This window comes from Cetorhinus maximus, chromosome 29 (assembly GCF_964194155.1).
Source record: "Cetorhinus maximus chromosome 29, sCetMax3.hap1.1, whole genome shotgun sequence".
NCBI lineage: Eukaryota > Metazoa > Chordata > Chondrichthyes > Lamniformes > Cetorhinidae > Cetorhinus > Cetorhinus maximus.
Window position 1 is genome coordinate 5,554,043 of NC_135907.1, and position 125,010 is coordinate 5,679,052.

Here is a 125,010-nt window from a genome sequence, read left to right on the forward strand (position 1 = left end):
CATGACCGGCTGCGAGAGAAACACAGCTGGGAAGATGCTGGGTTAACAGCAGTGCAGTAATATTTTAACAGGAGCAATTACAGCACGAAGATATCGGGATTGGGAGGGTCCAAAATAACAGGCAACACTGAATTAACGCAAGAGTTATTTGAATTCATCTCTGAAAACAATACTGTTGTGACTTTCTTAATTCATTGGAGCACTTCTAATGCAGTAACTTTAAACTGGTGCTGAAAACTGACAGGTATGTTGGCTGTATATTTCTGCTCTGTTTCTCTGCAGCATCCTTCCTGCTGCACTAATACTGGTTTCAGGCTAGCTGAGCACTGATCAAACAATCAAACCATTACCAACTGAGGCAGGAGGGGATCTCCTAGAAAAGTTTCAGGTTCTCTTGACATATGAATGATTTCATATTTTGCAATTTACATTAACTAATGACGTGAATGTGTTCAATCCCAAGTACCAATACTTGATAGTAATGCAAAAGGGTTTCACCCTTACAGTAAACAGCTCTTAAACTGCTGTTGGAATTGATTTTTAGTTTCACCCTAGATGAAAGCCAATCCAGTAGATTCCAGATAAATTTTTCCATAAGCCCATTTTCATACTCATAGGTTGCTATATTATTCGATACGTAAACATTGCAAAGAATATGATCGAACCTCTCCAAAATATAGGATTGTGGGAGTGAACAAAGCATTTTGAGAAGCTCTTTGTCAGTATAAAAACTCGTGGTCTTAGATTGACAGGTGGCAATTAAACGGTGGAGTTATAATAGGCCCTGATATCTTGGAATGATTTAATAGTAAAAGACAGCCAAGAGTATAAACCGGTACCCAACACTTTCCCTTTCCATCCTCCTTTTTCACTGTCAGTGGTAAAGTAAGAGCTTTCAGCCCAGAGAGCAATTAGTGCAGAGGGATTACTGTACATTGAAAGACACGGCATGTCTAACCCAAGCAAACACTTTCAATGTTTCCTGTCATCCAGCCAGCAGTGATCTGCAGCTGGATATTATCATCTCCACACAGAATAGAATCATAGAAAGTTTATGGCACAAAGCGGCCACTTGGCCCATTGTGTCTGCTCGGGCTGAAAAACGAGCCACCCAGCCTAATCCCACTTTCCAGCATTTAGTCTGTAACCCTGCAGGTTCCGGCATTTTAAGGTGCATATCCAGACACGCTTTTAAATGAGTGTTTCTGCTTCTACTAATCTTCAAACTTCTTGATCATTCCCCCTACATTTACATCCAAATTATTAGATATACCTCAAAAAGCAGGGGATCTAATACACGTCAACCCACAAATGCAACTATTTATATGGAAGTATTTCTTCTAGAGCGGCTGAGGTGGGATGTGGTCGTGTTTTATGGAGAAGGTGATGGTTGGGACTGAGCACAAAAAGATCAGTTCTATTGATTTGAAATTTTCACTTGAAATAATAAAGTAATAACGAGCATCACTGCGGTCCTGCAGCTGAACCTTGTAGAGTTTAAAGACTTTCCATTCTGGAACTACCTCACTCATTAAAAATTGGTTCCAGTGTCATTATTAGACCTGCATGTTAAGGACTAGCTGACTACACCTTTTGTAGCCTTCATGTGTACTGTGTATGGAAAAGCCTCAAACCATCCTTGTTCCTGTGAAAGGTCTTTGCATTTTGGTGATGTTTCTTTAACAGGATGTGCACAGCAGCTTGACCAGCTCCAGCTCAAAGGATTTTCCCAGCAGTGGCTGCTCTCACTCCAGGCCTTTATCTGTACCTCAGATCAGCAGGAGCTGAATACAAGATTTGTGCCAGCAGGTACAGGCTAGGTTGGGAGTGGACAAAACTGCAGCATTTCAGGTTCTACTTGGAATTTACTCAGATATAAAGAGTCAAATGTTTCTCCTTTAGCAGCCACTACAAAAAGAGTACAGAGCACTGATCTATTACAGAGCATTGTAAACTGTGAGGAGGACAGTATAGAACTTCAAAAGAACATAGACAAGTTGGTAGAGTGGGCAGATAGGTGGCAGATGAAGCTCAATGCGGAGAAGTGTGAGGGGATGCACTTTGGTACAAAGAACATGGAGAGACAATATAAAATAAGGGGTACAATTCTTAAGGACGTGGCGGAGCAGAGGGATCGGGGTGTTTATGTGCATAGGTCATTGAAGGTGGCAGGACAGTGGTGCGAGCAGTTAGTAAAGCATGCAGTATCCTGGGCTTTATTAAGAGGAGCATAGAGTACAAGAGTGGAGAGGTTATGCTGAGCTCACATAAGATGCTATTTAGCCCTCAGCTGGAGTATTGTGTCCAGCTCTGGGCACCACACTATAGAACGGATGTGAACACATTGGAGAGAGTGCAGAAGAGGTTTACAAATATGTCTCCGGGGTAAGAAACTTCAGTTACGAAGATAGATTGGAAACGTTGGGACTGTTCTCCTTGGAGAAGAGAAGGCTAAGAGGAGATTTGATAGAGGTGTTCAAAATCATGAGGGGGCTGGATAGAGTAGATAGGAAGAATCTGTTCCCGCTCTGAAAAGGATCGAGACCGAGAGAGCACAGGTTTAAAGTGATTTACAAAAGAAGCAAACGTGATGTGAGAAAAATCTTTTTCACACAGCGAGTGGTTCGAGTATGGAATGCACTGCCTGGAAGTGTGGTGGAGGCAGGTTCAATCGAGGCATTCAAGAGGATTATCACTAGATGATTATTTGAATAGAAACAATGTGCAAGGGTAAGGGGAAAAGGGAGGAGAATGGTGCTAAGTCATAATGCTCATTCGGAGAGCTGGTGTAAATATGATGGGCCAAATGGTCTCCTTCTGAACCCTAACAATTCTGTGATTCTGTGACATTATCTGATTGGTTTTCCTTGTGGGAACTTTTATGTTTTTCATTCTAATGGTTCAGTTTCTGCTGTGTTTCTCAACCAAGAGGCAATCATTTCTATTCCTGCTCGCTACTGGATGGTGCAAAATACTTCAATCAATTAAATATTTTTGAAGTGCTGATATCTGTTGTGATGCTGGAAATGTGTCAGTTAATTTACTCACAGCAAAGTCCCACATACAGAAATGACATCATGACAAATAATGTTTTCAGTAATGTTGGTTGAAGGAGAAATATTGGCCAGGAGACCAGGGAGAATTCGGCCACTCTTTCTTGAATAGTGCCATGGAATATTTTGCATCCAGTTATGATGTTAGCTGGAATATCTGCTCAATTCTCTGGGGTGATACTAGATCTCACACAACCCTCTTCCCACAGAAAAACAGCAGTTTAGAGGTCTACTAATGGAAGTCAAATTACTTTTGGTTATTTTAATGGACTATCTCTTTAAATCTATGAGCAGTGGGCAGCCCAGCTCCACAAGCTTTTCACACACAATCTGGAAACAGGCTTTTTATTGGGGTGTGGGGAGCTGTGTAGCTGTTGGGATGAGGCTCTTTGTCAGAACACAGTACTCTCCAAACAAAGGGTCAAAGGGACTCGAAATGTTAGCTGTGTTTCTCTCTCCACAGATGCTGCTGGACCTGCTGAGCTTTTCCAGCATTTTTTGTTCTTGTTTCAGATTTCTATCTGCATCCAGCATCCATCAGCAGTATTTTGCATTTACTCTCTGATCAAATCATGAGTTGTCTGCAATTTTCCGTTTGAATGTCAGACCTGATCTGCAGGGTGTCTTTGTTTTCAATGTGTCTCACTTCTCACTTCCTTGCATGTCTGACCTATCCACATGTTCTTTGTTTTGCTAATGTCTTTAATTTCTTCAATGCTTCTTTCCATTGTTTCCATCTCACTCAACAATGCAGCAGTTTACATCACAGAAACGAGCTGAGATAATTTCACTTTGGGTACAATCGGGAAATTGCACGGGAAGAACACTTGAAATTGTGCAGGTTAGGTTAGGCTTCTGGCCACCAATTCATTTGGAAAATCATGAATGCAAAATCTCCCTGAACCAACGCAACAAGGCAGAATAATAAAAAGTAACTTTATTTTCTCTGTATTCCTTGATGCATTTGAATGGTAGGTGACAGATAATGTTTCAGTGATATATCTGAAACTGGTTTATTGTAATAAAATGAGAATTTGTAATCTGGGTGACCAGTTGTCCCTGAGTAAGCTGATTTAAAATGGCAGAAAAAAAATTATACTGAACCACTTAATTGTTTCATTGGGACACATCAGTAAGTTTCTTATTAAATTAAACAATTCTGATGCGACAAAAACTTTTAAAACATGCCGATGTCCACTACATGCTTTAACCTGGTCTTGCAGGGTATAGCAGAATGGTGCAACTCCCCTGTTTACGATGAGCAGATGTAACAGTCAACAGAACAATGTTTTTACAGCTGCCTGACCATGCTTTACATTTCTTCTGAAACTGCTCCTCATTAAGAGTTGCTTTTCTCACCTTCAATGTGCCATTTACATGTGGGTATTTGCGCTGAAGTTCAGCTCAGGGCCTTGCAATTTTTCTCCTGTGCAGCTAGGCCAGACACTGCCCCCTGTTGGATTTCTGTGCAACTGCAGGCACAACCACACTAAGGCAGTTGTCCACGTTAGAAAATAGGGTGACAGCACCAGTACCCCGCTTCACCCTGTTGGCTGCAGTTTCTTTTGCCTGTGCCAGCCTTCCTATCCTTTGTGCTGTACTCTCCTTCCCTCCACTTTCCTCAGCACAGCCTTAGTGAACCCAAGACCACGGCTCATTCTTCTAAACTCCAGAAAATATTGGCCACTCCATTCAATCTTTACTGAACCATTGTTGCATCCCTACTATGGAAAATATATCCTTCATTTGGTGAGGAGACCAAAACAATGGTACACAATACTCTGGGTATGATCTCGCCAAAGCTCCGTTTGTTGCAGCAAGAATTCATGTAAACACAAATAAGGATCCTCGGCTTTATAAATTGAGGCGTGGAGTCCAAAGGGAAGGAAGTTATGCCAAACCGTTATGATACACTGGTTAGGCTACAGCTGAAGGAACAGGAAGTGACGGAAGGTAAGAAATGCTTTATCTGATTGTGCTGTGCAGCAACACAAAGGTTGACAATTCTTCAGGTGTGAACCCTGGTGAGCACCACTGATCTTTTCCAACTATTAAACCACTGTCCAATAGCACAGAGTGAAATGTGCTCCTGTTACATTTTCCTGAAACTGAAGTCGGTTAAACACAGCAGCCCATGTTGAGCAATGTACATTGAGTTTGGCTGCTGGGTAGTGATGCAGCAATGATGTCATTAGCACAGTGACCTAAGACGCCCCAATGCTCAGGCCCAAGAATCCAGGCCCAAGTGTCACTCCGTGCTGAGATTCTACCTCTTCCCGGTGTTGGGAAGAATGGATATGGCTATGTTACCAGAGAACGCTCCATTCAGTTGGAACCTGCTGTATCACCTATCCCTTGTGGAACAGTTTATGCAGAAAAACCTGTTGACCACAAGTCCATCAGGCAGTGGGCTGCACATATTGTAATGTGGTCCTGCGGGAAAAGGAGATAGTGAATGCTGTCGGGTGGTTTCCTGAGCTGACTGTCAAAGTAATTTGGAAGAATGCCTCATCACCAAAACTTTCAAATTAGCATTAGGATGTAGCTTGGCTGATAGTGACAAAGGCCCTCCCCATCATGTGCATGACGGGTGTGGACACCTGCCTCATCAGCTTGGATCAGGAGAAGGCCTTTGACAGAATATCGCACACCTACATGGGGGATGTGCTCTCCAAAATGGGCTTTGGGGAGGGAATTCGAAATTGGATCCAACTGCTCTACACTAACATCAGTAGCGCAGTATCAATCAATGGGTGGGAAACAGATAGCTTTCCGATTAAATCTGGAGTCAGGCAGGGCTGTCCTCTCTCGCCTGTCCTTTTCGTGTGTTGCATAGAACCCTTTGCCGAGTCCATCAGGAAGGATCCGGGCATAAGAGGAGTGACGATCCCAGGCAGTGGAGGCACTCAGGTAAAAGCCTCCCTGTACATGGACGACGTCGCCGTCTTCTGCTCGGATCCGCTGTCGGTGCGCAGACTGATGCACATCTGCGACCAGTTCGAACTGGCCTCGGGAGCCAAGGTAAATCGTGGGAAGAGCGAGGCCATGTTCTTTGGGAACTGGGCTGACCGATCCTTTGTCCCCTTCACTGTCAGGGCTGACGGCCTGAAGGTGCTGGGGATATGGTTCGGAGGGACCGGGGCATGCGTTAGAAACTGGAAGGAGCGAGTGGCTATGGTGAAGAGGAAACTGGGCATGTGGGAGCGACGCTCCCTCTCCATTGCGGGTAAGAACCTGGTCATCAGGTGTGAGGTACTCTCGCTGTTGCTGTACGTGGCGCAGGTCTGGCCCATTCCAGACTCCTGCGCGACGGCGATCACTCGAGCCATCTTCCGCTTTATCTGGAGGTCGAAAATGGATCGTGTCCGCAGGGACGCGATGTACAAGCCTCTAGATAAAGGGGGAAAAAACGTGCCCAACATCGCCCTCATACTGATGGCCACCTTTGTGTGCGGCTGCATCAAGCGGTGCGTAGACCCTCAGTACGCAAACACCAAGTGTCACTACGTGCTGAGGTTCTACCTGTCCCCGGTGTTGCGAAGGATGGGTCTGGCCACGCTGCCGCGGAACGCTCCAAGTAGTTGGACCGTGCCGTACCACCTGTCCCTGGTGGAAAAATTTATGCAGAAAAACACCTTTGACCACAAGTCCATCAGGCAGTGGTCAGCACGTAACGTCCTAGAGGCCCTGAGGGATAAGGAGAGGGTGGACCCTGTGGGATGGTTCCCCGAGCAGACTGTCAAAGTCATTTGGCAGAATGCCTCATCGCCAGAACTTTCCAACAAGCACCAAGACGTAGCTTGGCTGGTGGTGAGAAAGGCCCTCCCCGTCAGATCCTTCCTACACGCCAGGAAGCTCACCCCCTCTGCACGTTGCCCTCGAGGTGGCTGTGGTGGGGAAGAGACCGTTGTCCACCTCCTTGTGGATTGTGCCTTTGCAAAGAAAGTCTGGAGAGAGATGCAGTGGTTGCTGTCGAGGTTCATCCCGAGCAGTTCTGTGACACAGGACTCTGTGCTCTACGGGCTGTTCCCAGGGACACACACCGAGACAAACATCGACTGCAGCTGGAGGATCATCAACTCGGTGAAAGAGGCGCTTTGGTCTGCCCGAAACTTGTTGGTCTTCCAGCACAAAGAGTTGTCCCCGACCGATTGTTGCGGACTGGCACAATCCAAAGTCCAGGACTACGTGCTGAGGGACGCACTAAAGCTTGGGGCAGCTGCCGCAAAGGCGCAATGGGGAAGGGTCGCTGTCTAAGACCTTTCTGCCACAGCGCACCGAGAGACTGGGAACTGTTTAGAGCCCCTCGGGCTGTACAGATCAAAATGAAAGGCTGTAAATGATTGTAATATTGTTTGTACTGACGCACCTGGTGATACATTTTGTAAAAGTTTAACCTGGATTGTACCCTTGTAATGTTGTTTTTGAAATGGTTTGGAATGTGATTGAAGATATTTTATGAATAAAGTATATTTTTACAAAAAAAAAAAAATCAGTTTAATATCTGATACGTCCCTTATCTGGGGACCATATATTAAATTGATTTTTGGAGCAGGGAGATGGAATAGGGGCTTGCTCCGTCCACTCCACGCATCGACCCGGTATTGCAGTATCTCTGGGAATGGTGCACCACCCCTTTCCAGGGGATTTTCAATGCTAAAAATAGTTTTCTTACAAACATCTGCTTTCTTTACTTTTCAACATGCACATCTTTCAAAACACAACTTTCTTTCTTTCTCATCGCTTCTCGGCCTTTTGGCTAACATCAAGTGTTGCAGGGGCGACACCATGGTCCTGCCAAGGCAAGGTCGGGATGGAAGGGCGATAACCAATCGCAATCCAAATCCATACCGTGGGCTACCTATCACCGTCCGAGTCACGGTGAACCACAGCGAAGGAGGATCACCTATGGATCGGGGCTTCTTCACCAGGAGGATCCTGTTGAAGGCGTGCGACTTCCAAGCTACGGAGATCTTCACCCTGCACGACTCCCGCAAAGGCGGTTATTTTGACGTGACGTTCAAGCGGGTGGCAGACTGCGTCCGGCTCCTGAGGGTGTTCGAGGAGAAGAGAGACCTGCCGGAGATGAAGATCCTGACGGCGGAGCCGCACTTTTCTCTGCCGTTGCAACGGGAACGTGAGGTGATGGTGCATGTGTACAACCCCTTCGTCCCTGTCGCCGACGTGGTCACCTTCCTCACCAGGTACTTCGATAAGGTGGGGAGCGGCACCGAGATTCGAGACGACTTGGGGATCTGGACAGGCAAACGCCTGTTTAAGGTCACGCTAAAGACCGATGGTAAGGGAGCCATTTTCCACCCTCCCTCCAGTTTCGCTATCGGGGGAAACCGGGGCTACCTGGTCTACGCTGGGCAACCCAAGCATTGTCGCTCATGCGGCAAGGCTGGTCATGTGGCGGCCAACTGCAGCGCCTCCCTCTGCAAGATCTGCAAACAGGAAGGGCACCAGACAAAAGACTGCAAACAGGCCAAGTGCTGCAACCTGTGTGGCGAGGCAAGTCACCTCTACAGGAAATGCCCCAAACGCTGCCGTACTTACGCACAGGCAGCCAAAGCCGACCAGGGGGAAGCAGAAGAAACGTTCCGTGTCACTCCAACCACCAAGGCCCCCAGGGAGCTCAACGGGACAAAGGAGGACACAGAGAGAGACAAGGTGGAGAAAGAGATTGAGGCAACAGAGAGCCAACCAACAGCACTACCCCCTGAACCTACCAGTCCTCAGGACAGCGAATCAATGGAGGAGGAGGCAGCAGTGGAAAAGCAGCAGGGGGAGTGGCGGACGGTGAAGAACAAGAAAAGTAAGAGGGAGCGAAGAAGAAGCAAAGGCGTTTCCCAGAGAAGCGGCAAGAGGCGTCTCCCATCCGACACGGATGACAAGGGCAGCAGCTCTTCGGATGATGAAGTGCCAGAGCGGCACCGACAGAAGAGGCGGCAAAGCTCCAGGGCGTTGGAGGACGAGACACCCGAGCTCCAGAAAATTGGAGACAACAAGGAGACCAGCGCACCCCAACTTTGCCTGCAACCTGAGGAGGCCAGTGCACCACAGCCCCTGGAATCTGGGAGCAGTGAGGCAATCATCGCACCCCGGCTCCAGGAAGCCGGGAACAGCAACCCCCCAGAGGGGGTGAGTTTTGGAGAAGCTTCTCCAGCAAAGGTCATCTCAAAACCCGCTCTCTACGTGAACCTCCAGATGCCACCGGAGCAGAACACGGCCAAGGAGATCTACCTCAGCCCATCCAAAGTGAAGGAATTTGAGCTCACTACGGGTATGAAGGAGCAGACTAAAGGTCTGGGACTCTCAGAGACAGTGGGTTTGGTAGGAGAATAAATGCTTTAAAATGGGTTTAAAGATTGTATCCATAAATGTGCGTAGCATTAAATCTACTACGCGATGTGTTGCGACCTTGGACTACCTAGCCAAGGTCAAAGCTGACCTGTTGTTTCTGCAGGAGTGTGCGATACCGCACCTCAGCTCCTACAGGCAATGGTCACGATGGTGGTCCCACGGGCCATCGATCTGGTCGGGCGGAAACGACTCTCGTTCCTCCGGCCTGGGTATTCTGCTGCGGGGAGGCAACTTCACCGTCTCCGAGGTCAAGGAGGTGGTGGGCGGGCGACTCCTCGTAGCAGACGTAATGTACAAGAACGCTCCACTCCGGTTAATTAACGTGTATGGCCCGGCACAAGGGGCTGAGCGGCTGGAGGTTTTTCAGCAGCTCCCACTGCTGCTGGCGACCTCCAGGCCGGTCATTCTGGGCGGGGACTTCAACTGCATCATCGATGCGGCTGGACGATCCGGCAGGGCCGGAAGCAGATTGGACGCTACGTCCAGATCCATGATGGAAACAGTTAAGGATGCCAAGCTGCACGACGTCTTCAGCAACCCTGCAGACGGAGCGCAGCGTAGATACACCTGGTCGCGGCCAGACGGGTCCATTCGTTCCAGGATAGACTTCCTGTTTGTGTCCCGTGCATTCACAGTCAGATCCACCGAGGTCAAGCCGGTGTTCTTCTCTGACCACTGCCTCCTACTGGCGGACTGCCACTTGGAGAAGGACCTGAGGGTGGGCAGGGGGGCATGGAAGCTAAATGTGCAACTGCTGACCCCAGAGAACATTGAGGAGCTCAAGAGGGATTACTAAGGTTGGAGAACCGTGAAACCCCTCTTTGAGTCCCTGACACACTGGTGGGAAGTGATCAAGGGAAGCATCAAGAGGTTTTTCATCCTCAAAGGCACCCAGAAAGCTAGAAAGGAACAGAGGGAAATGTCCCGACTCCAGAAAAAGATGCAGAATCTGCTCCGGCTGCAGTCGATGGGGTCGATGTCAAGGAGGAGCTCCAAGAGATGAAGGGCCAGCAAGCCTCGCACTTTGCCTCGGAGGCCTCCAAGATCATCTTCCGTTCCAGGGTCCGCTCCGTGGAGCAGGATGAGACGTGCTCACGTTTCTTCTTCCAAAAGGTACACAGAGAGCGCTCTGTGATCAGCAGCCTGAAGGAAGAAGACGGCTCAGTAAAGTCATCACGGTCCGACATTCTGAGGATCAGCAAATCCTTTTATGCCGGATTGTATGACGTGAAGCCCACGGACAGCACGGCCTCCCAGTCCTTCCTGTCCTCTATCACGGAGGTCTTAGACCACAGTACGCGGGAGAGCCTAGACAAACCGCTAACTCCTGATGAACTGACTAAGGCCCTCGAGTCCTTCGAGAAGAGTAAAACCCCCGGAAGCGACGGCTTGCCGGCGGAGTTGTATTCGGCTCTGTGGGACTTGATCGGCCCAGACCTGCTAGAAGTGTACGAGAGTATGCTCCTGGCCGGCAGCATGTCAGAATCCATGAGGAAAGGCATCATCACCCTCATCTACAAGCACAAGGGGGAAAGGGAGGAAATTAGAAATTGGCGACCCATTTCACTGTTGAATGTGGACTATAAGATTCTGTCCAAGGTCATCGCCAATCGGGTCAAATCCGCTCTGGAATTGGTGATTCACCCTGACCAGACCTGCTCTGTGCCGGGCAGGAAGATCTCTGACAGCCTGGCGCTGCTCAGGGATACGATTGCCTATGTACAGGACAGGGGTGTGGATACCTGCCTCATCAGCTTGGATCAGGAGAAGGCCTTTGACAGAATATCGCACACCTACATGGGGGATGTGCTCTCCAAAATGGGCTTTGGGGAGGGAATTCGAAATTGGATCCAACTGCTCTACACTAACATCAGTAGCGCAGTCTGAATCAATGGGTGGGAAACAGATAGCTTTCCGATTAAATCTGGAGTCAGGCAGGGCTGCCCTCTCTCGCCTGTCCTTTTCGTGTGTTGCATAGAACCCTTTGCCGAGTCCATCAGGAAGGATGCGGGCATAAGAGGAGTGACGATCCCAGGCAGTGGAGGCACTCAGGTAAAAGCCTCCCTGTACATGGACGACGTCGCCGTCTTCTGCTCGGATCCGCTGTCGGTGCGCAGACTGATGCACATCTGCGACCAGTTCGAACTGGCCTCGGGAGCCAAGGTAAATCGTGGGAAGAGCGAGGCCATGTTCTTTGGGAACTGGGCTGACCGATCCTTTGTCCCCTTCACTGTCAGGGCTGACGGCCTGAAGGTGCTGGGGATATGGTTCGGAGGGACCGGGGCATGCGTTAGAAACTGGAAGGAGCGAGTGGCTATGGTGAAAAGGAAACTGGGCATGTGGGAGCGACGCTCCCTCTCCATTGCGGGTAAGAACCTGGTCATCAGGTGCGAGGTACTCTCGCTGTTGCAGGTCTGGCCCATTCCAGACTCCTGCGCGACGGCGATCACTCGAGCCATCTTCCGCTTTATCTGGAGGTCGAAAATGGATCGTGTCCGCAGGGACGCGATGTACAAGCCTCTAGATAAAGGGGGAAAAAACGTGCCCAACATCGCCCTCATACTGATGGCCACCTTTGTGTGCGGCTGCATCAAGCGGTGCGTAGACCCTCAGTACGCAAACACCAAGTGTCACTACGTGCTGAGGTTCTACCTGTCCCCGGTGTTGCGAAGGATGGGTCTGGCCACGCTGCCGCGGAACGCTCCAAGTAGTTGGACCGTGCCGTACCACCTGTCCCTGGTGGAAAAATTTATGCAGTAAAACACCTTTGACCAAAAGTCCATCAGGCAGTGGTCAGCACGTAACGTCCTAGAGGCCCTGAGGGATAAGGAGAGGGTGGACCCTGTGGGATGGTTCCCCGAGCAGACTGTCAAAGTCATTTGGCAGAATGCCTCATCGCCAGAACTTTCCAACAAGCACCAAGACGTAGCTTGGCTGGTGGTGAGAAAGGCCCTCCCCGTCAGATCCTTCCTACACGCCAGGAGGCTCACCCCCTCTGCACGTTGCCCTCGAGGTGGCTGTGGTGGGGAAGAGACCGTTGTTCACCTCCTTGTGGATTGTGCCTTTGCAAAGAAAGTCTGGAGAGAGATGCAGTGGTTGCTGTCGAGGTTCATCCCGAGCAGTTCTGTGACACAGGACTCTGTGCTCTACGGGCTGTTCCCAGGGACACACACCGAGACAAACATCGACTGCAGCTGGAGGATCATCAACTCGGTGAAAGAGGCGCTTTGGTCTGCCCGAAACTTGTTGGTCTTCCAGCACAAAGAGTTGTCCCCGACCGATTGTTGCGGACTGGCACAATCCAAAGTCCAGGACTACGTGCTGAGGGACGCACTAAAGCTTGGGGCAGCTGCCGCAAAGGCGCAATGGGGAAGGGTCGCTGTCTAAGACCTTTCTACCACAGCGCACCGAGAGACTGGGAACTGTTTGGAGCCCCTCGGGCTGTACAGATCAAAATGAAAGGCTGTAAATGACTGTAATATTGTTTGTACTGATGCACCTGGTGATACATTTTGTAAAAGTTTAACCTGGATTGTACCCTTGTAATGTTGTTTTTGAAATGGTTTTGAATGTGGTTGAAGATATTTTATGAATAAAGTATATTTTTACAAATAAAAAAAAAATCTGTTCTTATCAGTTTAATATCTGATACGTCCCTTATCTGGGGACCATATATTAAATTGATTTTTGGAGCAGGGAGATGGAATAGGGGCTTGCTCCGTCCACTCCACGCATCGACCCGGTATTGCAGTATCTCTGGGAATGGTGCACCACCCCTTTCCAGGGGATTTTCAATGCTAAAAATAGTTTTCTTACAAACATCTGCTTTCTTTACTTTTCAACATGCACATCTTTCAAAACACAACTTTCTTTCTTTCTCATCGCTTCTCGGCCTTTTGGCTAAGATCAAGTGTTGCAGGGGCGACACCATGGTCCTGCCAAGGCAAGGTCGGGATGGAAGGGCGATAACGAATCGCAATCCAAATCCATACCGTGGGTTACCTATCACCGTCCGAGTCACGGTGAACCACAGCGAAGGAGGATCACCTATGGATCGGGGCTTCTTCACCAGGAGGATCCTGTTGAAGGCGTGCGGCTTCCAAGCTACGGAGATCTTCACCCTGCACGACTCCCGCAAAGGCGGTTATTTTGACGTGACGTTCAAGCGGGTGGCAGACTGCGTCCGGCTCCTGAGGGTGTTCGAGGAGAAGAGAGACCTGCCGGAGATGAAGATCCTGACGGCGGAGCCGCACTTTTCTCTGCCGTTGCAACGGGAACGGGAGGTGATGGTGCATGTGTACAACCCCTTCGTCCCTGTCGCCGACGTGGTCACCTTCCTCACCAGGTACTTCGATAAGGTGGGGAGCGGCACCGAGATTCGAGACGACTTGGGGATCTGGACAGGCAAACGCCTGTTTAAGGTCACGCTAAAGACCGATGGTAAGGGAGCCATTTTCCACCCTCCCTCCAGTTTCGCCATCGGGGGAAACCGGGGCTACCTGGTCTACGCTGGGCAACCCAAGCATTGTCGCTCATGCGGCAAGGCTGGTCATGTGGCGGCCAACTGCAGCGCCTCCCTCTGCAAGATCTGCAAACAGGAAGGGCACCAGACAAAAGACTGCAAACAGGCCAAGTGCTGCAACCTGTGTGGCGAGGCAAGTCACCTCTACAGGACCTGCCCCAAACGCTGCCGTACTTACGCACAGGCAGCCAAAGCCGACCAGGGGGAAGCAGAAGGAATGTTTCGTGTCACTCCAACCACCAAGGCCCCCAGGGAGCTCAACGGGACAAAGGAGGACACAGAGAGAGACAAGGTGGAGAAACAGATTGAGGCAACAGAGAGCCAATCAACAGCACTACCCCCTGAACCTCCCAGTCCTCAGGACAGCGAATCAATGGAGGAGGAGGCAGCAGTGGAAAAGCAGCAGGGGGAGTGGCGGACGGTGAAGAACAAGAAAAGTAAGAGGGAGCGAAGAAGAAGCAAAGGCGTTTCCCAGAGAAGCGGCAAGAGGCGTCTCCCATCCGACACGGACGACAAGGGCAGCAGCTCTTCGGATGATGAAGTGCCAGGGCGGCACCGACAGAAGAGGTGGCAAAGCTCCAGGGCGTTGGAGGACGAGACACCCGAGCTCCAGAAAATTGGAGACAACAAGGAGACCAGCGCACCCCAACTTTGCCTGCAACCTGAGGAGGCCAGTGCACCACAGCCCCTGGAATCTGGGAGCAGTGAGGCAATCATCGCAACCCAGCTCCAGGAAGCCGGGAACAGCAACACCCCAGAGGGGGTGAGTTTTGGAGAAGCTTCTCCAGCAAAGGTCATCTCAAAACCCGCTCTCTACGTGAACCTCCAGATGCCACCGGAGCAGAACACGGCCAAGGAGATCTACCTCAGCCCATCCAAAGTGAAGGAATTTGAGCTCACTACGGGTATGAAGGAGCAGACTAAAGGTCTGGGACTCTCAGAGACAGTGGGTTTGGTAGGAGAATAAATGCTTTAAAATGGGTTTAAAGATTGTATCCATAAATGTGCGTAGCATTAAATCTACTACGCGATGTGTTGCGACCTTGGACTACCTAGCCAAGGTCAAAGCTGACCTGTTGTTTCTGCAGGAGTGTGCGATACCGCACCTCAGCTCCTACAGGCAATGGTCACGATGGTGGTCCCACGGGCCATCGATCTGGTCGGGCGGAAACGACTCTCGTTCCTCCGGCCTGGGTATTCTGCTGCGGGGAGGCAACTTCACCGTCTCCGAGGTCAAGGAGGTGGTGGGCGGGCGACTCCTCGTAGCAGACGTAATGTACAAGAACGCTCCACTCTGGTTAATTAACGTGTATGGCCCGGCACAAGGGGCTGAGCGGCTGGAGGTTTTTCAGCAGCTCCCACTGCTGCTGGCGACCTCCAGGCCGGTCATTCTGGGCGGGGACTTCAACTGCATCATCGATGCGGCTGGACGATCCGGCAGGGCCGGAAGCAGATTGGACGCTACGTCCAGATCCCTGATGGAAACAGTTAAGAATGCCAAGCTGCACGACGTCTTCAGCAACCCTGCAGACGGAGCGCAGCGTAGATACACCTGGTCACGGCCAGACGGGTCCATTCGTTCCAGGATAGACTTCCTGTTTGTGTCCCGTGCATTCACAGTCAGATCCACCGAGGTCAAGCCGGTGTTCTTCTCTGACCACTGCCTCCTACTGGCGGACTGCCACTTGGAGAAGGACCTGAGGGTGGGCAGGGGGACATGGAAGCTAAATGTGCAACTGCTGACCCCAGAGAACATTGAGGAGCTCAAGAGGGATTACAAAGGTTGGAGAACCGTGAAACCCCTCTTTGAGTCCCTGACACACTGGTGGGAAGCGATCAAGGGAAGCATCAAGAGGTTTTTCATCCGCAAAGGCACCCAGAAAGCTAGAATGGAACAGAGGGAAATGTCCCGACTCCAGAAAAAGATGCAGAATCTGCTCCGGCTGCAGTCGATGGGGGTCGATGTCAAGGAGGAGCTCCAAGAGGTGAAGGGCCAGCAAGCCTCGCACTTTGCCTCGGAGGCCTCCAAGATCATCTTCCGTTCCAGGGTCCGCTCCGTGGAGCAGGATGAGACGTGCTCACGTTTCTTCTTCCAAAAGGTACACAGAGAGCGCTCTGTGATCAGCAGCCTGAAGGAAGAAGACGGCTCAGTAAAGTCATCACGGTCCGACATTCTGAGGATCAGCAAATCCTTTTATGCCGGACTGTATGACGTGAAGCCCACGGACAGCACGGCCTCCCAGTCCTTCCTGTCCTCTATCACGGAGGTCTTAGACCACAGTACGCGGGAGAGCCTAGACAAACCGCTAACTCCTGACGAACTGACTAAGGCCCTTGAGTCCTTCGATAAGAGTAAAACCCCCGGAAGCGACGGCTTGCCGGCGGAGTTGTATTCGGCTCTGTGGGACTTGATCGGCCCAGACCTGCTAGAAGTGTACGAGAGTATGCTCCTGGCCGGCAGCATGTCAGAATCCATGAGGAAAGGCATCATCACCCTCATCTACAAGCACAAGGGGGAAAGGGAGGAAATTAGAAATTGGCGACCCATTTCACTGTTGAATGTGGACTATAAGATTCTGTCCAAGGTCATCGCCAATCGGGTCAAATCCGCTCTGGAATTGGTGATTCACCCTGACCAGACCTGCTCTGTGCCGGGCAGGAAGATCTCTGACAGCCTGGCGCTGCTCAGGGATACGATTGCCTATGTACAGGACAGGGGTGTGGATACCTGCCTCATCAGCTTGGATCAGGAGAAGGCCTTTGACAGAATATCGCACACCTACATGGGGGATGTGCTCTCCAAAATGGGCTTTGGGGAGGGAATTCGAAATTGGATCCAACTGCTCTACACTAACATCAGTAGCGCAGTCTCAATCAATGGGTGGGAAACAGATAGCTTTCCGATTAAATCAGGAGTCAGGCAGGGCTGCCCTCTCTCGCCTGTCCTTTTCGTGTGTTGCATAGAACCCTTTGCCGAGTCCATCAGGAAGGATCCGGGCATTAGAGGAGTTACGATCCCAAGCAGTGGAGGCACTCAGATCAAAGCCTCCCTGTACATGGACGATGTCGCCGTCTTCTGTTCTGATCCGCTGTCGGTGTGCAGACTGATCCACATCTGCGACCAGTTCGAACTGGACTCGGGAGCCAAGGTAAATCGTGGGAAGAGCGAGGCCGTGTTCTTTGGGAACTGGGCTGACCGATCCTTTGTCCCCTTCACCGTCAGTGCTGACGGCCTGAAGGTGCTGGGGATATGGTTCAGAGGGACCGGGGTATGCGTTAGAAACTGGAAGGATCCAGTGTCTATGGTGAAAAGGAAACTGGGAATCTGGGAGCGACGCTTCCTCTCCGTTGCGGGTAAGAACCTGGTCATCAGGTGTGAGGCACTCTCGCTGTTGCTGTACATGGCGCAGGTCTGGCCCATTCCAGACTGCTGCGCGACGGCAATCACCCGAGCCATCTTCCGCTTTATCTGGAGGTCGAAAATGGATCGTGTCCGCAGGGACGCGCTGTATAAGCCTCTAGATAAAGGGGGAATAAACGTGCCCAACATCGCCCTCACACTGATGGCCACCTTTGTGTGCGGCTGTATCAAGCTGTGCGTAGACCCTCGGTACGCAAACACCAGGTGTCACTACGTGCTGAGGTTCTACCTGTCCCCGGTTTAGCGAAGGATGGGTGTGGCCACGCTGCCGCGGAACGCTCCAAGTAGTTGGACCGTGCCGTACCACCTGTCCCTGGTGGAAAACTTTATGCAGAAAAACACCTTTGACCCCAAGTCCATCAGGCAGTGGTCGGCACGTAACGTCCTATAGGCCCTGCGGGGAAAGGAGATGGTGGATCCTGTGCGATGTTTCCCCGAGCAGACTGTCAAAGTCGTTTGGTAGAATGCCTCGTCTCCAGAACTTTCCAACAAGCACCAAGACGTAGCTTGGCTGGTGGTGAGAAATGCCCTCCCCGTCAGATCCTTCCTGAAGTCTCACCCTCTCTGCATGTTGACCTCGAGGTGGCTGTCGTGGGGACGAGACCGTTGTTCACCTCTTTGTGGAATGTGCGTTTGCAAAGAAGGTCTGCAGAGAGTTGCCGTGGTTTTTGTCGCGGTTCATCCCAAGCAGTTCTGTGACACAGGTCTCTGTGCTCTACGTGTTGATCCCAGGGACAGGGACGCACATCGAGACAAGCAGGTGGAGGATCATCTACTCGGTGAAAGACGCTCTTTGGTCTGCCCGAAACTTGTTGGTCTTCCAGTGCGATGAGTTGTCCCCAGCAGAGTGTTGCAGACTGGCTGGCACATTCCAAGGCCGAGGACTACGTGCTGAGGGACGCACTAAAGCTTGGGGCAGCCGCCACAAATGCGCAGTGGGGAACGGTCGCTGTCTAAGACCTTTCAGCCATAGTGCACCGAGGGACTGGGAAAGGTATGGACCCCTCGGCCTGAAAGACTCACATTGAATGTATGCGGTGAATATTACATTTATCACAATTGTATTGAAGCACCTCAGAGTGCAACATGATCTATGTAGATAACTTGAATACTATTGCACTGTCTGACTGCCTGTAATGAGCATGTTGAAATGTCTGTAATGTTCATTGATCGTATTGAAGCGTCGCAGGGTGCGACATGATCTATTTGAAAAACTGGAATATGATTGCACTTTTTGCGATGGCCATTTTGAAATGTTTTGTAATGTTCTTTCAGATATTTTATGGATAAGGTATATTTTTCCACAAAAAAACGACAACAGTTACAAAGAAAACCAACAGCAGCAACAACAGCTCTTCTCCACAGTCTGAATTAGAATTTCAGAGTCAGAAAACAGAGCAAAAAAACACGCAGCGTCCTGAAATGACAAACCTGAAATGAAAGTGTACTTAGTGTATCAAGCCTTTAAACTGCATTGCTGAAAACTCCTTCCTGCCTGCTAGTGCAACAAGATGCTGCAAAGTATATTACACAGCGAATCAGGCCTTCAGTCGTCTTGACTTGTGCAGCTCCAGTGACTTCAGGCCTCCAAAAGCAGGCCAGTATTTGAAAGGGCTCCTCTTGACAAGTGTAAGACCCTGATCAAACTAAATATTTTAATTTTCTTAACCAGTGAGATTGAACGAACCGTGATGCATGTCCAAGACAAAATAGAATATAAAGCAATGTAAAGTAAATTAATAACAAATTGAGAAAGTAAATATGGAACACAAAATATTTTAAAACTAGGGCACAGGTTAAAAACATGATCCTAATTTCTGTTGAACTGAATGAGGCGAGTCATTACAGTGCGTGACCGATTTGTTTAAGTGTGCGGGCCCATTAAACTTTTTGCACAGCCGCGCAAATTTAAAGGGGCTTATGTGGCGGTGTGTCTGTGAGGAAACCTCTCCTCATATCTTGTATCCCACTGTGAAACCGTCTTCAGCTCCCAAATTGCACTCAGACAATGTGCTACATTTGCATATTGTGCAGGAGTCGGGGGAGGGGTCATGGGGCTGCCCCTTGTCTCTGTACTTGAAATGGCAGCCAGGCAGCAACTGTAGTGCTTCCTCAAATCCATCCTGAAGAAAAGGCAAGACATGTTGGGTGCTGAGAGGGAGAAGCATTGCCACTTTAGGTTCTACTTGGATTTTACTGAGGTAAAAGGTGATTGAAAAAGTCAAGCCTTTCTCCCCTAGCAGTTACCACTGAGGACAGAAATAATACCGAGCGCTGATCTATCACCGAGCACTGAGGCCGGCCAAGGGGAGGCATCTGAAAGCTGCAGAGAGAGCAAGAAGCCAGGATGGACGACTGAGAATACTGGCTGAGATAGACAGCAAAAACTGTGACACAAGCTCAGGTAAGCGTGGTGTTTTGCAGTTCAAGTTCATCACTTTGTGACAGTATAGGTATTTTTCACTTTCCTAGGATAAGGCTGTTCCCTTTCTAGAAGTTAGAAACAGCCGTGCAGATGTATTTTCTGCGCTCCTTTGCTTGCCTGCTGAATAGGACTGATGGGAGGGGAAAAGGTGATTAAAAGAGAGCCGACATCATTGCAGGCTGGCAGATGGTGTGCTGTGCTGTGCACGCAGGTGGTTTTGTTGTTTGGCTTGTGTGTGACTTCTGGTTGAAGCTGAAAGATTTCTAAAATTTTGAAGGAAATAATCTTCGAGAAGGGGAGAAACATTTTCAACATTTTAACAGGATCTAAGGCTGTTCGCTGTGTCGTACCTGTACTTATCCTTGCTGCCACCTGCCTTCTCACTGCTGATCATCATCTTGTGTTATTATAATGATATAATGCATTGGACTTATTTACTGTGACTTCATAACATGACACATTTCCCTTCTGGTGATGTCATGCTGACATCCCGTAAAGGAAATAGACCAACAGTCAGCCCAAAAGAAGGCCCAATGCCAAGCAAAGGAAGCCCATAAACGAGGATGCTAGACAGCTCGTACAAAAGAAAGCAGGGCATCAGGAAACAACTCAACAGCAGCTGACGTAGTACTCTCCAGGTTCAGTGCAGGAGAAGCACTGGAATCAGTAAAAAGTAATGCCCCTACATGTCTGAACATACAACTTAGGAGCAGGAGTAGGCCACTGGGCCCCAAGAGCCTGCTCCACTACTCAGAAGATCATGGCTGATCCGATTGTAACCTCAACCCCACATTCCTGCCTACCAGCGATAACCTTCCAACCCCGCCTTGTTAATCTATCCAGCTCTGTCTTGAAAATATTCAAAGACTCTGTTTCCACCACCTTTCGAGGAAGAGAGTTCCAAGGACTCTCTACACTCTGGGAGAAACGCTGCTGACTTTGCCTTCCCTGTAGATGTGGAAGGACTTTAGCTGCATACCTGGTCAGCTGGCAAGCTCCACAGACCGATCGGCGCAGGCTTGGAGGGCCGAAGGGCCTGTTCCTGTGCTGTACTTTTTTTTCTTCTTTGTTCTTTGACTGCTCAAGCTGAAAGCAAAGACAAAAATACAGCAGGCCTCGATCGAAGAACTCCTCTGCGCTGTGAGCTAGTTGCTCACACGGAAACTCAGCTACAAAGACTCATGGATTGTCTCTCATGCCTGTCACGTGTTCTCCCTTGTGACTGAGTGTTTCTCGAAATTTTCCATTACCTGCCAGTTACACGACACATCTAGCGCAACCGTAGACAGCGACCTTTCTCCATTACGCCTTTGCCCCAAACTTTAGTGCGTCCCTCAGCACGTAGTCCTGGACCTTGGAATGTGCCAACTCTTTGCAATGGAAGACCAACAAGTTTCGGACAGCCAAAGAGTGTCTTTCACCGAGTGGATCCTCCGGCGGTAGTTGATGTTTGTCTCGGCGTGTGTCCCTGGGAACAGCCCCTGGAGCACAGAGTCCATACCTGTGTCACGGAACTGCTCGGGATGCACCTCGACAAGAACCACGGCCACTCTCTTCAGAGTTCTGGTGATGAGGCATTCTGCCAAATGACCCTGACGGTCTGTTCGGCGAACCGTCCGCCGGAATCCACCATCTCCTTTTCCCGCAGGGCCTCTAGGGTGATACGTGCTAACCACTGCCTGATGGACTTGCGGACAAAGGTGTTTCTCTGCATAAGTTTTTCCACACGGGGCAGGTGATACGGCACTTGGAGCGTTCCTCGGCAGGGTGGCCAGACCCATCCTTCGCAACACCAGGGACAGGTAGAACCTCAGCACGTAGTGACGCTTGGTGTTTGGGTCTACACACAGCTTGATACTGCCATACACAAAGGTGGCCATCAGGATGAGGGTGATGTTGGGCATGTTTTTTCCCCCTTCATCCAGAGTTTTTTTACATCATGTCCCTGCAAACAGGATCAACTTTTGACCTCCAGATAAAGCGGAAGATGGCTGGCGTGATCGCCACAGCGCAGGAGTGAGGAATGGGCCAGACCTGCGCCACGTACAGCAACACCTGTCCCTGGTGGAAAAATTTATGCAGAAAAACACCTTTGACCACAAGTCCATCAGGCAGTGGTCAGCACGTAACGTCCTAGAGGCCCTGAGGGAAAAGGAGAGGGTGGACCCTGTGGGATGGTTCCCCGAGCAGACTGTCAAAGTCATTTGGCAGAATGCCTCATCGCCAGAACTTTCCAACAAGCACCAAGACGTAGCTTGGCTGGTGGTGAGAAAGGCCCTCCCCGTCAGATCCTTCCTACACGCCAGGAGGCTCACCCCCTCTGCACGTTGCCCTCGAGGTGGCTGTGGTGGGGAAGAGACCGTTGTTCACCTCCTTGTGGATTGTGCCTTTGCAAAGAAAGTCTGGAGAGAGATGCAGTGGTTGCTGTCGAGGTTCATCCCGAGCAGTTCTGTGACACAGGACTCTGTGCTCTACGGGCTGTTCCCAGGGACACACACCGAGACAAACATCGACTGCAGCTGGAGGATCATCAACTCGGTGAAAGAGGCGCTTTGGTCTGCCCGAAACTTGTTGGTCTTCCAGCACAAAGAGTTGTCCCCGACCGATTGTTGCGGACTGGCACAATCCAAAGTCCAGGACTACGTGCTGAGGGACGCACTAAAGCTTGGGGCAGCTGCCGCAAAGGCGCAATGGGGAAGGGTCGCTGTCTAAGACCTTTCTACCACAGCGCACCGAGAGACTGGGAACTGTTTAGAGCCCCTCGGGCTGTACAGATCAAAATGAAAGGCTGTAAATGATTGTAATATTGTTTGTACTGATGCACCTGGTGATACATTTTGTAAAAGTTTAACCTGGATTGTACCCTTGTAATGTTGTTTTTGAAATGGTTTGGAATGTGATTGAAGATATTTTATGAATAAAGTATATTTTTACAAAAAAAAAAAAAAAATCTGTTCTTATTGTTTGTACTGATGCACCTGGTGATACATTTTGTAAAAGTTTAACCTGGATTGTACCCTTGTAATGTTGTTTTTGAAATGGTTTGGAATGTGATTGAAGATATTTTATGAATAAAGTATATTTTTACAAAAAAAAAAAAAATCTGTTCTTATCAGTTTAATATCTGATACGTCCCTTATCTGGGGACCATATATTAAATTGATTTTTGGAGCAGGGAGATGGAATAGGGGCTTGCTCCGTCCACTCCACGCATCGACCCGGTATTGCAGTATCTCTGGGAATGGTGCACCACCCCTTTCCAGGGGATTTTCAATGCTAAAAATAGTTTTCTTACAAACATCTGCTTTCTTTACTTTTCAACATGCACATCTTTCAAAACACAACTTTCTTTCTTTCTCACTCACCCGCACCATCTACACACAAAAAACACGCACGCTCACCCAACGCTCACAGACACCACTCTCATCTCACAAACACTCTACCTCACTCATACAAAAACATCTTTCACTTGCAAATACACCTCTCAAACACTCTCTCAGCTGCACCTTTCGCCTCACAACACTTTCAACCAGCTCTCTGCTGCCGCTCCCGCCCGCTGCTGCTGCTGCTGCTGATACAGCAACAGTCAAAACTCACACCTCAAAGCTCACACACTTTACACAGCTACTCGGAAACGTCTACATCCACGTTCACACAATCCTTACGCTGCACAAGGAGCCCATTCCGCCCGTCGTGACTGCACCAGCTCTCCCAATGAACATTTCACTTCGTGCCATTCTCCTGCCTTCTCCACGTAACCCAGCACATGCTTTCTTTTCAAATAATCATCTCATTCCCTCTTCAATTGAACCTGCCTCCGCCACGCTATCAGGCGGTGCATTCCAGACCCTGACCACTCGCTGCTCCTATCACTTTTGCTTCTTCTGCTAGTTACTTTAAACCTGTGCCCGCTCCTTCTCGATCCTTTCATCGGTGCAAGCAGTTTCTCCCTATCTACTCTCTCCAGATACCTCATGATTTTCAATACCTCTATCAAGTCTCCTCTCAGACTTCTTTTCCCCAAGGAATACAGTCCCAACTTCTCCAATCTTACTTCATAACTCAACTTCCTCGCCCCTGGAACCAAACTCGTAAACCTCTTCTGCACTCTCTCCAATGCCTTCACTACCCTCCTAAAATGCAAGTCAAAATGCAATCCATCAGAGTCAGCATGGCTTTATGAAGACTAAATCGTGTTTGACTAAATCGCTAGAGTTCTTTGAAGATGTGACAAGCAAAGTGGATAATGGCGATCCTGTAGATGTAGTATGTCTGGACTTCCAGAAGGCATTTGATAAGGTGCCGCACAAAAGATTAATACACAAGATAAGATCACACGCAGCTAAGGGTAATATATTTGCTTGGATAGAGCTTTGGCTAACCAACAGAAAGCAGAGAGTCAGGATAAATGGGTCTTTTGTGGATGGCAAGCTGTAACTAGTGGGGTGCCACAGGGTTCGGTCCTTGGGCCCCAACTATTTACTTGGATTCAGGAGTAGAAGGTACCATAGCTAAATTTGCAGATGACACCAAAATAGGTGGGAAAGTAAGTTGCAGTGAAGAAATGAGAAATTTACAAATGGATATGGACAGGTTAGGTGAATGGGCCAAAATTTGGCAGATGGAGTTTAACGTGGATAAGTGAGGTTATCCAGTTCAGCTCCTACAGGCAATGGTCACGGTGGTGGTCCCACGGGCCATCGATCTGGTCGGGCGGAAACGACTCTCGTTCCTCCGGCCTGGGTATTCTGCTGCGGGGAGGCAACTTCACCGTCTCCGAGGTCAAGGAGGTGGTGGGCGGGCGACTCCTCGTAGCAGACGTAATGTACAAGAACGCTCCACTCCGGTTAATTAACGTGTATGGCCCGTCACAAGGAGCTGAGCGGCTGGAGGTTTTTCAGCAGCTCCCACTGCTGCTGGCGACCTCCAGGCCGGTCATTCTGGGCGGGGACTTCAACTGCATCATCGATGCGGCTGGACGATCCGGCAGGGCCGGAAGCAGATTGGACGCTACGTCCAGATCCCTGATGGAAACAGTTAAGGATGCCAAGCTGCACGACGTCTTCAGCAACCCTGCAGACGGAGCGCAGCGTAGATACACCTGGTCGCGGCCAGACGGGTCCATTCGTTCCAGGATAGACTTCCTCTTTGTGTCCCGTGCATTCACAGTCAGATCCACCGAGGTCAAGCCGGTGTTCTTCTCTGACCACTGCATCCTACTGGCGGACTGCCACTTGGAGAAGGACCTGAGGGTGGGCAGGGGGGCATGGAAGCTATTCGTGCAACTGCTGACCCCAGAGAACATTGAGGAGCTCAAGAGGGCTTATGAAGGTTGGAGAACCATGAAACCCCTCTTTGAGTCCCTGACACACTGGTGGGAAGCGATCAAGGGAAACACCAAGAGGTTTTTCATCCTCAAAAGCATCCAGAAAGCTAGAAAGGAAGAGAGGGAAATGTCCCGACTCCAGAAAAAGATGCAGAATCTGCTCCGGCTGCAGTCGGTGGGGGTCGATGTCAAGGAAGAACTCCAAGAGGTGAAGAGCCAGCAAGCCTCGCACTTTGCCTCCAAGAACATCTTCCGTTCCAGAGTCCGCTCCGTGGAGCAGGATGAGACGTGCTCACGTTTCTTCTTCCAAAAGGAACAGAGAGAGAGCTCTGTGTTCAGCAGCCTGAATGAAGAAGACAGATCAGTAAAGTCAGCGCAGTCCGACATTTTGAGGATCAGCAAATCCTTTTATGCCGGATTTTATGACGTGAAGCCGATGGACAGCACGGCCTCCCAGTCCTCCTTGTCCTCTATCACGGAGGTCTTAGGCGACAGTACACGGGAGAGGCTGGACAAACCGCGAACTCCTGACGAACTGACTTAGGCCCTTGAGTCCTTCGAGAAGAGTAAATCTCCCCAGAAGCGACGGCTTGCCGGCGGAGTTGTATTGGGCTCTGTGGGACTGGATGGGCCCAGACCTGCTAGGGGTGTACGAGAGTATGCTCCTGGCCGGCAGTATGTCAGAATCCATGAGGAAAGGCATCATCACCCTCATGTACAAGCACAAGGAAGAAAGGGAGGAAATTAGAAATTGGCGACCCATTTCACTGTTGAATGTGGACTATAAGATTCTGTCCAAGGTCATTGCCAATCGGGTCAAATCCGCTCTGGAATTGGTGATACACCCTGACCAGACCTGCACTGTGCCGGGCAGGAAGATCTCTGACAGCCTGGCGCTGCTCAGGGATACGATTGCCTATGTGCAGGACAGGGGTGTGGACACCTGCCTCATCAGCCTGGATTAGGAGAAAGCCTTTGACAGAATATCGCACACCTACATGGTGGATGTGCTCTCAAAATGGGGTTTGGGGAGGGAATTCGCAATTGGATCCAGTTGGATCCTACTCTACACTAACATCAGTAGCGCAGTCTCAATCAATGGGTGGGAATCAGATAGCTTTCCAATTAAATCTGGAGTCAGGCAGGGCTGTCCTCTCTCGCCTGTTCTTTGCTGAGTCCATCAGGAAGGATCCGGGCATTAGAGGAGTTACGATCCCAGGCAGTGGAGGCACTCAGATCAAAGCCTCCCTGTACATGGACGATGTCGCCGTCTTCTGTTCTGATCCGCTGTCGGTGTGCAGACTGATCCACATCTGCGACCAGTTCGAACTGGACTCGGGAGCCAAGGTAAATCGTGGGAAGAGCGAGGCCGTGTTCTTTGGGAACTGGGCTGACCGATCCTTTGTCCCCTTCACCGTCAGTGCTGACGGCCTGAAGGTGCTGGGGATATGGTTCAGAGGGACCGGGGTATGCGTTAGAAACTGGAAGGATCCAGTGTCTATGGTGAAAAGGAAACTGGGAATCTGGGAGCGACGCTTCCTCTCCGTTGCGGGTAAGAACCTGGTCATCAGGTGTGAGGCACTCTCGCTGTTGCTGTACATGGCGCAGGTCTGGCCCATTCCAGACTGCTGCGCGACGGCGATCACCCGAGCCATCTTCCGCTTTATCTGGAGGTCGAAAATGGATCGTGTCCGCAGGGACGCGCTGTATAAGCCTCTAGATAAAGGGGGAATAAACGTGCCCAACATCGCCCTCACACTGATGGCCACCTTTGTGTGCGGCTGTATCAAGCTGTGCGTAGACCCTCGGTACGCAAACACCAGGTGTCACTACGTGCTGAGGTTCTACCTGTCCCCGGTTTAGCGAAGGATGGGTGTGGCCACGCTGCCGCGGAACGCTCCAAGTAGTTGGACCGTGCCGTACCACCTGTCCCTGGTGGAAAACTTTATGCAGAAAAACACCTTTGACCCCAAGTCCATCAGGCAGTGGTCGGCACGTAACGTCCTATAGGCCCTGCGGGGAAAGGAGATGGTGGATCCTGTGCGATGTTTCCCCGAGCAGACTGTCAAAGTCGTTTGGCAGAATGCCTCGTCTCCAGAACTTTCCAACAAGCACCAAGACGTAGCTTGGCTGGTGGTGAGAAATGCCCTCCCCGTCAGATCCTTCCTGAAGTCTCACCCTCTCTGCATGTTGACCTCGAGGTGGCTGTCGTGGGGACGAGACCGTTGTTCACCTCTTTGTGGAATGTGCGTTTGCAAAGAAGGTCTGCAGAGAGTTGCCGTGGTTTTTGTCGCGGTTCATCCCAAGCAGTTCTGTGACACAGGTCTCTGTGCTCTACGTGTTGATCCCAGGGACAGGGACGCACATCGAGACAAGCAGGTGGAGGATCATCTACTCGGTGAAAGACGCTCTTTGGTCTGCCCGAAACTTGTTGGTCTTCCAGTGCAATGAGTTGTCCCCAGCAGAGTGTTGCAGACTGGCTGGCACATTCCAAGGCCGAGGACTACGTGCTGAGGGACGCACTAAAGCTTGGGGCAGCCGCCACAAATGCGCAGTGGGGAACGGTCGCTGTCTAAGACCTTTCAGCCATAGTGCACCGAGGGACTGGGAAAGGTATGGACCCCTCGGCCTGAAAGACTCACATTGAATGTATGCGGTGAATATTACATTTATCACAATTGTATTGAAGCACCTCAGAGTGCAACATGATCTATGTAGATAACTTGAATACTATTGCACTGTCTGACTGCCTGTAATGAGCATGTTGAAATGTCTGTAATGTTCATTGATCGTATTGAAGCGTCGCAGGGTGCGACATGATCTATTTGAAAAACTGGAATATGATTGCACTTTTTGCGATGGCCATTTTGAAATGTTTTGTAATGTTCTTTCAGATATTTTATGGATAAGGTATATTTTTCCACAAAAAAACGACAACAGTTACAAAGAAAACCAACAGCAGCAACAACAGCTCTTCTCCACAGTCTGAATTAGAATTTCAGAGTCAGAAAACAGAGCAAAAAAACACGCAGCGTCCTGAAATGACAAACCTGAAATGAAAGTGTACTTAGTGTATCAAGCCTTTAAACTGCATTGCTGAAAACTCCTTCCTGCCTGCTAGTGCAACAAGATGCTGCAAAGTATATTACACAGCGAATCAGGCCTTCAGTCGTCTTGACTTGTGCAGCTCCAGTGACTTCAGGCCTCCAAAAGCAGGCCAGTATTTGAAAGGGCTCCTCTTGACAAGTGTAAGACCCTGATCAAACTAAATATTTTAATTTTCTTAACCAGTGAGATTGAACGAACCGTGATGCATGTCCAAGACAAAATAGAATATAAAGCAATGTAAAGTAAATTAATAACAAATTGAGAAAGTAAATATGGAACACAAAATATTTTAAAACTAGGGCACAGGTTAAAAACATGATCCTAATTTCTGTTGAACTGAATGAGGCGAGTCATTACAGTGCGTGACCGATTTGTTTAAGTGTGCGGGCCCATTAAACTTTTTGCACAGCCGCGCAAATTTAAAGGGGCTTATGTGGCGGTGTGTCTGTGAGGAAACCTCTCCTCATATCTTGTATCCCACTGTGAAATCGTCTTCAGCTCCCAAATTGCACTCAGACAATGTGCTACATTTGCATATTGTGCAGGAGTCGGGGGAGGGGTCATGGGGCTGCCCCTTGTCTCTGTACTTGAAATGGCAGCCAGGCAGCAACTGTAGTGCTTCCTCAAATCCAACCTGAAGAAAAGGCAAGACATGTTGGGTGCTGAGAGGGAGAAGCATTGCCACTTTAGGTTCTACTTGGATTTTACTGAGGTAAAAGGTGATTGAAAAAGTCAAGCCTTTCTCCCCTAGCAGTTACCACTGAGGACAGAAATAATACCGAGCGCTGATCTATCACCGAGCACTGAGGCCGGCCAAGGGGAGGCATCTGAAAGCTGCAGAGAGAGCAAGAAGCCAGGATGGACGACTGAGAATACTGGCTGAGATAGACAGCAAAAACTGTGACACAAGCTCAGGTAAGCGTGGTGTTTTGCAGTTCAAGTTCATCACTTTGTGACAGTATAGGTATTTTTCACTTTCCTAGGATAAGGCTGTTCCCTTTCTAGAAGTTAGAAACAGCCGTGCAGATGTATTTTCTGCGCTCCTTTGCTTGCCTGCTGAATAGGACTGATGGGAGGGGAAAAGGTGATTAAAAGAGAGCCGACATCATTGCAGGCTGGCAGATGGTGTGCTGTGCTGTGCACGCAGGTGGTTTTGTTGTTTGGCTTGTGTGTGACTTCTGGTTGAAGCTGAAAGATTTCTAAAATTTTGAAGGAAATAATCTTCGAGAAGGGGAGAAACATTTTCAACATTTTAACAGGATCTAAGGCTGTTCGCTGTGTCGTACCTGTACTTATCCTTGCTGCCACCTGCCTTCTCACTGCTGATCATCATCTTGTGTTATTATAATGATATAATGCATTGGACTTATTTACTGTGACTTCATAACATGACACATTTCCCTTCTGGTGATGTCATGCTGACATCCCGTAAAGGAAATAGACCAACAGTCAGCCCAAAAGAAGGCCCAATGCCAAGCAAAGGAAGCCCATAAACGAGGATGCTAGACAGCTCGTACAAAAGAAAGCAGGGCATCAGGAAACAACTCAACAGCAACTGACGTAGTACTCTCCAGGTTCAGTGCAGGAGAAGCACTGGAATCAGTAAAAAGTAATGCCCCTACATGTCTGAACATACAACTTAGGAGCAGGAGTAGGCCACTGGGCCCCAAGAGCCTGCTCCACTACTCAGAAGATCATGGCTGATCCGATTGTAACCTCAACCCCACATTCCTGCCTACCAGCGATAACCTTCCAACCCCGCCTTGTTAATCTATCCAGCTCTGTCTTGAAAATATTCAAAGACTCTGTTTCCACCACCTTTCGAGGAAGAGAGTTCCAAGGACTCTCTACACTCTGGGAGAAACGCTGCTGACTTTGCCTTCCCTGTAGATGTGGAAGGACTTTAGCTGCATACCTGGTCAGCTGGCAAGCTCCACAGACCGATCGGCGCAGGCTTGGAGGGCCGAAGTGCTGTACTTTTTTTTCTTCTTTGTTCTTTGACTGCTCAAGCTGAAAGCAAAGACAAAAATACAGCAGGCCTCGATCGAAGAACTCCTCTGCGCTGTGAGCTAGTTGCTCACACGGAAACTCAGCTACAAAGACTCATGGATTGTCTCTCATGCCTGTCACGTGTTCTCCCTTGTGACTGAGTGTTTCTCGAAATTTTCCATTACCTGCCAGTTACACGACACATCTAGCGCAACCGTAGACAGCGACCTTTCTCCATTACGCCTTTGCCCCAAACTTTAGTGCGTCCCTCAGCACGTAGTCCTGGACCTTGGAATGTGCCAACTCTTTGCAATGGAAGACCAACAAGTTTCGGACAGCCAAAGAGTGTCTTTCACCGAGTGGATCCTCCGGCGGTAGTTGATGTTTGTCTCGGCGTGTGTCCCTGGGAACAGCCCCTGGAGCACAGAGTCCATACCTGTGTCACGGAACTGCTCGGGATGCACCTCGACAAGAACCACGGCCACTCTCTTCAGAGTTCTGGTGATGAGGCATTCTGCCAAATGACCCTGACGGTCTGTTCGGCGAACCGTCCGCCGGAATCCACCATCTCCTTTTCCCGCAGGGCCTCTAGGGTGATACGTGCTAACCACTGCCTGATGGACTTGCGGACAAAGGTGTTTCTCTGCATAAGTTTTTCCACACGGGGCAGGTGATACGGCACTTGGAGCGTTCCGCGGCAGGGTGGCCAGACCCATCCTTCGCAACACCAGGGACAGGTAGAACCTCAGCACGTAGTGACGCTTGGTGTTTGGGTCTACACACAGCTTGATACTGCCATACACAAAGGTGGCCATCAGGATGAGGGTGATGTTGGGCATGTTTTTTCCCCCTTCATCCAGAGTTTTTTTACATCATGTCCCTGCAAACAGGATCCACTTTTGACCTCCAGATAAAGCGGAAGATGGCTGGCGTGATCGCCACAGCGCAGGAGTGAGGAATGGGCCAGACCTGCGCCACGTACAGCAACACCTGTCCCTGGTGGAAAAATTTATGCAGAAAAACACCTTTGACCACAAGTCCATCAGGCAGTGGTCAGCACGTAACGTCCTAGAGGCCCTGAGGGAAAAGGAGAGGGTGGACCCTGTGGGATGGTTCCCCGAGCAGACTGTCAAAGTCATTTGGCAGAATGCCTCATCGCCAGAACTTTCCAACAAGCACCAAGACGTAGCTTGGCTGGTGGTGAGAAAGGCCCTCCCTGTCAGATCCTTCCTACACGCCAGGAGGCTCACCCCCTCTGCACGATGCCCTCGAGGTGGCTGTGGTGGGGAAGAGACCGTTGTTCACCTCCTTGTGGATTGTGCCTTTGCAAAGAAAGTCTGGAGAGAGATGCAGTGGTTGCTGTCGAGGTTCATCCCGAGCAGTTCTGTGACACAGGACTCTGTGCTCTACGGGCTGTTCCCAGGGACACACACCGAGACAAACATCGACTGCAGCTGGAGGATCATCAACTCGGTGAAAGAGGCGCTTTGGTCTGCCCGAAACTTGTTGGTCTTCCAGCACAAAGAGTTGTCCCCGACCGATTGTTGCGGACTGGCACAATCCAAAGTCCAGGACTACGTGCTGAGGGACGCACTAAAGCTTGGGGCAGCTGCCGCCAAGGCGCAATGGGGAAGGGTCGCTGTCTAAGACCTTTCTACCACAGCGCACCGAGAGACTGGGAACTGTTTAGAGCCCCTCGGGCTGTACAGATCAAAATGAAAGGCTGTAAATGATTGTAATATTGTTTGTACTGATGCACCTGGTGATACATTTTGTAAAAGTTTAACCTGGATTGTACCCTTGTAATGTTGTTTTTGAAATGGTTTTGAATGTGATTGAAGATTTTTTATGAATAAAGTATATTTTTACAAAAAGAAAAAAAAAAATCTGTTCTTATCAGTTTAATATCTGATACGTCCCTTATCTGGGGACCATATATTAAATTGATTTTTGGAGCAGGGAGATGGAATAGGGGCTTGCTCCGCCCACTCCACGCATCGACCCGGTATTGCAGTATCTCTGGGAATGGTGCACCACCCCTTTCCAGGGGATTTTCAATGCTAAAAATAGATTTCTTACAAACATCTGCTTTCTTTACTTTTCAACATGCACATCTTTCAAAACACAACTTTCTTTCTTTCTCATCGCTTCTCGGCCTTTTGGCTAAGATCAAGTGTAGTGTTGCAGGGGCGACACCATGGTCCTGCCAAGGCAAGGTCGGTATGGAAGGGCGATAACCAATCGCAATCCGAATCCATACCGTGGGTTACCTATCACCGTCCGAGTCACGGTGAACCACAGTGACGAAGGAGGATCACCTATGGATCGGGGCTTCTTCACCAGGAGGATCCTGTTGAAGGCGTGCGGCTTCCAAGCTACGGAGATCTTCACCCTGCACGACTCCCGCAAAGGTGGTTATTTCGACGTGACTTTCAAGCGAGTGGCAGACTGCGTCCGGCTCCTGAGGGTGTTCGAGGAGAAGAGAGACCTGCCGGAGATGAAGATCCTGACGGCGGAGCCGCACTTTTCTCTGCCGTTGCAACGGGAACGTGAGGTGATGGTGCATGTGTACAACCCCTTCGTCCCTGTCGCCGACGTGGTCACCTTCCTCACCAGGTACTTCGATAAGGTGGGGAGCGGCACCGAGATTCGAGACGACTTGGGGATCTGGACAGGCAAACGCCTGTTTAAGGTCACGCTAAAGACCGATGGTAAGGGAGCCATTTTCCACCCTCCCTCCAGTTTCGCCATCGGGGGAAACCGTGGCTACCTGGTCTACGCTGGGCAACCCAAGCATTGTCGCTCATGCGGCAAGGCTGGTCATGTGGCGGCCAACTGCAGCGCCTCCCTCTGCAAGATCTGCAAACAGGAAGGGCACCAGACAAAAGACTGCAAACAGGCCAAGTGCTGCAACCTGTGTGGCGAGGCAAGTCACCTCTACAGGACCTGCCCCAAACGCTGCCGTACTTACGCACAGGCAGCCAAAGCCGACCAGGGGGAAGCAGAAGAAATGTTCCGTGTCACTCCAACCACCAAGGCCCCCAGGGAGCTCAACGGGACAAAGGAGGACACAGAGAGAGACAAGGTGGAGAAAGAGATTGAGGCAACAGAGAGCCAATCAACAGCACTACCCCCTGAACCTTCCAGTCCTCAGGACAGCGAATCAATGGAGGAGGAGGCAGCAGTGGAAAAGCAGCAGGGGGAGTGGCGGACGGTGAAGAACAAGAAAAGTAAGAGGGAGCGAAGAAGAAGCAAAGGCGTTTCCCAGAGAAGCGGCAAGAGGCGTCTCCCATCCGACACGGATGACAAGGGCAGCAGCTCTTCGGATGATGAAGTGCCAGAGCGGCACCGACAGAAGAGGCGGCAAAGCTCTAGGGCGTTGGAGGACGAGACACCCGAGCTCCAGAAAATTGGAGACAACAAGGAGCCCAGCGCACCCCAACTTAGCCTGCAACCTGAGGAGGCCAGTGCACCACAGCCCCTGGAATCTGGGAGCAGTGAGGCAATCATCGCACCCCAGCTCCAGGAAGCCGGGAACAGCAACCCCCCAGAGGGGGTGAGTTTTGGAGAAGCTTCTCCAGCAAAGGTCACCTCAAAACCCGCTCACTACGTGAACCTCCAGATGCCACTGGAGCAGAACACGGCCAAGGAGATCTACCTCAGCCCATCCAAAGTGAAGGAATTTGAGCTCACTACGGGTATGAAGGAGCAGACTAAAGGTCTGGGACTCTCAGAGACAGTGGGTTTGGTAGGAGAATAAATGCTTTAAAATGGGTTTAAAGATTGTATCCATAAATGTGCGTAGCATTAAATCTACTACGCGATGTGTTGCGACCTTGGACTACCTAGCCAAGGTCAAAGCTGACCTGTTGTTTCTGCAGGAGTGTGCGATACCGCACCTCAGCTCCTACAGGCAATGGTCACGATGGTGGTCCCACGGGCCATCGATCTGGTCGGGCGGAAACGACTCTCGTTCCTCCGGCCTGGGTATTCTGCTGCGGGGAGGCAACTTCACCGTCTCCGAGGTCAAGGAGGTGGTGGGCGGGCGACTCCTGGTAGCAGACGTAATGTACAAGAACGCTCCACTCCGGTTAATTAACGTGTATGGGCCGGCACAAGGGGCTGAGCGGCTGGAGGTTTTTCAGCAGCTCCCACTGCTGCTGGCGACCTCCAGGCCGGTCATTCTGGGCGGGGACTTCAACTGCATCATCGATGCGGCTGGACGATCCGGCAGGGCCGGAAGCAGATTGGACGCTACGTCCAGATCCCTGATGGAAACAGTTAAGGATGCCAAGCTGCACGACGTCTTCAGCAACCCTGCAGACGGAGCGCAGCGTAGATACACCTGGTCGCGGCCAGACGGGTCCATTCGTTCCAGGATAGACTTCCTGTTTGTGTCCCGTGCATTCACAGTCAGATCCACCGAGGTCAAGCCGGTGTTCTTCTCTGACCACTGCCTCCTACTGGCGGACTGCCACTTGGAGGAAGACCTGAGGGTGGGCAGGGGGGCATGGAAGCTAAATGTGCAACTGCTGACCCCAGAGAACATTGAGGAGCTCAAGAGGGATTACAAAGGTTGGAGAACCGTGAAACCCCTCTTTGAGTCCCTGACACACTGGTGGGAAGTGATCAAGGGAAGCATCAAGAGGTTTTTCATCCGCAAAGGCACCCAGAAAGCTAGAAAGGAACAGAGGGAAATGTCCCGACTCCAGGAAAAGATGCAGAATCTGCTCCGGCTGCGGTCGATGGGGGTCGATGTCAAGGAGGAGCTCCAAGAGGTGAAGGGCCAGCAAGCCTCGCACTTTGCCTCGGAGGCCTCCAAGATCATCTTCCGTTCCAGAGTCCGCTCCGTGGAGCAGGATGAGACGTGCTCACGTTTCTTCTTCCAAAAGGTACACAGAGAGCGCTCTGTGATCAGCAGCCTGAAGGAAGAAGACGGCTCAGTAAAGTCATCACGGTCCGACATTCTGAGGATCAGCAAATCCTTTTATGCCGGACTGTATGACGTGAAGCCCACGGACAGCACGGCCTCCCAGTCCTTCCTGTCCTCTATCACGGAGGTCTTAGACCACAGTACGCGGGAGAGCCTAGACAAACCGCTAACCCCTGACGAACTGACTAAGGCCCTCGAGTCCTTCGAAAAGAGTAAAACCCCCGGAAGCGACGGCCTGCCGGCGGAGTTGTATTCGGCTCTGTGGGACTTGATCGGCCCAGACCTGCTAGAAGTGTACGAGAGTATGCTCCTGGCCGGCAGCATGTCAGAATCCATGAGGAAAGGCATCATCACCCTCATCTACAAGCACAAGGGGGAAAGGGAGGAAATTAGAAATTGGCGACCCATTTCACTGTTGAATGTGGACTATAAGATTCTGTCCAAGGTCATCGCCAACCGGGTCAAATCCGCTCTGGAATTGGTGATTCACCCTGACCAGACCTGCTCTGTGCCAGGCAGGAAGATCTCTGACAGCCTGGCGCTGCTCAGGGATACGATTGCCTATGTACAGGACAGGGGTGTGGATACCTGCCTCATCAGCTTGGATCAGGAGAAGGCCTTTGACAGAATATCGCACACCTACATGGGGGATGTGCTCTCCAAAATGGGCTTTGGGGAGGGAATTCGAAATTGGATCCAACTGCTCTACACTAACATCAGTAGCGCAGTCTCAATCAATGGGTGGGAAAGAGATAGCTTTCCGATCAAATCTGGAGTCAGGCAGGGCTGTCCTCTCTCGCCTGTCCTTTTCGTGTGCTGCATAGAACCCTTTGCCGAGTCCATCAGGAAGGATCCGGGCATAAGAGGAGTGACGATCCCAGGCAGTGGAGGCACTCAGGTAAAAGCCTCCCTGTACATGGACGACGTCGCCGTTTTCTGCTCGGATCCGCTGTCGGTGCGCAGACTGATGCACGTCTGCGACCAGTTCGAACTGGCCTCGGGAGCCAAGGTAAATCGTGGGAAGAGCGAGGCCATGTTCTTTGGGAACTGGGCTGACCGATCCTTTGTCCCCTTCACTGTCAGGGCTGACGGCCTGAAGGTGCTGGGGATATGGTTCGGAGGGACCGGGGCATGCGTTAGAAACTGGAAGGAGCGAGTTGCTATGGTGAAAAGGAAACTGGGCATGTGGGAGCGACGCTCCCTCTCCATTGCGGGTAAGAACCTGGTCATCAGGTGTGAGGTACTCTCGCTGTTGCTGTACGTGGCGCAGGTCTGGCCCATTCCACACTCCTGCGCGATGGCGATCACTCGAGCCATCTTCCGCTTTATCTGGAGGTCGAAAATGGATCGTGTCTGCAGGGACGCGATGTACAAGCCTCTAGATAAAGGGGGAAAAAACGTGCCCAACATCGCCCTCATACTGATGGCCACCTTTGTGTGTGGCTGCATCAAGCGGTGCGTAGACCCTCAGTACGCAAACACCAAGTGTCACTACGTGCTGAGGTTCTACCTGTCCCCGGTGTTGCAAAGGATGGGTCTGGCCACGCTGCCGCGGAACGCTCCAAGTAGTTGGACCGTGCCGTACCACCTGTCCCTGGTGGAAAAATTTATGCAGAAAAACACCTTTGACCACAAGTCCATCAGGCAGTGGTCAGCACGTAACGTCCTAGAGGCCCTGAGGGATAAGGAGAGGGTGGACCCTGTGGGATGGTTCCCCGAGCAGACTGTCAAAGTCATTTGGCAGAATGCCTCATCGCCAGAACTTTCCAACAAGCACCAAGACGTAGCTTGGCTGGTGGTGAGAAAGGCCCTCCCCGTCAGATCCTTCCTACACGCCAGGAGTCTCACCCCCTCTGCACGATGCCCTCGAGGTGGCTGTGGTGGGGAAGAGACCGTTGTTCACCTCCTTGTGGATTGTGCCTTTGCAAAGAAAGTCTGGAGAGAGATGCAGTGGTTGCTGTCGAGGTTCATCCCGAGCAGTTCTGTGACACAGGACTCTGTGCTCTACGGGCTGTTCCCAGGGACACACACCGAGACAAACATCGACTGCAGCTGGAGGATCATCAACTCGGTGAAAGACGCGCTTTGGTCTGCCCGAAACTTGTTGGTCTTCCAGCACAAAGAGTTGTCCCCAACCGATTGTTGCGGACTGGCACAATCCAAAGTCCAGGACTACGTGCTGAGGGACGCACTAAAGCTTGGGGCAGCTGCCGCAAAGGCGCAATGGGGAAGGGTCGCTGTCTAAGACCTTTCTACCACAGCGCACCGAGAGACTGGGAACTGTTTAGAGCCCCTCGGGCTGTACAGATCAAAATGAAAGGCTGTAAATGATTGTAATATTGTTTGTACTGATGCACCTGGTGATACATTTTGTAAAAGTTTAACCTGGATTGTACCCTTGTAATGTTGTTTTTGAAATGGTTTGGAATGTGATTGAAGATATTTTATGAATAAAGTATATTTTTACAAAAAAAAAAAAAAAATCTGTTCTTATTGTTTGTACTGATGCACCTGGTGATACATTTTGTAAAAGTTTAACCTGGATTGTACCCTTGTAATGTTGTTTTTGAAATGGTTTGGAATGTGATTGAAGATATTTTATGAATAAAGTATATTTTTACAAAAAAAAAAAAAAAATCTGTTCTTATCAGTTTAATATCTGATACGTCCCTTATCTGGGGACCATATATTAAATTGATTTTTGGAGCAGGGAGATGGAATAGGGGCTTGCTCCGTCCACTCCACGCATCGACCCGGTATTGCAGTATCTCTGGGAATGGTGCACCACCCCTTTCCAGGGGATTTTCAATGCTAAAAATAGTTTTCTTACAAACATCTGCTTTCTTTACTTTTCAACATGCACATCTTTCAAAACACAACTTTCTTTCTTTCTCACTCACCCGCACCATCTACACACAAAAAACACGCACGCTCACCCAACGCTCACAGACACCACTCTCATCTCACAAACACTCTACCTCACTCATACAAAAACATCTTTCACTTGCAAATACACCTCTCAAACACTCTCTCAGCTGCACCTTTCGCCTCACAACACTTTCAACCAGCTCTCTGCTGCCGCTCCCGCCCGCTGCTGCTGCTGCTGCTGATACAGCAACAGTCAAAACTCACACCTCAAAGCTCACACACTTTACACAGCTACTCGGAAACGTCTACATCCACGTTCACACAATCCTTACGCTGCACAAGGAGCCCATTCCGCCCGTCGTGACTGCACCAGCTCTCCCAATGAACATTTCACTTCGTGCCATTCTCCTGCCTTCTCCACGTAACCCAGCACATGCTTTCTTTTCAAATAATCATCTCATTCCCTCTTCAATTGAACCTGCCTCCGCCACGCTATCAGGCGGTGCATTCCAGACCCTGACCACTCGCTGCTCCTATCACTTTTGCTTCTTCTGCTAGTTACTTTAAACCTGTGCCCGCTCCTTCTCGATCCTTTCATCGGTGCAAGCAGTTTCTCCCTATCTACTCTCTCCAGATACCTCATGATTTTCAATACCTCTATCAAGTCTCCTCTCAGACTTCTTTTCCCCAAGGAATACAGTCCCAACTTCTCCAATCTTACTTCATAACTCAACTTCCTCGCCCCTGGAACCAAACTCGTAAACCTCTTCTGCACTCTCTCCAATGCCTTCACTACCCTCCTAAAATGCAAGTCAAAATGCAATCCATCAGAGTCAGCATGGCTTTATGAAGACTAAATCGTGTTTGACTAAATCGCTAGAGTTCTTTGAAGATGTGACAAGCAAAGTGGATAATGGCGATCCTGTAGATGTAGTATGTCTGGACTTCCAGAAGGCATTTGATAAGGTGCCGCACAAAAGATTAATACACAAGATAAGATCACACGCAGCTAAGGGTAATATATTTGCTTGGATAGAGCTTTGGCTAACCAACAGAAAGCAGAGAGTCAGGATAAATGGGTCTTTTGTGGATGGCAAGCTGTAACTAGTGGGGTGCCACAGGGTTCGGTCCTTGGGCCCCAACTATTTACTTGGATTCAGGAGTAGAAGGTACCATAGCTAAATTTGCAGATGACACCAAAATAGGTGGGAAAGTAAGTTGCAGTGAAGAAATGAGAAATTTACAAATGGATATGGACAGGTTAGGTGAATGGGCCAAAATTTGGCAGATGGAGTTTAACGTGGATAAGTGAGGTTATCCAGTTCAGCTCCTACAGGCAATGGTCACGGTGGTGGTCCCACGGGCCATCGATCTGGTCGGGCGGAAACGACTCTCGTTCCTCCGGCCTGGGTATTCTGCTGCGGGGAGGCAACTTCACCGTCTCCGAGGTCAAGGAGGTGGTGGGCGGGCGACTCCTCGTAGCAGACGTAATGTACAAGAACGCTCCACTCCGGTTAATTAACGTGTATGGCCCGTCACAAGGAGCTGAGCGGCTGGAGGTTTTTCAGCAGCTCCCACTGCTGCTGGCGACCTCCAGGCCGGTCATTCTGGGCGGGGACTTCAACTGCATCATCGATGCGGCTGGACGATCCGGCAGGGCCGGAAGCAGATTGGACGCTACGTCCAGATCCCTGATGGAAACAGTTAAGGATGCCAAGCTGCACGACGTCTTCAGCAACCCTGCAGACGGAGCGCAGCGTAGATACACCTGGTCGCGGCCAGACGGGTCCATTCGTTCCAGGATAGACTTCCTCTTTGTGTCCCGTGCATTCACAGTCAGATCCACCGAGGTCAAGCCGGTGTTCTTCTCTGACCACTGCATCCTACTGGCGGACTGCCACTTGGAGAAGGACCTGAGGGTGGGCAGGGGGGCATGGAAGCTATTCGTGCAACTGCTGACCCCAGAGAACATTGAGGAGCTCAAGAGGGCTTATGAAGGTTGGAGAACCATGAAACCCCTCTTTGAGTCCCTGACACACTGGTGGGAAGCGATCAAGGGAAACACCAAGAGGTTTTTCATCCTCAAAAGCATCCAGAAAGCTAGAAAGGAAGAGAGGGAAATGTCCCGACTCCAGAAAAAGATGCAGAATCTGCTCCGGCTGCAGTCGGTGGGGGTCGATGTCAAGGAAGAACTCCAAGAGGTGAAGAGCCAGCAAGCCTCGCACTTTGCCTCCAAGAACATCTTCCGTTCCAGAGTCCGCTCCGTGGAGCAGGATGAGACGTGCTCACGTTTCTTCTTCCAAAAGGAACAGAGAGAGAGCTCTGTGTTCAGCAGCCTGAATGAAGAAGACAGATCAGTAAAGTCAGCGCAGTCCGACATTTTGAGGATCAGCAAATCCTTTTATGCCGGATTTTATGACGTGAAGCCGACGGACAGCACGGCCTCCCAGTCCTCCTTGTCCTCTATCACGGAGGTCTTAGGCGACAGTACACGGGAGAGGCTGGACAAACCGCGAACTCCTGACGAACTGACTTAGGCCCTTGAGTCCTTCGAGAAGAGTAAATCTCCCCAGAAGCGACGGCTTGCCGGCGGAGTTGTATTGGGCTCTGTGGGACTGGATGGGCCCAGACCTGCTAGGGGTGTACGAGAGTATGCTCCTGGCCGGCAGTATGTCAGAATCCATGAGGAAAGGCATCATCACCCTCATGTACAAGCACAAGGAAGAAAGGGAGGAAATTAGAAATTGGCGACCCATTTCACTGTTGAATGTGGACTATAAGATTCTGTCCAAGGTCATCGCCAATCGGGTCAAATCCGCTCTGGAATTGGTGATACACCCTGACCAGACCTGCACTGTGCCGGGCAGGAAGATCTCTGACAGCCTGGCGCTGCTCAGGGATACGATTGCCTATGTGCAGGACAGGGGTGTGGACACCTGCCTCATCAGCCTGGATTAGGAGAAAGCCTTTGACAGAATATCGCACACCTACATGGTGGATGTGCTCTCAAAATGGGGTTTGGGGAGGGAATTCGCAATTGGATCCAGTTGGATCCTACTCTACACTAACATCAGTAGCGCAGTCTCAATCAATGGGTGGGAATCAGATAGCTTTCCAATTAAATCTGGAGTCAGGCAGGGCTGTCCTCTCTCGCCTGTTCTTTGCTGAGTCCATCAGGAAGGATCCGGGCATTAGAGGAGTTACGATCCCAGGCAGTGGAGGCACTCAGATCAAAGCCTCCCTGTACATGGACGATGTCGCCGTCTTCTGTTCTGATCCGCTGTCGGTGTGCAGACTGATCCACATCTGCGACCAGTTCGAACTGGACTCGGGAGCCAAGGTAAATCGTGGGAAGAGCGAGGCCGTGTTCTTTGGGAACTGGGCTGACCGATCCTTTGTCCCCTTCACCGTCAGTGCTGACGGCCTGAAGGTGCTGGGGATATGGTTCAGAGGGACCGGGGTATGCGTTAGAAACTGGAAGGATCCAGTGTCTATGGTGAAAAGGAAACTGGGAATCTGGGAGCGACGCTTCCTCTCCGTTGCGGGTAAGAACCTGGTCATCAGGTGTGAGGCACTCTCGCTGTTGCTGTACATGGCGCAGGTCTGGCCCATTCCAGACTGCTGCGCGACGGCGATCACCCGAGCCATCTTCCGCTTTATCTGGAGGTCGAAAATGGATCGTGTCCGCAGGGACGCGCTGTATAAGCCTCTAGATAAAGGGGGAATAAACGTGCCCAACATCGCCCTCACACTGATGGCCACCTTTGTGTGCGGCTGTATCAAGCTGTGCGTAGACCCTCGGTACGCAAACACCAGGTGTCACTACGTGCTGAGGTTCTACCTGTCCCCGGTTTAGCGAAGGATGGGTGTGGCCACGCTGCCGCGGAACGCTCCAAGTAGTTGGACCGTGCCGTACCACCTGTCCCTGGTGGAAAACTTTATGCAGAAAAACACCTTTGACCCCAAGTCCATCAGGCAGTGGTCGGCACGTAACGTCCTATAGGCCCTGCGGGGAAAGGAGATGGTGGATCCTGTGCGATGTTTCCCCGAGCAGACTGTCAAAGTCGTTTGGCAGAATGCCTCGTCTCCAGAACTTTCCAACAAGCACCAAGACGTAGCTTGGCTGGTGGTGAGAAATGCCCTCCCCGTCAGATCCTTCCTGAAGTCTCACCCTCTCTGCATGTTGACCTCGAGGTGGCTGTCGTGGGGACGAGACCGTTGTTCACCTCTTTGTGGAATGTGCGTTTGCAAAGAAGGTCTGCAGAGAGTTGCCGTGGTTTTTGTCGCGGTTCATCCCAAGCAGTTCTGTGACACAGGTCTCTGTGCTCTACGTGTTGATCCCAGGGACAGGGACGCACATCGAGACAAGCAGGTGGAGGATCATCTACTCGGTGAAAGACGCTCTTTGGTCTGCCCGAAACTTGTTGGTCTTCCAGTGCAATGAGTTGTCCCCAGCAGAGTGTTGCAGACTGGCTGGCACATTCCAAGGCCGAGGACTACGTGCTGAGGGACGCACTAAAGCTTGGGGCAGCCGCCACAAATGCGCAGTGGGGAACGGTCGCTGTCTAAGACCTTTCAGCCATAGTGCACCGAGGGACTGGGAAAGGTATGGACCCCTCGGCCTGAAAGACTCACATTGAATGTATGCAGTGAATATTACATTTATCACAATTGTATTGAAGCACCTCAGAGTGCAACATGATCTATGTAGATAACTTGAATACTATTGCACTGTCTGACTGCCTGTAATGAGCATGTTGAAATGTCTGTAATGTTCATTGATCGTATTGAAGCGTCGCAGGGTGCGACATGATCTATTTGAAAAACTGGAATATGATTGCACTTTTTGCGATGGCCATTTTGAAATGTTTTGTAATGTTCTTTCAGATATTTTATGGATAAGGTATATTTTTCCACAAAAAAACGACAACAGTTACAAAGAAAACCAACAGCAGCAACAACAGCTCTTCTCCACAGTCTGAATTAGAATTTCAGAGTCAGAAAACAGAGCAAAAAAACACGCAGCGTCCTGAAATGACAAACCTGAAATGAAAGTGTACTTAGTGTATCAAGCCTTTAAACTGCATTGCTGAAAACTCCTTCCTGCCTGCTAGTGCAACAAGATGCTGCAAAGTATATTACACAGCGAATCAGGCCTTCAGTCGTCTTGACTTGTGCAGCTCCAGTGACTTCAGGCCTCCAAAAGCAGGCCAGTATTTGAAAGGGCTCCTCTTGACAAGTGTAAGACCCTGATCAAACTAAATATTTTAATTTTCTTAACCAGTGAGATTGAACGAACCGTGATGCATGTCCAAGACAAAATAGAATATAAAGCAATGTAAAGTAAATTAATAACAAATTGAGAAAGTAAATATGGAACACAAAATATTTTAAAACTAGGGCACAGGTTAAAAACATGATCCTAATTTCTGTTGAACTGAATGAGGCGAGTCATTACAGTGCGTGACCGATTTGTTTAAGTGTGCGGGCCCATTAAACTTTTTGCACAGCCGCGCAAATTTAAAGGGGCTTATGTGGCGGTGTGTCTGTGAGGAAACCTCTCCTCATATCTTGTATCCCACTGTGAAACCGTCTTCAGCTCCCAAATTGCACTCAGACAATGTGCTACATTTGCATATTGTGCAGGAGTCGGGGGAGGGGTCATGGGGCTGCCCCTTGTCTCTGTACTTGAAATGGCAGCCAGGCAGCAACTGTAGTGCTTCCTCAAATCCAACCTGAAGAAAAGGCAAGACATGTTGGGTGCTGAGAGGGAGAAGCATTGCCACTTTAGGTTCTACTTGGATTTTACTGAGGTAAAAGGTGATTGAAAAAGTCAAGCCTTTCTCCCCTAGCAGTTACCACTGAGGACAGAAATAATACCGAGCGCTGATCTATCACCGAGCACTGAGGCCGGCCAAGGGGAGGCATCTGAAAGCTGCAGAGAGAGCAAGAAGCCAGGATGGACGACTGAGAATACTGGCTGAGATAGACAGCAAAAACTGTGACACAAGCTCAGGTAAGCGTGGTGTTTTGCAGTTCAAGTTCATCACTTTGTGACAGTATAGGTATTTTTCACTTTCCTAGGATAAGGCTGTTCCCTTTCTAGAAGTTAGAAACAGCCGTGCAGATGTATTTTCTGCGCTCCTTTGCTTGCCTGCTGAATAGGACTGATGGGAGGGGAAAAGGTGATTAAAAGAGAGCCGACATCATTGCAGGCTGGCAGATGGTGTGCTGTGCTGTGCACGCAGGTGGTTTTGTTGTTTGGCTTGTGTGTGACTTCTGGTTGAAGCTGAAAGATTTCTAAAATTTTGAAGGAAATAATCTTCGAGAAGGGGAGAAACATTTTCAACATTTTAACAGGATCTAAGGCTGTTCGCTGTGTCGTACCTGTACTTATCCTTGCTGCCACCTGCCTTCTCACTGCTGATCATCATCTTGTGTTATTATAATGATATAATGCATTGGACTTATTTACTGTGACTTCATAACATGACACATTTCCCTTCTGGTGATGTCATGCTGACATCCCGTAAAGGAAATAGACCAACAGTCAGCCCAAAAGAAGGCCCAATGCCAAGCAAAGGAAGCCCATAAACGAGGATGCTAGACAGCTCGTACAAAAGAAAGCAGGGCATCAGGAAACAACTCAACAGCAGCTGACGTAGTACTCTCCAGGTTCAGTGCAGGAGAAGCACTGGAATCAGTAAAAAGTAATGCCCCTACATGTCTGAACATACAACTTAGGAGCAGGAGTAGGCCACTGGGCCCCAAGAGCCTGCTCCACTACTCAGAAGATCATGGCTGATCCGATTGTAACCTCAACCCCACATTCCTGCCTACCAGCGATAACCTTCCAACCCCGCCTTGTTAATCTATCCAGCTCTGTCTTGAAAATATTCAAAGACTCTGTTTCCACCACCTTTCGAGGAAGAGAGTTCCAAGGACTCTCTACACTCTGGGAGAAACGCTGCTGACTTTGCCTTCCCTGTAGATGTGGAAGGACTTTAGCTGCATACCTGGTCAGCTGGCAAGCTCCACAGACCGATCGGCGCAGGCTTGGAGGGCCGAAGGGCCTGTTCCTGTGCTGTACTTTTTTTTCTTCTTTGTTCTTTGACTGCTCAAGCTGAAAGCAAAGACAAAAATACAGCAGGCCTCGATCGAAGAACTCCTCTGCGCTGTGAGCTAGTTGCTCACACGGAAACTCAGCTACAAAGACTCATGGATTGTCTCTCATGCCTGTCACGTGTTCTCCCTTGTGACTGAGTGTTTCTCGAAATTTTCCATTACCTGCCAGTTACACGACACATCTAGCGCAACCGTAGACAGCGACCTTTCTCCATTACGCCTTTGCCCCAAACTTTAGTGCGTCCCTCAGCACGTAGTCCTGGACCTTGGAATGTGCCAACTCTTTGCAATGGAAGACCAACAAGTTTCGGACAGCCAAAGAGTGTCTTTCACCGAGTGGATCCTCCGGCGGTAGTTGATGTTTGTCTCGGCGTGTGTCCCTGGGAACAGCCCCTGGAGCACAGAGTCCATACCTGTGTCACGGAACTGCTCGGGATGCACCTCGACAAGAACCACGGCCACTCTCTTCAGAGTTCTGGTGATGAGGCATTCTGCCAAATGACCCTGACGGTCTGTTCGGCGAACCGTCCGCCGGAATCCACCATCTCCTTTTCCCGCAGGGCCTCTAGGGTGATACGTGCTAACCACTGCCTGATGGACTTGCGGACAAAGGTGTTTCTCTGCATAAGTTTTTCCACACGGGGCAGGTGATACGGCACTTGGAGCGTTCCGCGGCAGGGTGGCCAGACCCATCCTTCGCAACACCAGGGACAGGTAGAACCTCAGCACGTAGTGACGCTTGGTGTTTGGGTCTACACACAGCTTGATACTGCCATACACAAAGGTGGCCATCAGGATGAGGGTGATGTTGGGCATGTTTTTTCCCCCTTCATCCAGAGTTTTTTTACATCATGTCCCTGCAAACAGGATCAACTTTTGACCTCCAGATAAAGCGGAAGATGGCTGGCGTGATCGCCACAGCGCAGGAGTGAGGAATGGGCCAGACCTGCGCCACGTACAGCAACACCTGTCCCTGGTGGAAAAATTTATGCAGAAAAACACCTTTGACCACAAGTCCATCAGGCAGTGGTCAGCACGTAACGTCCTAGAGGCCCTGAGGGAAAAGGAGAGGGTGGACCCTGTGGGATGGTTCCCCGAGCAGACTGTCAAAGTCATTTGGCAGAATGCCTCATCGCCAGAACTTTCCAACAAGCACCAAGACGTAGCTTGGCTGGTGGTGAGAAAGGCCCTCCCCGTCAGATCCTTCCTACACGCCAGGAGTCTCACCCCCTCTGCACGTTGCCCTCGAGGTGGCTGTGGTGGGGAAGAGACCGTTGTTCACCTCCTTGTGGATTGTGCCTTTGCAAAGAAAGTCTGGAGAGAGATGCAGTGGTTGCTGTCGAGGTTCATCCCGAGCAGTTCTGTGACACAGGACTCTGTGCTCTACGGGCTGTTCCCAGGGACACACACCGAGACAAACATCGACTGCAGCTGGAGGATCATCAACTCGGTGAAAGAGGCGCTTTGGTCTGCCCGAAACTTGTTGGTCTTCCAGCACAAAGAGTTGTCCCCGACCGATTGTTGCGGACTGGCACAATCCAAAGTCCAGGACTACGTGCTGAGGGACGCACTAAAGCTTGGGGCAGCTGCCGCAAAGGCGCAATGGGGAAGGGTCGCTGTCTAAGACCTTTCTACCACAGCGCACCGAGAGACTGGGAACTGTTTAGAGCCCCTCGGGCTGTACAGATCAAAATGAAAGGCTGTAAATGATTGTAATATTGTTTGTACTGATGCACCTGGTGATACATTTTGTAAAAGTTTAACCTGGATTGTACCCTTGTAATGTTGTTTTTGAAATGGTTTGGAATGTGATTGAAGATATTTTATGAATAAAGTATATTTTTGCAAAAAAAAAAAAAAAAAATCTGTTCTTATTGTTTGTACTGATGCACCTGGTGATACATTTTGTAAAAGTTTAACCTGGATTGTACCCTTGTAATGTTGTTTTTGAAATGGTTTGGAATGTGATTGAAGATATTTTATGAATAAAGTATATTTTTACAAAAAAAAAAAAAAAAATCTGTTCTTATCAGTTTAATATCTGATACGTCCCTTATCTGGGGACCATATATTAAATTGATTTTTGGAGCAGGGAGATGGAATAGGGGCTTGCTCCGTCCACTCCACGCATCGACCCGGTATTGCAGTATCTCTGGGAATGGTGCACCACCCCTTTCCAGGGGATTTTCAATGCTAAAAATAGTTTTCTTACAAACATCTGCTTTCTTTACTTTTCAACATGCACATCTTTCAAAACACAACTTTCTTTCTTTCTCACTCACCCGCACCATCTACACACAAAAAACACGCACGCTCACCCAACGCTCACAGACACCACTCTCATCTCACAAACACTCTACCTCACTCATACAAAAACATCTTTCACTTGCAAATACACCTCTCAAACACTCTCTCAGCTGCACCTTTCGCCTCACAACACTTTCAACCAGCTCTCTGCTGCCGCTCCCGCCCGCTGCTGCTGCTGCTGCTGATACAGCAACAGTCAAAACTCACACCTCAAAGCTCACACACTTTACACAGCTACTCGGAAACGTCTACATCCACGTTCACACAATCCTTACACTGCACAAGGAGCCCATTCCGCCCGTCGTGACTGCACCAGCTCTCCCAATGAACATTTCACTTCGTGCCATTCTCCTGCCTTCTCCACGTAACCCAGCACATGCTTTCTTTTCAAATAATCATCTCATTCCCTCTTCAATTGAACCTGCCTCCGCCACGCTATCAGGCGGTGCATTCCAGACCCTGACCACTCGCTGCTCCTATCACTTTTGCTTCTTCTGCTAGTTACTTTAAACCTGTGCCCGCTCCTTCTCGATCCTTTCATCGGTGCAAGCAGTTTCTCCCTATCTACTCTCTCCAGATACCTCATGATTTTCAATACCTCTATCAAGTCTCCTCTCAGACTTCTTTTCCCCAAGGAATACAGTCCCAACTTCTCCAATCTTACTTCATAACTCAACTTCCTCGCCCCTGGAACCAAACTCGTAAACCTCTTCTGCACTCTCTCCAATGCCTTCACTACCCTCCTAAAATGCAAGTCAAAATGCAATCCATCAGAGTCAGCATGGCTTTATGAAGACTAAATCGTGTTTGACTAAATTGCTAGAGTTCTTTGAAGATGTGACAAGCAAAGTGGATAATGGCGATCCTGTAGATGTAGTATGTCTGGACTTCCAGAAGGCATTTGATAAGGTGCCGCACAAAAGATTAATACACAAGATAAGATCACACGCAGCTAAGGGTAATATATTTGCTTGGATAGAGCTTTGGCTAACCAACAGAAAGCAGAGAGTCAGGATAAATGGGTCTTTTGTGGATGGCAAGCTGTAACTAGTGGGGTGCCACAGGGTTCGGTCCTTGGGCCCCAACTATTTACTTGGATTCAGGAGTAGAAGGTACCATAGCTAAATTTGCAGATGACACCAAAATAGGTGGGAAAGTAAGTTGCAGTGAAGAAATGAGAAATTTACAAATGGATATGGACAGGTTAGGTGAATGGGCCAAAATTTGGCAGATGGAGTTTAACGTGGATAAGTGAGGTTATCCAGTTCAGCTCCTACAGGCAATGGTCACGGTGGTGGTCCCACGGGCCATCGATCTGGTCGGGCGGAAACGACTCTCGTTCCTCCGGCCTGGGTATTCTGCTGCGGGGAGGCAACTTCACCGTCTCCGAGGTCAAGGAGGTGGTGGGCGGGCGACTCCTCGTAGCAGACGTAATGTACAAGAACGCTCCACTCCGGTTAATTAACGTGTATGGCCCGTCACAAGGAGCTGAGCGGCTGGAGGTTTTTCAGCAGCTCCCACTGCTGCTGGCGACCTCCAGGCCGGTCATTCTGGGCGGGGACTTCAACTGCATCATCGATGCGGCTGGACGATCCGGCAGGGCCGGAAGCAGATTGGACGCTACGTCCAGATCCCTGATGGAAACAGTTAAGGATGCCAAGCTGCACGACGTCTTCAGCAACCCTGCAGACGGAGCGCAGCGTAGATACACCTGGTCGCGGCCAGACGGGTCCATTCGTTCCAGGATAGACTTCCTCTTTGTGTCCCGTGCATTCACAGTCAGATCCACCGAGGTCAAGCCGGTGTTCTTATCTGACCACTGCCTCCTACTGGCGGACTGCCACTTGGAGAAGGACCTGAGGGTGGGCAGGGGGGCATGGAAGCTATTCGTGCAACTGCTGACCCCAGAGAACATTGAGGAGCTCAAGAGGGCTTATGAAGGTTGGAGAACCATGAAACCCCTCTTTGAGTCCCTGACACACTGGTGGGAAGCGATCAAGGGAAACACCAAGAGGTTTTTCATCCTCAAAAGCATCCAGAAAGCTAGAAAGGAAGAGAGGGAAATGTCCCGACTCCAGAAAAACATGCAGAATCTGCTCCGGCTGCAGTCGGTGGGGGTCGATGTCAAGGAAGAACTCCAAGAGGTGAAGAGCCAGCAAGCCTCGCACTTTGCCTCCAAGAACATCTTCCGTTCCAGAGTCCGCTCCGTGGAGCAGGATGAGACGTGCTCACGTTTCTTCTTCCAAAAGGAAGAGAGAGAGAGCTCTGTGTTCAGCAGCCTGAATGAAGAAGACAGATCAGTAAAGTCAGCGCAGTCCGACATTTTGAGGATCAGCAAATCCTTTTATGCCGGATTTTATGACGTGAAGCCGACGGACAGCACGGCCTCCCAGTCCTCCTTGTCCTCTATCACGGAGGTCTTAGGCGACAGTACACGGGAGAGGCTGGACAAACCGCGAACTCCTGACGAACTGACTTAGGCCCTTGAGTCCTTCGAGAAGAGTAAATCTCCCCAGAAGCGACGGCTTGCCGGCGGAGTTGTATTGGGCTCTGTGGGACTGGATGGGCCCAGACCTGCTAGGGGTGTACGAGAGTATGCTCCTGGCCGGCAGTATGTCAGAATCCATGAGGAAAGGCATCATCACCCTCATGTACAAGCACAAGGAAGAAAGGGAGGAAATTAGAAATTGGCGACCCATTTCACTGTTGAATGTGGACTATAAGATTCTGTCCAAGGTCATCGTCAATCGGGTCAAATCCGCTCTGGAATTGGTGATACACCCTGACCAGACCTGCACTGTGCCGGGCAGGAAGATCTCTGACAGCCTGGCGCTGCTCAGGGATACGATTGCCTATGTGCAGGACAGGGGTGTGGACACCTGCCTCATCAGCCTGGATTAGGAGAAAGCCTTTGACAGAATATCGCACACCTACATGGTGGATGTGCTCTCAAAATGGGGTTTGGGGAGGGAATTCGCAATTGGATCCAGTTGGATCCTACTCTACACTAACATCAGTAGCGCAGTCTCAATCAACGGGTGGGAATCAGATAGCTTTCCAATTAAATCTGGAGTCAGGCAGGGCTGTCCTCTCTCGCCTGTTCTTTGCTGAGTCCATCAGGAAGGATCCGGGCATTAGAGGAGTTACGATCCCAGGCAGTGGAGGCACTCAGATCAAAGCCTCCCTGTACATGGACGACGTCGCCGTCTTCTGCTCGGATCCGCTGTCGGTGCGCAGACTGATGCACATCTGCGACCATTTCGAACTGGCCTCGGGAGCCAAGGTAAATCGTGGGAAGAGCGAGGCCATGTTGTTTGGGAACTGGGCTGACCGATCCTTTGTCCCCTTCACTGTCAGGGCTGACGGCCTGAAGGTGCTGGGGATATGGTTCGGAGGGACCGGGGCATGCGTTGGAAACTGGAAGGAGCGAGTGGCTATGGTGAAAAGGAAACTGGGCATGTGGGAGCGACGCTCCCTCTCCATTGCGGGTAAGAACCTGGTCATCAGGTGTGAGGTACTCTCGCTGTTGCTGTACGTGGCGCAGGTCTGGCCCATTCCACACTCCTGCGCGATGGCGATCACTCGAGCCATCTTCCGCTTTATCTGGAGGTCGAAAATGGATCGTGTCTGCAGGGACGCGATGTACAAGCCTCTAGATAAAGGGGGAAAAAACGTGCCCAACATCGCCCTCATACTGATGGCCACCTTTGTGTGTGGCTGCATCAAGCGGTGCGTAGACCCTCAGTACGCAAACACCAAGTGTCACTACGTGCTGAGGTTCTACCTGTCCCCGGTGTTGCGAAGGATGGGTCTGGCCACGCTGCCGCGGAACGCTCCAAGTAGTTGGACCGTGCCGTACCACCTGTCCCTGGTGGAAAAATTTATGCAGAAAAACACCTTTGACCACAAGTCCATCAGGCAGTGGTCAGCACGTAACGTCCTAGAGGCCCTGAGGGATAAGGAGAGGGTGGACCCTGTGGGATGGTTCCCCGAGCAGACTGTCAAAGTCATTTGGCAGAATGCCTCATCGCCAGAACTTTCCAACAAGCACCAAGACGTAGCTTGGCTGGTGGTGAGAAAGGCCCTCCCCGTCAGATCCTTCCTACACGCCAGGAGTCTCACCCCCTCTGCACGATGCCCTCGAGGTGGCTGTGGTGGGGAAGAGACCGTTGTTCACCTCCTTGTGGATTGTGCCTTTGCAAAGAAAGTCTGGAGAGAGATGCAGTGGTTGCTGTCGAGGTTCATCCCGAGCAGTTCTGTGACACAGGACTCTGTGCTCTACGGGCTGTTCCCAGGGACACACACCGAGACAAACATCGACTGCAGCTGGAGGATCATCAACTCGGTGAAAGAGGCGCTTTGGTCTGCCCGAAACTTGTTGGTCTTCCAGCACAAAGAGTTGTCCCCGACCGATTGTTGCGGACTGGCACAATCCAAAGTCCAGGACTACGTGCTGAGGGACGCACTAAAGCTTGGGGCAGCTGCCGCAAAGGCGCAATGGGGAAGGGTCGCTGTCTAAGACCTTTCTACCACAGCGCACCGAGAGACTGGGAACTGTTTAGAGCCCCTCGGGCTGTACAGATCAAAATGAAAGGCTGTAAATGATTGTAATATTGTTTGTACTGATGCACCTGGTGATACATTTTGTAAAAGTTTAACCTGGATTGTACCCTTGTAATGTTGTTTTTGAAATGGTTTTGAATGTGATTGAAGATTTTTTATGAATAAAGTATATTTTTACAATAAAAAAAAAAATCTGTTCTTATCAGTTTAATATCTGATACGTCCCTTATCTGGGGACCATATATTAAATTGATTTTTGGAGCAGGGAGATGGAATAGGGGCTTGCTCCGCCCACTCCACGCATCGACCCGGTATTGCAGTATCTCTGGGAATGGTGCACCACCCCTTTCCAGGGGATTTTCAATGCTAAAAATAGATTTCTTACAAACATCTGCTTTCTTTACTTTTCAACATGCACATCTTTCAAAACACAACTTTCTTTCTTTCTCATCGCTTCTCGGCCTTTTGGCTAACATCAAGTGTTGCAGGGGCGACACCATGGTCCTGCCAAGGCAAGGTCGGGATGGAAGGCCGATAACCAATCGCAATCCAAATCCATACCGTGGGTTACCTATCACCGTCCGAGTCACGGTGAACCACAGCGACGAAGGAGGATCACCTATGGATCGGGGCTTCTTCACCAGGAGGATCCTGTTGAAGGCGTGCGGCTTCCAAGCTACGGAGATCTTCACCCTGCACGACTCCCGCAAAGGCGGTTATTTTGACGTCACGTTCAAGCGAGTGGCAGACTGCGTCCGGCTCCTGAGGGTGTTCGAGGAGAAGAGAGACCTGCCGGAGATGAAGATCCTGACGGCGGAGCCGCACTTTTCTCTGCCGTTGCAACGGGAACGTGAGGTGATGGTGCATGTGTACAACCCCTTCGTCCCTGTCGCCGACGTGGTCACCTTCCTCACCAGGTACTTCGATAAGGTGGGGAGCGGCACCGAGATTCGAGACGACTTGGGGATCTGGACAGGCAAACGCCTGTTTAAGGTCACGCTAAAGACCGATGGTAAGGGAGCCATTTTCCACCCTCCTTCCAGTTTCGCAATCGGGGGAAACCGTGGCTACCTGGTCTACGCTGGGCAACCCAAGCATTGTCGCTCATGCGGCAAGGCTGGCCATGTGGCGGCCAACTGCAGCGCCTCCCTCTGCAAGATCTGCAAACAGGAAGGGCACCAGACAAAAGACTGCAAACAGGCCAAGTGCTGCAACCTGTGTGGCGAGGCAAGTCACCTCTACAGGACCTGCCCCAAACGCTGCCGTACTTACGCACAGGCAGCCAAAGCCGACCAGGGGGAAGCAGAAGAAAGGTTCCGTGTCACTCCAACCACCAAGGCCCCCAGGGAGCTCAACGGGACAAAGGAGGACACAGAGAGAGACAAGGTGGAGAAAGAGATTGAGGCAACAGAGAGCCAATCAACAGCACTACCCCCTGAACCTTCCAGCCCTCAGGACAGCGAATCAATGGAGGAGGAGGCAGCAGTGGAAAAGCAGCAGGGGGAGTGGCGGACGGTGAAGAAGAAGAAAAGTAAGAGGGAGCGAAGAAGAAGCAAAGGCGTTTCCCAGAGAAGCGGCAAGAGGCGTCTCCCATCCGACACGGATGACAAGGGCAGCAGCTCTTCGGATGATGAAGTGCCAGAGCGGCACCGACAGAAGAGGCGGCAAAGCTCCAGGGCGTTGGAGGACGAGACACCCGAGCTCCAGAAAATTGGAGACAACAAGGAGACCAGCGCACCCCAACTTTGCCTGCAACCTGAGGAGGCCAGTGCACCACAGCCCCTGGAATCTGGGAGCAGTGAGGCAATCATCGCACCCCAGCTCCAGGAAGCCGGGAACAGCAACCCCCCAGAGGGGGTGAGTTTTGGAGAAGCTTCTCCAGCAAAGGTCATCTCAAAATCCGCTCACTACGTGAACCTCCAGATGCCACCGGAGCAGAACACGGCCAAGGAGATCTACCTCAGCCCATCCAAAGTGAAGGAATTTGAGCTCACTACGGGTATGAAGGAGCAGACTAAAGGTGTGGGACTCTCAGAGACAGTGGGTTTGGTAGGAGAATAAATGCTTTAATATGGGTTTAAAGATTGTATCCATAAATGTGCGTAGCATTAAATCTACTACGCGATGTGTTGCGACCTTGGACTACCTAGCCAAGGTCAAAGCTGACCTGTTGTTTCTGCAGGAGTGTGCGATACCGCACCTCAGCTCCTACAGGCAATGGTCACGATGGTGGTCCCACGGGCCATCGATCTGGTCGGGCGGAAACGACTCTCGTTCCTCCGGCCTGGGTATTCTGCTGCGGGGAGGCAACTTCACCGTCTCCGAGGTCAAGGAGGTGGTGGGCGGGCGACTCCTGGTAGCAGACGTAATGTACAAGAACGCTCCACTCCGGTTAATTAACGTGTACGGCCCGGCACAAGGGGCTGAGCGGCTGGAGGTTTTTCAGCAGCTCCCACTGCTGCTGGCGACCTCCAGGCCGGTCATTCTGGGCGGGGACTTCAACTGCATCATCGATGCGGCTGGACGATCCGGCAGGGCCGGAAGCAGATTGGACGCTACGTCCAGATCCCTGATGGAAACAGTTAAGGATGCCAAGCTGCACGACGTCTTCAGCAACCCTGCAGACGGAGCGCAGCGTAGATACACCTGGTCACGGCCAGACGGGTCCATTCGTTCCAGGATAGACTTCCTGTTTGTGTCCCGTGCATTCACAGTCAGATCCACCGAGGTCAAGCCGGTGTTCTTCTCTGACCACTGCCTCCTACTGGCGGACTGCCACTTGGAGGAAGACCTGAGGGTGGGCAGGGGGGCATGGAAGCTAAATGTGCAACTGCTGACCCCAGAGAACATTGAGGAGCTCAAGAGGGATTACAAAGGTTGGAGAACCGTGAAACCCCTCTTTGAGTCCCTGACACACTGGTGGGAAGTGATCAAGGGAAGCATCAAGAGGTTTTTCATCCGCAAAGGCACCCAGAAAGCTAGAAAGGAACAGAGGGAAATGTCCCGACTCCAGGAAAAGATGCAGAATCTGCTCCGGCTGCAGTCGATGGGGGTGGATGTCAAGGAGGAGCTCCAAGAGGTGAAGGGCCAGCAGGCCTCGCACTTTGCCTCGGAGGCCTCCAAGATCATCTTCCGTTCCAGAGTCCGCTCCGTGGAGCAGGATGAGACGTGCTCACGTTTCTTCTTCCAAAAGGTACACAGAGAGCGCTCTGTGATCAGCAGCCTGAAGGAAGAAGACGGCTCAGTAAAGTCATCACGGTCCGACATTCTGAGGATCAGCAAATCCTTTTATGCCGGTCTGTATGACGTGAAGCCCACGGACAGCACGGCCTCCCAGTCCTTCCTGTCCTCTATCACGGAGGTCTTAGACCACAGTACGCGGGAGAGCCTAGACAAACCGCTAACTCCTGACGAACTGACTAAGGCCCTCGAGTCCTTCGAGAAGAGTAAAACCCCCGGAAGCGACGGCCTGCCGGCGGAGTTGTATTCGGCTCTGTGGGACTTGATCGGCCCAGACCTGCTAGAAGTGTACGAGAGTATGCTCCTGGCCGGCAGCATGTCAGAATCCATGAGGAAAGGCATCATCACCCTCATCTACAAGCACAAGGGGGAAAGGGAGGAAATTAGAAATTGGCGACCCATTTCACTGTTGAATGTGGACTATAAGATTCTGTCCAAGGTCATCGCCAACCGGGTCAAATCCGCTCTGGAATTGGTGATTCACCCTGACCAGACCTGCTCTGTGCCAGGCAGGAAGATCTCTGACAGCCTGGCGCTGCTCAGGGATACGATTGCCTATGTACAGGACAGGGGTGTGGACACCTGCCTCATCAGCTTGGATCAGGAGAAGGCCTTTGACAGAATATCGCACACCTACATGGGGGATGTGCTCTCCAAAATGGGCTTTGGGGAGGGAATTCGAAATTGGATCCAACTGCTCTACACTAACATCAGTAGCGCAGTCTCAATCAATGGGTGGGAAACAGATAGCTTTCCGATTAAATCTGGAGTCAGGCAGGGCTGTCCTCTCTCGCCTGTCCTTTTCGTGTGCTGCATAGAACCCTTTGCCGAGTCCATCAGGAAGGATCCGGGCATAAGAGGAGTGACGATCCCAGGCAGTGGAGGCACTCAGGTAAAAGCCTCCCTGTACATGGACGACGTCGCCGTCTTCTGCTCGGATCCGCTGTCGGTGCGCAGACTGATGCACGTCTGCGACCAGTTCGAACTGGCCTCGGGAGCCAAGGTAAATCGTGGGAAGAGCGAGGCCATGTTGTTTGGGAACTGGGCTGACCGATCCTTTGTCCCCTTCACTGTCAGGGCTGACGGCCTGAAGGTGCTGGGGATATGGTTCGGAGGGACCGGGGCATGCGTTAGAAACTGGAAGGAGCGAGTGGCTATGGTGAAAAGGAAACTGGGCATGTGGGAGCGACGCTCCCTCTCCATTGCGGGTAAGAACCTGGTCATCAGGTGTGAGGTACTCTCGCTGTTGCTGTACGTGGCGCAGGTCTGGCCCATTCCACACTCCTGCGCGATGGCGATCACTCGAGCCATCTTCCGCTTTATCTGGAGGTCGAAAATGGATCGTGTCTGCAGGGACGCGATGTACAAGCCTCTAGATAAAGGGGGAAAAAACGTGCCCAACATCGCCCTCATACTGATGGCCACCTTTGTGTGCGGCTGCATCAAGCGGTGCGTAGACCCTCAGTACGCAAACACCAAGTGTCACTACGTGCTGAGGTTCTACCTGTCCCCGGTGTTGCGAAGGATGGGTCTGGCCACGCTGCCGCGGAACGCTCCAAGTAGTTGGACCGTGCCGTACCACCTGTCCCTGGTGGAAAAATTTATGCAGAAAAACACCTTTGACCACAAGTCCATCAGGCAGTGGTCAGCACGTAACGTCCTAGAGGCCCTGAGGGATAAGGAGAGGGTGGACCCTGTGGGATGGTTCCCCGAGCAGACTGTCAAAGTCATTTGGCAGAATGCCTCATCGCCAGAACTTTCCAACAAGCACCAAGACGTAGCTTGGCTGGTGGTGAGAAAGGCCCTCCCCGTCAGATCCTTCCTACACGCCAGGAGTCTCACCCCCTCTGCACGATGCCCTCGAGGTGGCTGTGGTGGGGAAGAGACCGTTGTTCACCTCCTTGTGGATTGTGCCTTTGCAAAGAAAGTCTGGAGAGAGATGCAGTGGTTGCTGTCGAGGTTCATCCCGAGCAGTTCTGTGACACAGGACTCTGTGCTCTACGGGCTGTTCCCAGGGACACACACCGAGACAAACATCGACTGCAGCTGGAGGATCATCAACTCGGTGAAAGAGGCGCTTTGGTCTGCCCGAAACTTGTTGGTCTTCCAGCACAAAGAGTTGTCCCCGACCGATTGTTGCGGACTGGCACAATCCAAAGTCCAGGACTACGTGCTGAGGGACGCACTAAAGCTTGGGGCAGCTGCCGCAAAGGCGCAATGGGGAAGGGTCGCTGTCTAAGACCTTTCTACCACAGCGCACCGAGAGACTGGGAACTGTTTAGAGCCCCTCGGGCTGTACAGATCAAAATGAAAGGCTGTAAATGATTGTAATATTGTTTGTACTGATGCACCTGGTGATACATTTTGTAAAAGTTTAACCTGGATTGTACCCTTGTAATGTTGTTTTTGAAATGGTTTTGAATGTGATTGAAGATTTTTTATGAATAAAGTATATTTTTACAATAAAAAAAAAAAAATCTGTTCTTATCAGTTTAATATCTGATACGTCCCTTATCTGGGGACCATATATTAAATTGATTTTTGGAGCAGGGAGATGGAATAGGGGCTTGCTCCGCCCACTCCACGCATCGACCTGGTATTGCAGTATCTCTGGGAATGGTGCACCACCCCTTTCCAGGGGATTTTCAATGCTAAAAATAGATTTCTTACAAACATCTGCTTTCTTTACTTTTCAACATGCACATCTTTCAAAACACAACTTTCTTTCTTTCTCATCGCTTCTCAGCCTTTTGGCTAAGATCAAGTGTAGTGTTGCAGGGGCGACACCATGGTCCTGCCAAGGCAAGGTCGGGATGGAAGGGCGATAACCAATCGCAATCCGAATCCATACCGTGGGTTACCTATCACCGTCCGAGTCACGGTGAACCACAGCGAAGGAGGATCACCTATGGATCGGGGCTTCTTCACCAGGAGGATCCTGTTGAAGGCGTGCGGCTTCCAAGCTACGGAGATCTTCACCCTGCACGACTCCCGCAAAGGCGGTTATTTTGACGTCACGTTCAAGCGGGTGGCAGACTGCGTCCGGCTCCTGAGGGTGTTCGAGGAGAAGAGAGACCTGCCGGAGATGAAGATCCTGACGGCGGAGCCGCACTTCTCTCTGCCGTTGCAACGGGAACGTGAGGTGATGGTGCATGTGTACAACCCCTTCGTCCCTGTCGCCGACGTGGTCACCTTCCTCACCAGGTACTTCGATAAGGTGGGGAGCGGCACCGAGATTCGAGACGACTTGGGGATCTGGACAGGCAAACGCCTGTTTAAGGTCACGCTAAAGACCGACGGTAAGGGAGCAATTTTCCACCCTCCCTCCAGTTTCGCTATCGGGGGAAACCGGGGCTACCTGGTCTACGCTGGGCAACCCAAGCATTGTCGCTCATGCGGCAAGGCTGGTCATGTGGCGGCCAACTGCAGCGCCTCCCTCTGCAAGATCTGCAAACAGGAAGGGCACCAGACAAAAGACTGCAAACAGGCCAAGTGCTGCAACCTGTGTGGCGAGGCAAGTCACCTCTACAGGACCTGCCCCAAACGCTGCCGTACTTACGCACAGGCAGCCAAAGCCGACCAGGGGGAAGCAGAAGAAATGTTCCGTGTCACTCCAACCACCAAGGCCCCCAGGGAGCTCAACGGGACAAAGGAGGACACAGAGAGAGACAAGGTGGAGAAAGAGATTGAGGCAACAGAGAGCCAATCAACAGCACTACCCCCTGAACCTCCCAGTCCTCAGGACAGCGAATCAATGGAGGAGGAGGCAGCAGTGGAAAAGCAGCAGGGGGAGTGGCGGACGGTGAAGAAGAAGAAAAGTAAGAGGGAGCGAAGAAGAAGCAAAGGCGTTTCCCAGAGAAGCGGCAAGAGGCGTCTCCCATCCGACACGGATGACAAGGGCAGCAGCTCTTCGGATGATGAAGTGCCAGAGCGGCACCGACAGAAGAGGCGGCAAAGCTCCAGGGCGTTGGAGGACGAGACACCCGAGCTCCAGAAAATTGGAGACAACAAGGAGACCAGCGCACCCCAACTTTGCCTGCAACCTGAGGAGGCCAGTGCACCACAGCCCCTGGAATCTGGGAGCAGTGAGGCAATCATCATCGCACCCCAGCTCCAGGAAGCCGGGAACAGCAACACCCCAGAGGGGGTGAGTTTTGGAGAAGCTTCTCCAGCAAAGGTCATCTCAAAACCCGCTCTCTACGTGAACCTCCAGATGCCACCGGAGCAGAACACGGCCAAGGAGATCTACCTCAGCCCATCCAAAGTGAAGGAATTTGAGCTCACTACGGGTATGAAGGAGCAGACTAAAGGTCTGGGACTCTCAGAGACAGTGGGTTTGGTAGGAGAATAAATGCTTGAAAATGGGTTTAAAGATTGTATCCATAAATGTGCGTAGCATTAAATCTACTACGCGATGTGTTGCGACCTTGGACTACCTAGCCAAGGTCAAAGCTGACCTGTTGTTTCTGCAGGAGTGTGCGATACCGCACCTCAGCTCCTACAGGCAATGGTCACGATGGTGGTCCCACGGGCCATCGATCTGGTCGGGCGGAAACGACTCTCGTTCCTCCGGCCTGGGTATTCTGCTGCGGGGAGGCAACTTCACCGTCTCCGAGGTCAAGGAGGTGGTGGGCGGGCGACTCCTGGTAGCAGACGTAATGTACAAGAACGCTCCACTCCGGTTAATTAACGTGTATGGCCCGGCACAAGGGGCTGAGCGGCTGGAGGTTTTTCAGCAGCTCCCACTGCTGCTGGCGACCTCCAGGCCGGTCATTCTGGGCGGGGACTTCAACTGCATCATCGATGCGGCTGGACGATCCGGCAGGGCCGGAAGCAGATTGGACGCTACGTCCAGATCCCTGATGGAAACAGTTAAGGATGCCAAGCTGCACGACGTCTTCAGCAACCCTGCAGACGGAGCGCAGCGTAGATACACCTGGTCGCGGCCAGACGGGTCCATTCGTTCCAGGATAGACTTCCTGTTTGTGTCCCGTGCATTCACAGTCAGATCCACCGAGGTCAAGCCGGTGTTCTTCTCTGACCACTGCCTCCTACTGGCGGACTGCCACTTGGAGGAAGACCTGAGGGTGGGCAGGGGGGCATGGAAGCTAAATGTGCAACTGCTGACCCCAGAGAACATTGAGGAGCTCAAGAGGGATTACAAAGGTTGGAGAACCGTGAAACCCCTCTTTGAGTCCCTGACACACTGGTGGGAAGTGATCAAGGGAAGCATCAAGAGGTTTTTCATCCGCAAAGGCACCCAGAAAGCTAGAAAGGAACAGAGGGAAATGTCCCGACTCCAGGAAAAGATGCAGAATCTGCTCCGGCTGCAGTCGATGGGGGTGGATGTCAAGGAGGAGCTCCAAGAGGTGAAGGGCCAGCAAGCCTCGCACTTTGCCTCGGAGGCCTCCAAGATCATCTTCCGTTCCAGAGTCCGCTCCGTGGAGCAGGATGAGACGTGCTCACGTTTCTTCTTCCAAAAGGTACACAGAGAGCGCTCTGTGATCAGCAGCCTGAAGGAAGAAGACGGCTCAGTAAAGTCATCACGGTCCGACATTCTGAGGATCAGCAAATCCTTTTATGCCGGTCTGTATGACGTGAAGCCCACGGACAGCACGGCCTCCCAGTCCTTCCTGTCCTCTATCACGGAGGTCTTAGACCACAGTACGCGGGAGAGCCTAGACAAACCGCTAACTCCTGACGAACTGACTAAGGCCCTCGAGTCCTTCGAGAAGAGTAAAACCCCCGGAAGCGACGGCCTGCCGGCGGAGTTGTATTCGGCTCTGTGGGACTTGATCGGCCCAGACCTGCTAGAAGTGTACGAGAGTATGCTCCTGGCCGGCAGCATGTCAGAATCCATGAGGAAAGGCATCATCACCCTCATCTACAAGCACAAGGGGGAAAGGGAGGAAATTAGAAATTGGCGACCCATTTCACTGTTGAATGTGGACTATAAGATTCTGTCCAAGGTCATCGCCAACCGGGTCAAATCCGCTCTGGAATTGGTGATTCACCCTGACCAGACCTGCTCTGTGCCAGGCAGGAAGATCTCTGACAGCCTGGCGCTGCTCAGGGATACGATTGCCTATGTACAGGACAGGGGTGTGGATACCTGCCTCATCAGCTTGGATCAGGAGAAGGCCTTTGACAGAATATCGCACACCTACATGGGGGATGTGCTCTCCAAAATGGGCTTTGGGGAGGGAATTCGAAATTGGATCCAACTGCTCTACACTAACATCAGTAGCGCAGTCTCAATCAATGGGTGGGAAACAGATAGCTTTCCGATCAAATCTGGAGTCAGGCAGGGCTGTCCTCTCTCGCCTGTCCTTTTCGTGTGCTGCATAGAACCCTTTGCCGAGTCCATCAGGAAGGATCCGGGCATAAGAGGAGTGACGATCCCAGGCAGTGGAGGCACTCAGGTAAAAGCCTCCCTGTACATGGACGACGTCGCCGTCTTCTGCTCGGATCCGCTGTCGGTGCGCAGACTGATGCACGTCTGCGACCAGTTCGAACTGGCCTCGGGAGCCAAGGTAAATCGTGGGAAGAGCGAGGCCATGTTGTTTGGGAACTGGGCTGACCGATCCTTTGTCCCCTTCACTGTCAGGGCTGACGGCCTGAAGGTGCTGGGGATATGGTTCGGAGGGACCGGGGCATGCGTTAGAAACTGGAAGGAGCGAGTGGCTATGGTGAAAAGGAAACTGGGCATGTGGGAGCGACGCTCCCTCTCCATTGCGGGTAAGAACCTGGTCATCAGGTGTGAGGTACTCTCGCTGTTGCTGTACGTGGCGCAGGTCTGGCCCATTCCACACTCCTGCGCGACGGCGATCACTCGAGCCATCTTCCGCTTTATCTGGAGGTCGTAAATGGATCGTGTCTGCAGGGACGCGATGTACAAGCCTCTAGATAAAGGGGGAAAAAACGTGCCCAACATCGCCCTCATACTGATGGCCACCTTTGTGTGTGGCTGCATCAAGCGGTGCGTAGACCCTCAGTACGCAAACACCAAGTGTCACTACGTGCTGAGGTTCTACCTGTCCCCGGTGTTGCGAAGGATGGGTCTGGCCACGCTGCCGCGGAACGCTCCAAGTAGTTGGACCGTGCCGTACCACCTGTCCCTGGTGGAAAAATTTATGCAGAAAAACACCTTTGACCACAAGTCCATCAGGCAGTGGTCAGCACGTAACGTCCTAGAGGCCCTGAGGGAAAAGGAGAGGGTGGACCCTGTGGGATGGTTCCCCGAGCAGACTGTCAAAGTCATTTGGCAGAATGCCTCATCGCCAGAACTTTCCAACAAGCACCAAGACGTAGCTTGGCTGGTGGTGAGAAAGGCCCTCCCCGTCAGATCCTTCCTACACGCCAGGAGTCTCACCCCCTCTGCACGTTGCCCTCGAGGTGGCTGTGGTGGGGAAGAGACCGTTGTTCACCTCCTTGTGGATTGTGCCTTTGCAAAGAAAGTCTGGAGAGAGATGCAGTGGTTGCTGTCGAGGTTCATCCCGAGCAGTTCTGTGACACAGGACTCTGTGCTCTACGGGCTGTTCCCAGGGACACACACCGAGACAAACATCGACTGCAGCTGGAGGATCATCAACTCGGTGAAAGAGGCGCTTTGGTCTGCCCGAAACTTGTTGGTCTTCCAGCACAAAGAGTTGTCCCCGACCGATTGTTGCGGACTGGCACAATCCAAAGTCCAGGACTACGTGCTGAGGGACGCACTAAAGCTTGGGGCAGCTGCCGCAAAGGCGCAATGGGGAAGGGTCGCTGTCTAAGACCGTTCTACCACAGCGCACCGAGAGACTGGGAACTGTTTAGAGCCCCTCGGGCTGTACAGATCAAAATGAAAGGCTGTAAATGATTGTAATATTGTTTGTACTGATGCACCTGGTGATACATTTTGTAAAAGTTTAACCTGGATTGTACCCTTGTAATGTTGTTTTTGAAATGGTTTGGAATGTGATTGAAGATATTTTATGAATAAAGTATATTTTTACAAAAAAAAAAAAAAAAAATCTGTTCTTATCAGTTTAATATCTGATACATCCCTTATCTGGGGACCATATATTAAATTGATTTTTGGAGCAGGGAGATGGAATAGGGGCTTGCTCCGTCCACTCCACGCATCGACCCGGTATTGCAGTATCTCTGGGAATGGTGCACCACCCCTTTCCAGGGGATTTTCAATGCTAAAAATAGTTTTCTTACAAACATCTGCTTTCTTTACTTTTCAACATGCACATCTTTCAAAACACAACTTTCTTTCTTTCTCATCGCTTCTCGGCCTTTTGGCTAACATCAAGTGTTGCAGGGGCGACACCATGGTCCTGCCATGGCAAGGTCGGGATGGAAGGGCGATAACCAATCGCAATCCAAATCCATACCGTGGGTTACCTATCACCGTCCGAGTCACGGTGAACCACAGCGAAGGAGGATCGCCTATGGATCGGGGCTTCTTCACCAGGAGGATCCTGTTGAAGGCGTGCGGCTTCCAAGCTACGGAGATCTTCACCCTGCACGACTCCCGCAAAGGCGGTTATTTTGACGTCACGTTCAAGCGGGTGGCAGACTGCGTCCGGCTCCTGAGGGTGTTCGAGGAGAAGAGAGACCTGCCGGAGATGAAGATCCTGACGGCGGAGCCGCACTTCTCTCTGCCGTTGCAACGGGAACGTGAGGTGATGGTGCACGTGTACAACCCCTTCGTCCCTGTCGCCGACGTGGTCACCTTCCTCACCAGGTACTTCGATAAGGTGGGGAGCGGCACCGAGATTCGAGACGACTTGGGGATCTGGACAGGCAAACGCCTGTTTAAGGTCACGCTAAAGACCGATGGTAAGGGAGCCATTTTCCACCCTCCCTCCAGTTTCGCCATCGGGGGAAACCGGGGCTACCTGGTCTACGCTGGGCAACCCAAGCATTGTCGCTCATGCGGCAAGGCTGGTCATGTGGCGGCCAAGTGCAGCGCCTCCCTCTGCAAGATCTGCAAACAGGAAGGGCACCAGACAAAAAACTGCAAACAGGCCAAGTGCTGCAACCTGTGTGGCGAGGCAAGTCACCTCTACAGGACCTGCCCCAAACGCTGCCGTACTTACGCACAGGCAGCCAAAGCCGACCAGGGGGAAGCAGAAGAAATGTTCCGTGTCACTCCAACCACCAAGGCCCCCAGGGAGCTCAACGGGACAAAGGAGGACACAGAGAGAGACAAGGTGGAGAAAGAGATTGAGGCAACAGAGAGCCAATCAACAGCACTACCCCCTGAACCTCCCAGTCCTCAGGACAGCGAATCAATGGAGGAGGAGGCAGCAGTGGAAAAGCAGCAGGGGGAGTGGCGGACGGTGAAGAACAAGAAAAGTAAGAGGGAGCGAAGAAGAAGCAAAGGCGTTTCCCAGAGAAGCGGCAAGAGGCGTCTCCCATCCGACACGGATGACAAGGGCAGCAGCTCTTCGGATGATGAAGTGCCAGGGCGGCACCGACAGAAGAGGCGGCAAAGCTCCAGGGCGTTGGAGGACGAGACACCCGAGCTCCAGGAAATTGGAGACAACAATGAGACCAGCGCACCCCAACTTTGCCTGCAACCTGAGGAGGCCAGTGCACCACAGCCCCTGGAATCTGGGAGCAGTGAGGCAATCATCGCACCCCAGCTCCAGGAAGCCGGGAACAGCAACACCCCAGAGGGGGTGAGTTTTGGAGAAGCTTCTCCAGCAAAGGTCATCTCAAAACCCGCTCTCTACGTGAACCTCCAGATGCCACCGGAGCAGAACACGGCCAAGGAGATCTACCTCAGCCCATCCAAAGTGAAGGAATTTGAGCTCACTACGGGGATGAAGGAGCAGACTAAAGGTCTGGGACTCTCAGAGACAGTGGGTTTGGTAGGAGAATAAATGCTTTAAAATGGGTTTAAAGATTGTATCCATAAATGTGCGTAGCATTAAATCTACTACGCGATGTGTTGCGACCTTGGACTACCTAGCCAAGGTCAAAGCTGACCTGTTGTTTCTGCAGGAGTGTGCGATACCGCACCTCAGCTCCTACAGGCAATGGTCACGATGGTGGTCCCAAGGGCCATCGATCTGGTCGGGCGGAAACGACTCTCGTTCCTCCGGCCTGGGTATTCTGCTGCGGGGAGGCAACTTCACCGTCTCCGAGGTTATGGAGGTGGTGGGCGGGCGCCTCCTCGTAGCAGACGTAATGTACAAGAACGCTCCACTCCGGTTAATTAACGTGTATGGCCCGGCACAAGGGGCTGAGCGGCTGGAGGTTTTTCAGCAGCTCCCACTGCTGCTGGCGACCTCCAGGCCGGTCATTCTGGGCGGGGACTTCAACTGCATCATCGATGCGGCTGTACGATCCGGCAGGGCCGGAAGCAGATTGGACGCTACGTCCAGATCCCTGATGGAAACAGTTAAGGATGCCAAGCTGCACGACGTCTTCAGCAACCCTGCAGACGGAGCGCAGCGTAGATACACCTGTTCGCGGCCAGACGGGTCCATTCGTTCCAGGATAGACTTCCTGTTTGTGTCCCGTGCATTCACAGTCAGATCCACCGAGGTCAAGCCGGTGTTCTTCTCTGACCACTGCCTCCTACTGGCGGACTGCCACTTGGAGGAAGACCTGAGGGTGGGCAGGGGGGCATGGAAGCTAAATGTGCAACTGCTGACCCCAGAGAACATTGAGGAGCTCAAGAGGGATTACAAAGGTTGGAGAACCGTGAAACCCCTCTTTGAGTCCCTGACACACTGGTGGGAAGTGATCAAGGGAAGCATCAAGAGGTTCTTCATCCTCAAAGGCACCCAGAAAGCTAGAAAGGAACAGAGGGAAATGTCCCGACTCCAGAAAAAGATGCAGAATCTGCTCCGGCTGCAGTCGATGGGGGTCGATGTCAAGGAGGAGCTCCAAGAGGTGAAGGGCCAGCAAGCCTCGCACTTTGCCTCGGAGGCCTCCAAGATCATCTTCCGTTCCAGGGTCCGCTCCGTGGAGCAGGATGAGACGTGCTCACGTTTCTTCTTCCAAAAGGTACACAGAGAGCGCTCTGTGATCAGCAGCCTGAAGGAAGAAGACGGCTCAGTAAAGTCATCACGGTCCGACATTCTGAGGATCAGCAAATCCTTTTATGCCGGACTGTATGACGTGAAGCCCACGGACAGCACGGCCTCCCAGTCCTTCCTGTCCTCTATCACGGAGGTCTTAGACCACAGTACGCGGGAGAGCCTAGACAAACCGCTAACTCCTGACGAACTGACTAAGGCCCTCGAGTCCTTCGAGAAGAGTAAAACCCCCGGAAGCGACGGCCTGCCGGCGGAGTTGTATTCGGCTCTGTGGGACTTGATCGGCCCAGACCTGCTAGAAGTGTACGAGAGTATGCTCCTGGCCGGCAGCATGTCAGAATCCATGAGGAAAGGCATCATCACCCTCATCTACAAGCACAAGGGGGAAAGGGAGGAAATTAGAAATTGGCGACCCATTTCACTGTTGAATGTGGACTATAAGATTCTGTCCAAGGTCATCGCCAACCGGGTCAAATCCGCTCTGGAATTGGTGATTCACCCTGACCAGACCTGCTCTGTGCCAGGCAGGAAGATCTCTGACAGCCTGGCGCTGCTCAGGGATACGATTGCCTATGTACAGGACAGGGGTGTGGATACCTGCCTCATCAGCTTGGATCAGGAGAAGGCCTTTGACAGAATATCGCACACCTACATGGGGGATGTGCTCTCCAAAATGGGCTTTGGGGAGGGAATTCGAAATTGGATCCAACTGCTCTACACTAACATCAGTAGCGCAGTCTCAATCAATGGGTGGGAAACAGATAGCTTTCCGATTAAATCTGGAGTCAGGCAGGGCTGTCCTCTCTCGCCTGTCCTTTTCGTGTGCTGCATAGAACCCTTTGCCGAGTCCATCAGGAAGGATCCGGGCATAAGAGGAGTGACGATCCCAGGCAGTGGAGGCACTCAGGTAAAAGCCTCCCTGTACATGGACGACGTCGCCGTCTTCTGCTCGGATCCGCTGTCGGTGCGCATACTGATGCACGTCTGCGACCAGTTCGAACTGGCCTCGGGAGCCAAGGTAAATCGTGGGAAGAGCGAGGCCATGTTGTTTGGGAACTGGGCTGACCGATCCTTTGTCCCCTTCACTGTCAGGGCTGACGGCCTGAAGGTGCTGGGGATATGGTTCGGAGGGACCGGGGCATGCGTTAGAAACTGGAAGGAGCGAGTGGCTATGGTGAAAAGGAAACTGGGCATGTGGGAGCGACGCTCCCTCTCCATTGCGGGTAAGAACCTGGTCATCAGGTGTGAGGTACTCTCGCTGTTGCTGTACGTGGCGCAGGTCTGGCCCATTCCACACTCCTGCGCGATGGCGATCACTCGAGCCATCTTCCGCTTTATCTGGAGGTCGAAAATGGATCGTGTCTGCAGGGACGCGATGTACAAGCCTCTAGATAAAGGGGGAAAAAACGTGCCCAACATCGCCCTCATACTGATGGCCACCTTTGTGTGTGGCTGCATCAAGCGGTGCGTAGACCCTCAGTACGCAAACACCAAGTGTCACTACGTGCTGAGGTTCTACCTGTCCCCGGTGTTGCGAAGGATGGGTCTGGCCACGCTGCCGCGGAACGCTCCAAGTAGTTGGACCGTGCCGTACCACCTGTCCCTGGTGGAAAAATTTATGCAGAAAAACACCTTTGACCACAAGTCCATCAGGCAGTGGTCAGCACGTAACGTCCTAGAGGCCCTGAGGGAAAAGGAGAGGGTGGACCCTGTGGGATGGTTCCCCGAGCAGACTGTCAAAGTCATTTGGCAGAATGCCTCATCGCCAGAACTTTCCAACAAGCACCAAGACGTAGCTTGGCTGGTGGTGAGAAAGGCCCTCCCCGTCAGATCCTTCCTACACGCCAGGAGTCTCACCCCCTCTGCACGTTGCCCTCGAGGTGGCTGTGGTGGGGAAGAGACCGTTGTTCACCTCCTTGTGGATTGTGCCTTTGCAAAGAAAGTCTGGAGAGAGATGCAGTGGTTGCTGTCGAGGTTCATCCCGAGCAGTTCTGTGACACAGGACTCTGTGCTCTACGGGCTGTTCCCAGGGACACACACCGAGACAAACATCGACTGCAGCTGGAGGATCATCAACTCGGTGAAAGAGGCGCTTTGGTCTGCCCGAAACTTGTTGGTCTTCCAGCACAAAGAGTTGTCCCCGACCGATTGTTGCGGACTGGCACAATCCAAAGTCCAGGACTACGTGCTGAGGGACGCACTAAAGCTTGGGGCAGCTGCCGCAAAGGCGCAATGGGGAAGGGTCGCTGTCTAAGACCTTTCTACCACAGCGCACCGAGAGACTGGGAACTGTTTAGAGCCCCTCGGGCTGTACAGATCAAAATGAAAGGCTGTAAATGATTGTAATATTGTTTGTACTGATGCACCTGGTGATACATTTTGTAAAAGTTTAACCTGGATTGTACCCTTGTAATGTTGTTTTTGAAATGGCTTTGAATGTGATTGAAGATTTTTTATGAATAAAGTATATTTTTACAAAAAAAAAAAAAAATCTGTTCTTATCAGTTTAATATCTGATACGTCCCTTATCTGGGGACCATATATTAAATTGATTTTTGGAGCAGGGAGATGGAATAGGGGCTTGCTCCGTCCACTCCACGCATCGACCTGGTATTGCAGTATCTCTGGGAATGGTGCACCACCCCTTTCCAGGGGATTTTCAATGCTAAAAATAGTTTTCTTACAAACATCTGCTTTCTTTACTTTTCAACATGCACATCTTTCAAAACACAACTTTCTTTCTTTCTCATCGCTTCTCGGCCTTTTGGCTAACATCAAGTGTTGCAGGGGCGACACCATGGTCCTGCCAAGGCAAGGTCGGGATGGAAGGGCGATAACCAATCGCAATCCAAATCTATACCGTGGGTTACCTATCACCGTCCGAGTCACGGTGAACCACAGCGAAGGAGGATCCCCTATGGATCGGGGCTTCTTCACCAGGAGGATCCTGTTGAAGGCGTGCGGCTTCCAAGCTACGGAGATCTTCACCCTGCACGACTCCCGCAAAGGTGGTTATTTCGACGTGACGTTCAAGCAAGTGGCAGACTGCGTCCGGCTCCTGAGGGTGTTCGAGGAGAAGAGAGACCTGCCGGAGATGAAGATCCTGACGGCGGAGCCGCACTTCTCTCTGCCGTTGCAACGGGAACGTGAGGTGATGGTGCATGTGTACAACCCCTTCGTCCCTGTCGCCGACGTGGTCACCTTCCTCACCAGGTACTTCGATAAGGTGGGGAGCGGCACCGAGATTCGAGACGACTTGGGGATCTGGACAGGCAAACGCCTGTTTAAGGTCACGCTAAAGACCGATGGTAAGGGAGCCATTTTCCACCCTCCTTCCAGTTTCGCAATCGGGGGAAACCGGGGCTACCTGGTCTACGCTGGGCAACCCAAGCATTGTCGCTCATGCGGCAAGGCTGGCCATGTGGCGGCCAACTGCAGCGCCTCCCTCTGCAAGATCTGCAAACAGGAAGGGCACCAGACAAAAGACTGCAAACAGGCCAAGTGCTGCAACCTGTGTGGCGAGGCAAGTCACCTCTACAGGACCTGCCCCAAACGCTGCCGTACTTACGCACAGGCAGCCAAAGCCGACCAGGGGGAAGCAGAAGAAAGGTTCCGTGTCACTCCAACCACCAGGGCCCCCAGGGAGCTCAACGGGACAAAGGAGGACACAGAGAGAGACAAGGTGGAGAAAGAGATTGAGGCAACAGAGAGCCAATCAACAGCACTACCCCCTGAACCTTCCAGCCCTCAGGACAGCGAATCAATGGAGGAGGAGGCAGCAGTGGAAAAGCAGCAGGGGGAGTGGCGGACGGTGAAGAACAAGAAAAGTAAGAGGGAGCGAAGAAGAAGCAAAGGCGTTTCCCAGAGAAGCGGCAAGAGGCGTCTCCCATCCGACACGGATGACAAGGGCAGCAGCTCTTCGGATGATGAAGTGCCAGAGCGGCACCGACAGAAGAGGCGGCAAAGCTCCAGGGCGTTGGAGGACGAGACACCCGAGCTCCAGAATATTGGAGACAACAAGGAGCCCAGCGCACCCCAACTTAGCCTGCAACCTGAGGAGGCCAGTGCACCACAGCCCCTGGAATCTGGGAGCAGTGAGGCAATCATCGCACCCCAGCTCCAGGAAGCCGGGAACAGCAACCCCCCAGAGGGGGTGAGTTTTGGAGAAGCTTCTCCAGCAAAGGTCATCTCAAAACCCGCTCACCACGTGAACCTCCAGATGCCACTGGAGCAGAACACGGCCAAGGAGATCTACCTCAGCCCATCCAAAGTGAAGGAATTTGAGCTCACTACGGGTATGAAGGAGCAGACTAAAGGTCTGGGACTCTCAGAGACAGTGGGTTTGGTAGGAGAATAAATGCTTTAATATGGGTTAAAAGATTGTATCCATAAATGTGCGTAGCATTAAATCTACTACGCGATGTGTTGCGACCTTGGACTACCTAGCCAAGGTCAAAGCTGACCTGTTGTTTCTGCAGGAGTGTGCGATACCGCACCTCAGCTCCTACAGGCAATGGTCACGATGGTGGTCCCACGGGCCATCGATCTGGTCGGGCGGAAACGACTCTCGTTCCTCCGGCCTGGGTATTCTGCTGCGGGGAGGCAACTTCACCGTCTCCGAGGTCAAGGAGGTGGTGGGCGGGCGACTCCTGGTAGCAGACGTAATGTACAAGAACGCTCCACTCCGGTTAATTAACGTGTACGGCCCGGCACAAGGGGCTGAGCGGCTGGAGGTTTTTCAGCAGCTCCCACTGCTGCTGGCGACCTCCAGGCCGGTCATTCTGGGCGGGGACTTCAACTGCATCATCGATGCGGCTGGACGATCCGGCAGGGCCGGAAGCAGATTGGACGCTACGTCCAGATCCCTGATGGAAACAGTTAAGGATGCCAAGCTGCACGACGTCTTCAGCAACCCTGCAGACGGAGCGCAGCGTAGATACACCTGGTCGCGGCCAGACGGGTCCATTCGTTCCAGGATAGACTTCCTGTTTGTGTCCCGTGCATTCACAGTCAGATCCACCGAGGTCAAGCCGGTGTTCTTCTCTGACCACTGCCTCCTACTGGCGGACTGCCACTTGGAGGAAGACCTGAGGGTGGGCAGGGGGGCATGGAAGCTAAATGTGCAACTGCTGACCCCAGAGAACATTGAGGAGCTCAAGAGGGATTACAAAGGTTGGAGAACCGTGAAACCCCTCTTTGAGTCCCTGACACACTGGTGGGAAGTGATCAAGGGAAGCATCAAGAAGTTTTTCATCCGCAAAGGCACCCAGAAAGCTAGAAAGGAACAGAGGGAAATGTCCCGACTCCAGGAAAAGATGCAGAATCTGCTCCGGCTGCAGTCGATGGGGGTCGATGTCAAGGAGGAGCTCCAAGAGGTGAAGGGCCAGCAAGCCTCGCACTTTGCCTCGGAGGCCTCCAAGATCATCTTCCGTTCCAGGGTCCGCTCCGTGGAGCAGGATGAGACGTGCTCACGTTTCTTCTTCCAAAAGGTACACAGAGAGCGCTCTGTGATCAGCAGCCTGAAGGAAGAAGACGGCTCAGTAAAGTCATCACGGTCCGACATTCTGAGGATCAGCAAATCCTTTTATGCCGGTCTGTATGACGTGAAGCCCACGGACAGCACGGCCTCCCAGTCCTTCCTGTCCTCTATCACGGAGGTCTTAGACCACAGTACGCGGGAGAGCCTAGACAAACCGCTAACTCCTGACGAACTGACTAAGGCCCTCGAGTCCTTCGAGAAGAGTAAAACCCCCGGAAGCGACGGCCTGCCGGCGGAGTTGTATTCGGCTCTGTGGGACTTGATCGGCCCAGACCTGCTAGAAGTGTACGAGAGTATGCTCCTGGCCGGCAGCATGTCAGAATCCATGAGGAAAGGCATCATCACCCTCATCTACAAGCACAAGGGGGAAAGGGAGGAAATTAGAAATTGGCGACCCATTTCACTGTTGAATGTGGACTATAAGATTCTGTCCAAGGTCATCGCCAACCGGGTCAAATCCGCTCTGGAATTGGTGATTCACCCTGACCAGACCTGCTCTGTGCCAGGCAGGAAGATCTCTGACAGCCTGGCGCTGCTCAGGGATACGATTGCCTATGTACAGGACAGGGGTGTGGATACCTGCCTCATCAGCTTGGATCAGGAGAAGGCCTTTGACAGAATATCGCACACCTACATGGGGGATGTGCTCTCCAAAATGGGCTTTGGGGAGGGAATTCGAAATTGGATCCAACTGCTCTACACTAACATCAGTAGCGCAGTCTCAATCAATGGGTGGGAAACAGATAGCTTTCCGATTAAATCTGGAGTCAGGCAGGGCTGTCCTCTCTCGCCTGTCCTTTTCGTGTGCTGCATAGAACCCTTTGCCGAGTCCATCAGGAAGGATCCGGGCATAAGAGGAGTGACGATCCCAGGCAGTGGAGGCACTCAGGTAAAAGCCTCCCTGTACATGGACGACGTCGCCGTCTTCTGCTCGGATCCGCTGTCGGTGCGCAGACTGATGCACGTCTGCGACCAGTTCGAACTGGCCTCGGGAGCCAAGGTAAATCGTGGGAAGAGCGAGGCCATGTTGTTTGGGAACTGGGCTGACCGATCCTTTGTCCCCTTCACTGTCAGCGCTGACGGCCTGAAGGTGCTGGGGATATGGTTCGGAGGGACCGGGGCATGCGTTAGAAACTGGAAGGAGCGAGTGGCTATGGTGAAAAGGAAACTGGGCATGTGGGAGCGACGCTCCCTCTCCATTGCGGGTAAGAACCTGGTCATCAGGTGTGAGGTACTCTCGCTGTTGCTGTACGTGGCGCAGGTCTGGCCCATTCCACACTCCTGCGCGATGGCGATCACTCGAGCCATCTTCCGCTTTATCTGGAGGTCGAAAATGGATCGTGTCCGCAGGGACGCGATGTACAAGCCTCTAGATAAAGGGGGAAAAAACGTGCCCAACATCGCCCTCATACTGATGGCCACCTTTGTGTGTGGCTGCATCAAGCGGTGCGTAGACCCTCAGTACGCAAACACCAAGTGTCACTACGTGCTGAGGTTCTACCTGTCCCCGGTGTTGCGAAGGATGGGTTTGGCCACGCTGCCGCGGAACGCTCCAAGTAGTTGGACCGTGCCGTACCACCTGTCCCTGGTGGAAAAATTTATGCAGAAAAACACCTTTGACCACAAGTCCATCAGGCAGTGGTCAGCACGTAACGTCCTAGAGGCCCTGAGGGATAAGGAGAGGGTGGACCCTGTGGGATGGTTCCCCGAGCAGACTGTCAAAGTCATTTGGCAGAATGCCTCATCGCCAGAACTTTCCAACAAGCACCAAGACGTAGCTTGGCTGGTGGTGAGAAAGGCCCTCCCCGTCAGATCCTTCCTACACGCCAGGAGTCTCACCCCCTCTGCACGATGCCCTCGAGGTGGCTGTGGTGGGGAAGAGACCGTTGTTCACCTCCTTGTGGATTGTGCCTTTGCAAAGAAAGTCTGGAGAGAGATGCAGTGGTTGCTGTCGAGGTTCATCCCGAGCAGTTCTGTGACACAGGACTCTGTGCTCTACGGGCTGTTCCCAGGGACACACACCGAGACAAACATCGACTGCAGCTGGAGGATCATCAACTCGGTGAAAGAGGCGCTTTGGTCTGCCCGAAACTTGTTGGTCTTCCAGCACAAAGAGTTGTCCCCGACCGATTGTTGCGGACTGGCACAATCCAAAGTCCAGGACTACGTGCTGAGGGACGCACTAAAGCTTGGGGCAGCTGCCGCAAAGGCGCAATGGGGAAGGGTCGCTGTCTAAGACCTTTCTACCACAGCGCACCGAGAGACTGGGAACTGTTTAGAGCCCCTCGGGCTGTACAGATCAAAATGAAAGGCTGTAAATGATTGTAATATTGTTTGTACTGATGCACCTGCTGATACATTTTGTAAAAGTTTAACCTGGATTGTACCCTTGTAATGTTGTTTTTGAAATGGTTTTGAATGTGATTGAAGATTTTTATGAATAAAGTATATTTTTACAATAAAAAAAAATCTGTTCTTATCAGTTTAATATCTGATACGTCCCTTATCTGGGGACCATATATTAAATTGATTTTTGGAGCAGGGAGATGGAATAGGGACTTGCTCCGCCCACTCCACGCATCGACCTGGTATTGCAGTATCTCTGGGAATGGTGCACCACCCCTTTCCAGGGGATTTTCAATGCTAAAAATAGATTTCTTACAAACATCTGCTTTCTTTACTTTTCAACATGCACATCTTTCAAAACACAACTTTCTTTCTTTCTCATCGCTTCTCGGCCTTTTGGCTAACATCAAGTGTAGTGTTGCAGGGGCGACACCATGGTCCTGCCAAGGCAAGGTCGGGATGGAAGGGCGATAACCAATCGCAATCCGAATCCATACCGTGGGCTACCTATCACCGTCCGAGTCACGGTGAACCACAGCGAAGGAGGATCACCTATCTGGAGGTGTCAGCTGTGGCTCAGTTCATAGCACCCTCGCCTTTGAATCAGAGGGTTGTGGGTTCATGTCCTGCTCCCGGAAACCAAGAACTGTGATTGTACTCGAAAGAGTTGCAATCTGTGACTGTTGATAACTCAAAAGAGTTTCCTCACCTGACCTTCTGGCTCAGGCTTGGCTGGGAAAGTGCAGTCCAGTGAATTCCTAGGCCTTCAATTGATTGCAGCAGAGTCAGATGAAAGGAAGCCACACCCCCTTTTAAGCACCAAGACGTAGCTTGGCTGGTGGTGAGAAAGGCCCTCCCCGTCAGATCCTTCCTACACGCCAGGAGTCTCACCCCCTCTGCACGATGCCCTCGAGGTGGCTGTGGTGGGGAAGAGACCGTTGTTCACCTCCTTGTGGATTGTGCCTTTGCAAAGAAAGTCTGGAGAGAGATGCAGTGTTTGCTGTCGAGGTTCATCCCGAGCAGTTCTGTGACACAGGACTCTGTGCTCTACGGCCTGTTCCCAGGGACACACACCGAGACAAACATCGACTGCAGCTGGAGGATCATCAACTCGGTGAAAGACGCGCTTTGGTCTGCCCGAAACTTGTTGGTCTTCCAGCACAAAGAGTTGTCCCCGACCGATTGTTGCGGACTGGCACAATCCAAAGTCCAGGACTACGTGCTGAGGGACGCACTAAAGCTTGGGGCAGCTGCCGCAAAGGCGCAATGGGGAAGGGTCGCTGTCTGGGACCTTTCTGCCGCAGCGCACCGAGAGACTGGGAGCTGTTTAGAGCCCCTCGGGCTGTACGGATCAAAATGAAAGGCTGTAAATGATTGTAATATTGTTTGTACTGATGCACCTGGTGATACATTTTGTAAAGGTTTAACCTGGATTGTACCCTTGTAATGTTGTTTTTGAAATGGTTTTGAATGTGATTGAAGATTTTTTATGAATAAAGTATATTTTTACAAAAAAAAAAAATCTGTTCTTATCAGTTTAATATCTGATACGTCCCTTATCTGGGGACCATATATTAAATTGATTTTTGGAGCAGGGAGATGGAATAGGGGCTTGCTCCGCCCACTCCACGCATCGACCCGGTATTGCAGTATCTCTGGGAATGGTGCACCACCCCTTTCCAGGGGATTTTCAATGCTAAAAATAGATTTCTTACAAACATCTGCTTTCTTTACTTTTCAACATGCACATCTTTCAAAACACAACTTTCTTTCTTTCTCATCGCTTCTCGGCCTTTTGGCTAAGATCAAGTGTAGTGTTGCAGGGGCGACACCATGGTCCTGCCAAGGCAAGGTCGGGATGGAAGGGCGATAACCAATCGCAATCCGAATCCATACCGTGGGCTACCTATCACCGTCCGAGTCACGGTGAACCACAGCGACGAAGGAGGATCACCTATGGATCGGGGCTTCTTCACCAGGAGGATCCTGTTGAAGGCGTGCGGCTTCCATGCTACGGAGATCTTCACCCTGCACGACTCCCGCAAAGGTGGTTATTTTGACGTGACGTTCAAGCGAGTGGCAGACTGCGTCCGGCTCCTGAGGGTGTTCGAGGAGAAGAGAGACCTGCCGGAGATGAAGATCCTGACGGCGGAGCCGCACTTTTCTCTGCCGTTGCAACGGGAACGTGAGGTGATGGTGCATGTGTACAACCCCTTCGTCCCTGTCGCCGACGTGGTCACCTTCCTCACCAGGTACTTCGATAAGGTGGGGAGCGGCACCGAGATTCGAGACGACTTGGGGATCTGGACAGGCAAACGCCTGTTTAAGGTCACGCTAAAGACCGATGGTAAGGGAGCCATTTTCCACCCTCCTTCCAGTTTCGCAATCGGGGGAAACCGTGGCTACCTGGTCTACGCTGGGCAACCCAAGCATTGTCGCTCATGCGGCAAGGCTGGCCATGTGGCGGCCAACTGCAGCGCCTCCCTCTGCAAGATCTGCAAACAGGAAGGGCACCAGACAAAAGACTGCAAACAGGCCAAGTGCTGCAACCTGTGTGGCGAGGCAAGTCACCTCTACAGGACCTGCCCCAAACGCTGCCGTACTTACGCACAGGCAGCCAAAGCCGACCAGGGGGAAGCAGAAGAAAGGTTCCGTGTCACTCCAACCACCAAGGCCCCCAGGGAGCTCAACGGGACAAAGGAGGACACAGAGAGAGACAAGGTGGAGAAAGAGATTGAGGCAACAGAGAGCCAATCAACAGCACTACCCCCTGAACCTTCCAGCCCTCAGGACAGCGAATCAATGGAGGAGGAGGCAGCAGTGGAAAAGCAGCAGGGGGAGTGGCGGACGGTGAAGAACAAGAAAAGTAAGAGGGAGCGAAGAAGAAGCAAAGGCGTTTCCCAGAGAAGCGGCAAGAGGCGTCTCCCATCCGACACGGATGACAAGGGCAGCAGCTCTTCGGATGATGAAGTGCCAGAGCGGCACCGACAGAAGAGGCGGCAAAGCTCCAGGGCGTTGGAGGACGAGACACCCGAGCTCCAGAAAATTGGAGACAACAAGGAGACCAGCGCACCCCAACTTTGCCTGCAACCTGAGGAGGCCAGTGCACCACAGCCCCTGGAATCTGGGAGCAGTGAGGCAATCATCGCACCCCAGCTCCAGGAAGCCGGGAACAGCAACCCCCCAGAGGGGGTGAGTTTTGGAGAAGCTTCTCCAGCAAAGGTCATCTCAAAACCCGCTCACCACGTGAACCTCCAGATGCCACTGGAGCAGAACACGGCCAAGGAGATCTACCTCAGCCCATCCAAAGTGAAGGAATTTGAGCTCACTACGGGTATGAAGGAGCAGACTAAAGGTCTGGGACTCTCAGAGACAGTGGGTTTGGTAGGAGAATAAATGCTTTAATATGGGTTTAAAGATTGTATCCATAAATGTGCGTAGCATTAAATCTACTACGCGATGTGTTGCGACCTTGGACTACCTAGCCAAGGTCAAAGCTGACCTGTTGTTTCTGCAGGAGTGTGCGATACCGCACCTCAGCTCCTACAGGCAATGGTCACGATGGTGGTCCCACGGGCCATCGATCTGGTCGGGCGGAAACGACTCTCGTTCCTCCGGCCTGGGTATTCTGCTGCGGGGAGGCAACTTCACCGTCTCCGAGGTCAAGGAGGTGGTGGGCGGGCGACTCCTGGTAGCAGACGTAATGTACAAGAACGCTCCACTCCGGTTAATTAACGTGTACGGCCCGGCACAAGGGGCTGAGCGGCTGGAGGTTTTTCAGCAGCTCCCACTGCTGCTGGCGACCTCCAGGCCGGTCATTCTGGGCGGGGACTTCAACTGCATCATCGATGCGGCTGGACGATCCGGCAGGGCCGGAAGCAGATTGGACGCTACGTCCAGATCCCTGATGGAAACAGTTAAGGATGCCAAGCTGCACGACGTCTTCAGCAACCCTGCAGACGGAGCGCAGCGTAGATACACCTGGTCGCGGCCAGACGGGTCCATTCGTTCCAGGATAGACTTCCTGTTTGTGTCCCGTGCATTCACAGTCAGATCCACCGAGGTCAAGCCGGTGTTCTTCTCTGACCACTGCCTCCTACTGGCGGACTGCCACTTGGAGGAAGACCTGAGGGTGGGCAGGGGGGCATGGAAGCTAAATGTGCAACTGCTGACCCCAGAGAACATTGAGGAGCTCAAGAGGGATTACAAAGGTTGGAGAACCGTGAAACCCCTCTTTGAGTCCCTGACACACTGGTGGGAAGTGATCAAGGGAAGCATCAAGAGGTTTTTCATCCGCAAAGGCACCCAGAAAGCTAGAAAGGAACAGAGGGAAATGTCCCGACTCCAGGAAAAGATGCAGAATCTGCTCCGGCTGCGGTCGATGGGGGTCGATGTCAAGGAGGAGCTCCAAGAGGTGAAGGGCCAGCAAGCCTCGCACTTTGCCTCGGAGGCCTCCAAGATCATCTTCCGTTCCAGAGTCCGCTCCGTGGAGCAGGATGAGACGTGCTCACGTTTCTTCTTCCAAAAGGTACACAGAGAGCGCTCTGTGATCAGCAGCCTGAAGGAAGAAGACGGCTCAGTAAAGTCATCACGGTCCGACATTCTGAGGATCAGCAAATCCTTTTATGCCGGTCTGTATGACGTGAAGCCCACGGACAGCACGGCCTCCCAGTCCTTCCTGTCCTCTATCACGGAGGTCTTAGACCACAGTACGCGGGAGAGCCTAGACAAACCGCTAACTCCTGACGAACTGACTAAGGCCCTCGAGTCCTTCGAGAAGAGTAAAACCCCCGGAAGCGACGGCCTGCCGGCGGAGTTGTATTCGGCTCTGTGGGACTTGATCGGCCCAGACCTGCTAGAAGTGTACGAGAGTATGCTCCTGGCCGGCAGCATGTCAGAATCCATGAGGAAAGGCATCATCACCCTCATCTACAAGCACAAGGGGGAAAGGGAGGAAATTAGAAATTGGCGACCCATTTCACTGTTGAATGTGGACTATAAGATTCTGTCCAAGGTCATCGTCAACCGGGTCAAATCCGCTCTGGAATTGGTGATTCACCCTGACCAGACCTGCTCTGTGCCAGGCAGGAAGATCTCTGACAGCCTGGCGCTGCTCAGGGATACGATTGCCTATGTACAGGACAGGGGTGTGGATACCTGCCTCATCAGCTTGGATCAGGAGAAGGCCTTTGACAGAATATCGCACACCTACATGGGGGATGTGCTCTCCAAAATGGGCTTTGGGGAGGGAATTCGAAATTGGATCCAACTGCTCTACACTAACATCAGTAGCGCAGTCTCAATCAATGGGTGGGAAACAGATAGCTTTCCGATTAAATCTGGAGTCAGGCAGGGCTGTCCTCTCTCGCCTGTCCTTTTCGTGTGCTGCATAGAACCCTTTGCCGAGTCCATCAGGAAGGATCCGGGCATAAGAGGAGTGACGATCCCAGGCAGTGGAGGCACACAGGTAAAAGCCTCCCTGTACATGGACGACGTCGCCGTCTTCTGCTCGGATCCGCTGTCGGTGCGCAGACTGATGCACGTCTGCGACCAGTTCGAACTGGCCTCGGGAGCCAAGGTAAATCGTGGGAAGAGCGAGGCCATGTTCTTTGGGAACTGGGCTGACCGATCCTTTGTCCCCTTCACTGTCAGGGCTGACGGCCTGAAGGTGCTGGGGATATGGTTCGGAGGGACCGGGGCATGCGTTAGAAACTGGAAGGAGCGAGTGGCTATGGTGAAAAGGAAACTGGGCATGTGGGAGCGACGCTCCCTCTCCATTGCGGGTAAGAACCTGGTCATCAGGTGTGAGGTACTCTCGCTGTTGCTGTACGTGGCGCAGGTCTGGCCCATTCCACACTCCTGCGCGATGGCGATCACTCGAGCCATCTTCCGCTTTATCTGGAGGTCGAAAATGGATCGTGTCCGCAGGGACGCGATGTACAAGCCTCTAGATAAAGGGGGAAAAAACGTGCCCAACATCGCCCTCATACTGATGGCCACCTTTGTGTGTGGCTGCATCAAGCGGTGCGTAGACCCTCAGTACGCAAACACCAAGTGTCACTACGTGCTGAGGTTCTACCTGTCCCCGGTGTTGCAAAGGATGGGTCTGGCCACGCTGCCGCGGAACGCTCCAAGTAGTTGGACCGTGCCGTACCACCTGTCCCTGGTGGAAAAATTTATGCAGAAAAACACCTTTGACCACAAGTCCATCAGGCAGTGGTCAGCACGTAACGTCCTAGAGGCCCTGAGGGATAAGGAGAGGGTGGACCCTGTGGGATGGTTCCCCGAGCAGACTGTCAAAGTCATTTGGCAGAATGCCTCATCGCCAGAACTTTCCAACAAGCACCAAGACGTAGCTTGGCTGGTGGTGAGAAAGGCCCTCCCCGTCAGATCCTTCCTACACGCCAGGAGTCTCACCCCCTCTGCACGATGCCCTCGAGGTGGCTGTGGTGGGGAAGAGACCGTTGTTCACCTCCTTGTGGATTGTGCCTTTGCAAAGAAAGTCTGGAGAGAGATGCAGTGGTTGCTGTCGAGGTTCATCCCGAGCAGTTCTGTGACACAGGACTCTGTGCTCTACGGGCTGTTCCCAGGGACACACACCGAGACAAACATCGACTGCAGCTGGAGGATCATCAACTCGGTGAAAGAGGCGCTTTGGTCTGCCCGAAACTTGTTGGTCTTCCAGCACAAAGAGTTGTCCCCGACCGATTGTTGCGGACTGGCACAATCCAAAGTCCAGGACTACGTGCTGAGGGACGCACTAAAGCTTGGGGCAGCTGCCGCAAAGGCGCAATGGGGAAGGGTCGCTGTCTGGGACCTTTCTGCCGCAGCGCACCGAGAGACTGGGAGCTGTTTAGAGCCCCTCGGGCTGTACGGATCAAAATGAAAGGCTGTAAATGATTGTAATATTGTTTGTACTGATGCACCTGGTGATACATTTTGTAAAGGTTTAACCTGGATTGTACCCTTGTAATGTTGTTTTTGAAATGGTTTTGAATGTGATTGAAGATTTTTTATGAATAAAGTATATTTTTACAAAAAAAAAAAAAAATCTGTTCTTATCAGTTTAATATCTGATACGTCCCTTATCTGGGGACCATATATTAAATTGATTTTTGGAGCAGGGAGATGGAATAGGGGCTTGCTCCGCCCACTCCACGCATCGACCCGGTATTGCAGTATCTCTGGGAATGGTGCACCACCCCTTTCCAGGGGATTTTCAATGCTAAAAATAGATTTCTTACAAACATCTGCTTTCTTTACTTTTCAACATGCACATCTTTCAAAACACAACTTTCTTTCTTTCTCATCGCTTCTCGGCCTTTTGGCTAAGATCAAGTGTAGTGTTGCAGGGGCGACACCATGGTCCTGCCAAGGCAAGGTCGGGATGGAAGGGCGATAACCAATCGCAATCCGAATCCATACCGTGGGTTACCTATCACCGTCCGAGTCACGGTGAACCACAGCGACGAAGGAGGATCACCTATGGATCGGGGCTTCTTCACCAGGAGGATCCTGTTGAAGGCGTGCGGCTTCCATGCTACGGAGATCTTCACCCTGCACGACTCCCGCAAAGGTGGTTATTTTGACGTGACGTTCAAGCGAGTGGCAGACTGCGTCCGGCTCCTGAGGGTGTTCGAGGAGAAGAGAGACCTGCCGGAGATGAAGATCCTGACGGCGGAGCCACACTTTTCTCTGCCGTTGCAACGGGAACGTGAGGTGATGGTGCATGTGTACAACCCCTTCGTCCCTGTCGCCGACGTGGTCACCTTCCTCACCAGGTACTTCGATAAGGTGGGGAGCGGCACCGAGATTCGAGACGACTTGGGGATCTGGACAGGCAAACGCCTGTTTAAGGTCACGCTAAAGACCGATGGTAAGGGAGCCATTTTCCACCCTCCTTCCAGTTTCGCAATCGGGGGAAACCGTGGCTACCTGGTCTACGCTGGGCAACCCAAGCATTGTCGCTCATGCGGCAAGGCTGGCCATGTGGCGGCCAACTGCAGCGCCTCCCTCTGCAAGATCTGCAAACAGGAAGGGCACCAGACAAAAGACTGCAAACAGGCCAAGTGCTGCAACCTGTGTGGCGAGGCAAGTCACCTCTACAGGACCTGCCCCAAACGCTGCCGTACTTACGCACAGGCAGCCAAAGCCGACCAGGGGGAAGCAGAAGAAAGGTTCCGTGTCACTCCAACCACCAAGGCCCCCAGGGAGCTCAACGGGACAAAGGAGGACACAGAGAGAGACAAGGTGGAGAAAGAGATTGAGGCAACAGAGAGCCAATCAACAGCACTACCCCCTGAACCTTCCAGCCCTCAGGACAGCGAATCAATGGAGGAGGAGGCAGCAGTGGAAAAGCAGCAGGGGGAGTGGCGGACGGTGAAGAACAAGAAAAGTAAGAGGGAGCGAAGAAGAAGCAAAGGCGTTTCCCAGAGAAGCGGCAAGAGGCGTCTCCCATCCGACACGGATGACAAGGGCAGCAGCTCTTCGGATGATGAAGTGCCAGAGCGGCACCGACAGAAGAGGCGGCAAAGCTCCAGGGCGTTGGAGGACGAGACACCCGAGCTCCAGAAAATTGGAGACAACAAGGAGACCAGCGCACCCCAACTTTGCCTGCAACCTGAGGAGGCCAGTGCACCACAGCCCCTGGAATCTGGGAGCAGTGAGGCAATCATCGCACCCCAGCTCCAGGAAGCCGGGAACAGCAACCCCCCAGAGGGGGTGAGTTTTGGAGAAGCTTCTCCAGCAAAGGTCATCTCAAAACCCGCTCACCACGTGAACCTCCAGATGCCACCGGAGCAGAACACGGCCAAGGAGATCTACCTCAGCCCATCCAAAGTGAAGGAATTTGAGCTCACTACGGGTATGAAGGAGCAGACTAAAGGTCTGGGACTCTCAGAGACAGTGGGTTTGGTAGGAGAATAAATGCTTTAATATGGGTTTAAAGATTGTATCCATAAATGTGCGTAGCATTAAATCTACTACGCGATGTGTTGCGACCTTGGACTACCTAGCCAAGGTCAAAGCTGACCTGTTGTTTCTGCAGGAGTGTGCGATACCGCACCTCAGCTCCTACAGGCAATGGTCACGATGGTGGTCCCACGGGCCATCGATCTGGTCGGGCGGAAACGACTCTCGTTCCTCCGGCCTGGGTATTCTGCTGCGGGGAGGCAACTTCACCGTCTCCGAGGTCAAGGAGGTGGTGGGCGGGCGACTCCTGGTAGCAGACGTAATGTACAAGAACGCTCCACTCCGGTTAATTAACGTGTACGGCCCGGCACAAGGGGCTGAGCGGCTGGAGGTTTTTCAGCAGCTCCCACTGCTGCTGGCGACCTCCAGGCCGGTCATTCTGGGCGGGGACTTCAACTGCATCATCGATGCGGCTGGACGATCCGGCAGGGCCGGAAGCAGATTGGACGCTACGTCCAGATCCCTGATGGAAACAGTTAAGGATGCCAAGCTGCACGACGTCTTCAGCAACCCTGCAGACGGAGCGCAGCGTAGATACACCTGGTCGCGGCCAGACGGGTCCATTCGTTCCAGGATAGACTTCCTGTTTGTGTCCCGTGCATTCACAGTCAGATCCACCGACGTCAAGCCGGTGTTCTTCTCTGACCACTGCCTCCTACTGGCGGACTGCCACTTGGAGGAAGACCTGAGGGTGGGCAGGGGGGCATGGAAGCTAAATGTGCAACTGCTGACCCCAGAGAACATTGAGGAGCTCAAGAGGGATTACAAAGGTTGGAGAACCGTGAAACCCCTCTTTGAGTCCCTGACACACTGGTGGGAAGTGATCAAGGGAAGCATCAAGAGGTTTTTCATCCGCAAAGGCACCCAGAAAGCTAGAAAGGAACAGAGGGAAATGTCCCGACTCCAGGAAAAGATGCAGAATCTGCTCCGGCTGCGGTCGATGGGGGTCGATGTCAAGGAGGAGCTCCAAGAGGTGAAGGGCCAGCAAGCCTCGCACTTTGCCTCGGAGGCCTCCAAGATCATCTTCCGTTCCAGGGTCCGCTCCGTGGAGCAGGATGAGACGTGCTCACGTTTCTTCTTCCAAAAGGTACACAGAGAGCGCTCTGTGATCAGCAGCCTGAAGGAAGAAGACGGCTCAGTAAAGTCATCACGGTCCGACATTCTGAGGATCAGCAAATCCTTTTATGCCGGTCTGTATGACGTGAAGCCCACGGACAGCACGGCCTCCCAGTCCTTCCTGTCCTCTATCACGGAGGTCTTAGACCACAGTACGCGGGAGAGCCTAGACAAACCGCTAACTCCTGACGAACTGACTAAGGCCCTCGAGTCCTTCGAGAAGAGTAAAACCCCCGGAAGCGACGGCCTGCCGGCGGAGTTGTATTCGGCTCTGTGGGACTTGATCGGCCCAGACCTGCTAGAAGTGTACGAGAGTATGCTCCTGGCCGGCAGCATGTCAGAATCCATGAGGAAAGGCATCATCACCCTCATCTACAAGCACAAGGGGGAAAGGGAGGAAATTAGAAATTGGCGACCCATTTCACTGTTGAATGTGGACTATAAGATTCTGTCCAAGGTCATCGCCAACCGGGTCAAATCCGCTCTGGAATTGGTGATTCACCCTGACCAGACCTGCTCTGTGCCAGGCAGGAAGATCTCTGACAGCCTGGCGCTGCTCAGGGATACGATTGCCTATGTACAGGACAGGGGTGTGGATACCTGCCTCATCAGCTTGGATCAGGAGAAGGCCTTTGACAGAATATCGCACACCTACATGGGGGATGTGCTCTCCAAAATGGGCTTTGGGGAGGGAATTCGAAATTGGATCCAACTGCTCTACACTAACATCAGTAGCGCAGTCTCAATCAATGGGTGGGAAACAGATAGCTTTCCGATTAAATCTGGAGTCAGGCAGGGCTGTCCTCTCTCGCCTGTCCTTTTCGTGTGCTGCATAGAACCCTTTGCCGAGTCCATCAGGAAGGATCCGGGCATAAGAGGAGTGACGATCCCAGGCAGTGGAGGCACTCAGGTAAACGCCTCCCTGTACATGGACGACGTCGCCGTCTTCTGCTCGGATCTGCTGTCGGTGCGCAGACTGATGCACGTCTGCGACCAGTTCGAACTGGCCTCGGGAGCCAAGGTAAATCGTGGGAAGAGCGAGGCCATGTTCTTTGGGAACCGGGCTGACCGATCCTTTGTCCCCTTCACTGTCAGGGCTGACGGCCTGAAGGTGCTGGGGATATGGTTCGGAGGGACCGGGGCATGCGTTAGAAACTGGAAGGAGCGAGTGGCTATGGTGAAAAGGAAACTGGGCATGTGGGAGCGACGCTCCCTCTCCATTGCGGGTAAGAACCTGGTCATCAGGTGTGAGGTACTCTCGCTGTTGCTGTACGTGGCGCAGGTCTGGCCCATTCCACACTCCTGCGCGATGGCGATCACTCGAGCCATCTTCCGCTTTATCTGGAGGTCGAAAATGGATCGTGTCTGCAGGGACGCGATGTACAAGCCTCTAGATAAAGGGGGAAAAAACGTGCCCAACATCGCCCTCATACTGATGGCCACCTTTGTGTGTGGCTGCATCAAGCGGTGCGTAGACCCTCAGTACGCAAACACCAAGTGTCACTACGTGCTGAGGTTCTACCTGTCCCCGGTGTTGCGAAGGATGGGTCTGGCCACGCTGCCGCGGAACGCTCCAAGTAGTTGGACCGTGCCGTACCACCTGTCCCTGGTGGAAAAATTTATGCAGAAAAACACCTTTGACCACAAGTCCATCAGGCAGTGGTCAGCACGTAACGTCCTAGAGGCCCTGAGGGAAAAGGAGAGGGTGGACCCTGTGGGATGGTTCCCCGAGCAGACTGTCAAAGTCATTTGGCAGAATGCCTCATCGCCAGAACTTTCCAACAAGCACCAAGACGTAGCTTGGCTGGTGGTGAGAAAGGCCCTCCCCGTCAGATCCTTCCTACACGCCAGGAGGCTCACCCCCTCTGCACGTTGCCCTCGAGGTGGCTGTGGTGGGGAAGAGACCGTTGTTCACCTCCTTGTGGATTGTGCCTTTGCAAAGAAAGTCTGGAGAGAGATGCAGTGGTTGCTGTCGAGGTTCATCCCGAGCAGTTCTGTGACACAGGACTCTGTGCTCTACGGGCTGTTCCCAGGGACACACACCGAGACAAACATCGACTGCAGCTGGAGGATCATCAACTCGGTGAAAGAGGCGCTTTGGTCTGCCCGAAACTTGTTGGTCTTCCAGCACAAAGAGTTGTCCCCGACCGATTGTTGCGGACTGGCACAATCCAAAGTCCAGGACTACGTGCTGAGGGACGCACTAAAGCTTGGGGCAGCTGCCGCAAAGGCGCAATGGGGAAGGGTCGCTGTCTAAGACCTTTCTTCCACAGCGCACCGAGAGACTGGGAACTGTTTAGAGGCCCTCGGGCTGTACAGATCAAAATGAAAGGCTGTAAATGATTGTAATATTGTTTGTACTGATGCACCTGGTGATACATTTTGTAAAAGTTTAACCTGGATTGTACCCTTGTAATGTTGTTTTTGAAATGGTTTGGAATGTGATTGAAGATATTTTATGAATAAAGTATATTTTTACAAAAAAAAAAAAAAAAAATCTGTTCTTATTGTTTGTACTGATGCACCTGGTGATACATTTTGTAAAAGTTTAACCTGGATTGTACCCTTGTAATGTTGTTTTTGAAATGGTTTGGAATGTGATTGAAGATATTTTATGAATAAAGTATATTTTTACAAAAAAAAAAAAAATCTGTTCTTATCAGTTTAATATCTGATACGTCCCTTATCTGGGGACCATATATTAAATTGATTTTTGGAGCAGGGAGATGGAATAGGGGCTTGCTCCGTCCACTCCACGCATCGACCCGGTATTGCAGTATCGCTGGGAATGGTGCACCACCCCTTTCCAGGGGATTTTCAATGCTAAAAATAGTTTTCTTACAAACATCTGCTTTCTTTACTTTTCAACATGCACATCTTTCAAAACACAACTTTCTTTCTTTCTCACTCACCCGCACCATCTACACACAAAAAACACGCACGCTCACCCAACGCTCACAGACACCACTCTCATCTCACAAACACTCTACCTCACTCATACAAAAACATCTTTCACTTGCAAATACACCTCTCAAACACTCTCTCAGCTGCACCTTTCGCCTCACAACATTTTCAACCAGCTCTCTGCTGCCGCTCCCGCCCGCTGCTGCTGCTGCTGCTGATACAGCAACAGTCAAAACTCACACCTCAAAGCTCACACACTTTACACAGCTACTCGGAAACGTCTACATCCACGTTCACACAATCCTTACACTGCACAAGGAGCCCATTCCGCCCGTCGTGACTGCACCAGCTCTCCCAATGAACATTTCACTTCGTGCCATTCTCCTGCCTTCTCCACGTAACCCAGCACATGCTTTCTTTTCAAATAATCATCTCATTCCCTCTTCAATTGAACCTGCCTCCGCCACGCTATCAGGCGGTGCATTCCAGACCCTGACCACTCACTGCTCCTATCACTTTTGCTTCTTCTGCTAGTTACTTTAAACCTGTGCCCGCTCCTTCTCGATCCTTTCATCGGTGCAAGCAGTTTCTCCCTATCTACTCTCTCCAGATACCTCATGATTTTCAATACCTCTATCAAGTCTCCTCTCAGACTTCTTTTCCCCAAGGAATACAGTCCCAACTTCTCCAATCTTACTTCATAACTCAACTTCCTCGCCCCTGGAACCAAACTCGTAAACCTCTTCTGCACTCTCTCCAATGCCTTCACTACCCTCCTAAAATGCAAGTCAAAATGCAATCCATCAGAGTCAGCATGGCTTTATGAAGACTAAATCGTGTTTGACTAAATTGCTAGAGTTCTTTGAAGATGTGACAAGCAAAGTGGATAATGGCGATCCTGTAGATGTAGTATGTCTGGACTTCCAGAAGGCATTTGATAAGGTGCCGCACAAAAGATTAATACACAAGATAAGATCACACGCAGCTAAGGGTAATATATTTGCTTGGATAGAGCTTTGGCTAACCAACAGAAAGCAGAGAGTCAGGATAAATGGGTCTTTTGTGGATGGCAAGCTGTAACTAGTGGGGTGCCACAGGGTTCGGTCCTTGGGCCCCAACTATTTACTTGGATTCAGGAGTAGAAGGTACCATAGCTAAATTTGCAGATGACACCAAAATAGGTGGGAAAGTAAGTTGCAGTGAAGAAATGAGAAATTTACAAATGGATATGGACAGGTTAGGTGAATGGGCCAAAATTTGGCAGATGGAGTTTAACGTGGATAAGTGAGGTTATCCAGTTCAGCTCCTACAGGCAATGGTCACGGTGGTGGTCCCACGGGCCATCGATCTGGTCGGGCGGAAACGACTCTCGTTCCTCCGGCCTGGGTATTCTGCTGCGGGGAGGCAACTTCACCGTCTCCGAGGTCAAGGAGGTGGTGGGCGGGCGACTCCTGGTAGCAGACGTAATGTACAAGAACGCTCCACTCCGGTTAATTAACGTGTACGGCCCGGCACAAGGGGCTGAGCGGCTGGAGGTTTTTCAGCAGCTCCCACTGCTGCTGGCGACCTCCAGGCCGGTCATTCTGGGCGGGGACTTCAACTGCATCATCGATGCGGCTGGACGATCCGGCAGGGCCGGAAGCAGATTGGACGCTACGTCCAGATCCCTGATGGAAACAGTTAAGGATGCCAAGCTGCACGACGTCTTCAGCAACCCTGCAGACGGAGCGCAGCGTAGATACACCTGGTCGCGGCCAGACGGGTCCATTCGTTCCAGGATAGACTTCCTCTTTGTGTCCCGTGCATTCACAGTCAGATCCACCGAGGTCAAGCCGGTGTTCTTCTCTGACCACTGCCTCCTACTGGCGGACTGCCACTTGGAGGAAGACCTGAGGGTGGGCAGGGGGGCATGGAAGCTAAATGTGCAACTGCTGACCCCAGAGAACATTGAGGAGCTCAAGAGGGATTACAAAGGTTGGAGAACCGTGAAACCCCTCTTTGAGTCCCTGACACACTGGTGGGAAGCGATCAAGGGAAACACCAAGAGGTTTTTCATCCTCAAAAGCATCCAGAAAGCTAGAAAGGAAGAGAGGGAAATGTCCCGACTCCAGAAAAAGATGCAGAATCTGCTCCGGCTGCAGTCGGTGGGGGTCGATGTCAAGGAAGAACTCCAAGAGGTGAAGAGCCAGCAAGCCTCGCACTTTGCCTCCAAGAACATCTTCCGTTCCAGAGTCCGCTCCGTGGAGCAGGATGAGACGTGCTCACGTTTCTTCTTCCAAAAGGAACAGAGAGAGAGCTCTGTGTTCAGCAGCCTGAATGAAGAAGACAGATCAGTAAAGTCAGCGCAGTCCGACATTTTGAGGATCAGCAAATCCTTTTATGCCGGATTTTATGACGTGAAGCCGACGGACAGCACGGCCTCCCAGTCCTCCTTGTCCTCTATCACGGAGGTCTTAGGCGACAGTACACGGGAGAGGCTGGACAAACCGCGAACTCCTGACGAACTGACTTAGGCCCTTGAGTCCTTCGAGAAGAGTAAATCTCCCCAGAAGCGACGGCTTGCCGGCGGAGTTGTATTGGGCTCTGTGGGACTGGATGGGCCCAGACCTGCTAGGGGTGTACGAGAGTATGCTCCTGGCCGGCAGTATGTCAGAATCCATGAGGAAAGGCATCATCACCCTCATGTACAAGCACAAGGAAGAAAGGGAGGAAATTAGAAATTGGCGACCCATTTCACTGTTGAATGTGGACTATAAGATTCTGTCCAAGGTCATCGCCAATCGGGTCAAATCCGCTCTGGAATTGGTGATACACCCTGACCAGACCTGCACTGTGCCGGGCAGGAAGATCTCTGACAGCCTGGCGCTGCTCAGGGATACGATTGCCTATGTGCAGGACAGGGGTGTGGACACCTGCCTCATCAGCCTGGATTAGGAGAAAGCCTTTGACAGAATATCGCACACCTACATGGTGGATGTGCTCTCAAAATGGGGTTTGGGGAGGGAATTCGCAATTGGATCCAGTTGGATCCTACTCTACACTAACATCAGTAGCGCAGTCTCAATCAATGGGTGGGAATCAGATAGCTTTCCAATTAAATCTGGAGTCAGGCAGGGCTGTCCTCTCTCGCCTGTTCTTTGCTGAGTCCATCAGGAAGGATCCGGGCATTAGAGGAGTTACGATCCCAGGCAGTGGAGGCACTCAGATCAAAGCCTCCCTGTACATGGACGATGTCGCCGTCTTCTGTTCTGATCCGCTGTCGGTGTGCAGACTGATCCACATCTGCGACCAGTTCGAACTGGACTCGGGAGCCAAGGTAAATCGTGGGAAGAGCGAGGCCGTGTTCTTTGGGAACTGGGCTGACCGATCCTTTGTCCCCTTCACCGTCAGTGCTGACGGCCTGAAGGTGCTGGGGATATGGTTCAGAGGGACCGGGGTATGCGTTAGAAACTGGAAGGATCCAGTGTCTATGGTGAAAAGGAAACTGGGAATCTGGGAGCGACGCTTCCTCTCCGTTGCGGGTAAGAACCTGGTCATCAGGTGTGAGGCACTCTCGCTGTTGCTGTACATGGCGCAGGTCTGGCCCATTCCAGACTGCTGCGCGACGGCGATCACCCGAGCCATCTTCCGCTTTATCTGGAGGTCGAAAATGGATCGTGTCCGCAGGGACGCGCTGTATAAGCCTCTAGATAAAGGGGGAATAAACGTGCCCAACATCGCCCTCACACTGATGGCCACCTTTGTGTGCGGCTGTATCAAGCTGTGCGTAGACCCTCGGTACGCAAACACCAGGTGTCACTACGTGCTGAGGTTCTACCTGTCCCCGGTGTTGCGAAGGATGGGTGTGGCCACGCTGCCGCGGAACGCTCCAAGTAGTTGGACCGTGCCGTACCACCTGTCCCTGGTGGAAAACTTTATGCAGAAAAACACCTTTGACCCCAAGTCCATCAGGCAGTGGTCGGCACGTAACGTCCTATAGGCCCTGCGGGGAAAGGAGATGGTGGATCCTGTGCGATGTTTCCCCGAGCAGACTGTCAAAGTCGTTTGGCAGAATGCCTCGTCTCCAGAACTTTCCAACAAGCACCAAGACGTAGCTTGGCTGGTGGTGAGAAATGCCCTCCCCGTCAGATCCTTCCTGAAGTCTCACCCTCTCTGCATGTTGACCTCGAGGTGGCTGTCGTGGGGACGAGACCGTTGTTCACCTCTTTGTGGAATGTGCGTTTGCAAAGAAGGTCTGCAGAGAGTTGCCGTGGTTTTTGTCGCGGTTCATCCCAAGCAGTTCTGTGACACAGGTCTCTGTGCTCTACGTGTTGATCCCAGGGACAGGGACGCACATCGAGACAAGCAGGTGGAGGATCATCTACTCGGTGAAAGACGCTCTTTGGTCTGCCCGAAACTTGTTGGTCTTCCAGTGCGATGAGTTGTCCCCAGCAGAGTGTTGCAGACTGGCTGGCACATTCCAAGGCCGAGGACTACGTGCTGAGGGACGCACTAAAGCTTGGGGCAGCCGCCACAAATGCGCAGTGGGGAACGGTCGCTGTCTAAGACCTTTCAGCCATAGTGCACCGAGGGACTGGGAAAGGTATAGACCCCTCGGCCTGAAAGACTCACATTGAATGTATGCAGTGAATATTACATTTATCACAATTGTATTGAAGCACCTCAGAGTGCAACATGATCTATGTAGATAACTTGAATACTATTGCACTGTCTGACTGCCTGTAATGAGCATGTTGAAATGTCTGTAATGTTCATTGATCGTATTGAAGCGTCGCAGGGTGCGACATGATCTATTTGAAAAACTGGAATATGATTGCACTTTTTGCGATGGCCATTTTGAAATGTTTTGTAATGTTCTTTCAGATATTTTATGGATAAGGTATATTTTTCCACAAAAAAACGACAACAGTTACAAAGAAAACCAACAGCAGCAACAACAGCTCTTCTCCACAGTCTGAATTAGAATTTCAGAGTCAGAAAACAGAGCAAAAAAACACGCAGCGTCCTGAAATGACAAACCTGAAATGAAAGTGTACTTAGTGTATCAAGCCTTTAAACTGCATTGCTGAAAACTCCTTCCTGCCTGCTAGTGCAACAAGATGCTGCAAAGTATATTACACAGCGAATCAGGCCTTCAGCCGTCTTGACTTGTGCAGCTCCAGTGACTTCAGGCCTCCAAAAGCAGGCCAGTATTTGAAAGGGCTCCTCTTGACAAGTGTAAGACCCTGATCAAACTAAATATTTTAATTTTCTTAACCAGTGAGATTGAACGAACCGTGATGCATGTCCAAGACAAAATAGAATATAAAGCAATGTAAAGTAAATTAATAACAAATTGAGAAAGTAAATATGGAACACAAAATATTTTAAAACTAGGGCACAGGTTAAAAACATGATCCTAATTTCTGTTGAACTGAATGAGGCGAGTCATTACAGTGCGTGACCGATTTGTTTAAGTGTGCGGGCCCATTAAACTTTTTGCACAGCCGCGCAAATTTAAAGGGGCTTATGTGGCGGTGTGTCTGTGAGGAAACCTCTCCTCATATCTTGTATCCCACTGTGAAATCGTCTTCAGCTCCCAAATTGCACTCAGACAATGTGCTACATTTGCATATTGTGCAGGAGTCGGGGGAGGGGTCATGGGGCTGCCCCTTGTCTCTGTACTTGAAACGGCAGCCAGGCAGCAACTGTAGTGCTTCCTCAAATCCAACCTGAAGAAAAGGCAAGACATGTTGGGTGCTGAGAGGGAGAAGCATTGCCACTTTAGGTTCTACTTGGATTTTACTGAGGTAAAAGGTGATTGAAAAAGTCAAGCCTTTCTCCCCTAGCAGTTACCACTGAGGACAGAAATAATACCGAGCGCTGATCTATCACCGAGCACTGAGGCCGGCCAAGGGGAGGCATCTGAAAGCTGCAGAGAGAGCAAGAAGCCAGGATGGACGACTGAGAATACTGGCTGAGATAGACAGCAAAAACTGTGACACAAGCTCAGGTAAGCGTGGTGTTTTGCAGTTCAAGTTCATCACTTTGTGACAGTATAGGTATTTTTCACTTTCCTAGGATAAGGCTGTTCCCTTTCTAGAAGTTAGAAACAGCCGTGCAGATGTATTTTCTGCGCTCCTTTGCTTGCCTGCTGAATAGGACTGATGGGAGGGGAAAAGGTGATTAAAAGAGAGCCGACATCATTGCAGGCTGGCAGATGGTGTGCTGTGCTGTGCACGCAGGTGGTTTTGTTGTTTGGCTTGTGTGTGACTTCTGGTTGAAGCTGAAAGATTTCTAAAATTTTGAAGGAAATAATCTTCGAGAAGGGGAGAAACATTTTCAACATTTTAACAGGATCTAAGGCTGTTCGCTGTGTCGTACCTGTACTTATCCTTGCTGCCACCTGCCTTCTCACTGCTGATCATCATCTTGTGTTATTATAATGATATAATGCATTGGACTTATTTACTGTGACTTCATAACATGACACATTTCCCTTCTGGTGATGTCATGCTGACATCCCGTAAAGGAAATAGACCAACAGTCAGCCCAAAAGAAGGCCCAATGCCAAGCAAAGGAAGCCCATAAACGAGGATGCTAGACAGCTCGTACAAAAGAAAGCAGGGCATCAGGAAACAACTCAACAGCAACTGACGTAGTACTCTCCAGGTTCAGTGCAGGAGAAGCACTGGAATCAGTAAAAAGTAATGCCCCTACATGTCTGAACATACAACTTAGGAGCAGGAGTAGGCCACTGGGCCCCAAGAGCCTGCTCCACTACTCAGAAGATCATGGCTGATCCGATTGTAACCTCAACCCCACATTCCTGCCTACCAGCGATAACCTTCCAACCCCGCCTTGTTAATCTATCCAGCTCTGTCTTGAAAATATTCAAAGACTCTGTTTCCACCACCTTTCGAGGAAGAGAGTTCCAAGGACTCTCTACACTCTGGGAGAAACGCTGCTGACTTTGCCTTCCCTGTAGATGTGGAAGGACTTTAGCTGCATACCTGGTCAGCTGGCAAGCTCCACAGACCGATCGGCGCAGGCTTGGAGGGCCGAAGGGCCTGTTCCTGTGCTGTACTTTTTTTTCTTCTTTGTTCTTTGACTGCTCAAGCTGAAAGCAAAGACAAAAATACAGCAGGCCTCGATCGAAGAACTCCTCTGCGCTGTGAGCTAGTTGCTCACACGGAAACTCAGCTACAAAGACTCATGGATTGTCTCTCATGCCTGTCACGTGTTCTCCCTTGTGACTGAGTGTTTCTCGAAATTTTCCATTACCTGCCAGTTACACGACACATCTAGCGCAACCGTAGACAGCGACCTTTCTCCATTACGCCTTTGCCCCAAACTTTAGTGCGTCCCTCAGCACGTAGTCCTGGACCTTGGAATGTGCCAACTCTTTGCAATGGAAGACCAACAAGTTTCGGACAGCCAAAGAGTGTCTTTCACCGAGTGGATCCTCCGGCGGTAGTTGATGTTTGTCTCGGCGTGTGTCCCTGGGAACAGCCCCTGGAGCACAGAGTCCATACCTGTGTCACGGAACTGCTCGGGATGCACCTCGACAAGAACCACGGCCACTCTCTTCAGAGTTCTGGTGATGAGGCATTCTGCCAAATGACCCTGACGGTCTGTTCGGCGAACCGTCCGCCGGAATCCACCATCTCCTTTTCCCGCAGGGCCTCTAGGGTGATACGTGCTAACCACTGCCTGATGGACTTGCGGACAAAGGTGTTTCTCTGCATAAGTTTTTCCACACGGGGCAGGTGATACGGCACTTGGAGCGTTCCGCGGCAGGGTGGCCAGACCCATCCTTCGCAACACCAGGGACAGGTAGAACCTCAGCACGTAGTGACGCTTGGTGTTTGGGTCTACACACAGCTTGATACCGCCATACACAAAGGTGGCCATCAGGATGAGGGTGATGTTGGGCATGTTTTTTCCCCCTTCATCCAGAGTTTTTTTACATCATGTCCCTGCAAACAGGATCCACTTTTGACCTCCAGATAAAGCGGAAGATGGCTGGCGTGATCGCCACAGCGCAGGAGTGAGGAATGGGCCAGACCCGCGCCACGTACAGCAACACCGAGAGTGCCTCATACCTGATGAGCAGGTTCTTACCCGCAACGGAGAGGGAGCTTTGCTCCCACATGCCCAGTTCTTTTCTCACCATAGCTACTCGCTCCTTCCGGTTTCTAACGCATGCCCTGGTCCCTCCGAACCATATCCCCAGTAGCTTCAGGCAGTCTGACCTGCTGGTGAAAGGGACAAAGCTTAGTTCAGTTCCCAGAGGACACGGCCTCGCTCTTGCCACGATTTACCCTTGGCACCTGAGGCCGGTTCGAAGTGGTCGCAGGTGTCGATCAGTCTGCGCACCGATGTGTGAAAAGTGGGGAGTTGACCGTACTACCGCATCACCACACTGTCCCAGGTCCAATAGCATGGCGGAATGTATATACTGTAAAGTCCTTACTTATGAAATGTCAGCAAAGTAAACAAGGCTTGTGACGGCCTGTCACAATGCTACACCTTAGAGCGACAGCGCTCAGTGCAACCACTCCTTCACCAGCAGAATTACAGTGCGAACAACCCTTCCCAGTCATCATTTGTCGATGCATCCAGGAGTAAGTGATGCATTCGCTGAAGGTGAAGGTGAAGGACGCACATGAGCAAAGAATCACCCAACTTAAACATTGGACAAAAGGTATGACTACAACACCCAACCGATGGAACATGAAATCCGGCCGAAATCAGCAGCATGTCCAGAACCATGATCATATCAAATACGAGCACCCATTGTGAAGAAACCGATGGCGAATCAGGGAAGTACCAGAACAAGAAACACCAAGTAACCCCATCGCAAGCAGAACGCGATCTAAGACACGATCCCAGCGCAACACTCCTACAGACAACCAGAATTGTGAGAACGTACAGCAATCTCAAACCAAATTCACAGTATCAACGAAGCACCATTCCGTTCCAGAGACTCATAAGGTGATCACTTTGTACAATTGTAGGTTCAAAGACAGAAGAGCAATTTGTGGTAATGTAAATAGTTCTTATTATTTAATGGTACAGCCTGGAGTTGTTGTGGTATACCTTTAAGGAGCGTATCTAAAATTGCTGTGCAGCACCAGGCAGGGTGTGACGTATATGCTCATGTATAATTCTCGGGCCGATGATAGGAGCTGTCCTAGAGACCCAGATATTGTTGTATATATTTCATCTCTTCAAATCAAAGAATTGAGTTCGCAATCCTCTTTGTGTCGTCGGTGTGTTTGTGTCAGGTGGAAAACACAACATGGAGGACCCCCATTTAAGGTGAATGGCAAAAGAACCAAGGCGACATGAGGAGAAACCTTCTTGCGCAGCGAGTGGTTAGAATCTGCAATGCACTGCCTGAGAGTGTGCTGGGGGCACTTTCAAGAGTGGCTTTCAAAAGAGAATCGGATAATTAATTATCTGAAGAGAAAATATTTGCAGGGCTACGGGGAAAAGGCAGGTGAGTGGCACTAGGGGAGTTGCTCTTGCAGAGAGCTAGCACAGACACGACAGGCCGAATGGCCTCCTTTTGTGCTCTAACCAATCTAGGATTCGATGTTCTCCCTCCACTTGGACCCCTCCCTCTGGATTTTTGCCTTCTCTTGATCTTTTCATTGAGAACTGTCGGCGTGACATTAGCCGTCTCAATTTCTCTGCTCCTCTCACCCATTCTAATCTGTCTCTCTCTGAACTCACTGCACTCCGTTCTCTCAGGTCCAACCCCAACATTGTCATCAAACCCGCTGACAAGGGTGGTACTGTTGTTGTCTGGCGCATTGACCTCTACCTCGCGGAGGCTGAGCGTCAACTCGCAGACGTTTCCTCCTACCTCTCCCTGGACCATGACCCCACCACAGAACATCAAGCCATTGTTTCCAGGACTGTCACTGACCTCATCTCCTCAGGAGATCTTCCTCCCACAGCTTCCAACTTGATAGTCGCCCAACCTCGGACGGCCCGCTTCTACCTCCTACCCAAAATCCACAAACAGAACTGTCCTGGCAGACCGATCGTGTCAGCCTGTTCCTGCCCCACGGAACTCATTTCTCGTTATCTTGACTCCCTTCTCTCTCCCCTTGTCCAGTCCCTTCCCACCTACATCCGTGATTCCTCTGACACCTTACGTCACATCAACAATTTCCAGTTCCCTGGCCCCAACCGCTTCCTCTTCACCATGGATGTCCAATCCCTCTACACCTCCATCCCCCACCAGGATGGTCTGAGGGCCCTTAGCTTCTTCCTTGAACAGAGGCCCCAACAATCCCCATCCACCACTACTCTCCTCCGTCTGGCTGAACTTGTTCTCACACTGAACAATTTCTCCTTTAACTCCTCTCACTTCCTCCAAATAAAAGGCGTGGCTATGGGTACCCGCATGGGCCCCAGCTATGCCTGTCTCTTTATGGGGTATGTGGAACATTCCTTGTTCCAGTCCTACTCCGGCCCCCTCCCACAACTCTTTCTCCGGTACATCGATGATTACTTCGGTGCTGCTTCATGCTCTCGTCGGGACCTGGAAAAATGTATTAATTTTGCTTCCAATCTCCACCCCTCCATCATCTTCACATGGTCCATCTCTGACACTTCTCTTCCCTTCCTTGACCTCTCTGTCTCAATTTCTGATGATAGACTGTCCACCAATATCCATTACAAGCCTACCGACTCCCACAGCTACCTCGGCTACAGCTCCTCACACCCCGCTTCCTGTAAAGACTCCATCCCATTCTCTCAGTTCCTTCGCCTCCGTCGCATCTGTTCTGATGACGCTACCTTCAAAAACAGCTCCTCTGACATGTCCTCCTTCTTCCTTAACCGAGGTTTTCCATCCACGGTCGTTGACAGGGCCCTCAACCGTGTCCGGCCCATATCCCGCGCATCCTCCCTCACGCCTTCTCCTCCTTCCCAGAAACATGATAGGGTCCCCCTTGTCCTCACTTATCACCCCACCAGCCTCCGCATTCAAAGGATCATCCTCCGCCATTTCCGCCAACTCCAGCATGATGCCACCACCAAACACATCTTCCCTTCACCCCCCTTGACGGCATTCCGTAGGGATCGTTCCCTCCGGGACACCCTGGTCCACTCCTCCATCACCCCCTACTCCTCAACCCCCACTTATGGCACCTCCCCATGCCCACGCAGAAGATGCAACACCTGCCCCTTCACTTCCTCTCTCCTCACCGTCCAAGGGCCCAAACACTCCTTTCAAGTGAAGCAGCATTTCACTTGCATTTCCCCTAACTTAGTCTACTGCATTCGTTGCTCCCAATGCGGTCTCCTCTACATTGGAGAGACCAAACGCAAACTGGGCGACCGTTCTGCGGAACACCTGCGGTCTGTCCGCAAGAAAGACCCAAACCTCCCTGTCGCTTGCCATTTTAACACTCCACCCTGTTCTCTTGCCAACATGTCTGTCCTTGGCTTGCTGCATTGTTCCAGTGAAGCCCAACGCAAACTGGAGGAGCAGCACCTCATCTTCCGACTAGGCACTTTACAGCCCTCTGGGCTGAATATTGAATTCAACAACTTTAGATCTTAAACTCCCCCTCCCCCCATCCCCACCCCGTTTCTTTTCCCCCCCCACCCGTTTTTTTTCAATAATTTATATAGATTCTTCTTTCCCCACCTATTTCCATTATTTTTAAATCTAAAACTAAAACCTTTAGTCTTTCCACCCCACCCCCACTAGAGCTGTACTTTAAATATCCTGTTTTCCATTCTTAATTAGCACTTTTCTCAGACAAAGACCACCACCTTCAACACCTCTTTGACCCTTTTGTCTCTGACATCTTTTGATTATCTGCTCACACCACACCCTCAATGTGTCTCTTCCCCCCCCACCTTAAACCAATTTATATTTCTCCCTTGTTGAAACTATGCTGCAGTTCTGCCGAAGGGCCATGAGGGCTCGAAACGTTGACTGATTTCTTCTCCACCGATGCTGCCAGACTTGCTGAGTTTTTCCAGGTAATTCTGTTTTTATTTTGTTTAGGATTCGATGTGTGCAGCTCTGCACAGTTGGTTGCTGCATTGTCACTCACTCGCTGCAAGACACGCAACTGCTTTCAAAAGCTTCTCCCACAGCAGCCTCTGACAGTGACGTCCATGTGGATAGGCACAACCCTCTCCCACCTGATTGGTGGAATACTGGCGATCTACATAACTCTGATGCAGTCTCACTGAAAAAGACAGAACAAAGGCAACTTCTGTAAATTAACCTTCTGTTCCAATTGGAAATCCCAGGAGAAATATGCCAACAGTAAAAGCATCAGTACTTATATATATATAAGCCTTTGAACGCTGTCAGTCTGCTTTAAAGGAGGGAAGGCATATGGCACTCGGGTAAGTCCAGGGTATTTGTGGCATCGCTTCTCGGCCTCTTGGCTAAGATCAAGTGTAGTATCTGTTCTTATCAGTTTAATATCTGATACGTCCCTTATCTGGGGACCATATATTAAATTGATTTTTGGAGCAGGGAGATGGAATAGGGGCTTGCTCTGTCCACTCCACGCATCGACCTGGTATTGCAGTATCTCTGGGAATGGTGCACCACCCCTTTCCAGGGGAATTTCAATGCTAAAAATAGATTTCTTACAAACATCTGTTCTTATCAGTTTAATATCTGATACGTCCCTTATCTGGGGACCATATATTAAATTGATTTTTGGAGCAGGGAGATGGAATAGGGGCTTGCTCTGTCCACTCCACGCATCGACCCGGTATTGCAGTATCTCTGGGAATGGTGCACCACCCCTTTCCAGGGGATTTTCAATGCTAAAAATAGATTTCTTACAAACATCTGCTTTCTTTACTTTTCAACATGCACATCTTTCAAAACACAACTTTCTTTCTTTCTCATCGCTTCTCGGCCTCTTGGCTAAGATCAAGTGTAGGATCGCTTCTCGGCCTCTTGGCTAAGATCAAGTGTAGTGTTGCAGGGGCGACACCATGGTCCTGCCATGGCAAGGTCGGGATGGAAGGGCGAAAACCAATCGCAATCCGAATTCATACCGTGGGTTACCTATCACCGTCCGAGTCACGGTGAACCACAGCGACGAAGGAGGATCACCTATGGATCGGGGCTTCTTCACCAGGAGGATCCTGTTGAAGGCGTGCGGCTTCCAAGCTACGGAGATCTTCACCCTGCACGACTCCCGCAAAGGTGGTTATTTCGACGTCACGTTCAAGCAAGTGGCAGACTGCGTCCGGCTCCTGAGGGTGTTCGAGGAGAAGAGAGACCTGCCAGAGATGAAGATCCTGACGGCGGAGCCGCACTTTTCTCTGCCGTTGCAACGGGAACGTGAGGTGATGGTGCATGTGTACAACCCCTTCGTCCCTGTCGCCGACGTGGTCACCTTCCTCACCAGGTACTTCGATAAGGTGGGGAGCGGCACTGAGATTCGAGACGACTTGGGGATCTGGACAGGCAAACGCCTGTTTAAGGTCACGCTAAAGACCGATGGTAAGGGAGCCATTTTCCACCCTCCTTCCAGTTTCGCTATCGGGGGAAACCGTGGCTACCTGGTCTACGCTGGGCAACCCAAGCATTGTCGCTCATGCGGCAAGGCTGGTCATGTGGCGGCCAACTGCAGCGCCTCCCTCTGCAAGATCTGCAAACAGGAAGGGCACCAGACAAAAGACTGCAAACAGGCCAAGTGCTGCAACCTGTGTGGCGAGGCAAGTCACCTCTACAGGACCTGCCCCAAACGCTGCCGTACTTACGCACAGGCAGCCAAAGCCGACCACGGGGAAGCAGAAGAAATGTTCCGTGTCACTCCAACCACCAAGGCCCCCAGGGAGCTCAACGGGACAAAGGAGGACACAGAGAGAGACAAGGTGGAGAAAGAGATTGAGGCAACAGAGAGACAATCAACAGCACCACCCCCTGAACCTTCCAGTCCTCAGGACAGCGAATCAATGGAGGAGGAGGCAGCAGTGGAAAAGCAGCAGGGGGAGTGGCGGACGGTGAAGAACAAGAAAAGTAAGAGGGAGCGAAGAAGAAGCAAAGGCGTTTCCCAGAGAAGCGGCAAGAGGCGTCTCCCATCCGACACGGATGACAAGGGCAGCAGCTCTTCGGATGAGGAAGTGCCAGAGCGGCACCGACAGAAGAGGCGGCAAAGCTCCAGGGCGTTGGAGGACGAGACACCCGAGCTCCAGAAAATTGGAGACAACAAGGAGACCAACGCACCCCAACTTTGCCTGCAACCTGAGGAGGCCAGTGCACCACAGCCCCTGGAATCTGGGAGCAGTGAGGCAATCATCGCACCCCAGCTCCAGGAAGCCGGGAACAGCAACCCCCCAGAGGGGGTGAGTTTTGGAGAAGCTTCTCCAGCAAAGGTCATCTCAAAATCCGCTCACTACGTGAACCTCCAGATGCCACCGGAGCAGAACACGGCCAAGGAGATCTACCTCAGCCCATCCAAAGTGAAGGAATTTGAGCTCACTACGGGTATGAAGGAGCAGACTAAAGGTCTGGGACTCTCAGAGACAGTGGGTTTGGTAGGAGAATAAATGCTTTAATATGGGTTTAAAGATTGTATCCATAAATGTGCGTAGCATTAAATCTACTACGCGATGTGTTGCGACCTTGGACTACCTAGCCAAGGTCAAAGCTGACCTGTTGTTTCTGCAGGAGTGTGCGATACCGCACCTCAGCTCCTACAGGCAATGGTCACGATGGTGGTCCCACGGGCCATCGATCTGGTCGGGCGGAAACGACTCTCGTTCCTCCGGCCTGGGTATTCTGCTGCGGGGAGGCAACTTCACCGTCTCCGAGGTCAAGGAGGTGGTGGGCGGGCGACTCCTGGTAGCAGACGTAATGTACAAGAACGCTCCACTCCGGTTAATTAACGTGTACGGCCCGGCACAAGGGGCTGAGCGGCTGGAGGTTTTTCAGCAGCTCCCACTGCTGCTGGCGACCTCCAGGCCGGTCATTCTGGGCGGGGACTTCAACTGCATCATCGATGCGGCTGGACGATCCGGCAGGGCCGGAAGCAGATTGGACGCTACGTCCAGATCCCTGATGGAAACAGTTAAGGATGCCAAGCTGCACGACGTCTTCAGCAACCCTGCAGACGGAGCGCAGCGTAGATACACCTGGTCGCGGCCAGACGGGTCCATTCGTTCCAGGATAGACTTCCTGTTTGTGTCCCGTGCATTCACAGTCAGATCCACCGACGTCAAGCCGGTGTTCTTCTCTGACCACTGCCTCCTACTGGCGGACTGCCACTTGGAGGAAGACCTGAGGGTGGGCAGGGGGGCATGGAAGCTAAATGTGCAACTGCTGACCCCAGAGAACATTGAGGAGCTCAAGAGGGATTACAAAGGTTGGAGAACCGTGAAACCCCTCTTTGAGTCCCTGACACACTGGTGGGAAGTGATCAAGGGAAGCATCAAGAGGTTTTTCATCCTCAAAGGCACCCAGAAAGCTAGAAAGGAACAGAGGGAAATGTCCCGACTCCAGGAAAAGATGCAGAATCTGCTCCGGCTGCGGTCGATGGGGGTCGATGTCAAGGAGGAGCTCCAAGAGGTGAAGGGCCAGCAAGCCTCGCACTTTGCCTCGGAGGCCTCCAAGATCATCTTCCGTTCCAGAGTCCGCTCCGTGGAGCAGGATGAGACGTGCTCACGTTTCTTCTTCCAAAAGGTACACAGAGAGCGCTCTGTGATCAGCAGCCTGAAGGAAGAAGACGGCTCAGTAAAGTCATCACGGTCCGACATTCTGAGGATCAGCAAATCCTTTTATGCCGGACTGTATGACGTGAAGCCCACGGACAGCACGGCCTCCCAGTCCTTCCTGTCCTCTATCACGGAGGTCCTAGACCACAGTACGCGGGAGAGCCTAGACAAACCGCTAACTCCTGACGAACTGACTAAGGCCCTCGAGTCCTTCGAGAAGAGTAAAACCCCCGGAAGCGACGGCCTGCCGGCGGAGTTGTATTCGGCTCTGTGGGACTTGATCGGCCCAGACCTGCTAGAAGTGTACGAGAGTATGCTCCTGGCCGGCAGCATGTCAGAATCCATGAGGAAAGGCATCATCACCCTCATCTACAAGCACAAGGGGGAAAGGGAGGAAATTAGAAATTGGCGACCCATTTCACTGTTGAATATGGACTATAAGATTCTGTCCAAGGTCATCGCCAACCGGGTCAAATCCGCTCTGGAATTGGTGATTCACCCTGACCAGACCTGCTCTGTGCCAGGCAGGAAGATCTCTGACAGCCTGGCGCTGCTCAGGGATACGATTGCCTATGTACAGGACAGGGGTGTGGATACCTGCCTCATCAGCTTGGATCAGGAGAAGGCCTTTGACAGAATATCGCACACCTACATGGGGGATGTGCTCTCCAAAATGGGCTTTGGGGAGGGAATTCGAAATTGGATCCAACTGCTCTACACTAACATCAGTAGCGCAGTCTCAATCAATGGGTGGGAAACAGATAGCTTTCCGATTAAATCTGGAGTCAGGCAGGGCTGCCCTCTCTCGCCTGTCCTTTTCGTGTGCTGCATAGAACCCTTTGCCGAGTCCATCAGGAAGGATCCGGGCATAAGAGGAGTGACGATCCCAGGCAGTGGAGGCACTCAGGTAAAAGCCTCCCTGTACATGGACGACGTCGCCGTCTTCTGCTCGGATCCGCTGTCGGTGCGCAGACTGATGCACGTCTGCGACCAGTTCGAACTGGCCTCGGGAGCCAAGGTAAATCGTGGGAAGAGCGAGGCCATGTTCTTTGGGAACTGGGCTGACCGATCCTTTGTCCCCTTCACTGTCAGGGCTGACGGCCTGAAGGTGCTGGGGATATGGTTCGGAGGGACCGGGGCATGCGTTAGAAACTGGAAGGAGCGAGTGGCTATGGTGAAAAGGAAACTGGGCATGTGGGAGCGACGCTCCCTCTCCATTGCGGGTAAGAACCTGGTCATCAGGTGTGAGGTACTCTCGCTGTTGCTGTACGTGGCGCAGGTCTGGCCCATTCCACACTCCTGCGCGACGGCGATCACTCGAGCCATCTTCCGCTTTATCTGGAGGTCGAAAATGGATCGTGTCTGCAGGGACGCGATGTACAAGCCTCTAGATAAAGGGGGAAAAAACGTGCCCAACATCGCCCTCATACTGATGGCCACCTTTGTGTGCGGCTGCATCAAGCGGTGCGTAGACCCTCAGTACGCAAACACCAAGTGTCACTACGTGCTGAGGTTCTACCTGTCCCCGGTGTTGCGAAGGATGGGTCTGGCCACGCTGCCGCGGAACGCTCCAAGTAGTTGGACCGTGCCGTACCACCTGTCCCTGGTGGAAAAATTTATGCAGAAAAACACCTTTGACCACAAGTCCATCAGGCAGTGGTCAGCACGTAACGTCCTAGAGGCCCTGAGGGATAAGGAGAGGGTGGACCCTGTGGGATGGTTCCCCGAGCAGACTGTCAAAGTCATTTGGCAGAATGCCTCATCGCCAGAACTTTCCAACAAGCACCAAGACGTAGCTTGGCTGGTGGTGAGAAAGGCCCTCCCCGTCAGATCCTTCCTACACGCCAGGAGTCTCACCCCCTCTGCACGATGCCCTCGAGGTGGCTGTGGTGGGGAAGAGACCGTTGTTCACCTCCTTGTGGATTGTGCCTTTGCAAAGAAAGTCTGGAGAGAGATGCAGTGGTTGCTGTCGAGGTTCATCCCGAGCAGTTCTGTGACACAGGACTCTGTGCTCTACGGGCTGTTCCCAGGGACACACACCGAGACAAACATCAACTGCAGCTGGAGGATCATCAACTCGGTGAAAGACGCGCTTTGGTCTGCCCGAAACTTGTTGGTCTTCCAGCACAAAGATTTGTCCCCGACCGATTGTTGCGGACTGGCACAATCCAAAGTCCAGGACTACGTGCTGAGGGACGCACTAAAGCTTGGGGCAGCTGCCGCAAAGGCGCAATGGGGAAGGGTCGCTGTCTAAGACCTTTCTACCACAGCGCACCGAGAGACTGGGAACTGTTTAGAGCCCCTCGGGCTGTACAGATCAAAATGAAAGGCTGTAAATGACTGTAATATTGTTTGTACTGATGCACCTGGTGATACATTTTGTAAAAGTTTAACCTGGATTGTACCCTTGTAATGTTGTTTTTGAAATGGTTTTGAATGTGATTGAAGATTTTTATGAATAAAGTATATTTTTACAATAAAAAAAAAAAAAAATCTGTTCTTATCAGTTTAATATCTGATACGTCCCTTATCTGGGGACCATATATTAAATTGATTTTTGGAGCAGGGAGATGGAATAGGGGCTTGCTCTGTCCACTCCACGCATCGACCTGGTATTGCAGTATCTCTGGGAATGGTGCACCACCCCTTTCCAGGGGATTTTCAATGCTAAAAATAGATTTCTTACAAACATCTGCTTTCTTTACTTTTCAACATGCACATCTTTCAAAACACAACTTTCTTTCTTTCTCATCGCTTCTCGGCCTTTTGGCTAAGAAGGAATTTGAGCTCACTACGGGTATGAAGGAGCAGACTAAAGGTCTGGGACTCTCAGAGACAGTGGGTTTGGTAGGAGAATAAATGCTTTAATATGGGTTTAAAGATTGTATCCATAAATGTGCGTAGCATTAAATCTACTACGCGATGTGTTGCGACCTTGGACTACCTAGCCAAGGTCAAAGCTGACCTGTTGTTTCTGCAGGAGTGTGCGATACCGCACCTCAGCTCCTACAGGCAATGGTCACGATGGTGGTCCCACGGGCCATCGATCTGGTCGGGCGGAAACGACTCTCGTTCCTCCGGCCTGGGTATTCTGCTGCGGGGAGGCAACTTCACCGTCTCCGAGGTCAAGGAGGTGGTGGGCGGGCGACTCCTGGTAGCAGACGTAATGTACAAGAACGCTCCACTCCGGTTAATTAACGTGTACGGCCCGGCACAAAGGGCTGAGCGGCTGGAGGTTTTTCAGCAGCTCCCACTGCTGCTGGCGACCTCCAGGCCGGTCATTCTGGGCGGGGACTTCAACTGCATCATCGATGCGGCTGGACGATCCGGCAGGGCCGGAAGCAGATTGGACGCTACGTCCAGATCCCTGATGGAAACAGTTAAGGATGCCAAGCTGCACGACGTCTTCAGCAACCCTGCAGACGGAGCGCAGCGTAGATACACCTGGTCGCGGCCAGACGGGTCCATTCGTTCCAGGATAGACTTCCTGTTTGTGTCCCGTGCATTCACAGTCAGATCCACCGACGTCAAGCCGGTGTTCTTCTCTGACCACTGCCTCCTACTGGCGGACTGCCACTTGGAGGAAGACCTGAGGGTGGGCAGGGGGGCATGGAAGCTAAATGTGCAACTGCTGACCCCAGAGAACATTGAGGAGCTCAAGAGGGATTACAAAGGTTGGAGAACCGTGAAACCCCTCTTTGAGTCCCTGACACACTGGTGGGAAGTGATCAAGGGAAGCATCAAGAGGTTTTTCATCCTCAAAGGCACCCAGAAAGCTAGAAAGGAACAGAGGGAAATGTCCCGACTCCAGGAAAAGATGCAGAATCTGCTCCGGCTGCAGTCGATGGGGGTCGATGTCAAGGAGGAGCTCCAAGAGGTGAAGGGCCAGCAAGCCTCGCACTTTGCCTCGGAGGCCTCCAAGATCATCTTCCGTTCCAGAGTCCGCTCCGTGGAGCAGGATGAGACGTGCTCACGTTTCTTCTTCCAAAAGGTACACAGAGAGCGCTCTGTGATCAGCAGCCTGAAGGAAGAAGACGGCTCAGTAAAGTCATCACGGTCCGACATTCTGAGGATCAGCAAATCCTTTTATGCCGGACTGTATGACGTGAAGCCCACGGACAGCACGGCCTCCCAGTCCTTCCTGTCCTCTATCACGGAGGTCCTAGACCACAGTACGCGGGAGAGCCTAGACAAACCGCTAACTCCTGACGAACTGACTAAGGCCCTCGAGTCCTTCGAGAAGAGTAAAACCCCCGGAAGCGACGGCCTGCCGGCGGAGTTGTATTCGGCTCTGTGGGACTTGATCGGCCCAGACCTGCTAGAAGTGTACGAGAGTATGCTCCTGGCCGGCAGCATGTCAGAATCCATGAGGAAAGGCATCATCACCCTCATCTACAAGCACAAGGGGGAAAGGGAGGAAATTAGAAATTGGCGACCCATTTCACTGTTGAATATGGACTATAAGATTCTGTCCAAGGTCATCGCCAACCGGGTCAAATCCGCTCTGGAATTGGTGATTCACCCTGACCAGACCTGCTCTGTGCCAGGCAGGAAGATCTCTGACAGCCTGGCGCTGCTCAGGGATACGATTGCCTATGTACAGGACAGGGGTGTGGATACCTGCCTCATCAGCTTGGATCAGGAGAAGGCCTTTGACAGAATATCGCACACCTACATGGGGGATGTGCTCTCCAAAATGGGGTTTGGGGAGGGAATTCGAAATTGGATCCAACTGCTCTACACTAACATCAGTAGCGCAGTCTCAATCAATGGGTGGGAAACAGATAGCTTTCCGATTAAATCTGGAGTCAGGCAGGGCTGCCCTCTCTCGCCTGTCCTTTTTGTGTGCTGCATAGAACCCTTTGCCGAGTCCATCAGGAAGGATCCGGGCATAAGAGGAGTGACGATCCCAGGCAGTGGAGGCACTCAGGTAAAAGCCTCCCTGTACATGGACGACGTCGCCGTCTTCTGCTCGGATCCGCTGTCGGTGCGCAGACTGATGCACGTCTGCGACCAGTTCGAACTGGCCTCGGGAGCCAAGGTAAATCGTGGGAAGAGCGAGGCCATGTTCTTTGGGAAGTGGGCTGACCGATCCTTTGTCCCCTTCACTGTCAGGGCTGACGGCCTGAAGGTGCTGGGGATATGGTTCGGAGGGACCGGGGCATGCGTTAGAAACTGGAAGGAGCGAGTGGCTATGGTGAAAAGGAAACTGGGCATGTGGGAGCGACGCTCCCTCTCCATTGCGGGTAAGAACCTGGTCATCAGGTGTGAGGTACTCTCGCTGTTGCTGTACGTGGCGCAGGTCTGGCCCATTCCACACTCCTGCGCGATGGCGATCACTCGAGCCATCTTCCGCTTTATCTGGAGGTCGAAAATGGATCGTGTCTGCAGGGACGCGATGTACAAGCCTCTAGATAAAGGGGGAAAAAACGTGCCCAACATCGCCCTCATACTGATGGCCACCTTTGTGTGCGGCTGCATCAAGCGGTGCGTAGACCCTCAGTACGCAAACACCAAGTGTCACTACGTGCTGAGGTTCTACCTGTCCCCGGGGTTGCGAAGGATGGGTCTGGCCACGCTGCCGCGGAACGCTCCAAGTAGTTGGACCGTGCCGTACCACCTGTCCCTGGTGGAAAAATTTATGCAGAAAAACACCTTTGACCACAAGTCCATCAGGCAGTGGTCAGCACGTAACGTCCTAGAGGCCCTGAGGGATAAGGAGAGGGTGGACCCTGTGGGATGGTTCCCCGAGCAGACTGTCAAAGTCATTTGGCAGAATGCCTCATCGCCAGAACTTTCCAACAAGCACCAAGACGTAGCTTGGCTGGTGGTGAGAAAGGCCCTCCCCGTCAGATCCTTCCTACACGCCAGGAGTCTCACCCCCTCTGCACGATGCCCTCGAGGTGGCTGTGGTGGGGAAGAGACCGTTGTTCACCTCCTTGTGGATTGTGCCTTTGCAAAGAAAGTCTGGAGAGAGATGCAGTGGTTGCTGTCGAGGTTCATCCCGAGCAGTTCTGTGACACAGGACTCTGTGCTCTACGGGCTGTTCCCAGGGACACACACCGAGACAAACATCAACTGCAGCTGGAGGATCATCAACTCGGTGAAAGACGCGCTTTGGTCTGCCCGAAACTTGTTGGTCTTCCAGCACAAAGATTTGTCCCCGACCGATTGTTGCGGACTGGCACAATCCAAAGTCCAGGACTACGTGCTGAGGGACGCACTAAAGCTTGGGGCAGCTGCCGCAAAGACGCAATGGGGAAGGGTCGCTGTCTAAGACCTTTCTACCACAGCGCACCGAGAGACTGGGAACTGTTTAGAGCCCCTCGGGCTGTACAGATCAAAATGAAAGGCTGTAAATGACTGTAATATTGTTTGTACTGATGCACCTGGTGATACATTTTGTAAAAGTTTAACCTGGATTGTACCCTTGTAATGTTGTTTTTGAAATGGTTTTGAATGTGATTGAAGATTTTTATGAATAAAGTATATTTTTACAAAAAAAAAAAAAAAAAATCTGTTCTTATCAGTTTAATATCTGATACGTCCCTTATCTGGGGACCATATATTAAATTGATTTTTGGAGCAGGGAGATGGAATAGGGGCTTGCTCTGTCCACTCCACGCATCGACCTGGTATTGCAGTATCTCTGGGAATGGTGCACCACCCCTTTCCAGGGGATTTTCAATGCTAAAAATAGATTTCTTACAAACATCTGCTTTCTTTACTTTTCAACATGCACATCTTTCAAAACACAACTTTCTTTCTTTCTCATCGCTTCTCGGCCTTTTGGCTAAGAAGGAATTTGAGCTCACTACGGGTATGAAGGAGCAGACTAAAGGTCTGGGACTCTCAGAGACAGTGGGTTTGGTAGGAGAATAAATGCTTTAATATGGGTTTAAAGATTGTATCCATAAATGTGCGTAGCATTAAATCTACTACGCGATGTGTTGCGACCTTGGACTACCTAGCCAAGGTCAAAGCTGACCTGTTGTTTCTGCAGGAGTGTGCGATACCGCACCTCAGCTCCTACAGGCAATGGTCACGATGGTGGTCCCACGGGCCATCGATCTGGTCGGGCGGAAACGACTCTCGTTCCTCCGGCCTGGGTATTCTGCTGCGGGGAGGCAACTTCACCGTCTCCGAGGTCAAGGAGGTGGTGGGCGGGCGACTCCTGGTAGCAGACGTAATGTACAAGAACGCTCCACTCCGGTTAATTAACGTGTACGGCCCGGCACAAGGGGCTGAGCGGCTGGAGGTTTTTCAGCAGCTCCCACTGCTGCTGGCGACCTCCAGGCCGGTCATTCTGGGCGGGGACTTCAACTGCATCATCGATGCGGCTGGACGATCCGGCAGGGCCGGAAGCAGATTGGACGCTACGTCCAGATCCCTGATGGAAACAGTTAAGGATGCCAAGCTGCACGACGTCTTCAGCAACCCTGCAGACGGAGCGCAGCGTAGATACACCTGGTCGCGGCCAGACGGGTCCATTCGTTCCAGGATAGACTTCCTGTTTGTGTCCCGTGCATTCACAGTCAGATCCACCGACGTCAAGCCGGTGTTCTTCTCTGACCACTGCCTCCTACTGGCGGACTGCCACTTGGAGGAAGACCTGAGGGTGGGCAGGGGGGCATGGAAGCTAAATGTGCAACTGCTGACCCCAGAGAACATTGAGGAGCTCAAGAGGGATTACAAAGGTTGGAGAACCGTGAAACCCCTCTTTGAGTCCCTGACACACTGGTGGGAAGTGATCAAGGGAAGCATCAAGAGGTTTTTCATCCTCAAAGGCACCCAGAAAGCTAGAAAGGAACAGAGGGAAATGTCCCGACTCCAGGAAAAGATGCAGAATCTGCTCCGGCTGCGGTCGATGGGGGTCGATGTCAAGGAGGAGCTCCAAGAGGTGAAGGGCCAGCAAGCCTCGCACTTTGCCTCGGAGGCCTCCAAGATCATCTTCCGTTCCAGAGTCCGCTCCGTGGAGCAGGATGAGACGTGCTCACGTTTCTTCTTCCAAAAGGTACACAGAGAGCGCTCTGTGATCAGCAGCCTGAAGGAAGAAGACGGCTCAGTAAAGTCATCACGGTCCGACATTCTGAGGATCAGCAAATCCTTTTATGCCGGACTGTATGACGTGAAGCCCACGGACAGCACGGCCTCCCAGTCCTTCCTGTCCTCTATCACGGAGGTCCTAGACCACAGTACGCGGGAGAGCCTAGACAAACCGCTAACTCCTGACGAACTGACTAAGGCCCTCGAGTCCTTCGAGAAGAGTAAAACCCCCGGAAGCGACGGCCTGCCGGCGGAGTTGTATTCGGCTCTGTGGGACTTGATCGGCCCAGACCTGCTAGAAGTGTACGAGAGTATGCTCCTGGCCGGCAGCATGTCAGAATCCATGAGGAAAGGCATCATCACCCTCATCTACAAGCACAAGGGGGAAAGGGAGGAAATTAGAAATTGGCGACCCATTTCACTGTTGAATATGGACTATAAGATTCTGTCCAAGGTCATCGCCAACCGGGTCAAATCCGCTCTGGAATTGGTGATTCACCCTGACCAGACCTGCTCTGTGCCAGGCAGGAAGATCTCTGACAGCCTGGCGCTGCTCAGGGATACGATTGCCTATGTACAGGACAGGGGTGTGGATACCTGCCTCATCAGCTTGGATCAGGAGAAGGCCTTTGACAGAATATCGCACACCTACATGGGGGATGTGCTCTCCAAAATGGGCTTTGGGGAGGGAATTCGAAATTGGATCCAACTGCTCTACACTAACATCAGTAGCGCAGTCTCAATCAATGGGTGGGAAACAGATAGCTTTCCGATTAAATCTGGAGTCAGGCAGGGCTGCCCTCTCTCGCCTGTCCTTTTCGTGTGCTGCATAGAACCCTTTGCCGAGTCCATCAGGAAGGATCCGGGCATAAGAGGAGTGACGATCCCAGGCAGTGGAGGCACTCAGGTAAAAGCCTCCCTGTACATGGACGACGTCGCCGTCTTCTGCTCGGATCCGCTGTCGGTGCGCAGACTGATGCACGTCTGCGACCAGTTCGAACTGGCCTCGGGAGCCAAGGTAAATCGTGGGAAGAGCGAGGCCATGTTCTTTGGGAACTGGGCTGACCGATCCTTTGTCCCCTTCACTGTCAGGGCTGACGGCCTGAAGGTGCTGGGGATATGGTTCGGAGGGACCGGGGCATGCGTTAGAAACTGGAAGGAGCGAGTGGCTATGGTGAAAAGGAAACTGGGCATGTGGGAGCGACGCTCCCTCTCCATTGCGGGTAAGAACCTGGTCATCAGGTGTGAGGTACTCTCGCTGTTGCTGTACGTGGCGCAGGTCTGGCCCATTCCACACTCCTGCGCGACGGCGATCACTCGAGCCATCTTCCGCTTTATCTGGAGGTCGAAAATGGATCGTGTCTGCAGGGACGCGATGTACAAGCCTCTAGATAAAGGGGGAAAAAACGTGCCCAACATCGCCCTCATACTGATGGCCACCTTTGTGTGCGGCTGCATCAAGCGGTGCGTAGACCCTCAGTACGCAAACACCAAGTGTCACTACGTGCTGAGGTTCTACCTGTCCCCGGTGTTGCGAAGGATGGGTCTGGCCACGCTGCCGCGGAACGCTCCAAGTAGTTGGACCGTGCCGTACCACCTGTCCCTGGTGGAAAAATTTATGCAGAAAAACACCTTTGACCACAAGTCCATCAGGCAGTGGTCAGCACGTAACGTCCTAGAGGCCCTGAGGGATAAGGAGAGGGTGGACCCTGTGGGATGGTTCCCCGAGCAGACTGTCAAAGTCATTTGGCAGAATGCCTCATCGCCAGAACTTTCCAACAAGCACCAAGACGTAGCTTGGCTGGTGGTGAGAAAGGCCCTCCCCGTCAGATCCTTCCTACACGCCAGGAGTCTCACCCCCTCTGCACGATGCCCTCGAGGTGGCTGTGGTGGGGAAGAGACCGTTGTTCACCTCCTTGTGGATTGTGCCTTTGCAAAGAAAGTCTGGAGAGAGATGCAGTGGTTGCTGTCGAGGTTCATCCCGAGCAGTTCTGTGACACAGGACTCTGTGCTCTACGGGCTGTTCCCAGGGACACACACCGAGACAAACATCAACTGCAGCTGGAGGATCATCAACTCGGTGAAAGACGCGCTTTGGTCTGCCCGAAACTTGTTGGTCTTCCAGCACAAAGATTTGTCCCCGACCGATTGTTGCGGACTGGCACAATCCAAAGTCCAGGACTACGTGCTGAGGGACGCACTAAAGCTTGGGGCAGCTGCCGCAAAGGCGCAATGGGGAAGGGTCGCTGTCTAAGACCTTTCTACCACAGCGCACCGAGAGACTGGGAACTGTTTAGAGCCCCTCGGGCTGTACAGATCAAAATGAAAGGCTGTAAATGACTGTAATATTGTTTGTACTGATGCACCTGGTGATACATTTTGTAAAAGTTTAACCTGGATTGTACCCTTGTAATGTTGTTTTTGAAATGGTTTTGAATGTGATTGAAGATTTTTATGAATAAAGTATATTTTTACAATAAAAAAAAAAAAAAATCTGTTCTTATCAGTTTAATATCTGATACGTCCCTTATCTGGGGACCATATATTAAATTGATTTTTGGAGCAGGGAGATGGAATAGGGGCTTGCTCTGTCCACTCCACGCATCGACCTGGTATTGCAGTATCTCTGGGAATGGTGCACCACCCCTTTCCAGGGGATTTTCAATGCTAAAAATAGATTTCTTACAAACATCTGCTTTCTTTACTTTTCAACATGCACATCTTTCAAAACACAACTTTCTTTCTTTCTCATCGCTTCTCGGCCTTTTGGCTAAGAAGGAATTTGAGCTCACTACGGGTATGAAGGAGCAGACTAAAGGTCTGGGACTCTCAGAGACAGTGGGTTTGGTAGGAGAATAAATGCTTTAATATGGGTTTAAAGATTGTATCCATAAATGTGCGTAGCATTAAATCTACTACGCGATGTGTTGCGACCTTGGACTACCTAGCCAAGGTCAAAGCTGACCTGTTGTTTCTGCAGGAGTGTGCGATACCGCACCTCAGCTCCTACAGGCAATGGTCACGATGGTGGTCCCACGGGCCATCGATCTGGTCGGGCGGAAACGACTCTCGTTCCTCCGGCCTGGGTATTCTGCTGCGGGGAGGCAACTTCACCGTCTCCGAGGTCAAGGAGGTGGTGGGCGGGCGACTCCTGGTAGCAGACGTAATGTACAAGAACGCTCCACTCCGGTTAATTAACGTGTACGGCCCGGCACAAGGGGCTGAGCGGCTGGAGGTTTTTCAGCAGCTCCCACTGCTGCTGGCGACCTCCAGGCCGGTCATTCTGGGCGGGGACTTCAACTGCATCATCGATGCGGCTGGACGATCCGGCAGGGCCGGAAGCAGATTGGACGCTACGTCCAGATCCCTGATGGAAACAGTTAAGGATGCCAAGCTGCACGACGTCTTCAGCAACCCTGCAGACGGAGCGCAGCGTAGATACACCTGGTCGCGGCCAGACGGGTCCATTCGTTCCAGGATAGACTTCCTGTTTGTGTCCCGTGCATTCACAGTCAGATCCACCGACGTCAAGCCGGTGTTCTTCTCTGACCACTGCCTCCTACTGGCGGACTGCCACTTGGAGGAAGACCTGAGGGTGGGCAGGGGGGCATGGAAGCTAAATGTGCAACTGCTGACCCCAGAGAACATTGAGGAGCTCAAGAGGGATTACAAAGGTTGGAGAACCGTGAAACCCCTCTTTGAGTCCCTGACACACTGGTGGGAAGTGACCAAGGGAAGCATCAAGAGGTTTTTCATCCTCAAAGGCACCCAGAAAGCTAGAAAGGAACAGAGGGAAATGTCCCGACTCCAGGAAAAGATGCAGAATCTGCTCCGGCTGCGGTCGATGGGGGTCGATGTCAAGGAGGAGCTCCAAGAGGTGAAGGGCCAGCAAGCCTCGCACTTTGCCTCGGAGGCCTCCAAGATCATCTTCCGTTCCAGAGTCCGCTCCGTGGAGCAGGATGAGACGTGCTCACGTTTCTTCTTCCAAAAGGTACACAGAGAGCGCTCTGTGATCAGCAGCCTGAAGGAAGAAGACGGCTCAGTAAAGTCATCACGGTCCGACATTCTGAGGATCAGCAAATCCTTTTATGCCGGACTGTATGACGTGAAGCCCACGGACAGCACGGCCTCCCAGTCCTTCCTGTCCTCTATCACGGAGGTCCTAGACCACAGCACTCGGGAGAGCCTAGACAAACCGCTAACCCCTGACGAACTGACTAAGGCCCTCGAGTCCTTCGAGAAGAGTAAAACCCCCGGAAGCGACGGCCTGCCGGCGGAGTTGTATTCGGCTCTGTGGGACTTGATCGGCCCAGACCTGCTAGAAGTGTACGAGAGTATGCTCCTGGCCGGCAGCATGTCAGAATCCATGAGGAAAGGCATCATCACCCTCATCTACAAGCACAAGGGGGAAAGGGAGGAAATTAGAAATTGGCGACCCATTTCACTGTTGAATATGGACTATAAGATTCTGTCCAAGGTCATCGCCAACCGGGTCAAATCCGCTCTGGAATTGGTGATTCACCCTGACCAGACCTGCTCTGTGCCAGGCAGGAAGATCTCTGACAGCCTGGCGCTGCTCAGGGATACGATTGCCTATGTACAGGACAGGGGTGTGGATACCTGCCTCATCAGCTTGGATCAGGAGAAGGCCTTTGACAGAATATCGCACACCTACATGGGGGATGTGCTCTCCAAAATGGGGTTTGGGGAGGGAATTCGAAATTGGATCCAACTGCTCTACACTAACATCAGTAGCGCAGTCTCAATCAATGGGTGGGAAACAGATAGCTTTCCGATTAAATCTGGAGTCAGGCAGGGCTGCCCTCTCTCGCCTGTCCTTTTTGTGTGCTGCATAGAACCCTTTGCCGAGTCCATCAGGAAGGATCCGGGCATAAGAGGAGTGACGATCCCAGGCAGTGGAGGCACTCAGGTAAAAGCCTCCCTGTACATGGACGACGTCGCCGTCTTCTGCTCGGATCCGCTGTCGGTGCGCAGACTGATGCACGTCTGCGACCAGTTCGAACTGGCCTCGGGAGCCAAGGTAAATCGTGGGAAGAGCGAGGCCATGTTCTTTGGGAAGTGGGCTGACCGATCCTTTGTCCCCTTCACTGTCAGGGCTGACGGCCTGAAGGTGCTGGGGATATGGTTCGGAGGGACCGGGGCATGCGTTAGAAACTGGAAGGAGCGAGTGGCTATGGTGAAAAGGAAACTGGGCATGTGGGAGCGACGCTCCCTCTCCATTGCGGGTAAGAACCTGGTCATCAGGTGTGAGGTACTCTCGCTGTTGCTGTACGTGGCGCAGGTCTGGCCCATTCCACACTCCTGCGCGATGGCGATCACTCGAGCCATCTTCCGCTTTATCTGGAGGTCGAAAATGGATCGTGTCTGCAGGGACGCGATGTACAAGCCTCTAGATAAAGGGGGAAAAAACGTGCCCAACATCGCCCTCATACTGATGGCCACCTTTGTGTGCGGCTGCATCAAGCGGTGCGTAGACCCTCACTACGCAAACACCAAGTGTCACTACGTGCTGAGGTTCTACCTGTCCCCGGTGTTGCGAAGGATGGGTCTGGCCACGCTGCCGCGGAACGCTCCAAGTAGTTGGACCGTGCCGTACCACCTGTCCCTGGTGGAAAAATTTATGCAGAAAAACACCTTTGACCACAAGTCCATCAGGCAGTGGTCAGCACGTAACGTCCTAGAGGCCCTGAGGGATAAGGAGAGGGTGGACCCTGTGGGATGGTTCCCCGAGCAGACTGTCAAAGTCATTTGGCAGAATGCCTCATCGCCAGAACTTTCCAACAAGCACCAAGACGTAGCTTGGCTGGTGGTGAGAAAGGCCCTCCCCGTCAGATCCTTCCTACACGCCAGGAGTCTCACCCCCTCTGCACGATGCCCTCGAGGTGGCTGTGGTGGGGAAGAGACCGTTGTTCACCTCCTTGTGGATTGTGCCTTTGCAAAGAAAGTCTGGAGAGAGATGCAGTGGTTGCTGTCGAGGTTCATCCCGAGCAGTTCTGTGACACAGGACTCTGTGCTCTACGGGCTGTTCCCAGGGACACACACCGAGACAAACATCAACTGCAGCTGGAGGATCATCAACTCGGTGAAAGAGGCGCTTTGGTCTGCCCGAAACTTGTTGGTCTTCCAGCACAAAGATTTGTCCCCGACCGATTGTTGCGGACTGGCACAATCCAAAGTCCAGGACTACGTGCTGAGGGACGCACTAAAGCTTGGGGCAGCTGCCGCAAAGGCGCAATGGGGAAGGGTCGCTGTCTAAGACCTTTCTACCACAGCGCACCGAGAGACTGGGAACTGTTTAGAGCCCCTCGGGCTGTACAGATCAAAATGAAAGGCTGTAAATGACTGTAATATTGTTTGTACTGATGCACCTGGTGATACATTTTGTAAAAGTTTAACCTGGATTGTACCCTTGTAATGTTGTTTTTGAAATGGTTTTGAATGTGATTGAAGATTTTTATGAATAAAGTATATTTTTACAATAAAAAAAAAAATCTGTTCTTATCAGTTTAATATCTGATACGTCCCTTATCTGGGGACCATATATTAAATTGATTTTTGGAGCAGGGAGATGGAATAGGGGCTTGCTCTGTCCACTCCACGCATCGACCTGGTATTGCAGTATCTCTGGGAATGGTGCACCACCCCTTTCCAGGGGATTTTCAATGCTAAAAATAGATTTCTTACAAACATCTGCTTTCTTTACTTTTCAACATGCACATCTTTCAAAACACAACTTTCTTTCTTTCTCATCGCTTCTCGGCCTTTTGGCTAAGAAGGAATTTGAGCTCACTACGGGTATGAAGGAGCAGACTAAAGGTCTGGGACTCTCAGAGACAGTGGGTTTGGTAGGAGAATAAATGCTTTAATATGGGTTTAAAGATTGTATCCATAAATGTGCGTAGCATTAAATCTACTACGCGATGTGTTGCGACCTTGGACTACCTAGCCAAGGTCAAAGCTGACCTGTTGTTTCTGCAGGAGTGTGCGATACCGCACCTCAGCTCCTACAGGCAATGGTCACGATGGTGGTCCCACGGGCCATCGATCTGGTCGGGCGGAAACGACTCTCGTTCCTCCGGCCTGGGTATTCTGCTGCGGGGAGGCAACTTCACCGTCTCCGAGGTCAAGGAGGTGGTGGGCGGGCGACTCCTGGTAGCAGACGTAATGTACAAGAACGCTCCACTCCGGTTAATTAACGTGTACGGCCCGGCACAAGGGGCTGAGCGGCTGGAGGTTTTTCAGCAGCTCCCACTGCTGCTGGCGACCTCCAGGCCGGTCATTCTGGGCGGGGACTTCAACTGCATCATCGATGCGGCTGGACGATCCGGCAGGGCCGGAAGCAGATTGGACGCTACGTCCAGATCCCTGATGGAAACAGTTAAGGATGCCAAGCTGCACGACGTCTTCAGCAACCCTGCAGACGGAGCGCAGCGTAGATACACCTGGTCGCGGCCAGACGGGTCCATTCGTTCCAGGATAGACTTCCTGTTTGTGTCCCGTGCATTCACAGTCAGATCCACCGACGTCAAGCCGGTGTTCTTCTCTGACCACTGCCTCCTACTGGCGGACTGCCACTTGGAGGAAGACCTGAGGGTGGGCAGGGGGGCATGGAAGCTAAATGTGCAACTGCTGACCCCAGAGAACATTGAGGAGCTCAAGAGGGATTACAAAGGTTGGAGAACCGTGAAACCCCTCTTTGAGTCCCTGACACACTGGTGGGAAGTGACCAAGGGAAGCATCAAGAGGTTTTTCATCCTCAAAGGCACCCAGAAAGCTAGAAAGGAACAGAGGGAAATGTCCCGACTCCAGGAAAAGATGCAGAATCTGCTCCGGCTGCGGTCGATGGGGGTCGATGTCAAGGAGGAGCTCCAAGAGGTGAAGGGCCAGCAAGCCTCGCACTTTGCCTCGGAGGCCTCCAAGATCATCTTCCGTTCCAGAGTCCGCTCCGTGGAGCAGGATGAGACGTGCTCACGTTTCTTCTTCCAAAAGGTACACAGAGAGCGCTCTGTGATCAGCAGCCTGAAGGAAGAAGACGGCTCAGTAAAGTCATCACGGTCCGACATTCTGAGGATCAGCAAATCCTTTTATGCCGGACTGTATGACGTGAAGCCCACGGACAGCACGGCCTCCCAGTCCTTCCTGTCCTCTATCACGGAGGTCCTAGACCACAGTACGCGGGAGAGCCTAGACAAACCGCTAACCCCTGACGAACTGACTAAGGCCCTCGAGTCCTTCGAGAAGAGTAAAACCCCCGGAAGCGACGGCCTGCCGGCGGAGTTGTATTCGGCTCTGTGGGACTTGATCGGCCCAGACCTGCTAGAAGTGTACGAGAGTATGCTCCTGGCCGGCAGCATGTCAGAATCCATGAGGAAAGGCATCATCACCCTCATCTACAAGCACAAGGGGGAAAGGGAGGAAATTAGAAATTGGCGACCCATTTCACTGTTGAATATGGACTATAAGATTCTGTCCAAGGTCATCGCCAACCGGGTCAAATCCGCTCTGGAATTGGTGATTCACCCTGACCAGACCTGCTCTGTGCCAGGCAGGAAGATCTCTGACAGCCTGGCGCTGCTCAGGGATACGATTGCCTATGTACAGGACAGGGGTGTGGATACCTGCCTCATCAGCTTGGATCAGGAGAAGGCCTTTGACAGAATATCGCACACCTACATGGGGGATGTGCTCTCCAAAATGGGGTTTGGGGAGGGAATTCGAAATTGGATCCAACTGCTCTACACTAACATCAGTAGCGCAGTCTCAATCAATGGGTGGGAAACAGATAGCTTTCCGATTAAATCTGGAGTCAGGCAGGGCTGCCCTCTCTCGCCTGTCCTTTTTGTGTGCTGCATAGAACCCTTTGCCGAGTCCATCAGGAAGGATCCGGGCATAAGAGGAGTGACGATCCCAGGCAGTGGAGGCACTCAGGTAAAAGCCTCCCTGTACATGGACGACGTCGCCGTCTTCTGCTCGGATCCGCTGTCGGTGCGCAGACTGATGCACGTCTGCGACCAGTTCGAACTGGCCTCGGGAGCCAAGGTAAATCGTGGGAAGAGCGAGGCCATGTTCTTTGGGAAGTGGGCTGACCGATCCTTTGTCCCCTTCACTGTCAGGGCTGACGGCCTGAAGGTGCTGGGGATATGGTTCGGAGGGACCGGGGCATGCGTTAGAAACTGGAAGGAGCGAGTGGCTATGGTGAAAAGGAAACTGGGCATGTGGGAGCGACGCTCCCTCTCCATTGCGGGTAAGAACCTGGTCATCAGGTGTGAGGTACTCTCGCTGTTGCTGTACGTGGCGCAGGTCTGGCCCATTCCACACTCCTGCGCGATGGCGATCACTCGAGCCATCTTCCGCTTTATCTGGAGGTCGAAAATGGATCGTGTCTGCAGGGACGCGATGTACAAGCCTCTAGATAAAGGGGGAAAAAACGTGCCCAACATCGCCCTCATACTGATGGCCACCTTTGTGTGCGGCTGCATCAAGCGGTGCGTAGACCCTCAGTACGCAAACACCAAGTGTCACTACGTGCTGAGGTTCTACCTGTCCCCGGTGTTGCGAAGGATGGGTCTGGCCACGCTGCCGCGGAACGCTCCAAGTAGTTGGACCGTGCCGTACCACCTGTCCCTGGTGGAAAAATTTATGCAGAAAAACACCTTTGACCACAAGTCCATCAGGCAGTGGTCAGCACGTAACGTCCTAGAGGCCCTGAGGGATAAGGAGAGGGTGGACCCTGTGGGATGGTTCCCCGAGCAGACTGTCAAAGTCATTTGGCAGAATGCCTCATCGCCAGAACTTTCCAACAAGCACCAAGACGTAGCTTGGCTGGTGGTGAGAAAGGCCCTCCCCGTCAGATCCTTCCTACACGCCAGGAGTCTCACCCCCTCTGCACGATGCCCTCGAGGTGGCTGTGGTGGGGAAGAGACCGTTGTTCACCTCCTTGTGGATTGTGCCTTTGCAAAGAAAGTCTGGAGAGAGATGCAGTGGTTGCTGTCGAGGTTCATCCCGAGCAGTTCTGTGACACAGGACTCTGTGCTCTACGGGCTGTTCCCAGGGACACACACCGAGACAAACATCGACTGCAGCTGGAGGATCATCAACTCGGTGAAAGACGCGCTTTGGTCTGCCCGAAACTTGTTGGTCTTCCAGCACAAAGATTTGTCCCCGACCGATTGTTGCGGACTGGCACAATCCAAAGTCCAGGACTACGTGCTGAGGGACGCACTAAAGCTTGGGGCAGCTGCCGCAAAGGCGCAATGGGGAAGGGTCGCTGTCTAAGACCTTTCTACCACAGCGCACCGAGAGACTGGGAACTGTTTAGAGCCCCTCGGGCTGTACAGATCAAAATGAAAGGCTGTAAATGACTGTAATATTGTTTGTACTGATGCACCTGGTGATACATTTTGTAAAAGTTTAACCTGGATTGTACCCTTGTAATGTTGTTTTTGAAATGGTTTTGAATGTGATTGAAGATTTTTATGAATAAAGTATATTTTTACAAAAAAAAAAAAAAAAAAAAAATCTGTTCTTATCAGTTTAATATCTGATACGTCCCTTATCTGGGGACCATATATTAAATTGATTTTTGGAGCAGGGAGATGGAATAGGGGCTTGCTCTGTCCACTCCACGCATCGACCTGGTATTGCAGTATCTCTGGGAATGGTGCACCACCCCTTTCCAGGGGATTTTCAATGCTAAAAATAGATTTCTTACAAACATCTGCTTTCTTTACTTTTCAACATGCACATCTTTCAAAACACAACTTTCTTTCTTTCTCATCGCTTCTCGGCCTTTTGGCTAAGAAGGAATTTGAGCTCACTACGGGTATGAAGGAGCAGACTAAAGGTCTGGGACTCTCAGAGACAGTGGGTTTGGTAGGAGAATAAATGCTTTAATATGGGTTTAAAGATTGTATCCATAAATGTGCGTAGCATTAAATCTACTACGCGATGTGTTGCGACCTTGGACTACCTAGCCAAGGTCAAAGCTGACCTGTTGTTTCTGCAGGAGTGTGCGATACCGCACCTCAGCTCCTACAGGCAATGGTCACGATGGTGGTCCCACGGGCCATCGATCTGGTCGGGCGGAAACGACTCTCGTTCCTCCGGCCTGGGTATTCTGCTGCGGGGAGGCAACTTCACCGTCTCCGAGGTCAAGGAGGTGGTGGGCGGGCGACTCCTGGTAGCAGACGTAATGTACAAGAACGCTCCACTCCGGTTAATTAACGTGTACGGCCCGGCACAAGGGGCTGAGCGGCTGGAGGTTTTTCAGCAGCTCCCACTGCTGCTGGCGACCTCCAGGCCGGTCATTCTGGGCGGGGACTTCAACTGCATCATCGATGCGGCTGGACGATCCGGCAGGGCCGGAAGCAGATTGGACGCTACGTCCAGATCCCTGATGGAAACAGTTAAGGATGCCAAGCTGCACGACGTCTTCAGCAACCCTGCAGACGGAGCGCAGCGTAGATACACCTGGTCGCGGCCAGACGGGTCCATTCGTTCCAGGATAGACTTCCTGTTTGTGTCCCGTGCATTCACAGTCAGATCCACCGAGGTCAAGCCGGTGTTCTTCTCTGACCACTGCCTCCTACTGGCGGACTGCCACTTGGAGGAAGACCTGAGGGTGGGCAGGGGGGCATGGAAGCTAAATGTGCAACTGCTGACCCCAGAGAACATTGAGGAGCTCAAGAGGGATTACAAAGGTTGGAGAACCGTGAAACCCCTCTTTGAGTCCCTGACACACTGGTGGGAAGTGATCAAGGGAAGCATCAAGAGGTTTTTCATCCTCAAAGGCACCCAGAAAGCTAGAAAGGAACAGAGGGAAATGTCCCGACTCCAGGAAAAGATGCAGAATCTGCTCCGGCTGCAGTCGATGGGGGTCGATGTCAAGGAGGAGCTCCAAGAGGTGAAGGGCCAGCAAGCCTCGCACTTTGCCTCGGAGGCCTCCAAGATCATCTTCCGTTCCAGAGTCCGCTCCGTGGAGCAGGATGAGACGTGCTCACGTTTCTTCTTCCAAAAGGTACACAGAGAGCGCTCTGTGATCAGCAGCCTGAAGGAAGAAGACGGCTCAGTAAAGTCATCACGGTCCGACATTCTGAGGATCAGCAAATCCTTTTATGCCGGACTGTATGACGTGAAGCCCACGGACAGCACGGCCTCCCAGTCCTTCCTGTCCTCTATCACGGAGGTCCTAGACCACAGTACGCGGGAGAGCCTAGACAAACCGCTAACTCCTGAGGAACTGACTAAGGCCCTCGAGTCCTTCGAGAAGAGTAAAACCCCCGGAAGCGACGGCCTGCCGGCGGAGTTGTATTCGGCTCTGTGGGACTTGATCGGCCCAGACCTGCTAGAAGTGTACGAGAGTATGCTCCTGGCCGGCAGCATGTCAGAATCCATGAGGAAAGGCATCATCACCCTCATCTACAAGCACAAGGGGGAAAGGGAGGAAATTAGAAATTGGCGACCCATTTCACTGTTGAATATGGACTATAAGATTCTGTCCAAGGTCATCGCCAACCGGGTCAAATCCGCTCTGGAATTGGTGATTCACCCTGACCAGACCTGCTCTGTGCCAGGCAGGAAGATCTCTGACAGCCTGGCGCTGCTCAGGGATACGATTGCCTATGTACAGGACAGGGGTGTGGATACCTGCCTCATCAGCTTGGATCAGGAGAAGGCCTTTGACAGAATATCGCACACCTACATGGGGGATGTGCTCTCCAAAATGGGCTTTGGGGAGGGAATTCGAAATTGGATCCAACTGCTCTACACTAACATCAGTAGCGCAGTCTCAATCAATGGGTGGGAAACAGATAGCTTTCCGATTAAATCTGGAGTCAGGCAGGGCTGCCCTCTCTCGCCTGTCCTTTTTGTGTGCTGCATAGAACCCTTTGCCGAGTCCATCAGGAAGGATCCGGGCATAAGAGGAGTGACGATCCCAGGCAGTGGAGGCACTCAGGTAAAAGCCTCCCTGTACATGGACGACGTCGCCGTCTTCTGCTCGGATCCGCTGTCGGTGCGCAGACTGATGCACATCTGCGACCAGTTCGAACTGGCCTCGGGAGCCAAGGTAAATCGTGGGAAGAGCGAGGCCATGTTCTTTGGGAACTGGGCTGACCGATCCTTTGTCCCCTTCACTGTCAGGGCTGACGGCCTGAAGGTGCTGGGGATATGGTTCGGAGGGACCGGGGCATGCGTTGGAAACTGGAAGGAGCGAGTGGCTATGGTGAAAAGGAAACTGGGCATGTGGGAGCGACGCTCCCTCTCCATTGCGGGTAAGAACCTGGTCATCAGGTGTGAGGTACTCTCGCTGTTGCTGTACGTGGCGCAGGTCTGGCCCATTCCACACTCCTGCGCGATGGCGATCACTCGAGCCATCTTCCGCTTTATCTGGAGGTCGAAAATGGATCGTGTCTGCAGGGACGCGATGTACAAGCCTCTAGATAAAGGGGGAAAAAACGTGCCCAACATCGCCCTCATACTGATGGCCACCTTTGTGTGCGGCTGCATCAAGCGGTGCGTAGACCCTCAGTACGCAAACACCAAGTGTCACTACGTGCTGAGGTTCTACCTGTCCCCGGTGTTGCGAAGGATGGGTCTGGCCACGCTGCCGCGGAACGCTCCAAGTAGTTGGACCGTGCCGTACCACCTGTCCCTGGTGGAAAAATTTATGCAGAAAAACACTTTTGACCACAAGTCCATCAGGCAGTGGTCAGCACGTAACGTCCTAGAGGCCCTGAGGGATAAGGAGAGGGTGGACCCGGTGGGATGGTTCCCCGAGCAGACTGTCAAAGTCATTTGGCAGAATGCCTCATCGCCAGAACTTTCCAACAAGCACCAAGACGTAGCTTGGCTGGTGGTGAGAAAGGCCCTCCCCGTCAGATCCTTCCTACACGCCAGGAGTCTCACCCCCTCTGCACGATGCCCTCGAGGTGGCTGTGGTGGGGAAGAGACCGTTGTTCACCTCCTTGTGGATTGTGCCTTTGCAAAGAAAGTCTGGAGAGAGATGCAGTGGTTGCTGTCGAGGTTCATCCCGAGCAGTTCTGTGACACAGGACTCTGTGCTCTACGGGCTGTTCCCAGGGACAC

At 51.8% G+C, this 125,010-nt stretch overlaps 1 protein-coding gene, 2 non-coding genes and 19 pseudogenes across 3 annotated transcripts; all 22 read left to right on the forward strand.

Moving 5' to 3' along the window:
• Positions 1-7,522: 7,522 nt before the first annotated feature.
• Positions 7,523-7,688, forward strand: LOC144669859 (U2 spliceosomal RNA; annotated as a pseudogene).
• A 3,933-nt stretch (positions 7,689-11,621) lies between these two features.
• LOC144669595 (uncharacterized) lies at positions 11,622-68,761 on the forward strand. Its single transcript, XM_078532117.1, has 2 exons — positions 11,622-11,831; positions 67,565-68,761. Exons 1-2 carry the CDS (start codon positions 11,736-11,738, stop codon positions 68,537-68,539), a joined length of 1,071 nt encoding a protein of 356 aa, XP_078388243.1. The 5' UTR covers positions 11,622-11,735; the 3' UTR covers positions 68,540-68,761.
• LOC144669655 (U2 spliceosomal RNA) lies at positions 13,019-13,195 on the forward strand (annotated as a pseudogene).
• Positions 22,866-23,042, forward strand: LOC144669717 (U2 spliceosomal RNA; annotated as a pseudogene).
• LOC144669684 (U2 spliceosomal RNA) lies at positions 32,070-32,249 on the forward strand (annotated as a pseudogene).
• Positions 37,755-37,933, forward strand: LOC144669698 (U2 spliceosomal RNA; annotated as a pseudogene).
• LOC144669708 (U2 spliceosomal RNA) lies at positions 47,129-47,308 on the forward strand (annotated as a pseudogene).
• Positions 52,175-52,351, forward strand: LOC144669632 (U2 spliceosomal RNA; annotated as a pseudogene).
• Positions 57,698-57,876, forward strand: LOC144669751 (U2 spliceosomal RNA; annotated as a pseudogene).
• LOC144669804 (U2 spliceosomal RNA) lies at positions 63,228-63,408 on the forward strand (annotated as a pseudogene).
• Positions 68,752-68,929, forward strand: LOC144669776 (U2 spliceosomal RNA; annotated as a pseudogene).
• Positions 68,930-74,271: 5,342 nt separating this feature from the next.
• On the forward strand, positions 74,272-74,446 carry LOC144669841 (U2 spliceosomal RNA; annotated as a pseudogene).
• Positions 74,447-75,670: 1,224 nt separating this feature from the next.
• On the forward strand, positions 75,671-75,845 carry LOC144669657 (U2 spliceosomal RNA; annotated as a pseudogene).
• A 5,351-nt stretch (positions 75,846-81,196) lies between these two features.
• Positions 81,197-81,374, forward strand: LOC144669648 (U2 spliceosomal RNA; annotated as a pseudogene).
• A 5,507-nt stretch (positions 81,375-86,881) lies between these two features.
• On the forward strand, positions 86,882-87,058 carry LOC144669733 (U2 spliceosomal RNA; annotated as a pseudogene).
• A 12,490-nt stretch (positions 87,059-99,548) lies between these two features.
• Positions 99,549-99,739, forward strand: LOC144669894 (U2 spliceosomal RNA). The gene has a single exon (XR_013573792.1). It is a non-coding gene; the product is annotated as a U2 spliceosomal RNA (small nuclear RNA).
• Positions 99,740-99,770: 31 nt separating this feature from the next.
• LOC144669834 (U2 spliceosomal RNA) lies at positions 99,771-99,937 on the forward strand (annotated as a pseudogene).
• Positions 99,938-105,324: 5,387 nt separating this feature from the next.
• Positions 105,325-105,505, forward strand: LOC144669808 (U2 spliceosomal RNA; annotated as a pseudogene).
• Positions 105,506-109,347: 3,842 nt separating this feature from the next.
• On the forward strand, positions 109,348-109,528 carry LOC144669818 (U2 spliceosomal RNA; annotated as a pseudogene).
• A 3,842-nt stretch (positions 109,529-113,370) lies between these two features.
• On the forward strand, positions 113,371-113,551 carry LOC144669809 (U2 spliceosomal RNA; annotated as a pseudogene).
• A 3,842-nt stretch (positions 113,552-117,393) lies between these two features.
• LOC144669797 (U2 spliceosomal RNA) lies at positions 117,394-117,570 on the forward strand (annotated as a pseudogene).
• Positions 117,571-121,412: 3,842 nt separating this feature from the next.
• Positions 121,413-121,597, forward strand: LOC144669832 (U2 spliceosomal RNA). Its single transcript, XR_013573757.1, has one exon. It is a non-coding gene; the product is annotated as a U2 spliceosomal RNA (small nuclear RNA).
• Positions 121,598-125,010: the final 3,413 nt, after the last annotated feature.

Coding starts and splice junctions, on each gene's coding strand:
- LOC144669595 (XM_078532117.1), top strand. CDS start 11,736: ATGGTGAAAAGGAAACTGGGCATGTGGGAGCGACGCTCCCTCTCCATT. Junction 11,832..67,564: donor AGGTACTCTCGCTGTTGCAG/GTCTGGCCCATT, acceptor TACGTGGCGCAG/GTCTGGCCCATTCCACACTC.